Below are 103,728 nucleotides of genomic sequence, written 5' to 3'. Positions count from 1 at the left end.
CTGCTCAGATTGGCTCCACTTTCTCCTGCCTTCACACAGAAGAATTTGCACAGATGAGAGCCTGCCCATCTCCATGTCTGCCTAGTGAAATCCTACCTCTCCTCTAGGCCAGCCCAAATGTCACCACCTCCGTAGGACCCCCCGCCATGGGTATCCTGTTGGAAGCTCACATTCTCTCCTCTAGACTAAGCGACCATTTGGTCAGGAGCTTATCTGAACTCTAAAAGCTGGAGAGTTAGTGACAATCTTGTCCCCCCCCCAATAGGCCATAAACTAAACGTGAAAAGTAGACTGCTGAGCCCCAAAGTCAGGACAAACCAGAAAGGCGACGCTTGTTTTCTGAACCATTACACACTATCTCTGTGCATGGAAGTACCTCAAAAGGGTTCCTCATGGCCTTTTCTTCCTGAAGACATGGTCAGGTCTGCAGATGTAGGGTTTGAGCTGCTGTGGCAGGGCATCTCTGACCACATGGCCCATCTTTTCCAGGCTGTAGCTGACCTGATCAAAGCCCACTTTGGAAACAGCTCTGTCCTAAGAGCCACTAAGAACTGTGGAGGCAGGAGTAGGGGAGGAAAGACAAACATCAAAATTCTTGTATGATCCTGAGTAGCAACTGGCCAACTGGGGGATGAGAATGGGTGGCATGGCCTTTCACCTTTGGGGTCAGCAACATGCCTGGCTGCAGGGCAAGAAGGCCAGAACATCTGTCAGCTGGGCAACAGCTCCTATGAATGAATCGCCTTTGTCTTGTTGGTGGGGGGGATGGATGTGTTTGTTTGCTCAACAGAAAGCCATGCAAACCAGGGATCAAAAGGAAGCCCTGGTGATGGCAAGAAGCCCAGGCGCCACCAGACAGAAGATGCCACCCACAATGGAAAGGGGTGCATAGGGGCTCAGGAGAAAGGGTCCTCTGTTTTGGCAGAAGGTACCTCGCTTCTGTATGGAGCCTTCTGAGGCAGAGTATTGAAGGAGCCAGAAAGTGCTTTTGTTGGTTCCCAGGAACCTGCATGGAGCTGGCAGATGGGGGCCTGGCCCCAGGCACTTGCCTTCCTTGCTTTCTGCTAGCTGTAGGAACAAGCTCACAGTTGCACTCAGCTCAGGCCTCGTTTTTCTAATTTGAGGAAAAGCAGTGATCTATGACCCCAAGGGCGATTCTTTGCCCCCAGATCAGCGTTTTTCGCACTTTGTTCCAGCTCTGCTGACCTTTTCTCAGCAACAGCTAAAGTGGGAGAATAGTATTAGTGGTTGAGGCAAACTCTTAACTACTAATGCAAAGAGTTCCTGAGAAAGCAAGGATTCAGGGTTTTGGAAGCAAACATTACACAAGGTTGATTGGCATGGAAGGGAATGTCCTTGACCACTGTTCAATAAAGGAATCCTTTAGAATTTCATCATAGAAATGGCAGAGCTGGAAGAGTCCTTAGAAACCATCTATTCCATTTTTCCCCTCCCTAGGCAACTGCTTCCCTTCTACAGATGAGAAAGTGAAGTGGATGGTAGTTAGAGATGAGGCATTTACTGTCAGGGCGGAGCTGGGGAAAGAAGCCAGGTCTTTCTGATTCCCATGTGAATGCTCTCTCCTCAGAGATAGAATTTTTTTCTGGATTCCTTTATGCTAATTTCCAAGATACACATGCTCACGACATATCCCCAGCTAAACACCTTATCATTGCAAGCATCATGAAGTGGCCACATCATTACTGAAGGGCATAAAGGATAGTGAAATGTCAATATAACTTGTCAAACGTGCCAGTGTCAAAGTTAAAACATTAATTTACTACATTTTATTTTTTATGGCACAGGCTCAATAAAGCTTCAAGTTTTTCCACAAAGTCTAAAAAAGATAATTAGACAACCCCAAAATACAGAGTTTAGGCATTAAATCTCAGCTTAGAGCCAGTGGACAGATGACCTTATTTTTTCAGGTGGGGGCCATAACACAAGTGAGTAAGGAAGGGCTGTTTGGTTTTATACTACCGCAAATGGCAGCTGCACCCCAGCTGGTGGGTCCTCCCTGGCTCTCAGTGTGAGTTTCCTCTGTAACTGCTCTATGCTCTCTGGGGTGTGTTGGTTCTATGGCAAGGGGCAGGGAGCTGGATTTGGAAAGTCCCCTCTCTGCCTCTTAACTCATTCTTCCAGACCCAGCTCAAATGTCTTCTCTGTGAAGCTTTCCTGGGTCCTCCCCCCATTCCTCAGAGTGGCCCCAATCCCCCCCCTCCCCATTCTAACTTCCCCACAGTGGCCCTATTCACCATGTCCCTTATAGCCAAAGTACGAGGTGACTCTGCTAGGTCGTCCCAGCCCTAGAGGTGCTCTTGTTTGTAATTCCCGGTGTTTCAGCCTCACAGACTACTGTGAGAATTTTTATGCCAATCAGTTCAACTGGAATGCTCATGAGGTCTGAAATTTGTAAAAGACAAAGATTTCACTCTTGGGGCGGGTGTGGGGGTGTGTGAGGACACGGTATTGAACCAGGGAGGTTGGGGAGGGGACAGGGAGCGGAGACGTTTGCAGGAAAGCCTTGTTGAAATCGTGGAGGCTGAGGTGGACTATGACCTCTGGGTCACTGGAAGAAAACTCCTCCCCAGGAGGGGACCACGGCTACAGCAGCAGCTCTGAGTCACACAGTCAGAAAGGCATTAAAGATTGGAGGCAAGTAGCCATTACTACGAAGGATAAAATGGCACTCTCCTCCAAGTACCACCTGGTAGGCCTAGCATGCTGGGCCAAGGCTGCCGTTGTTTGGCTTGAAGCTTGCTTGCTGGGAAATAGGGGGCTTGCCATAATTTTGAGTTAGGAACAGGTGGAGATGGGAGAGGCCTGATTGGGGGTTTGGAAAGTGGGCCTAGCCCCTCTTTCCTCTTGACCCTGCTAATGGTTGATGATTCGGCCTCAGACAAACCTGCTTCCTTAAAGAGGGTCTCAGACAGAATAATTCGGATTAGGTGACAAGATGAACTCTGGAATTCCTTCCAGGTCTCGAGGGCTGGGATCCTAGGGCTCCACAAGCCCCATTCCCACCACATACCTGTTCACTGGTGTCTCTGGAGGGAGGTGTATACATAAGAGTTGTCATGTGGTCCTTTTGGAAAAGAGTTGAAAAGACTTGACTTCCCACTCATCTTCAAGGTGAACCTTCCCTGCACAAAACAGCTCACAGTTCAACTGGTGTACCGGCAGGAGGTGATAAATCCTGACCCAGGAGACCAACCCTAAAATGTCTTTCTTCCAGCATTCTGAAATACTTTATATAAAATAATTGTACTGTATTGTAGAGGTGTATAAACATGAGTTTGAGAACAGTGGTTCCTAAGAATTCACTTTACAAAAATATGGAAAAAGGTGGTGGCGGCAACGGCAGGCCGCACCAGGAACAGCATTTTTCCTTTTTCTAAGATATTAAGGGAAAAACCCAAACTCTGATCTATGATCATTGTTTCATGTTTAGCAAAACACTTTAATATAAAAAAAAAAAAGGGAAAAGGATGTAATCTCAGCATAAAGGACAGACCTTTTACACTGAATTTAGCTCTATGAAAAAAGGACCTCATTGTCCTTATTTCAGTGAGAAGTTCACCACGGAAGGACATTGGTCCACGATTGGCCCTGGGGACCCCTGGTTTAGAGGAGAGAGTGTCCTTTGATGGTGGTCACTGGATCCACCCCGCTGCTCATTTGTCCATTTTAGCCACTAGCCCACACTACAAAGAACCGATGGTGATGTCTCCATCCTGCCACCCACTGTGCCATGTTGATGTGGGAGAGGGAGACTCATGAACACAAATCAAACCTATAGCCCTTCTTTTCTATTTCCTTCCGACTTCAGAGAAACAGTACAGTTCCTCTGCTCCTCAGATTCTTTCCCTTAAGGCCTCTTCTGCCATAATGGTTGCCCAGAGGGTTGCTGCTAAAATAAAACTCCAGTGTCCACTTCCCTTCCCAGCTCCAGTGACATAGCACCCTCACCCCCGCCCCACACACACACAGCCCCCCATGCCAGTTTTTATTCTCTGCTGCTTTGGAAATGTGTGGTCTTTGCCTTACTGCACCCTATTGCACCACCACTCCTCAGCCCCAGCCCCAATCCCCTCTTTAACCCTCCTGTTATCTAGCATCTATCCTTACCCCTCTGGAATCACTTGAAAACTTGAAAAGTAACTTTTGGAAATCAAGGGGCCTTTTCTTGGTTGTCCTCAAACTCAACCTGTGATCCTTAAAATGTTCCTGTGCTCCTATAAACAAGGCTCTGCCTGCCTGGCCATGTCTCATTGTGTCCCTTCTCTCTTTTCTCACTCTTCTCTCCACTCCCCAAACCTCTCGGCTGCCAGAGCTTTGTGACTGACGGTGCAGCCTGCTTTCCCAGAGCCACAGCCAGAAGAGGACAAGAGAGCCCTGACTGGGCTGGCACTTCATTCACTCTTTCTGGGAAGTGCAAAGATGCGGAGACAGTGTCAGTTCTGTCTGGCAGCATCAGTCGTTCTGAGTTTGGTCTTGGTTTATCGGCTTTTATTCCGTCTCTCACCTAACCCTAGCTTTCTGTACCCAACACCAGTGCCTCCCTGAAAGCCTCCCAGGCGTACACTACCCTGCTGCCTGCTTCTGCGGGCAGGAAGGATAACATTACATGCTTGCTGCCCTTTACGGGGCTCCCCAAATCCTGGTGTTTCAGTTACCTGGAGACAAGGCAGCTGGCAGGAACTCTGTGAGAGAGGGGCGGGAAATTAGGAGAATGAAAGTCAAGGAAGATCCCTGGCGGAAACTGAGAGAAAAGTGACCAGACTGAAGCTTGTCTAGACTTTTGCGTAACACGTTGGCTAATGTTTCGCCTGTCCTGAATCACCCTGGCATTACCAACAAAGAATAATGCATGATCCTTCTTGAAGTAAAAGGAATTTAGTAACGCTTCACAGAAAATTCTATTGTAAATATTGTGCCCTACCTCAAAATATTTTTTTTTTTTATAAGGAACGTTGTTAATTCACTGCAAGCCCACTCAGCCACTGAAGAATTTAGGGTATTCAGCTGGAGAGCTTTGTAATGAACAAGTAGCTCAATTATTCTACTTTCATTATACAATGTATCAGACATTCTTTGGCATCAAGGAATTAGAGCATATTTTCTCTGGCAAATGGCAACAATTTGAAGATATATCCTACATAAGTGGTTCTTGAGTAAATGTAGCTCCATTTTAAAATAGGGATTTCCACATGATTTAACCTCTTCTGGTCTGGTCTCAGCTGGTTCATTCAAGGACCAGGGAGAGCATGATTTAGTGAAGACTTGCCAATTTTGTGTTTAAAATAATTTGCACAGGCAGTCAACAGTGTTTTGCACCAGGCATTGGACCACTAGAGTTTGTTTCCATAACTCAGCAGATTTGGCCCCTTCCCCTTTTCCATCCAGCGCTCCTCTGGAAGCTGACCTTTCTACCTGAGACTACCATGGCCTGTGGAGCATTCAGCCCTAGCAATCCCGGCCTCTCCTCAACCCTGGACTGCCAGCCAGAGAGCCTGGTGACTGGAGACTAGGCCTGTGAGGGCTAGAGGAAGGCAGTCGTGGGAAAAAAAGAAAAGAAAAAATTCTTCTCTTGAGGAGAAAGCTGCCCTCCACCCACACAAAGGGACCTCAGACCTTTTCCCAACGTACATGTATAAGCAAGCCCCCACTAGCCTATGCTCCTTTGGGCAGTTTAGAAAAAGGTGTCGCATCTGGATGGACCCAGGACTAGGCAAGAAAGCAGGAGCTGGATTTCATTCCCACTTGGCCCTGCCCCTTTGGCCCCTTGGCCTTTAACATTGTTCCTCCTGAATCAGAGGCTGACGAAATGGGTAAGACCAAGAAGCAGCTTAAATCCACACAAGTTGGATATGATTGGCCCCTTTTGGAAACGCTCAGAGCTTTCTACAGATTTGGGGATCCCCAAGGCTGCTTGTCAGCCTGAGCCATTACTGCTCCCACACAGAGTGGCGGGTTGGTTGAGGTGATCGCCAAGATTCTAGCGTCATGTTAGAGATAGGCTACTTGTACAGCCAGTGCGGGTGGCAGAAGGACCCCCACCAGAGAGTTTGAGTTGAAAGGGAGGCGCTGTAAAACTGTTGCTTCTAAAGTATGGTCTGTCCAGGCCAATAAATAATCTGGTTGGGGATGATTTCTCTCTTTGCACACTGCAGGGATTGTGAGATGAATGATTAAATCTGTGCAATCCTGCCTGAAGGAGGGAGGGTCCCCACCCCCACCTCTTCCAGTTCTCTCCTCTTTGACTCTTATTGAAAGAAGAGTCCACACTCGCTGCTCAGCAGCTCCTCTGCTCACCATCTGACAGAATCTGAGTGGTGGCAGAGCAGCAGTGTTCTTCTAATGGTTGAAGCCACTAGCCTCCTCTTGCTTTTTCAGCTTGTCAGTATAGTGTTCTAAGCTTATGGCTTCCTGCTCCTGTCTTTACATTGCCCTCCTTGGACTCTCCAGTTAAATGATCCACTCCTGGTTTTCCTTCTACCCCCGTGGCTTCTTTTCTGCTTCTTCATTAGTTCCTAAACCGAGGGTGTCCCTCAGGGTGGTGGCCTGCACCTTCTTTCCTGATCTCTGTGTCTATGCTGGAGATCTGACGTGTCCAGGAGTGGCTGATGCCCAGGTTTGTCTCTCCAGGTCCTGATCTATCTACAGATCTCTAAGCCCACAGCTCTTGACTGCTGACTGGACTGCCAGCCCCTCAACCTGTTCAAAGTGGTCATCTTCCCCCTCTATTTTGCTCCTCTTTCTGGCTTCTCTAGATAAACACTCTGTGCCGCCAAGGGCAAGGACTTCAGGGTCATGCTCCTAGGCTGGACTCTGGCTCTGCACTTTAATGGGTAGCCTTGGAGGTAAGGTCCCTGTTTCTCAGGTTCCTTGTAGGCTACCAATGCTCCTTCCATAGTAAGAACTTGCTAGATGTTGGTCACCTTGTCCATTTCTTCTTAGCATGAACATCTTTCCTATAAAGGGGGTTTGCCTCCCTGGGTGCTTCCTGGGAAACTGAGTGGGAACCTCAAGTAAACAGAAACTGAGGGGTTAGGAGAGAGTGGGCTCATAGGGGAAGGCACCATTCAAAAGACGTTTTTTTGCAGTTACCTAGTTGTTCAACATAATAATGTTCTTTCCCTTCCCCTACACCTCCCCGGATTCATGTCAGTTCTTCTGAACCATCTCTCACATTGGTTGCCTCCTTTCCACCTTGAGGGGAAGTTATCTAAGTCCATGTGACCAGTCTCTCTGCCTTGAGGCTCTGTCCAGTCCATCTTGCCCACCTGTGGCCTCCCTGCTTGAACACCTGCAGTGACCCCACCCCCATTCCATGCCTTCACTTTAAGGTTTCAGATCTGCCACCAACTTAGTTTCCTGCCAAACCTTGACTGGCTCAATCACAGGGCATGCTGGGATGAAAATGGCACAGAATCTTGCATTTGGTGGGAAGGATAGCCAGTGTTCTACCCAAGGGCATCCAGTCTAGAGCTTTTTGGGTCCTGGCGATGGTCAAGGTGAAGTGGGGGCTTTACCTGCACCAAGGTGCTGAACTCTTGCCCTCAGGACAGGGGTCATGGCAGATCTTGGGCAGGGAAGCAAACCTGTGCCCCCACAGAGCCAGTTAGAAATCAAGGCACTACAGGAGGACCAGCTGGAAATCAGACAGACTCAGGGAATGGAAAAAGAATTCCGGCCTCCATGTGGAGAGCAACATGACAAAGGAGAGGGAGTGAAGAAAGCAGGGCTGTGATCCTGGGCTTTAGGCAGTAAGATGAATTCTGGACTCTGAAGGCAGAACCTCAGCTGTTTATCTTTCTGTTCCCCAGCTCTAGATGGGAATCTTGCAAATTCTGCTTGTTTATTTGGTTTTACACCTCTCACTAGCTTTCTTTCCTCCCATAGATGGCACTGGGTCCTATGAAATCTTTTACATCATCTGACGAGCAGGAATTCTCACAACCAAGACAGAAGACAGATGGGTGATGTTTTGCCATAAACCTCCATCTTAGGTATTGAGCACTATACTCAGCCAGTGCGAGAAAACTTTTTTCAACTTTCTTGGAGATTTTAGGAATAATAAAATACTCTTTATCATTGTCATTTGGCTAAAATGCATTCTTTTTCTACTTTAAAGAACTGCATGCAGCTCCCTCCATTTCATAACCGTTAAATGAGTAGTCCACCATGTGCTGAGAATTTAGCTGCCCACCACTCTTCTGGTCCCCTGGCTATTCCTAGCAGCTTCTATGTAAGCATCCTGGATTTCATTCTGGATTTGTTCTTTAATGTCTAATAGCTAACATTTACTGAGTGCTTACTATGTGCCAGGCACTGTGCAAAGAGAAACACATTGTATCTTTCCCAAGTGGTTCCTGGGAATAATCTGAGCAGGAATGTGAGATAAAAGGAAACTCTTAGGAGCTGGGGAAGTACGGGCTCACACAGGATTGGACCAGCCAGGGATAACAGTCTTCAAAAGGTGCATTTGCAATGCACCCTCAGTTTCCCACCTGCTGTCTGCCTTCCATTCACTCAGCACTGGGCCTGAAGTTGGGTGGTGGGGCGGGGCCAGGCCAGAGGAATGTGGGGGCTGCTTTCACTGAACCTTGCCAGCCTCTGCTGGGTCTGGTAGCAGGAATGTTGTATAGGATATTGGGGCACTGGAAAGAGCCTTTCTCAGGCTCCTCCAGCCCCCTGAGGGTTAATGATAAATCCCTTCACTGGAAAAGGGCTTAGAAAGCAAATAGCTCTAGAGAAGGTGCTGGGGTTACCTCCCATTTACAAGAAGAGACTTGTAAAAGTTTGACTCAGGAAGGCTTTCTGGCAAGGAGTGTGGAGAGGATGGTGTGAGAATCCTGCCTGTCTGAGGGGAGTAGGGAAGAAAGGGGACACAGTGGGCAGCTGAGAGTTCAGCAGGCAAACCTGCCATCTGAGCATGGCTGGGAGCTCCAAAACACCCAACCAGCTAAAGTTGGAGGATAGTTTGCAGCCTTACGTGAGAGGAAACCCAAGAGTGATGACAAGTAGAACCAAGCTGACATCCCTGTGGATGAGAGCAGGACTCTTGTAACATGAAGCCTGTGGCTAGAGTCAGGTGCAGGGCCCCTGGGGAGAGCTGCTCCATGCCCAGAATGATGCCAGGGGAGCCATCTACTCACCTGGGGGCCCCCTTTTCCCCCAATTCATGATTTGAGAAGGAATTCTTTTAAAATGTTTTTGGAAATGTGTATAAACTGCAACAAGGCACTTGAAATGTAAGGACTTGTGTATTTAGTAAAGCACGAAGTAAATTACCTTCACTGAAGTGAATTAAAGCACCATAGAAAGTAGGATTGTTCCCACCAATTCAGTATGTCTCATTACTAGGGAACTGTACCCCTACCCCTCCTCCCACAAAGAAAGTAACTAACTCCAAACCCTAGTTCCACAGCAATATACCTATTTCAGAGAAATCCCTCCCCACTTAGTTCACCTTCCATTTCTCTTGACAGTGCAAGACGGATGCTGGAATCCAATGGTGTGTGTGTGTGTGTGTGTGTGTGTTGGGGGTGGGCTCACCACCAATACTTGCAAATCCCTTTGTTGAAGGTTGCCAAGAAAGGTTGGGAGATGTCAGAGCCCCTTCACTAACTGTGGCCATATACTAAGTGGAGGGCCAGCTGGGAGAAGAGGGCACAGGGCTTAGTAATCCCCTGCCTTGATTTAAACAAATGGTCAGTACCCCGGGGGTTGGGGGCTGGTTCGGGAAATGGAGATGGGGGTGTCCCATCAGAAGGGCAAAGCAGAGACCAGACTGAGGGCAAAGAGGCTGCTGTCAGCACTGAGAATAGTCTGAGTTTAACTGGGAGTAGACTGTTGGGTCAGGGGGTCAAATCAGGGCTTCTGTTTCCAGGAAGGAAGGGATGGAGGGTGAGGGGAGGGGAACAGGCTGGGGGATACGTGACCGCTATCCATGTAGTGGGCTGCAGAAGCGTGCACGGCGGGGTGGTAGAGCTGGCATGCTTATTAGACAGCTCACCCAGACCGAGGAAATGGGGTCAGATGAAGCCCTACTCAGTACTAAACACTTAGGCCCAGGGAACTGCAAGGAGTTATGATGGAGAACCTGACTTGAGTAACAATGTGGAACACTAGGGGTCAGCTACAAGGCACCAAGGCCTAAGTTAGAAAGCTTGGGAGGGACAGTGAGTTGGTACCACGCTTTGAACTGTGGACAGGGCTGTGGCTACTTGAACAAAAATCCTTGTGTCAAGACATGATTGGTCTGGGAATGTGGCAGGATTGAGAGCTCAGGTAGCTCAGCTGTCAGGCCCTGAGGAGCGCCAGGGAAGGTGGGGGCTGGGGACATGAGGTGAAGGGTAAGCGGCAAAGTTCACTGTCCATCTACTAAGGGCTGCAGATTCCAGCAGCCCAGGGATTAGAAGATGAGTAAGACATGGTCCTTACTCTTGAGGGGTGCATGAATTTGGGGGAGAGATAGATTGGGGAAAAAAATAGAGACTTTAGTGCCTTGAGATGACTTGTCACATGCATGGTGCTTTTAAACTATTACATGAAAACAGCCTTCTACTACTTAATATTTTACTCCAATAATACTCTTTATCTAATATATCAACTCTTTACTAATATATCAAATTCAGTCATCCATGGGCTATTTCACTGAGGCATTGAACTTTTTAACATTCCACCTTCAATTCACACCCCACCTCGAAGATGTCAGAATTTCCTATTAGTTACCAATAAAATCAGCTGGCGACCTGGACCTGCTTTGGGTTGGACATCCAGAAGGCAGTGCTTTCGTTTCCTTTAATAGTTTTAGCCCTGCATCATTGCGGATTATCAGGAGTCAGTATGATAATTACTTTGGGGGTTTTAACTAAACAGTTAGAGGAGGGGGTGCCATTTGAAAGTAAGAGGGAGACCTGCAGGGGCAGAGTTAGGGCCAAGGTGCTTGTGGCTGGGAGAGGAGGAGGGGCCTGGGGAGCCAGTGTGGGAACAGACGCCTTCCAGCAAGGTCGTGTACCAAAGCCTGAGCGGCAGCTGTTTGAGAACTGGAAGAGGCTCACTGCAGCTTCAAGGAAGCAGCATCATGAAAAGCCCTAAGTACCAGGGGGCTCCGTTTCCTGGTCACTTCAAAACAGACCTTCCCTGGTCTGCTAAAGCAATGTAAATCTACATTGCTTTAGCAGTGCCTCCTGGAAACAATCACACTTAACCCCGTGGCAGTGGTTAGCCCCTGTCTCTCTTGGATGACAAGGCTGTGTTGTTTTCCCTTTCCTTGAAAGTTATATATTCTACTCTTTTGATTGGGATTGGTCTAGGGAATTGGAAAGGACAGGATAGGCAAGGAAGACTGATAAATTTCCCAGCTCATTCCCAGAGGGTCTATTTTTCATTTGGAGTGGGTGTCATCTGGATGAGTTATGTGTAGGAGGAACGTGCAGGGGCAAACCCTAACAGTTGTTGACCCTGCCCTCTCCTGATCACTATATGGATAGAAAGCCTTTTCTGCTGGGATCATCCTTGGCAAGACTGGAGCAGCACCTTCTGTCCCCTCCAGAGGCCTCCTAGAGGTATGTTCTGAATATGCCACTGCTTACCTCTCAAGATGTCATGGGCATGAGGTCTCGACTTCTTGCTTGTATGTAAGCCAGAATATCTCCTCTGTGTGGATCTCTTCCTTTCATTGCCTCCTGGGTGGTTTTCATCAGCCTTCCACTGGATGCCTGCTGCATGCTTTGCTGTTGTTTAGTCGCTATGTTTACAAATCAACGAATCTCCTGCAGGATGAAAACAATTGGGAAACCCTGAGTGGGAAGGAGGCAATGGTGTCGGAAGCACGGTGTCGGAAGCACGGGCAACTGGAGAACATTTGTTCCTTTGAGGAGGATTCCCTTTAAGCTAACAGAGGACTGATGCCCTTACACAGTGGGCTTTGGACATGCTAGGTGGTTACAGCACACTTGGCTTCAAAATGCAGTGTTAGAGTGAAATAAGCACTGTGTACCCTGCTGGCTGAAAACTGTGGTTCAAGCAGGAATCAACCTTTAAAGGAGGGAGACAAAAACCAACAAAACAGGTTCCTGAAGACAGAGCAGTTTAGTTTAGTGCTTTTTGGCCTTTATCTTAGCCCACCTCATTTCAAGATGTGTGGCTGTCCCAGGCTTGAGCAGGTATGCATAAAGATGGGGCAGAAGAGAGAGTGCTTCCCTGCAGATGAGAGGTGGCTTGATGGGGGGATGTACAGGGAGAATGGGAAGACAGGGAAAGATTGACTCAGAGGTGGATCAGAGAAGGGAAAGAGACTAGTTTTAAGATAATTTTGCTCAGTTTATTTGTATTTTGCTAAAGCAACATTGTTGGCTTATAATTGTGTTGCAACTATTAATTATCTCCCTTTGATCTCTCTTGAGGAGGATTAGAAGATTCTAGAGCTAGTTTATAGGGAAATTTATTTAGTGTGGATATTAATGTATGCGCCTTGTGAGGACACGTAATCCTCATAAGTTCAAGAGCACCAGACCCTTAACTTCTGTTTGCTTCCACATTTCCCTACCACAGCATATTCTTCTTTTGCTTCCCATTCTTTTTCCCATTTTTTTTTTTCTCACCCAGGAAACTACTTAACAGATGGGTATAATACCAACTGCGAAAGAGGGTCAATGAGGGCCAGACAATCTATGAAGAGAACATCATGGTTCTTTCTCCAAGAAAAGCAGTGAAATTGGATTACGTGGTGGTCCTTATCAGGCTGAGCTCTTTTGTTACGTTAATTATCATACAAATTGCAGTCCGAGAGCTCCCTGCCTTGAATATCTGGCAACCAACAAGATGGGTTGAACATACATGCTTGCTCTGGAGACCAGGGGTGGTGGATGGGCTCTTTGTTGCTGTCTTCAACATGTCAGAGCAAGGTGCTGCTGAGGCCTTTCTGGAAGGGGGTTGCTGTTGCTCCCCCAGTGGCAGGCTGGTTTCCAGAGTGTTGGTATGACCAGAGCTTTGGGGACGTGGGTTGGGTGGAAGCCATATTTCCTGTGGCGGGGTGGAGAAGGAGGGGAGAGAAGGGGTGTTCTATCTAGCAGGAGAGAAGGGGCAGAGGGTTGTTACAGGTACATTATCTAGATAGTTGGATCAGGTCCATTACTGGTGACAGGGACAAGGGCGAATCTTCCCTGAGCACCCAAGAGATATGCTGTGTCTGGCCTTGCTCTTTAGGTAATCATTGGAGAGTGTGCCTGTGGACAGATGTATACCCCCAAAAAGCAGGGATACAATCTGGATGGGGGAGCAAGGTGTTTTAGAGGGATTTTTGCTGAGTAAGGCTGTGATGATGTGCCTAAAGGGGTGATGACACGTGATGTCTTAAAGCCTTCATTGCTGCCAGGAGAAGGTGGGACCAGGAGGAACTGCCGTTAGGGAAGGCAGCAATAACGTGAGCCTTGAGGCCTGCCTCTGTGTCTCAGATCTTAGCATGCCAGAAGTCCCTGTGGATTTCAACAAGAGTTTGGAGTCCAGAGAGGCAATCAGCACAAGGGCAAGCTTGGTTGCAGTACTTCTAGCCAGGATGGACAGCCGTCTCTGGGAGAGACACGTCCTCTCTGCACCTTCACCTCACACCTCCCAAAGCGGCCCTGAAGTTCAGTTTGAGGCAGGTGTGTTCTGCTGCCATCACTGTCCAAACCCTGTTCTTTAATAGCAGCCACTGCGCTGACAGCTAGAGGAGACTTTTCCGGGGCGGCGGCTCCTCTGTGGCCCTCTGGTACTCTGGCTTTTAAGAGTAGCTTTCTGCCCAGCACACAACATTGGCAAGGTGCCTTGTTTGGTACTGCTTAAGCTTTTACTAGTTGCTGTAGGCTGCCTGCATGCAGAGATGTCCCTCGAGAGAGGACCTCAAGCACTTGAGGCAGCCTCCATTCTTATCTAGTAGGGCATGCTCCTCTAGATAGGCCCTTTGCCCTCTTCTGGGGATGTTTTCCCATAGAATTTGGCATGGGAGTTGCAGGCCACTAAACTGGAATAGGAGTAGGTCCTATCCACTTTCCAGGATAGGAGTAGGTCCTCCTAACTAACTAAGAAGGGGGCTCTTCTATTTCTAGAAAGTGTCTTCGGTTTTCAGTCAGGAGAGGCAAGTCCTGGGGGAATTACTGGCAGTTGGGTAGGAGGCAATAGATGCAATAGGGTGCCCAGTTGGGAGTGGCATCAAAGAAAACTGCTTTTATCAATGAAAGGCACTGGAGGCAGCAACCACTTCTGCAGAGGATGTCTTGGGGCTCGATGTCTCTCAGTGTACCGTCTCCCTACTCTTCTGGATTCCCAGCTTCCCCCTCATTCCTGAGGTTGGGAGATGGAGCTTATATGGGCTGAGCAGTACCACAGCAGTGGTAGAACCAGGCTGTGGGGGCTCTTTGGTTCATTCATCTGTGGAAAAAGTGGTCTGCTGCACTGTAGGATCCCAAAAACACAGATCACATTCCTTGGTGCAAACAGTTTATTTCCTGTGAAAAATGTCCTTTCAGTTTGGGACACTTGTAGGAAGAGGCTTCATGGATCCAAGCCTATTTTCTTCAGTCACACAGGGTTGACAACTGAGTGGGTCCTTCACAGACCCGCTGCATTTCTCAACTCCACCTAGGCAGGTGAAAGCCTGGAGCTTGGCCAAAGATTGGTATCCTGAGTGGTGCCTGAATCACCTTCCAATGGGCAAGAGGTGCCAAAAAGACAGGCAGGGGCCTCATGTCACAGAGGTAGAAGCAAAGAAATCCAAAGCAAATGGCCACAAGAGTGGGGAGAGTCAAAGCAGAGCCAAAGGAGTTGAGATTAGGGCAGATGGATAAGAATAAAGGTGGGTTTTATTTTCAGATTGGACTCCAAAATATAAACATCTGCAGAGCCTGCTCCTTTGGAGGGAACCAGGCACGTGGGGTATAGGGCCAAGGAATAGTTCAACCTCTTCAGGCCCAGTTTTTTTTCCTCTGACTTGGAAGTTAACAAAACCATTTGATTGAGGTCTAAATGCAAAAGCCCTGTACAAAGTATGTGGAATTGGGGAAAGAAAAGTATAAGGTGGTCCCTGCCTTAAGAAACATGCAATCAACTTCATGGCCTCTTTCCCCCTAACCTCCTCTACGTTTGTCTCATTCCTTCAACTAAGGACCAATCGTGTACTCGGGAATTTTAATTTCTCTTGCCTTTTTCTGTCCCTAATTGCTCTCAGATCCCTTCCCTTTCTACTTCCATTTCTTTCTAAAAAAAAAAAAAAAATAGGCAATAAAGAAAAATTGGGGGGATTAGAAAGGGAGAAGAGACTTTAAGGGAAATCTTGGTGACATACCTGAGTTTATTCTGCAACACTCACATGCCCTATATCCATTTGACTCGTAGCTTGGGCTGGGCAAAGTCAGCATTTCCTTTCCTCTTATAATGAATTTCTGCTGAGCATTAGCCCCATTCCATTTGCACAGGTTGTAATTTTTTTTTTTTCCAACTGCCATGTATCTCTAAATAAGTTGATACTGGTGGATCTTTCATCTACTCTGTAAATGAATGATGAGATGATTGTAACCTGACAAAGATCAGCACAAGGTAATGAATGAGAGCCAGACCACTTCATCACCCCACCTGATGCTTCCATCCCACCTCCTAACCCTGGCTCCACATTCTCCCACATAACGTGTTCATCACAACACTATTTAGGAGTCAAGACAGGCATGAATTCTTTTCTAATGGCAAGCACTTTGGAGGCTTGTTTAAATATATATATACATATATATATATATATATATTTCTAGGTACTCTTTTTATCTTACCTGATTCTTAAATCCAAGTCTTTGATCCCTTATTGCTTGCTTGCTTCTCACCTAAGATGGGACCAAAGAGAACTGTGAAGGATGGAGGAGGTAGGAAAAGAGATGGAGGATGGCGAGGTGTTATGAAGTCATAGAGTTAAGGAGTGTATATAGCTTTATTTTGCTCCCCTACATCACCTATCCTACCTGTTAAGAAGCTTCACAGGCTACCATTCTTAGTCTTTCATTTAAAAATATATTCCTAAAATGTAAATGCCCCCTGGGAGGGGTAATACTTGAATGACAGCTAATTTGAGGGGAGAGTCTCTCAATGGGCAAAGTCACCACACAGTGGGAGAGAAAGAACCCCAAGGCCAAACCTTAGCTACTTAACCAATTGTTTTTATTGCTGTCTCCTTGATGGTGCTGCACAGGGGAGAAGATAAAAGGCAGATTTGTACACCAGCTCCCTCCTCCCAGCATGGTACAGACCTGCAGCCGTGGCAGCTGTTCACACACAGAAATATCTGGCTTAAGGCTAAGATCACTTCAGTTTCCCAACTGAACATTTTTCCAAGTGCAGCATCTTTTTTCTCTTAATTTTCCTCTGAAAAAGACAAAAGTAGCTCCACAATTGCCCTGTCTTCATATTTCAAACTGCACCCAAGTTTACCTGGGACAGGTATATGTGTGTACGTAAATGTACATCTCAGACCCCCCCCCCATGAGGAGTCAAAGTTTCAGAGAGCCCCGTGAGGTTGTAACTCTCTCCCAGGGAATCAGCGGTGTTACTCCCTGTCCATGGGAGCGTACGCACAGATCTTTTCTCCTCCTCATGGTCCGTTTTCTATTTGTGATTAGTAATTGGCTTCTCTTGGTACGTTATGATCTATTACAAAAGCCAAACACTAAGAGGGCGAGCTGAAATGACAAATTTTGGTTATAATTTATGTTGGCCTCTGACATATATATTTTTTTTAATGATTTGGTCTCTAAGCAACTGATCTCTTAGCAACAAGAAGCACCTTTATAAAAGATGGCACACAAAGAGTGATTGCCAGAAAAGCTACCCGGTTCTTTAAACAGCCGCGCATCATTAGCAAAACTCACCATCTTCAAGAGTCCAAAACTAGAAGTGACCAGCAGACCCAGGTAACCTTGATATTTGCACATTATCCTGAAAGAAAAAAACAACTCATGCAACTATTGAAGAGAACAAAATTCTTTGAAATATGTTCCTTTTTTGAGGTCTTGTTAGTTGGTCTTGGCTAACTTTTAATAGAATGTATTCTATTAAATAACTGTTTCTTGATCTTTAAAAACAACTTGGACTTGAATTTTGTGATCAGAAAACTGTTCACTTAAAATATTTTATTGGCATGAGGATGGAAGGGGGAAGCAATCTCTCCTTTTTCTGAGTTTATTTCTGACGGTTTTCATTTGAGGGGAAAAACTCCACGGTGTGGCAATAGAGAAGTGTGCAAGTATCACCCCGAATGGTATGCTCTGCTAGGGGGAAATATGTGAATTTTTTTCCTAGTGCATTTTTAAGCTGCTAAAATATTTAAGGAGTATCAAAATAATGTTACTTCTAAACTTCAGCTTTTTAATCCAGTTTCTATTCCAGTAGCAAGTGGTCTTTTTTTTTGCAAGTATGTATGGACCGGTTTTTCTCTTCTCTCTTTCATAGCACGAAAGCAAGCATTTTTCTATTTGTTTTCATTACCATAAGAAAAGATTCATTCCAAAGCTAAAAATAGAAATTCCAGGCATCTGTGCCTTGTTTCCTTTTTTTTTTTTTCCAGGTACCCAGGAGTAGCTTTAAATCTTTATAGAAATTTGGAGTTAGAGATGAGGAACAATTTTTTTCATCTGAACTCCATCAATTAAGACTGTGTAATTATAATCCCACTTGGGGGTTACATAAAAAGATGTGTTGTAAGAGTGAAATAAAATTTTTTCCAATTGAACCTGGAAAGATTATAGAGATACCACAGATGTAAGCAAAGAGACTTTAGAAAATTTCAGTTTCAATAAATTAGACAAGTTGGGATGATGATACTTTGGTTTTTTATAACAATTGTGTGTACCACTTATCTTTAAATTGAACCATGTGCTGACACCTTTTTGAAACCAGAAAATGGGATATTTAGTCTAAATACAGAGTTCAGTGGGTCAGGGCATTCAAAATCAGGACAGTCCCAGAAAATTTGGGACCTACAATTGCTCGGTTAAGAAAATGCTCCTTAATCAGCACAACGCGATCACGCTTGATTTTACAAGCTGCTTATGACTTGTGTTTCTGTTACTGCTACCAATTTCAGACAGAAAGAATTCCTTCTTGTGACAGCTTTGCTTGGAAGTTAGCAGCTTGGGTATTTTAAATTGAATTGCAGAAAGTTTTTTTTTTAAGCGATGTACTATGCAAGTACAGAGAAACATAGCTTTGTCCTTTAGAACTAAAGACTTACTGGACTTCTGGTCATTATTCCGAAAACTTGTTTGTGGATTTAAGGAACTTGGATAAATAACTATAAGATATAACTTGTGTGGACTGTGTTTGGATGTATTTCCATTTTACAGCGTACCACAGTCTCCTAAATATGAAGGGGAATTAAAATAAGCAAAAATATGATAACATTTATATTTATAAGTGGTAGTTTTTTCAGTGGTTCTTTAAGATTTTTCAGATCCATTCACTATGTCTTTTGAGGGTTCCATCTTCTACATTTTGTCTATGCATAAGGAAACAAAGGGGCCCACAACACTGGAGAGCTTGTCATTTTGTAATGAGCTGTCTGACCAAGACAGACAATGACAAAATCTGAGATATACAATGAGATACTTAGAACAGACTGGCTACTATAGACTAAGGCAATTTGTTCTGCTGTTTTGGGATTAGTTACTTCTGAAACACACACACAAATACACAAATGGTCTCAATATAAATCATAAACCAGGAAATCAAAATAAGCCTCTCCATTAGTGAGGGCTTCCCGGGAAAAAAGATAGTTTCATTAACAAAAAGCTTCTAATTATTTGGTGTCTAGGATTTTCAGCCAGACTTAATGGCCCTTTTCCTTCAACTTTTGGGCTGGGATTGGGCTGGTAGGGTGGGGAGGGCTGTGAGGGGAGGGTAACGGCTGGTAGACCCCCTGGCAAACTGTCTTGCTTGGTGGGAGGTCCGCACTGCAAACAAATCCATTTCCTCTGGACACCTTAATACCTGAATTGAAATGGTCAGTTAGAAATGATCAATTATGACATGATTGGCTTTTTAACAGAAAAAAATTTAAATGAGTCATACTTGAGATAATTTGGTCATTCTCTGGTGAGAAGGGAGCAAGAGAAAAACCTTCGGAGCAGCCCCTATAGGCTGGGTGCTTTACAATAAGCAGTTCTGTTTAATCCTCACAACAACTGTGCAAAGGCATCAGCAGCTCCATTTGACATGTGTGTGAACCGGGCTCAGCAATTTGCCCCAGGAGGTTACTTGAACAGTGAATGTAAAGTTGCGATTTCCACTCAGGGCCAGTCTGACTCCCCAGCCCATGCACTCTCCTTGTGCCACAATGGCACAGGCTACCATTTTAAACTGACCTTCAAATAGTCCCTCTAGTCTTAGTATAAATATAAAGCAAAAGTTTTTAGTAGGTGGGCTGGTGGTAACGCCTTAGGCATCTTTTCACAGCAGAGAATCCTTAACCCCTGGTTCTGGGGTGACTCAGATCCCCAATTTTCAATGGTTGTCACAGGCTATGAATTGGAGGGGGCACTTGGCTGGGCTGTGGCACTGGCAGCCATAGGGCATATGGCCTCCTTGCTATGATGCACATCTCAAGTCAAGTGGGGTAGGACTCTTTGAGGTACCCTTTCTGTGAGAACAGAGCCTGAGGCAGGGCTCCCTAGGGGGCAGCCCCTGATCACAACAGTTAGGGACTGCATGGGTAGAGGGGAAGCAGGTCAAGTGACATGCCACCAAGTTGCAGTGACTGGGAAGAGAACCCAGGTGGGCTTGGGTGGGGGTGGGTGAGATGATGCTACCGAAAGCAGAGCTTCCTCCGAGGGACACTGCTTCAAAGTTGCAGGACAGCAGTGCCCTGTGCAGTCTGGTTCTAAAGCCTCTGGTTCGTACGGTTGCCCCTTCTTCAAATATCCCTAACAAAGGGATGAATCTTAGTTAATTTAACAAAACTTCCCTGAAACAGTATTTGAGGAGGAGATCTATAGAGGAGGGAGGGCCAGGACAGCTGTGACTAACCCTGGAACAAAGCGCTTTACATGCCCTTGTCTCTTTTGATCCTTGTATCAATCAGCTTAGAGACCTGAAGAGTCCTGCCCAAGGCCTAACTCAAGTCTCTGACTGGAAATCCTGTGGTTCTTTCCCTGTAGTTGGGAAATAGGATAGTGTTAATATATACAAGCACATACATATTCTAAGGTGTGACATAGATCCAGAAAGGTTTGGGGTTGGAGATGATCTGCCTTGAACTTGGCATGATCATCAAATGAATACCAGTGGGGCAGCTCTTCACCTGCTACACTTGAGTTCATCCCTGGAGGAAGAACTAACATGCCAACAGATGTAACAGGCAACTTTCCACTTCTTTTTCCAGACTTTCTCTACTGGGGTATACCCACAGGTAATCCCTCCAACTAAAAAATCAGAGGGCCAGTGGGCAGCTTAGGAAATGTGAAAAAAAAATGCATGATAATAAGTTCTGCTTTTGCACAAAACATAATCATTATATTTGTGCAAAGGTATCCAAATAATTCACATGCCTCTACTTCCCTCGAGTACTTGTCTTCAATCACACTCATACTTTTTGAGTTCCTGCCTGGCGCATGGCTCTGTGACACATATGGTCAGCACATAGATGCCAAATACTGACCTCGGACAGCACAGGCCATGCCCCTGTCTCTATACAGGGCGCAGAAAGTCTCCTCTCATCTGGCATCCCTGGTAGAAGAAGAGGGCCACTTCATTCTTAAAAAGTATATCCATTGAGATTTGGGAGCTGACTTAGAGTTTGCCTCTTTTAGACTTCTCAGTTTAGAGGTGAGGAAACTGAGTTGAAGTGATTTGCCCAAGGTCTATGCAGCTAGTCATAACAAGGGATAGAACTCAGTCTTCTTGACTCCCAGTCCAGTGCTCTTTCCTCTGTATTATAATTATTAATAAGAAGAGGATGAGAGTTCAAACTATTACCCCTATTTTACAGATAGAAAAACTGAGAGCCTAATTCAGTTTAGGAATGACTGCCACTCCAAAATTATGAAAATTCTTAAGTTTATGGAAGTGATTTGAAAGCTCCTCAGGAATTCTATTTTCCACTCTTCCTGATGGAAACACATGTGCAGAGTTCATTGCTACAGTGAACACGCTGAAGCGTTCAGAGGCTGTTCAACCTGCTGATCATACAATTTCTCTCCTGTATGAAAAGTAAGGGGATCGAAACTGGTCCTTGCCATGATTAAGCCTAGTATCCAAACAGATTATGCATTTATAGATTCTCCTAAAAAGGCAAACCAGCATATATCTGCATGTCAGATATGTCACAGCCATGCCCCACACCAAAACTTGATAACAAAGGGTACTGTTTTCCTCCTGTTGGACCCACACTTGAATTTGGTACTACTCCAGAAAAGGCTCTAACAGAAATACCCTGATATGCAATTATGGGAGCTCGACAATTGTGATGGCAATTCTAAAACTTTGACAGGAATGTGTGAACTCAACATGGACTGAACTCTCTGTGCCAAGTTCTGTGCTAGGACCTTTACATGGGTTTTCATATTTAATGTTGATGATCTATGATGCTAGCATTGTGAGAACTGTTTTCCATATTAGGAAGCTAAAACTTCTTCACTTAAGGAACTCGCCACCATAAAATGGTAGTTGATTATTCAATATATGTTTACTGCACTTAAATGATGTGCCTGGCACTGGACTAGATGCTGGTAATATAAAGTTAAATAAGACATGGTCCTCGTCTTGAAGAAGCTTATAGCCTGATGATATTCATTTCCAGTTGATGTGAGAACTTCTGCTTGTCAGAGCTAGATTAATGTAAATATAGTATTTGCTAAGTAAATTCTGAAAGACTTGCTCTAGAACATTCATTTTGAAGGTTGGAAAGGGTTAGAGAAGAAATCCTAGGATAGCAAAATATAGGACTAGGGTCTACAATGAGAGGGAAAAATTGAAGACAGAGAATTGGCATTCATGACATGTGGAATAAAATGGGCAAAAAGCATGGAGGTGAGAACGATCAGCTCACATAAGAGGGCCAGCAAACCTTGGGTTTCTTCTCTTGGCCGAAGGTGTTCCATGTTGAGGAATAATGTGAACAATAAACTTGGTGATACAAGACACTGGCAGAAAACCTTAGCAATCAGACAAAGCCATGTGAATTAAGTGATCAGAAAATGAGTCAATAAAAATATGCTGATTCAGGCTCCTGGTTTTTGAATATCACTAGACTGTAGACATCTGTGACAAATAATGCCAGAGAAAGAGTTTTGTCCATGTGTTATTGATCTTAACTTGGGCATACTACTAACTAGATCAGTCTTTTGAGATCCTTGAACTAATCAGAAGTGAACTGATGGTCCTCGCCTGGGCAACAGATGCAGAGGATAAAACCCAACTGGAGATGAGTTCAGAGCAAACAATGGGCTAGGCTTTGTGATTAGATGAAAGAAGGGAAGGAGGAAAGAAAACAAAGATAATGCTGGTAGCCCTAGAAATAACAGAAATTTAGGAATTAGCTACCTAGTAGGATTGGCTTTCAGTAAGGTTTAGATATTATAAATGTGCTTATTCAAGTGGGACACATTCCTTGAAAACATTAAATATGTCCCCCAAAGTATAAATCAAGATATTTGGGGTTTAAGAATTTGTGCTGTTTTTAGAGTAGAAGGTGGGAGTGGGGGGCAACCTGGAAAACATCATGTAGATGCTAAGCCATTAGAATTTCCAAGATATTTTAATGGTTTTATGTGAAGATGAAGAGTAGGGGTACTCTGGAACACCCAAGAAGCCTGGGACCACACCTTTTGGCAATTGACAGACCTGTTAAAAAGGGTCTTGCTCCTACAAGTGTTTGGAAGGGTGTCTCTAAGAATGAGTATGGAGAGGGACAAAACAGAAGACCTCAGTCTGCAGACTGGGTGACCCTGGGTGATTAATGAGAAAAGAGGTCACAATAAGGAATTAGGACAGAAAACAGATAAAAGGTGACCAGAGACTTTAGAAGAGAGCCCAAAGCAAATAGTTGCAAGATGTTCTCTGCAGCAGCAGAGAAGTAAAAATTTCTGACTGGCAAACAGTTCATCAGACTAATGAAAGAGAAGTCATTGGTATCCTCAGAAGACAGCATGGGTGGAACAGGAAGCTGGTGAACCAGGAGGGGTGGAACATCAGAGCCCAGTCCGGCCTCCTGACGTGCAAGCCCATGTTCTGGATGCATGCATAATTAGTCAATACAAAAACCTGGCCATCAGCGTCAATCTGTTTTAATATCTAGCTGTCTGGCTGAGTCAGACTGGGGAGGAAAGAACATGAACTTTGGGAGTCAGACAGAAGGATTTTAATCCTTCCTCAGCCAGAAATCAACCGTGAGAGAGTATCGAGATTTAACCTCTATTTCTTTATCTTTAAAATAGAACTGCTTTTACTTATCTTACAAGTTGTTTTTTTTTTTCCTTTTTTAAAGACTGAGGTAAGAAAAAATGCCTATAAATTATGGTTAAAGGTACTCAGTACATACCAACTCCCCTAGGACAGTGGGTTGTGCGGCTGTGTTGCTTAGTGTCTTGCAGTTCTTAAGAGGATTCTCAGAAACTGTTTTTGAAGGTCAGGGGCAGGGGAAGTTCTGGAGAGACAAAGGCTGAAGCTTCAACTACACCATACTCTTACTAGAGCACTGCAATTCCATAAAATTTTTATTTAAAAATATGAGGAAAGCAGAGATAAAACGACAGAGACTAGTAATGAATTTAGCAAAGTTTCGGGCTACAAGGTTAATATACAAAATCCAATTGTATTATATTACATTAGTAGCAATCAATTGAAAAAAAATTAAAAACCATTCCAATACAAAAAGCCATAAAATACTTGTAATAAGTAAATTAAAAAAAGTTTAACATTGCTACATCAAAAAGTGCAAAACACTGCTGAGAGAAATTGAAGATCTAATGGTGAGATATATCAGATTTGTGCTCTAAGGCTGTATCTTTAAGGCGGCAATTCTGCCTAAATTGTTCTGTAGAGTTAATGAACTGTCAATTAAAATTCCAGCAGGCTTTTTGTTTAGAGTTTCAAAGAACAAAGCTGATTTCAAGATGTATACAGAAATGCAAATAACCAAAGTACGGTCAGTTAGGGACCTCTGAGAAGCAGGCAGGGAGACTGGATTTAGATATGCAAGAGATTTCTAGAGGAAAATGGGGAGGAGAGAAGGTGGGAAAGGGAGCAGGAACAGACAAGAACACTGTCAGATCCCAATGCAGGTCTGGCACCCATGAAAGGAGACAAGGAGGGAAGAATTGTGTGCGAAGGGCTTCAGACCAGAGTGTAATTGAGAGTTTTAGTTAGGAAAGGGGTGTCCCCAGGCAAAGATTGCCTTTTGGAAGAGTCTTGCATTGGACGGAATGGGTTATCAGAATACCCACACCCTACTCAGTCATTGGTTGGAGCTACCAAGAGAAAGATAGCCTTTCTGTGAACTTGCTGGTGAATCCATAGAGTTAGAGTCGTCAACCACACTTCCAAAAGCAGGTTCTTTTGAAGGAGATCTGAGAAGTACACTTCCATGGCAAAGTTATTTATTGAGCTGCTCTGGGTCTTAGTTGCAGCATGCAGGATCTTTTAGTTGTGGCATGAGAACTCAGTCACAGCAGGTACTAAGGACTAAGGACTCTCAGTCTAATTCCTCAACCAAGGCTTGAACCCGGACACCCTGCATTGGGAGCACAGAGTCTTAGCCACTGGACCACCAGGGAAACTTGGAGAATTTGTCTTCCAAGTTACCAACCTTATTGCTATATTTCAATACTTTCTATAAAGCTACAGTAATCAAAAGTTTGGTATTGGCAAAAAATAAACATACAGATCCCTAGAACAGAATAGAGAGTCCAGAGAGTCCTACACATATAACGCCAGTTTTAAACAAAGGGCAGTTCAATGGGGAAAGAAAACTTTTTTCAACAAATGGTGCTGGATCAACTGGATATGGTTAAGGAGGTAAGGGGTGAGAGAGGCATCAACCCTTAACTCACACCATACACAAAAATTCACTCAAAATGAATCACAGACCTAAATGTAAAACGTAAAACTGCTAGACTTTTAAAAGAAAACAAGAGAAAAAAATCTATATAATCTTGAGGTGGTGAAGTTTCCTTAGAATACATATAAAAAGCACAACACAGAAGAAAAATCAATAATTGGACTTCATCAAAAGTTAAAAAACTTTAGATCTTCAATAGACAGTAGGAAAACAAAGCAGACCACAGACTAGGAGGAAAATATTTGGAACACATATATTAGACAAAAAACGTGATTTCAAAACATTTAAAAGAAAAAAGAAAACTCTTAAAATTCAATAAGACAAACCAATTTTATAAAACAGGGGAGGGAGTTCCCTAGTGGCCTAATGGTTAGGATTCCAGGCTTTCACTGCCAGGTCCAGGTTCAGTCCCTGGTCAGGGAACTGAGACCCTGCAAGCTGTATGGTGCTGCCAAAGCAAACAAAGCAAAAAAGGGGAAATATTTGACCAGATAGTTCACAAGAGAAGATATATGGCTGGCCCAGCCCTGCTGGCCTCTACAGCTGACTTGGGCTGGGTCTCCTCTTACCTGCTCAGTGAAGCAGGTTGGTGTGGGGGCCGGAGTTTAAAAAAAAAAAAAAAAGAAGATAAATGAATGGCCAGTAAGCTGGCTAAAAATAGCTCAAGGTTATTAGTAATTCAGTTCAGTTCAGTCGGTCAGTCCTGTCCTACTCTTTGTGACCCCATGAATTGCAGCATGCCAGGCCTCCATGTCCATCACCAACTCCCGGAGTTCACTCAAACTCACATCCATCGAGTCAGTGATGCCATCCAGCCATCTCATCCTCTGTCATCCCCTTTTCCTCCTGCCCCCAATCCCGCCCAGCATCAGAGTCTTTTCCAATAAGTCAACTCTTCACATGAGGTGGCCAAAGTATTGGAGTTTCAGCTTTAGCATCATTCCTTCTAAAGAACACCCAGGGCTGATTTCCTTTAGAATGGACTGGTTGGATCTCCTTGCAGTCCAAGGGACTCTCAAGAGTCTTCTCCAACACCACAGTTCAAAAGCATCAATTCTTCGGCGCTCAGCTTTCTTCACAGTCCAACTGTCACATCCACACATGACCACTGGAAAAACCATAGCCTTGACCAGATGGACCTTTGTTGGCAAAGTAATGCCTCTGCTTTTCAATATGCTATCTAGGTTTAGGGAGAGGCTAATTAAGACCACAATCAGATACTTCTAGAATGGTTAAAATTAAAAGACTGACGCATATCAAGTGTTAGTGAGAATGTAGAACAACTGCAACTCTGATACTTCTGGTACTTTGAAAGATAATTTGGCAGTTTTAAAAAAGTTAAAAATATAGCTACTACACAACGCAGCCACATTCTATTCTTGTATGCCTGTGTTCATTGTAGCCTTATTTGAAATAGCCAAAAAGCTGGGAAACAAATTGAAGGTTCATTAACAAGTGAATGGATAAACTGGTTTAACCATAAAATAGAATGCTACTCAGCAATATTGAGAAACAAATTGTTGAACTGAACAATGACATAAATGAGTCTCAAAACCAATATGCTAAGAGGAAGAAACCAGACAAAAGAGTACAGATTATATGATTACACTGAGATAAGATTCTCAAAAATGTAAACTGATCCATAGTGATAGGAAGCAGATTTGTAGTTAAGGATGAGGCAGAGGACGGGATGGCTTACAAGATGATGAAAATGTTATCTTGATTTCGGTGATGATCTCATTCATACATAGATACGTGTCAAAACTCATAAGATTGTATGCTTTAAATATTTGAGGTTTATTATATGTCAATTATGCCTCAGTAAAGTGGTTTTAAAAGGATGAAGGAAAGAGATAAGAGCTAGTGTAAACCATGCAATCCCATCAATACAATAAAAAGATTTGAACAGTGCCCTAGAAGAAACATAGGGAAGAGTGAGTCTAGTACTTTGCTTTCCTACTTGTCTATTTAGAATCTGCCTTTCCCTTAGGCTGGAGAGAGTGGAGAAAAAAGAGATGCCTAGTAACAACCGGCTGTGGCAGTTAAAGCTTCCTGGAGCACTCCAGCTTGCTAGGCTGAGGTCTGTACAAGGAGTGCCCTTCCCTTTTGACAGGGGAGCAGGCAGACTAGCTGCCTAGGTAAACACCACAGGGGTCGGAGGCATAGAGCCTGGAGCTCAGAAGGGGGTTGTACTTGCTGTTTAATGGTCTGCAGTCACCATATTGACTCAACAATTTTATCTTTGAGTCTTTGTTTTGTGAGCAAAGTCCCACGGGACAGTGAATGCACCAGGAACTTGGACCCTTGGCTCAAACAGGGTCATGCCTCCTGCAACTTCCCAAGTTTCGGATTTCCCACTCCTCTGTCCTGCCCAGTGAACATGGCTGGGCACAGATGGGAGAAGGACAGGATTGGTGCACAGCCAAGGGGACTGAGTCATCACAGGGTGCTTGCCCTAAGAGTATCCCTGTGCCCAAGACAGCACAACAGCAAATGGCAAACTTTAAAAGGTGGAAAGCCCATGGAAGAAAGGAAAATGCCTTTCCCTCCCTGCTTTTTGACCAAGGGGCTCCGCCTTTTCACTTTGCACTGAGCTGTGCAAATTCTGTCTATGCTGTGGAGCTGCCTGCCTGAGATTGCTGTGCTCCTCCCCGACCTGCCTGCCCAGTCACTGCAGCTGTGGACTGCCACCATGATAGGAGATGGGCCAATTTTGCTCCTAAGAGCTTCCCACCACTTGCAGGGGAAAGGTGTGACTCAATGACAGTGGAGCATTGTCAAGAGAAGTCTGGAATGTAGGGCACATTCGCTCTACAGAACAGGAACTCTATCAGGATAGAAGCAAGGGAAAGTCTTGCTTTCCTGAGATCCCTCTGGATGCAGACTTCCATGCTTGTTGATTTCCTCTCCAGTGTGGAATAAGAGTGAAAGTCCCAATGTGGTATCTTGAAAAAAGTAACCATGACAACAGCCAAGTCCATAGAGAGAGTAGTAGAATGTATTGAGCTCACCTTCAATACCTAGTCCTTCCTTCCGGAATGACTGCTCCTACGCAATGATCCAGCTTCAACAAAAGAGCAGGAGGGAAGAGCAGGCCTGGAAAACCTTCGTGTGCCCAGGCCCATCAGAGATTAGCAGTATCTCGTTGATTTGTCAGTTCTGTGCCTCCAGCTGTCTTTACACAGTCCAGGTAGTCCAAATCAGCTTTAGAAAACTTATTCTGAAAGAATGAGAGCAGATAGGAGCTCTTTTTAGAAACATATCTGTTAAACACATGTGTTTAGAAGTAAAAATAAACTTGGAAAATTTCATTAAGTGAGTTGGGATATGATCAAACTTGTGGCCTAATCTTTGACTCCGTGGTTGGAGAATGAACTGGTAGGAGTGTTTTTCCTTTGGTCCCAGGGGAAGGGCTTCCCACCAGCCCTTTTCCAAGGCAGAATGAAGCAGCCTAGTCTTCAAGGGCTCTGGCTGGGAAGAGAGGAGGTCTGGGTTCTAAACTCTACCACTAATTTGGGACCTTGGGTGTGCGGTTTAGCCTCTTAGGCTGAGCCAGTGTTTGCCCTGCTCTGTCTGTGGATGTAAATCACTGTGACCTGTGAGAGCGTATCACATATTTGTCTTTGCTTTTCTTGGAGTATGGCATTTTTTGCAAGGTGAAAGATAAGTCTTTCCTCTGCCGAGTATGGGAAGACTTGGGGAGAGAACAGAGGGTTATTGCAGCTTTCCACTGAGGAAACCAGCTATTTTTCTCAGTGTTGGGGGAAGGTAGATTCGCTTTGTCTCTGACATTATATTATAACTAGACTTATTAAGACTGGTCATGTATGCCAGCCTGTAGCCTAGCACTTAGCTCACTGGGCATCAGAGATCTGAGGCTCTAGAGCCAAAAAGTTCAGGCAGGCATTGGGTCAGAGAATAACAGATAATTATCAAAGGAAGTGGGGGAATGCCAGCCCCATTGAAAGAGACAACAGCCTGTTGGCCACAGGGACTGTGGGTCCAGTGTGGGCCGATCTGAGTTTTCCTCAAGAGAGGCCTGAAATCTGGGCTTTTAAAACTTCAGGTGTCCAAACCTTTAAATAACCGCAGTGAAAACAAATGTAAAGCATAATGTAAGCCAAAGTGAGACAGGTTAGTGGGCTGGGAGGGTTAATAACAGAAACTCTGGTTAGTGGGGGAAATGCAAGAGCAGGCCAGTTGCGTCCCACTCCTGCAGACAGCCTAGGCGGAAGCAGGGCCTCGGGCGTGCTCGTGCAGGCAGCTCACCTCCTGTCTGTCAGCTCTCCTCTTCCGTCTCTCCCCCTTCCTCCAGCCTGAGGCTGCTTCACCTCTATGTGGGAGGAGGAGGTTTAGGCACTCCTATCACCCAACCTTTTCCCAAAGCCACCACTGTGGCCAGTCCTCCCTACCCCTATAGGGCCTGGATTTTGAGACTCAAAAGCCAGGAAAGTATTTTTTCCTTCTGCATTCTGCTTTTCTGAGGCAATGGAAAATGCTCAGCTGATTTAATGAGGAGAGGGTATAAAGGTAAACCTGGTAACACTAACTAACCTGACCCCAGCCCAGGGGTTATACTGGATGGAGGAACATCACACACAACAGGAGGCTCAAATGTGGGCTGTGTGCTTGGGAAGTTAGGGCTAGTCTGGTATAGCTGGTGGCTGCTGCTGCTAAGTCGCTTCAGTCGTGCCCGACTCTCTGCGACCCCATAGACGTCAGCCCACCAGGCTCCCCCATCCCCGGGATTCTCCAGGCAAGAACACTGGAGTGGGTTGCCATTTCCTTCTCCAATGCATGAAAGTGAAAAGTGAAAGTGAAGTCGCTCAGTCGTGCCCGACTCTTCGCGACCCCATGGACTGCAGCCTACCAGGCTCCTCCGTCCATGGGATTTTCCAGGCAAGAGTACTGGAGTGGGGTGCCATTGCCTTCTCCGACAGCTAGTGGAGTGTAGGGCAAATAGCAGGGGAGAAGACTGGAAAGACAGATGATATAGGACTTAACATAAAAAGAAATCAATTGGCTTCGATGTCTGATTACTTATATGTTATTTTTGTAAGACTAGTGGTCCAATCCTACATCTGTTTTGTGTAATTTTTTCATCCATGCACTTTAAAGTGACATAAAGGGCTTCAGAAAGCATAATCTGGAAACCATGCTCATCATAATTTGCCATCTACAAAGTATCCAAAGCTGACACAGCTGAACTCATTTGAGGGTAGTAAGTAGCCCCAGACTTCACTGAGAGGCGCACCACGGCTGTCCCTAAGCTTTCTTGCGATTTCAGAAACTGCTACCACTTTCTGCATGCCCTCTCCCCGCTGCCCCCACCCAGTTCCCATTGCCTACTTTGCCAGACTACACCAAACTCTTCTTCTTCCCCCAGTGACCCTTTGAAATCCATCTCTGACCCCTGAGGACACTGTTTTCCTTTCTACCCTCTCAAGCAGAGGGTTTGTTTTAAATGGTACAATCTCCAGTTTCAGTGTCCAGAACCTGGGTGCTGCCTCTGGATCATCACTCTCTTTTTCTTTCTAAAATACTGTACCAGCCTTGAGGTTCACACTGTCCACCCCCTTACCCTGACTTCCCTCCTCACTGAAGCCTTTGGCCTCTTTCTCCGGGTCTTCTTCTCCACTTTACCCTAAGGCACTACATGTCCTTGCTGCTGCTGCTGCTAAGTCTCTTCAGTCGTGTCCGACTCTGTGCGACCCCATAGACGGAAGCCCACCAGGCTCCCCCGTCCCTGGGATTCTCCAGGCAAGAACACTGGAGTGGGTTGCCCTTTCCTTCTCCAATGCATGAAAGTGAAAAGTGAAAGTGAAGTTGCTCAGTTGTGTCCGACTCTTCGCGACCCCATGGACTGCAGCCCACCAGGCTCCTCCATCCATGGGATTTTCCAGGCAAGAGTACTGGAGTGGGGTGCCATCGCCTTCGCCGACTACACGTCCTTAGTGCTGATCAAAGCAACACCCTGGCCGCAGAGTTTGTTGATGACTGCACCTTCAGTGACCTTCTTCCTCCACCTCAGCACACTTTGAGAGGCATAAGTGAAACCTTGTCATCATCAGAAACTGCACCCGCTCTGACATCCCATCCTCATCATCTCATCACCTTCCAGCTCATTTACTCAAGTCCCCTCACTAAAATATTCTCCAGCCTCACCGAGATCTCTAAGCCAGTGCCATCACCACTTTCTCTATGTCTTTGAACTTCCTCCTATCTTGAGCTTCTTCTGAATCTGGCCTAGAAGCCATAGTTCTTCTTATAATAGCCTCAAAACATTACTGAGTCCATGGCGCCCCTTTTGCTTACCCTTGCCTGGTAAAGCCCCACAGATATATATATATATATATATATATATATATATATATATATACACCTGTGCCTGAGTAGATCAGTATTACTGGAGAATATGGCACAAGTGGGTATATAGGCGTGATGTTAACTTCATGTTTGCCAACCTTGTTTGTATCCTCAACACTGCTCAGCCGTTTTACCATGCTTTGCTAGAAGCTCCTGCTACTTTCACAAATTTCATTTCCTCTTTAGGCTTCCAATCCCTTTATTGTCAAGACATGAAGAGAATGATGACCTCCATACTCCAGGGAGAATGACTCTTTCCCTCCTCTTTATCCCTACAGCACTTCATTCAAATGGTCAATATAATTGCCAGTCGTATATAACACAAGTGATTATGTAGTTAACTATGTCAAGGCATTGTGCCATCTCTGATGAAATAGCCACTTCAAACTAAAACAGCTGAAAAATAGTCATAAGGTGAAAGAAGTATATTTATTGTCTTTATTTTCTTGACCTAACAATTAATTAAAAGCATCTTTTCATTTTTTTAAACAAAGTTCTGGTAGGGCATGTTAACAATGCTTATTGCTCATTTATAAATAAGATTTATATATACTCCTTCCTTTGGTTTTGGAATTAACAATTTCTTAGTTCCAGAATAGCTTGAGGCACCACCTTGGAGGAGCCTCTAAATGACTCTTGTATCCTGAAAACCCATGGTAACCTCATTCCTACTCTGCTGGTTCCAATACCTTTCTGTAAGCTATTTATATGTGCATGCTGTAGCCTTTTAAAAGGGGCCAAACAGCTTTAGCCACACTGGATCAAATAATAACATGGTTTAATTCATACATGATGTGGATTGGATTATACAGATATATAATCCAATGTATACAGATGTACACAGATAATTCAGAATGTATCTGAATACAGGTCCTACGCTGTCACCAAGAGCATTTTACCATCTAATTCCAGTGGAATCCTAATAATACCACAAGACCAGGACTGTCTATCTGGGAGACAATTCCCAGTTCCCATCTCCTTCCTCTGTCCAGAGTAATCCATTTGCTGTTCCACCTTTGTAATTTGCATACTCCTTTCATGCGGAGTTTATCACATAAAACCTTGCTATTTTTATATGTATTTGTGTCTTTCTCTTTAGCTGTATCAGGAGCTTCTTAAAGGCAGAGATAATATTCTCTTTGTGTCCCTCCTACCTGCTCCCACACCTTCCACCCACCCGAACTGGAATCCTAACACCATGCTTTGCACTTAGTTGAAGTTCAGGGTTCCAGAAAAGTTAATGGATGAATGAATCATAAACATAATGTGGGTCATTTCCCCCATGCAATGCATCACCTGTCTTTGCCCACTCTGAAAGCCCTCAGCCTCCTCTCTGCCCACTCCCCCAGCTTCCCATAGTTTCTCCCCATCTGTCTGGCATTCATCTCTACCTCTAAAGTGCTTTCCAATCTGCTGAAATGCTGGTACCTGCACCATAACTCCCTCTTTTAACTCCTTTTCAAAGCCATTCAGAAAGACTTAATTCTAAGGCTTAGCACTCTTCCATTTGAGAACTGTCCTACCACTCTGGGCTTCTCCAGCCCTGATAATACTGCCCACTCCCCATCCTCAACCTATGAAGCCTCCCTTAGCAAAGGAGCTGGTTGTCTTGGAACCAAAAGAAGCTATGTGCAGTGCCCAAGTCACCCACTAAAATCCCCCTGGAAACTGAAGAGCTGAATGTGTTTCTCCCTAGGTTCTTTCCTTATGCCATCTTTTCTTAAACATCGCCAAAATGCTGCAACTATCTCCAATTATTCCTAAGCTTAAGTGTTTGCCAGAAACTGATGCATATGTAAAGCATGCACTCTTACTGTTCATGCAAAAAAAAAAAAAATTTTTTTTTGCTTTAGTGATTACTTAACAAATGTTCCTGGCTATAGTGACCCTAAATTCTAACTCTGCCTACCATTACTCCATAGATGTTTTCACTAACCACTATCTCCTCTAACGATCACATCGCCCTCTCATTGGGTGGGGGGTAGGGGGTGCTGCATCATTAGTCCCATTTTACAGATGCACAATCTGGGGCTGGAAGAGAGATTTTGTGATTTTCCTAAATTGCCATGGTTTGTAAATGGCAGGGTGGTACTGAGACTTTCCTACTTTCTCAAGCTTTTGTCAAATTTGTCGTGAGCAGCATTTGCTGCAGCCAACTTTGGTTCCTTGGACATGCAGTCTTTCGTTTAAATGCTGGCTTCTTTGTTTGTTTTTTTGATTTTATATCTTCTAATTGGATAAACCAGATTTACATTTTAAAGGGAAAATCACCCTTATAGTCCTCTTAGTTTTTATAAATCTTTGTAACAATTTTAACAGGCCCCTATGTTAGAATTACAAACAGCCAAAAGATATACATGGAGCACCTCCTTGTTAGCCCTACTGCCAGGTACAGGGAGGCTGGTGCAGGGTGGGAAATGGCATGGGATAGGGTGGGGAAGAAGCGCAGGGAGCTGGAGGGCCTGGAATGCGGTCCACGTTCCCCTGAAGGAGTACCTTTTCCAAAGTTTATCCTTCCTAAGGTGGTTTTTTCCTAAATCACAGAAATGTGCTGCATAGGCTAATAGAGGTCTTGCTAGAAGGGGAAGGGGGCAAGAGGCAGGATAGTTTACAATCTAATCTCAGAGTCAAGCCACATGCCCCAAGTCACACGCACACAGAGGCCCCCGGACCTGGGTTGCATTGGGATAAAAGACATGCTAGAAATGTCACCAAAAATGTACACCAAAAGCTGGCTGCAGCCATAAAGGAAAATAAAGGGGAGGTGACTGTAGGGTGAGAAAATCTGGAAAGCTTTGTAGAGAAGAGACAGTGATTTGGAAAGTGCACAATCCTAGCTGAAGGAGGGCAACGCTGTCCCGTCCCCTGGCCTACCTAGTGCTTGCTTAAGGAGACTCCAGGCCTGTGGAAGTAAGTAGGATATGAAATGCTACTGTCCGCTACAAAGGAGAGGAGAGAGAAGAAAGCAGGGGCCACAGAGTGGGCAAGGGCATGCTTCTGAGCCACACTTCCTGGATCTGCGTCCTGTTTTGCCACTCAGCAGCTACGTGAACTTGGGCAAGCTACTGGTAGATTCTGGACTTCAGTACTGGTAGTGCCTACCTCCTAGAGCTGGTATACAGATTAAGTGAGAATATTACCCACAAAGTGCATAGAACAGTGTCTGGCACACAGTAAGTGCTCAATAAGTGTTAGTTATTATGATCACACATGCATACATGTGTATACATTTACCGATACGTACACATGCTGCTGCTGCTAAGTCACTTCAGTGTGATCCACAAGTAGTACTGGGATCCATAGATTGAGATTGATTCTAAAAGACACCAGGAAAGGTCAGAGAAAGAGGACTTGACCATCATGTGCTGCTGCTGTTTTTACATGAGCTAACACTTTGAGATGACAACTCAGAGGAAAGGACAGTAACGAAGATAGTGATGTTGGGACTGATCTTATGTCCTAGGCTCAGGCACTGGAGCAGAGGGTTCAAACATTCAAGCCCTGCTTGGATTCCCCACACCACAACCTGGAGGCAAAGCTGCCATTGGCTTTGTTGCTCTGTCAGAGGCAACAGTCATCTGAGTTGTGCCCTCCCCAGGGGTTTTTGTGGTCCAGGCCCTGGAGGTCATGGAGACCAGCCTCATTGCTAAGGGGAATTTCCAGGGCTGCTCTCATCACTCTGACAGAGTCACTGCCTGCTCTGCCTTGCTCCAGACTGAAGGGCACACAGAGGCCTGCCCCAAAGTGCAGGAAGTTGGGGCCATCACCTACCCTCTACACTTGGTGAAATCTGTACTCTTGGGCAAGTCACTTAATCTCTTCAAACTACATCTCTAAAATGGACGTAATAATAATAAATCATTACGGGACCAGTTGTGCGGTTTAGATACAACACGGTAAAGTTTTTTAGCATTCTATAAAAGGTAGCCATTATTGTCGTGAATAGCTTCAACCCCTGTTGTTTCGATGCTTCAGGTAGCACGTCTGAAAGCACACCTGAAATTCATAATTATGGTGACCAGAAAATGTACTGACCAAACAGGGGAGTTTTTGAGTAAAGGGAGTGCTATTAGTGATGTCGCTGGGACAATAGGCATAAAGTGGGACTGTTTTGGGTAAACCAACCAGTTCACGATTTTCTACCCATTAGGAAATGTGTTCTCCTCCTTGACATTTCTGTCTTTTGAAAGACATTTATTTTATTGTTTATATTGCTTAGCTCTCATTGATGGGGGAATGAATATGTGCTAGCCCTTCTACCCAGCACTCTAAGGAAATGAACTCTAACACCCTTCTGATCACTATAGGAGGTAGGTGTGACCTCTACTGCACAGCTATGGAACCTGAGGCTCAGGGAGGTTACATAACTTGCCCAACCAAGGTTACAGGTCCACTAAACGGTATCTTGGGGAGGTAAGACATCGGCCAAAGCCTATGACTTCTACTGGATCAGAATGTTTAGAGGTGATTTGAGGATGATCTGGGGGGGCCTTGACTCCCACATCTCACCTGCTGGACCTAAAGGGTGGGTTGAGGTGCATATCTTCCTCCCATGTGTGCACCAATTCCCAAATCATCAGCTCTGAAGAACCATTGCCTGCCATCTGATTTTCATAGAAATGGGAGCTTCATAAATACAGCTATTAAACCTGCTCCTGGTTTGTTTGTATATGGAATTTTGTGTAGTTTTCATAAGACCTGAACAGTAATAGCTAAGCTGGCAGTAGGTTATATCTCTATTTTTTCCATTTTGATATTCCCTGCATGGGGTGGGGGTGGGCAGCAATATCTCTAGACCTGATGCTCCTCATAGATGAGTTATACAGAACCCCTTGTTTTGGGAGTACCCACTTTGAACTCTGCCCTGGTGATACAGATGCACTGCCTTATCTAATAAGTAGCTATTGTGGAAAACATTAACCTTTGAAAGCTTAGTTCCATGGGAGCAAAGCTATGGCTCCCATAAAACTGGGGGATGATACTCAGAACTCAGCTGAACTTTGGGGACAACTTTATCATTTCTGGGGCCCTAATTTTCAGGAGGATAGCTCCCATGGTGTAAGCTAATGACTGCTTCCTATAGCGGCAGCATGAGTATGAAAAGTGCTCTTTGGCAAACACATTTTCACCCATTGTCACAGAGCCTGTTGTGTCCAGGGTGCTCATCCAGAAGTAATATCCTGTCATAGCAAGTGCAAGTTTTCCTCCATACCCTTTGGACCTGGTTTCTCAGGACCACTGATAAGAGCTTGCATGTAGAACTTGGCATCACTAGCAGGCAAGTCACAACTTTTGTCTCAACTGAACTTCGGCCCCAGGGACAGCCTTCATCCAGGGGTTTAAGGGCTTCCAAACTTTCAACAGTGGCATTGATGCCAGTCCTGAGGAGTGGGAAGATCAAAATTCCTCCCTCCCTACCCACTTGCAAGCAAGCAGACTGAAAAATCTATTCTCAAATATTCTGTTGAGTAAAGATTCCTTTGTGTTATTTTAACTGGGTTTTTATGGAGACAGGGATTCATTTTTGTGGCCCATGTCATGAGTGACTTTAATGAGAAATGGCGGAAGTCAGTTCAGGGGAGCCCACATGCACCTGGGTCTAGGCCCCCACCTTCACTCCCCTGACAGATCAAGAAACCATGCAAGAAATTACAGCCTTACTCTTCCAGAGACCTTCAGCACAAATAACGCCTGCTCCTGATTACCAGAATTATGCCTGCATAATTTGGAAAGAGGGAGATTCCCTGCTTTTGGCACAAGTACTGTCTTCTTAACCATCAGGGGTGTCGTGCACACAGTTCTATCTCCCTGAAATAGGTCACCGCTTGGTGGTTTTTTTCTTTTGGTAAATACCTGCTATCTTTAAGACTCAGCTTAAGCGGGGCACCTGACCTCATCTGGAGGACTTGGAAGATCTGGAAGTTACATAGGGCCCAACATGCTCCCTGAGACAAACTTCATCTCATTTTTATACTTATTAGTTCAGGGCCTGCCTTCATTCTTGGGTCGCGAGCTCTAGCTCAACCTGGACCTGTCAGCCATGTTCCTCACATGGCCATCACCTGGCAGAAGCAGAGAAGGCTCTCACCGAAGGAGTGGAATATTTGGGAGAATGTGTCTGGTGCAGTGGTGGTAGCATATCAGAACCTTGTAGGGACCCCTGGAATGCTTAGCTGATGCTGGAGATGCTTTCTGTCTCCCTTTCAGGGATCACTGGATGGTTAGTTTCTGCTTTGCTCCTAAAGTCCTAGAGAGTTAGAAGGAGGCTCCAGAAAAATCATGCCTTCCATTTGATTATATCACTTTATGGTTATATAGATATTTCACCTATGCTATCTCAAGGCAAGGAAGGTTCTCTTATTTCCATCTTACTGGCAAGGACACTGAAGTCTCAGAGTGGTATAGTAACTTGTCCCCAGTCACACACAGTATGGGGCGGAACTGGAAAGTGAATTATTTCCTGCTGTGACACAGCTGCATTAATGATACAGCGTCATTAAAAACTATAACAATGCTGATTATGTCTTACTTCCAAGTTCCAGCTGGTCACAGATCATTTGGAGCCTTTTTCAAACTGTCTCTATCACTTACCAAGGATTCAATCATTGCCTTTTTGCAAGTTTACCCTGCCTTGAGGAAATTTTTATTATTGGAATTCTTATGCCTGACCAAAATCTCCCATGTTCTGTGTTTCATCCATTCTTTGATAAGCCATTTTTACGTGTTTGCATTTCTGCTCTTTCCTTCAGCCAGGACACTAACCTCCATGTCTAGCCTATGTTTATTTTTCTGGGTCTCCAAGTGTATCTTTTTTTGCCTTTCATCCCCTGATACTTCCTATGTTACCCTTTCTAACTCTGGACCCTTCCTTAGGTGAGGTCTAGAGTACCTACGACATCAACGATGCTGCTTCAGTGTCACAGGGTCTGGCCTCAGAGCCACATGACTGCTAAGTTAACTACTACATCCGTCAATTCATGCCCAAACAGGTGATTCTCCTGAGAGCCTAACTGCTCAGTCTAATACCACAAACATCACTGGAGCACCTTCGTTGGAACTGCTTTCAGAAATCAGTGGCACCTTATTTTTAATATCCTCAGTAAGCTTCTGGTTCAAGATGATGGATGAAGCACATGCTACAGCCTTTCCTTGTCACCCCCAGTCTCTGAAAGTGATAGAAAATATAGTTTTTACCTTCATAACTGAATTATAAGACAAGAAGTGTAGCCCTCCTTGGGCCAGAAATTCTGGTACTGTAAAAAATGTTGGGATCAACCCAACGAAGGAAACAAATCAAAATACATATGGGAGAGAAGAGTATCCCTCCATAAGCAGGACAAAACCCAGTAGGGCTCCACACTGAAGGCCATGGATAAAGGAAGCTGGAGAGAACCAGGGGCAACCAGCAGATTGAAGAGCTGGCCTCTTCTCTCCTCCTACCAAGTGGCAGCTGAAGTGGGGCTCTGCCCAAAGAAGCTATGGATAGGGAGGAGTGGGGCTGGCGACACAGAATATACCCAAGCCCTGCAGCCTCGGCGCTAAGGTATTCTGACTAGTAGCATGCCTTCCTCACTCTTCCTGAAAAGAGAGTACAATCTGCAGCAGAATATCTGGCTTCTTCTAGTCCTTCCCCAAAAGGTGGGGGAACAGAAGCAGCCCAGCTGACAAAGAAATTCAGCCACAAAAACGAGGATATAGTTAAGACTCATCAAATATTTGATGACTGCCAATACTGTGGAAGGGAGTTTATTTCACGAACTATAAACAGAAGAGTTTATAATCGACGAAACAGGGCTCTAGAATATGTTGCATCAACGGCCTCAAAGACACCAGCAGAGATTGCATCCATCAAAGGATGAACAGATAATGGACATTAGTACTTTGGCTTTTGAGATATAAATCTGAATGAATGGACTGAAAAGCCAAATACATAACAGTTGAAGTGATGGCTGGGAAATTCAGTCAAGGAAGTACTTTAGAATGTGGCACAAAGAGATAAAAGAGATGAGAAATATAAAAGAGCAGGTAAGAAACAAGAAGGATGAATCTGTCAGACCCAGTATTTGTCTAACTGGCGATCTAGGAAATATTCAAAGAAATATGAGCTAAAGATATTCCAGAATTGAAGAGGACCTCCTAAATACTCAGCACTATAAATAAGTCACAGATATCTCAGTGGGGCCAGTTTTTTATCCACTGTAGACAGACTTGATTTGGGAAGCAGCAGAAAGCCATTTTAAGCCCAATGTAGTGGAAGAGAGCATCAAACTCTGTTCTTATTGACAATGAGATATAAGCTAAATTAGATGGAAATTTAAGACATTTTTGCAAGACTCATAAATTAGTTCTGAAGATGCTTGCTGCCTCGACTGTTAGCACCCACACATACAGTTTAGCTAGTAGGATTTCCTGTTTTCTTAAAACTTCCTCTAGTTTCCTTGTATAGGAGTATACATATGCTAGCTTCCTAGCATAAGAGTATGTACACAAATTAGAAGCCAAGGAGTCAAGTAAGAGAGCAATGCCTCTCCTGCATCCTCCCTCAGCATCCTCACCCCTACTTCTGGTTCCACCAGTGGAAATTATTAATGCTTCCCAATGTGACTCCAGCTCCTTTGGTCTCATCATCCCAACTACACTGCTCGGTCCTACCTCCAAGCATTGCCAAAGCCCTCTTTTCTGCTCACCATCAAAATCCTAGCCACGTTCCAAGGCTCGGCACAAGTCCCACCTTTCACATAAAGGCTTCTTGGGCCGCCTTCTGTGCTAGTATCTCTTCATGCTTGTGACGACATCATGCTTATTCGTATTTCCTCCTCCTAGCCTGCAGGCTCCCTCAGAGTGGAAAGAGTGCCACACGTGAACTGTTCCACCAAACTGCTTCAGGTGCCTGTTAACATGAGAATACCCTCAGGAGAGACAATAAGCTGGAGGATTAGCCCCTGGAGACTAATTGTTTTGGTGAGATGATTTCCTCTGACTGGTCAGGGAGAAGGAAGCGAGTGGATAGGAAACAGAGAGAGAGCACAGCCAAGGAAATGTGGTGGGGAGTGGCTCTAGAGTTGTATTCATGCCACATCAGCGTCCCACGACCACCAATTACTCCATGGCACCAGGGTCACCGCTGCTGACACAGGGACCACCCAGGAAGCGTAGAGATCATCTCATTCTCAGGCCCCTCAGAGTATCCAGGAAGGTGCGGTTATCTGCCTGCAAGGGCACATTTCTTCAGTGATCACCCCCAAAGGCACAACTCCAGTCTAGAGACTCTGCTCTTACAAACTGTTCCCATACTATCCCTTATTACCCATACTCTCGTGGGAGACTGAAGATTAACGGCAGTAACAGCGTTTATTGAACTCTATGTGTTTCATAGAGATACTCTGGTAAGGCTTCAACATGCTTTATCTATTTGCCTCCTCACAGTTACCGTATCAAGGAACGCTATTATTTTCCCAGTTTTTCTGATAAGGAAACTGAAGCAGAGCTGTAGCAGTAAACGTACTCACACAGTGATAGGGAGTCCATCTGAACCCTGGAAATCAGATGGCGCTGGCAGGGGTGCGGGAGGAACTTTGAGTTCCCCCCATCAATTGTTTTCTCATTCTCTGAACCTGCAATGCCTTTCCCTCAACTTGATGTCTTGAAAACAATACTCCTCCTTCAAGTCCTGCTCATTAGGCCATACCCAGACTTCCCAGGATAATCTCTCCTCTACCGTATCATTGATCATGCTTCCGGTTGAACAATTGTAATTTGAGCTTATATTAACAGGAATAGGGCTTCCCTTGTAGCTCAGTCAGTAAAGAATCTGCCTGCAGTGCAGGAGACCTGGGTTCGATCCCTGTGTTGGGAAGATCCCCTGAAGAAGGAAATGGCAACCCACTCCAGTATCCTTGCCTGGAAAATCTCATGGACAGAGGAGTCTGGTGGGCTGCAGCCCATGGGGTCGCAAAGAGTCGGGCACGACTGAGCGACTAACACTAACACTTAACGGTAATATGGATGACTCTGTCTTGTCCAAATTAACTTCTTGAGGGCAAGGGCCTCATATGGTTCATTGCATTATTCCCAGGGACTAGAACACTGGCTGGGTCATTGTAGATATTAAATTTTTGGAGTGAGTACAGTAGTCTGCATGGGCACTTGCTCTCGATGAGACAGGCTCCCCCATGGCAGAAACCCAGAGATCCCACCAGTCTGGATGCCCACTGAGGCTTAGGGCAGCTGTGGACAGTGTCAGTATGAAGTGGGTCCCAGACGTGTCCCTCATTCTTCCTGTAAATATTTCTCACTGGCTCCACTGGCTGCATAATTTACCACTGTATCAAGCCTTCCTCATCTGAAAGATGTTGGGGCCCGGTGAAAAGTCAAATGACATCAAAGTTAAAGGAGATTTCACTCACTTAACAACCTGGAAATCACACTCTACTGGTCAACAAAGGTGGTTCTGATCTGGAAAGAGCCTCTGGGACATTGGAAACCTGAAGTAGTAGGTGGATAAAGGATCTTAGGAGTTGTAAATCCTGCAGGGAGTCCAGAACCCAGCATTGTATTCAAAGTATATTGATTACTGAGTGTTTCTCCACAGCTTTCATTAGATTCTTAGAATGATGCATCTGGGGCTCTAAAGAGAATGAGAAGAGCCAGAGGAGATGGCCAAACCTGGCCACTTGCACCTCACATTCCCTGACATCCCAGGTCAGTGCCAGGTACATGAGCCTATAGGTGACACTGGCTGGCCTGAGGGTAATCGTGCAAAAGAGCCAAGAAAGGTGAAGAGGGAGGACGCAATGGGGAAATCTGTGAAGCGAAGCTGAGAGAAAGGGTAAGAACCCTGGGCATCAGATCCACAGCTCAAAGAGGTCATGTGGCCCAATCCCCTTGTTTTATAGATAAGGGAAGGAGGTCCAGAGAGGTTAGGTAACCCCACTGTTTGAGGTCAGTCAGTGGCTCCCTCACCAGAGATTGGCCCTGCTCTAGGCCATTTCTGTGGCCTCACAGTTTGTTCATTAAACAACAGATAAGCTCACAAGTAAAGGCCGGTATTGCTGCATTTATCTGACTATTTGGGTGGTGGCTTCGGGCCAATTCATTGCTGGAATTTGGCATTTGGAATCAGAGATAGGATAAGGAAAACATCCCTCTGGGCACATGTGAATGCATCATGACCCCAGTAAGAAGCTAAGCGTGTCAACTGTTCATTCATTCCCTTCACCAACATTTACTGAGCATATATTAGGTACAGGCACCCACGGTGTCCCCATCGGAGGCCCCAGAGAGGAGTGAATAGTGAGGATTTGCCTCGGAGGAACTTGCGCTGTGGTGATGATGAACGACATCCCACTGCAGAGGCAGCTTTGTTACTGCCCTTCAAAGGACTTATCACAACCAGGTAGGTGGGCCAACGCAAGGCCTCTGGGGACCTCGATGTGGTAAATCTTGGACACCAAGGCTCAAACGTGGCTATGAATCTTGCCACAAGAAAGAGGTCCAGTGGCCTCTGGCTGGTGGCCCCGGGGCTGCCCACCCCTGTTTAGGAACCTTTCAGGTTGCTTTTGGAGTTACGGAGTCACACAGCTCTGTGTGCCAGGGAGACTCTGAAGCTTGAGGAGCAACAGCCGAAACTGCTGGTGCCCAGTCCCAGAGGTTTCACTTTGACCCTGGGCTCAGTGAATCCTGAGGCAGAGAGGATCCACATCCTTGACCGGGGCCCCAGGGAGGCTTGGGGAGCGAACAAGGTCACAGGGCTAGTTAACCACAGAGCCTAGACTGGAACTTGGGCCCATGACCCCGAATCCCACTACTGTGATGCTGTCGCTTCTGCATTTCCTCACCTCAGGTAAAAAGTCAAAATTGGGCTGAAAAATCCCACTACTAATAACCCTTTGAGGCCAGATAACATGTTGTGAAGCCGCTCAGTCACATCTGGCTCTTTGAGACCCTATGGACTGTAGCCTACAAGGTTCCTCCATCCGTGGGATTCTCCAGGCAAGAATCCCAGAGTGGGTTGCCATTTCCTTCTCAAGATAACATGTTAGATCTTTTAAAATTGAGTTGAAAAGTGAAGTGGTGGGAAACCTCTTGAACTGCTGCTATGGGAATGATGCCCAGCCTGGCCTGTTCTGCCTCTCCATGAGACAGGCTCAGCCTGCTGGTAAGAAAAAAGTATGGTTTGGATGTCAAGTGGCTCCTTACAAAAGGCTCTGAGGATGCCATGGGTCTCCAGTCTCTTGACATCAAATCCCACCACCACCCTCCAACCGAACTTGTCTCATGGCCTGAAAAGGCCATCATCTAGAAGGCTCTTCAGGGGGTCAATGTTGATGCTTTAAGACAAACTCACCTGGGGCAGGATATCAGATGCAGCCTACTGGGAAGACAATGGATTGGGTGTCGGAAGGACAAGGGGGCAGCCTCAGACGGGTGAAGGTGAAAGCTGAGGTAAAAGGGCAGTCAGTAAGCAGCTGTGGAGAAAGGAGCGGTTTCACAAGCATGCATTGGAGTCATGGGACCTCAAAGATGAGTAGGAAAGCCCCAGGCCTGCCCGACACCCAAGAGCTTTGGGTCTGTGTGCTCATGTGAAACATGGATTTTGGTATTTACTAGAGAGGAAAACTTGCCTTTCAGGCACCATCAACTGTCTTTCCTATGTGTAAGGAAAGCTTGTGGCTGAGGTCTCCCTATGGTGCCCTAAAGGGGAGTCCAGGCCAACCGCACAATTTTTATTCCACCAGATCTCTCTTGTTGGTTTCTATTATCTCTCCTCCAGAATAAGAAATCCCAGGGGCTCACTTGAATGCCTGCTAGGAAAAATGACTTACTCATCAGTGTCATGACCCCAATGCCAGGACATGGAAATCAGATCACAGAATGTGCATACGGAAAACTTTTCCCACTTTTAAGTGACCATTGACAAGTGATCTTGCTTCTCTGGATCTCATGTGGTTGGTTCAGTTTTCAAAGGAGAGAACTGTGCTATTGTAAGATCTTGGAGTTTGCTCCCCCCACCACAACCCCGCCTGCCATCCCAGATCTGATACTCTGTGTTTCCTCGATGTAGAAGTTCATGGGCAGTTTTGCCTCCCATCTTACAGACTTGTGGTCCTCACATGGTGTCCTGGTTTACAGCACCTTCCTCAGAAAATTTTCCACATACCTCCTGTGTCTGAATGTAGTGCCTTGTTCAGACAGGGCCCTAAATGTTTAAGGAAAGCCTCCACAACTCTAATGACTTGGCAGTCAAAAGCAAGAGTCTCTCATGACCCACATCAAAGGGAAAGGAGGAGGGACGTTTCTACTAGGTGAGAAAAGGCTCAAGGAATGAGAGGAAGACACAGACCGCTCCTGGGAGGCTCACAGGGCAGAACCAGTTGAACTCGGGTGACATGGGGGAGACATGAGGTAGGTTATGTGTGGTTCAGTGAGGCGTCAGAGTCTGGGTAGAGAAAGCCAAGATATAAGGCTAACTAAGGATAATTCTGGAAGCCTTGTAGTTATGTGGAAGCAAAAAAAGTTTTTAATGGGTTTGATGTAATGAAAACTGAGTTGGAAAACAATCTGGCAGCAGCGTGCAGGATGAACTGAAAGGGGTGGTCTGAAGAGCAGGACGTCAGGTGACAACGGAGAATAAAAATCTGCATAGAGATGGAAATGGTTCAAACACAGGGGACAGATTTGTAGTGAGCACATGCATAGCCCTGGACACTGTTCCCCTTGTGGGACATAGTTGTAAAGGATGTAGATCCAGACCCCCAGCCTTGGGGGACTTCATCTTCCAGGAGCCAAACAGGAGGGAGACAACCCTTAAGAATGAAGACTTCATTTTATTCAGCAAAGGATTTGAGGAAACATACACATCCAATTCAGAAGGATAAATATAAATGATTTTAACTGTTGTCCTTAACATCCCTTTAGATGAAACAATGATTTGTGTGTGACTGACCTTATAAACGGAGAAGGCAATGGCACCCCACTACAGTACTCTTGCCTAGAAAATCCCATGGATGGAGGAGCCTGACAGGCTGTAGTCCATGGGGTCACTAAGAGTCGGACACGACTGAGCGACTTCCCTTTCACTTTTCAGTTTCATGCATTGGAGAAGGAAATGGCAGCCCACTCCAGTGTTCTTGCCTGGAGAATCCCAGGGACAGGGGAGCCTGGTGGGCTTCCGTCAATGGGGTCGCACAGAGTCGGACACGACTGAAGTGACTTAGCAGCAGCAGCAGACCTTATAAAGTCACTCGTAGTTGAAGGCCTGGCGCCACAGCATGACTAGGCAAAGGCAGCTGCAGAAGGGATTTGCACACCAGGTCCAAGTGTGCAACGCCTCAAAGGCTGTGGTGCTTGACACTCAGCAAAGGCTGCAAATGGGCTGGGGTCTGGATTGGACCCATGGAGAGATGTTATGTTTGGCATCACATTTGAAAATCTGAGAGGAGTCCTGGGCTCTATAACATCTACCCATCTCCACAACTGTGTCATCCGTGTAGCTCTTAAAGTCATCAGATCTTGGGAATGCCAAGAGTGGAATGAAGGGTCCACCAGAAAACTTCAATTTGGGGAGATTTTTCCCAACAGAAGCTTTTGAAAACCACTGGATATTAGATTTTAAGGTAATTTTTTGCAAAAGTCTACAAGGAAGACATTAATTTGCATTCAACTGACCACTGAGAATACGTTTTGATCATTAATGGAGCAGAGGGTAGGGTTAAGGTCCATTTCAAAAATTAAGATATGGGTCCAAAGGTAAAGGGAAATCTTGTGTTAGAGACAAGACATTTTTATGGAATATCTTTAGAACCTTGTGATAATGTGTTTAGACTGGGATATGGCGCAAATATTCCTAGGGGGTAGGAAAGTAAGGGTAAGGGGTAAGTAAAGAAAGATTTTGAGAAATGACTGGGGAAATGATATATGAGAAAGTTGGGGTGAGAGGAGAAGTTTAGGAGGAAGTTAGTGGATATGGTTTTAGCCATAAATGTGGAGTGATGGTGAGACATCTAAGTGCTGATGTTCACTAGGCACTTGATGCTTCAGATATGGGGGTAAAGAAAGAGGACAGGGCCAAGAAGGGAACTGAGGGTGGGTACCCACACAGCAGAAAGAGCTAAAGTCAGGAAAATAAATGAGTTCTCAAAAGGAGTATGAAGCCAAGGGCTAAGCTCTTAGGCTGGGAAATGCTCAGGGAGCTAGGAACAGGTACAGAGGAATTTATTACAGAGGAGCAGTGGGAGAAAAGGAAAAGCCTATCAAAACAGCCATGGGCAAACAGATACAAGGAGAAGAGATAGCCAAATGGGTCCAAAGCCATTGGAGTGAAATCAGATGAACAAAGATGGAAGGGGAAAAGGTATAGTTTAGGAGGTAGGAAGAGCATTAAAATCTCTGGGGACTGATGGGAGTGTAGGTAAAGCAGAAGCCGGAAGTTATGAGGAAATGGGTTTAAGGGAAATGGTAACATGGGTTATTTGGAAGAAAAAGAAGTTAACCTGCAAAGAAGATAGGAGGCCAGAGATGTAAAAGGAAAACAAGGAGAGGCAGCCAGGAAAGAACCAGGCATGTAGCGAGAGGACACGGAAAGCGTGTTTGGGTTAAGAGTATGGGCTTTCAGCTCTCACAGATTGGTGCTCACCTCCCACTTTACCACCTGCTTTGACATGCTGAGGCTCAGTTTCCTCATCTGTAAAATGGAGGTATAATGAACTCATTCTAGAAAGTTGTTGTGGTGACTGAGCCCTAATACATGTAGAGCACTTGGTGAAACATTCCAGGTGAGAGTGAAACCGATGCTACAGATATCTGGTCTTGTCCACACTTCAAGGGACTCTTGACACCCACATCCAGGTTGTTTCTCTTGTAAAACAGCAATAACAGCTGTTATAACTTTTTCTAAAAATAGAAAAAATTAGTTTTTGGAGATTCATGCCTTTTGAACATTCTCCAGCTTCCATCTTCCTCTCTCTCAATTATCATAGCATCCTAGGCACGCCTCCTTGCTCATCAAAAATGCTGGCTCTTAGCTATGAGCAGCCTCTCCTGGTTTCTTGTTAGCTTTGGGCCAGTCCTCCCCACCTTCTTTTTATAAGCTTTATCCTCTATATTCTGTCATCAAATTTTGGTGTCCCTTAAGACACCCTTCTCAGCCTATACAGTTTCCATAGCCCATAAGTCAGCTTAGACCTCTTTCCTGAATTATAGATTGTATATTACCTCTTGGATATTCCAAACCTCAAAACTGGTCCAGGCTCAGAAAATGGCACACCACCCCTCTAGATACAAAGTGTGGAGACTTAGAAGGCATACTTAACATTTTCCTTTTTCCTCAAATCATTGTGTTTATATCATGACCACCATGCCAACTTAACCACCAAATATCTCACAAACCTGTCCACTCGTCTCTGTTTCCCAAGACCATGATACTGCCTTCTGTTGCCTGAAAAACTGTGTTCTTCCCACTGAAGTCAGAGATTTGTATTTTTAAAATGCAGGTATGACTTTGTTGATTCCTTGCTTAAAGCCCTTCGGTGGCTCCTCATTTCTCTTAAGACAAATTCTAACTTTTTAAATATTCCTACAAAATTTTGCACAGGTGTATGTTATCACTTCAGCTCAACCCCAGTGCACCCTACACTCCTCCTGCTCTCTGGGCCCCAGGTCCCCAGCCTTCTTCCTGTGCCTTGCTGATCCTTCTTTCTGCTTTACATCATGCTCACCCTTGCTCTGCTCCCATTTGTCCAAGGTCACCAGCCTCATTCCAGAGCCCCTCCTTGAGATAGGACCCTCTGCAGCCATAGGTCTTCCTGTGTGTGATCCATAGGTCAACTGGATGTTCTCACTCACTTGGGGGAACCATTCAATAAACATCTGTAACTTCTCCAAGACTCTGTCAGTCCCTGGGGGCTGAGGTCACATCTGTCTTCCTCCTTGCAAGAGCCCCAGTAGTCAGGCTTCTATCTATGGAGACCGAGATCAGAAGGTGTGGCAGGGAAAACCAAGGTGACTGGGTTGTGGGGGCATGAAAGAGAGATGGGCCAGGTGTACTAGAGAGAATGAGGAGGGCAGGCTTGGCACCCAGCACTCAGATCCTAGGTGGCTGTGTCTTCTCCCTGCTGGACAGGTCACTGCCATGCTGCAAGGTAGGATTTGATAGGGTCTGGCCAAGTTGGACAGCACTTTTGCAAGGTAAGAGCCTGCCTTCATACCTTGCAGAGGGTCAGGGCTGTATCAGGGGATTTGGGAGGCCCTTCCAGCACTGTGGGGCCCAGACCTGACCCCAAGACACTGGTACACCCAGCCTCTGCTGTGCCCCCAGCCGACTTTGCCCTTGCTCACACCGGGGACTCTGTACCGGTATTTCTTTATCTCGAGGTTGTAGGGCATTAAGGTGGTAGGATACCTGTGGTCCACGCAGCATGGGAGCATGGGCCTAGTTCAACAGGAGGCCAAAGTCTCTGCTGGGTACAATGTGGGATGCTTCAGTGAAAGAGACCACTCTGCAAACAAATGCCTGGAGAGCCAGGTATGTGAGATGGCTTTTGAAGGTATGTAGCCACATGTGTGTATATGTATGTTTGTGGGTGAGGGGAAACTCTTCCTGGCACAGGGATGTATAAGTAATCTCTCTGAAGTTCTAGGACCTTACTCCATTCCTGTACCATAGCTCAAAGGCCTATGTTCAGCCTGTGTGGTCCACTGGAATATTCTACTGGACAGGAAAACCAATATGCAAGGCAGGGAGAATCTTTAAGGACCTTTCCATTCAGAGGTCAGAAAAGCTAACTTTTTAAAAGGGAGTTGTTCTGAATAGGCTGGGAATGAATATACATAACTGAAAGGTCCTTGAATGTAGAGACCAAATGAATCCCGTAACAGGGAGCTTATGCCATGATTCAGAGCATGGGCTCTGGAAACAGACTTCACAGGTTCCAATCCCACCTCTACAATAACTAGCTGGGTGCCCAAGGGCAAAATACTTATCCACACTTCAGTTTTCTCATTTATAAAATGGGTACCATCATACTTAGCCTACTTATTGTGAGGATGAATGACTTACTATTTGTAAAGTGCTGGGAACATTGTGTTGACACACAGCAAATGCTTTGTAAGCATTAAAAAAATTCTTATCCATTGGGTCTTTAGTGCCCTTTGAGGCATCTTTATGACATATTTTTGAGGAAGATGAGGAATCAGGCTTCTTTGCCCCCGCAAACATTTAGACATACAGGCAGTGCTAACATTGTGCAGTAGTGCAGGACAGTGAAATGACCATGCAAGCTGAACCCATGCAAGATAATCCTAAAAATTGTTCAGTTCAGTTCAGTTGCTCAGTCGTGTCCAACTCTTTGCGACCCCATGAACTGCAGCACACCAGGCCTCCCCGTCCATCACCAACTCCCGGAGATCACTCAGACTCACGTCCATCGAGTCAGTGATGCCATCCAGCCATCTCATCCTCTGTCGTCCCCTTCTCCTCCTGCCCCCAATCCCTCCCAGCATCAGAGTCTTTTCCAAAGAGTCAACTTTTCGCATGAGGTGGCCAAAGTACTGGAGTTTCAGCTTTAGCATCATTCCTTCCAAAGAAATCCCAGGGCTGATCTCCTTCAGAATGGACTGGTTGGATCTCCTTGCAGTCCAAGGGACTCTCAAGAGTCTTCTCCAACACCACAGTTCAAAAGCATCAATTCTTCGGCACTCAGCCTTCTTCACAGTCCAACTCTCACATCCATACATGACCGCTGGAAAAACCATAGCCTTGACTAGATGGACCTTTGTTGGCAAAGTAATGTCTCTGCTTTTCAATATGCTATCTAGGTTGGACATAACTTTCCTTCCAAGGAGTAAATGTCTTTTAATTTCATGGCTGCAATCACCATCTGCAGTGATTTTGGAGCCCAAAAAAATAGTCTGACACTGTTTCCACTGTTTCCCCATCTATTTCCCATGAAGTGATGGGACCAGATGCCATGATCTTTGTTTTCTGAATGTTGAGCTTTAAGCCAACTTTTTCACTCTCCTCTTTCACTTTCATCAAGAGGCTTTTTAGTTCCTCTTCACTTTCTGCCATAAGGGTGGTGTCATCTGCATATCTGAGGTTATTGATATTTCTCCTGGCAATCTTGATTCCAGCTTGTGTTTCTTCCAGTCCAGCGTTTCTCATGATGTACTCTGCATATAAGTTAAATAAGCAGGGTGACAATATACAGCCTTGACGTACTCCTTTTCCTATTTGGAACCAGTCTGTTGTTCCATGTCCAGTCCTAATTGTTGCTTCCTGACCAGCATATACGTTTCTTAAGAGGCAGGTCAGGTGGTCTGGTATTCCCATCTCTTTGAGAATTTCCCACAGTTTATTGTGATCCACACAGTCAAAGGCTTTGGCATAGTCAGTAAAGCAGAAATAGATGTTTTTCTGGAACTCTCTTGCTTTTTCCACGATCCAGCGGATGTTGGCAATTTGATCTCTGGTTTCTCTGCCTTTTCTAAAACCAGCTTGAACATCTGGAAGTTCACGGTTCACATATTGCTGAAGCCTGGCTTGGAGAATTTTGAGCATTACTTTACTAGCATGTGAGATGAGTGCAATTGTGCGGTAGTTTGAGCATTCTTTGGCATTGCCTTTCTTTGGGATTGGAATGAAAACTGACCTTTTCCAGTCCTGTGGCCACTGCTGAGTTTTCCAAATTTGCTGGCATATTGAGGGCAGCACTTTCACAGCATCATCTTTCAGTATTTGAAATAGCTCAACTGGAATTCCATCACCTCCACTAGCTTTGTTCGTAGTGATGCTTTTTAATGCCCACTTGACTTCACATTCCAGGATGTCTGGCTCTAGGTCAGTGATCATACCATCGTGATTATCTGGGTCATGAAGATCTTTTTTGTACAGTTCTTCTGTATATTCTTGCCACCTCTTCTTGATATCTTCTGCTTCTTTTAGGTCCATATCATTTCTGTCTTTTATCAAGCCCATCTTTGCATGAAATGTTCCCTTGGTATCTCTAATTTTCTTGAAGAGATCCCTGGTCTTTCCCATTCTGTTGTTTTCCTCTATTTCTTTGCATTGATCTCTGAGGAAGGCTTTCTTATCTCTCCTTGTATTCTTTGGAACTCTGCATTCAGATGCTTATATCTTTCCTTTTCTCCTTTGCTTTTCGCTTCTCTTCTTTTCACAGCTATTTGTAAGGCCTCCCCAGACAGCCATTTTGCTTTTTTGCATTTCTTTTCCATGGGGATGGTCTTGATCCTTGTCTCCTGTACAATGTCACGAACCTCATTCCATAGTTCATCAGGCACTCTAAAAATTGTACTGTGATCTATAAAAATTTTCTTGAAACATGAAAAACTCTCTTACTATAGTTGTTAAGTGTATATGGAAGTGTAAAAAAAAAAACAATATTTTAATACATTGTAACATAAACATTCAAAACATTGCAATTCTTAAAGTGTTTTTTTCTTTGTAAAAAATATTTAGCAAGAGTATGTCAGCAGTCCCTGCTGTCTTCTTTTTGTAGAACTGGAACATTTTTTTCTATGCCTTGCTGAAAAAAAGCTGTCATATTCCTCCTTTACAAATTTGCATCAGCTTCCAATATCTTATACTTTGTGCTCCCAATATTGTAATATCTCTCTGAGAGTTTCTTAAATGAGAAATTTTTGCTCTCAGCACTTCCTCTGGGACATCATTCTCCTTCACTTTCTTCACTTATGCTTTTAACACTGGTTTCAGGTTTCATCAATGTAGACAGAAACCCTGAGGGTCTTGACTGTCAGGAAGTCACAAGGAGCTTACTCAGAATGAGCTTTACTTACTCAGTAAAATTTCAGTCTGGAAACTGAATACCTAAAAACTCAGTCTGTTCAAAGGAACTGCTCACTAACAAAGGAACCAAATGATAATAGACACAAGGCTGACTTTTCAGTCTCAATTTACATATATTTTTTTAAAAGGAAAAAAACTGCCCAACATATGTGCAAGAAGTTCTAGTGCCTTGCACTTAGCTGTTAATGATTACTTAAATGGTAGAATAATAGGATGAATCAATAGCGTGAATCAGGCAACTGAATGAATTCAACTATGTTATGAAATTTCTGTTCTTGCCAGAACTGTGTCCTTGATTGCATATCTAAGATCTCATATAGATAAGGGGAGAAAAGTAATTATATATACTTCAGGAATCTGATGAAAATTATGGCTTCTTTTCCCCATAAGAGAGCAGATATGACATTTTATTCAGTATTTCAAGGAGTTTGCATAACCCCTGATATCCACTTAAAAACTTCATTAAGAATCTAGAACTTTATCGCTAGGTAAAACTCAGCCAGTTGGATCATAAAGAAGGCTGAGCGCCAAAGAACTGACGTTTTTGAACTGTGGTGCTGGAGAAGACTCTTGAGAGTCTCTTGGACAGCAAGAAGATCAAACCAATCAATCCTAAAGGAAATCAATCCTGAATACTCATTAGAAAGACTGATGCTGAAGCTGAAGCTCCAATACTTTGGCCACCTGTTGCGAAGAGCTGACTCATTGGAAAAGACCCTGATGCTGGGAAACATTGAAGGCAGGAGGAGCAGGGGACAACAGAGGATGAGATGGTTGGATGGCATCACTGACTCGATGGACATGAGTCTGAGCAAACTCTGGGAGATAATGAAGGACAGGGAAGCCTGGCATGCTGCAGTTCATGAGGTCACAGAGTCAGACATAACTTAACAACTGAACAACAACAAAAACCCAGCCAAAGTCTGTTTCAAGAACACTGCAAGTCTTGGAAACTCAGAACACTTTTCAAGGGAAGATAATCCCTGGAGTAGTCACCTGGGACAAGAAACTGAATGGAATGGTTGCTCATTCTTCATTACATAAGACTATTCAATATAAGTCTCTTCAACAAACTACAATCCCTGAAACTCTCTTCTGAGAGTATAGGTATTAGAAATCCTTATTGAAAAGAAAGACAACACTACATTGTTGAAAAACACTGCAGAGAGGAGTGGCCAAGATGGCAGAGTAGGAAGACCTGGTGCTCACCTCCTTCTGTGGGCAGTCCAAAATTTTGATTATTTACAGAGCAACTATCCATGAAAGTGATTTGAAGTCTAGTAGAAAAGATCTATAGCTCAAGATTTAAAGAAGGAACTATAATATGGGTAGGAGGAGCATATATATAGTACAGTCAAGACCCATACCACCAGGTAGGTGAATCCACCAAAAGGAGGATAATTACAATTGCAGATATGGCCTCCAATAAATGAGGGGTCCAGCCTCACACAGGACTCCTCAGTCTGGGAGTTCTACACTGGGAAGATGAGCCTCCAGAACATTTGGCTCTGGAGGCTAGTAGGGCTTGCTTTTGGGCTTCCCAGGTGGTACTAGTGGTAAAGAATCTGCCTGACAATGCAGGACACTTGAGAGATGTGGGTTTGATCCCTGGTTAGGAAGATCCCCTGGAGGAGAGCATGGCAACCCACTCCAGTATTCTTGCCTGGAGAATCCTGTGGACAGAGGAGCCTGGTGGGCTACAGTCCATAGAGTCACAAAGAGTTGGAAATGACTGAAGCAGCTGCAGAAGCAGGGCTTGCTTTCAGGAGCCCCAGAGGGGTGTGGGAAATAGAGACTCCACTCTTAAAAAGTGTACACAAAACCTCACATGCTCTAGGGTCAAGGGCAGAAGCAGTCATTCCAAAGCTAGCAGGCCCACTGGTGGATCTTAGAGATGCTCCTGCAGAATCAGGAGGCAACTGAACCTCAATTTGAGGATGACACTAGCAGCAGCCACTTGGGGGTGTGGATCCCACCACAAGGATATTGTTGCTGGTAAGCACCATTTGGGAATCCTCCGTCTAGCTTATTAGTGTCAGGACCTGGCTCATCCCCACCAGCCCATTGATACCAGTCCTGGAAACTCCCAGGTCAGGTGACTAGGCTATATGGGGACACATCCCAGCCTACCAGCAGGCCTGTTTCTATACAAACCCCTGAGCCTCTAGACACCCTGGAACATGCCCCCCTCCTCCACCAGTGGACCAACATTAGCCCTGGACCCAGTTTCACTCATCAGGGAGGAACCAGCCCTGGGATCTCCTGGGCCCCAGCCCTGCCCACCTACAGGCCAGCATCAACTCTGGGACCCCTGAAGCCCTACAGCCAAAGACCCCAAAGACCAGATCTTCCCACCACTGAGCTGGAAGTAACCTCAAGACCTGACTTCACCCTCCAATGGGTGGACAGCAGCCCTAGGACCCCCTGGGCCATGGTTCTACCCACAGGCCGATGGACACAGCTCTGGGACCACCAAGGACCTGCAGCTGGCTGTGTCACAATCCAGTGAACCCACCAATGTGCCAGCACCAGAAGTGGGAACCCCTAGGCCTACAGCCAGAGAACCCACGACCTGACTCTGCCCATCAGTGGACTGGCAGTAGTGCCAGGACCTGCCCTTATTGGTGGTTGGGCACCGGCCCAGGGCCCACCCACCAGCAGGCAAAACAACCAACCCAGGATCACAGTAGCCCCAGAGCCAGCTATGTCAAGACCCAACCTATCCACCAGGAGATTGGCACCACCCAGGAATTCCCTGGGCTCTGGCCCTGGCTAACAGCAGGTCTACAGTAGCTCCAGGACACCTTGGGTGGACACCCTGGGAGGACATCCTGGGAGGACAACTCTCAGCCAGCCAAGTCAGGATTTGACTATGAAATATGTCAGAAAGAAACGTTGGGGAGAGGGAGAAAATTCAGAGTTGTTAAAATTCATTCACACTTAAAAAATCAACTCAAAATGACTATATATATATACACACACACACACACACACACACACATATATATATACACACACATACATATATGCTTATATATATATTACTATATATAAACATTTTGGTAACCAGAAATCAAAAATCTATAGTAGATATACACAGAAAAAAAGAGGACTCCACACATAACACTAAAAATAGCCATCAAATTACAAAAGAAGAGAAAAGGGATAAAAAGCTTCACCAAACAAAAGAGAATTAACAAAATAGCAATATATAACAATGAATTTTTTTTTAATCTGTTTTTTGGGGGCTGTGCTACATGATATGCGGGATTTGATCCCATGTAGTTCCCTGATCAGGGACTGAACCTGTGGCCCTTGCATTGGAAACATGGAGTCACAACTGGATCACCAGGGAGTAAATAATTACTTTAAATGTAAGTGGAGTAACTGCGCCATACAAAGACATAGAATGGATGAATAGATATGAAAACAAGACCCATATATATGCTGCCTATAAGAAACTCATTTCAGATCTAAAGACATACAAAGTGAGGGAATAGAAAAGTATATTCCATGCAAATAGGAAAGAATAAAGACAGGATGCCAGTGCTTATATCAGACAGAATAGACTTTAAATACTGTTACAAGAGACAAAAAAAAAAAACTACATAATGATCAAGGGCTCAATCCAGCAAGAAGTTTAACAATTATAGTCATATATGCATTTGACATGAACATTATCAGTTCAGTTCACTCAGTCATGTCTGACTCTTTGCAACCCCATGAATCCCAGCACGCCAGGCCTCCCTGTCCATCACCAACTCCCAGAGTTCACTCAAACATCCATCGCGTTGGTGATGCCATCCAGCCATCTCATTCTCTGTCGTCCCCTTCTCCTCCTGCCCCCAATCCTTCCCAGCATTAGAGCCTTTTCCAATGAGTCAACTCTTCACATGAGGTGGCCAAAGTACTGGAGTTTCAGCTTTAGCATCATTCCTTCCAAAGAAATCCCAGGGCTGATCTCCTTCAGAATGGACTGGTTGGATCTCCTTGCAGTCCAAGGGACTCTCAAGAGTCTTCTCCAACACCACAGTTCAAAAGCATCAATTCTTCGGCACTCAGCTTTCTTCACAGCCCAACTCTCACATCCATACATGACCACAGGAAAAACCATAGCCTTGACTAGATGGACCTTTGTTGGCAAAGTAACGTCTTTGCTTTTCAATAAGCTATCTAGGTTGCTCATAACTTTCCTTCCAAGGAGTAAGCGTCTTTTAATTTCATGGCTGCAGTCACCATCTGCAGTGATTTTGGAGCCCAAAAAAATAGTCTGACACTGTTTCCACTGTTTCCCCACCTATTTCCCATGAAGTGATGGGACCCGATGCCATGATCTTCATTTTCTGAACGTTGAGCTTTAAGCCAACTTTTTCACTCTCCTCTTTCACTTTCATCAAGAGCCTTTTGAGTTCCTCTTCACTTTCTGCCATAGGGTGGTGTCATCTGCATATCTGAGGTTATTGATATTTCTCCCAGATATCTTGATTCCAGCTTGTGCTTCTTCCAGCCCAGCGTTTCTCATGATGTACTCTGCATATAAGTTAAATAAGCAGGGTGACAATATACAGCCTTGATGTACTCCTTTTCCTATTTGGCACCAGTCTGTTGTTTCATGTCCAGTCCTAACTGTTGCTTCCTGACCTGCATATAGGTTTCTCAAGAGGCAGGTCAGGTGGTCTGGTATTCCTATCTCTTGAAGGATTTTGCACAGTTTATTGTGATCCACACAGTCAAAGGCTTTGGCATAGTCAATAAAGCAGAAATAGATGTTTTCCTGGAACTCTCTTGCTTTTTCCACGATCCAGCGGATGTTGGCAATTTGATCTCTGGTTCCTCTGCCTTTTCTAAAACCAGCTTGAACATCTGGAAGTTCATGGTTCATGTATTGCTGAAGCCTGGCTTGGAGAATTTTGAGCATTACTTTACTAGCATGTGAGATGAGTGCAATTGTGTGGTAGTTTGAGCATTCTTTGGCTTTGCCTTTCTTTGGGATTGGAATGAAAACTGACCTTTTCCAGTCCTGTGGCCACTGCTGAGTTTTCCAAATTTGCTGGCATATTGAGGGCAGCACTTTCACAGCATCATCTTTCAGTATTTGAAATAGCTCAACTGGAATTCCATCACCTCCACTAGCTTTGTTCGTAGTGATGCTTTCTAAGGCCCACTTGATTTCACATTCCAAGATGTCTGGCTCTAGGTGAGTGATCATACCATCATGATTATCTTGGTCGTGAAGATCTTTTTTGTACAGTTCTTCTGTGTATTCTTGCCACCTCTTCTTGATATCTTCTGCTTCTTTTAGGTCCATATCATTTCTGTCCTTTATCGAGCCCATCTTGGCATGAAATGTTCCCTTGGTATCTCTAATTTTCTTGAAGAGATCCCTGGTCTTTCCCATTCTGTTGTTTTCCTCTATTTCTTTGCATTGATCTCTGAGGAAGGCTTTCTTATCTCTCCTTGTATTCTTTGGAACTCTGCATTCAGATGCTTATATCTTTCCTTTTCTCCTTTGCTTTTCGCTTCTCTTCTTTTCACAGCTATTTGTAAGGCCTTCCCAGACAGCCATTTTGCTTTTTTGCATTTCTTTTCCATGGGGATGGTCTTGATCCCTGTCTCCTGTACAATGTCACGAACCTCCGTCCATAGTTCATCAGGCACTCTATCAGATCTAGACCCTTAAATCTATTTCTCACCTAAATACATAAAGGGAAATATTAACAGACATAAAGAGAGAAATTGACAGTAATACAAAAATCGTAGCGGACTTTAACAGCCGTCTTACATCAAAGGACAGACCATCTAGACAGAAAATGGATAAGGAAATATTGGCTTTAAATGACATATTACACCAGAGTAAATGAATAGATATAAACAACGGTATATCAAAAAGTGATGCATGTGCATGTGAAGCATTCTCCAGGGTAGATCACATCCTATGCTACAAAACAAATCTCAGTAAATTTAAGAAGACTGAAATAAAATCATGCATCTTTTCCAGCTACAAAGTTATGAGCCTAGAACCCAACTACAAAAACACATAGAAGCTAAACAATATACTAAACAGCCAATGGATCACTACAGAAATCAAAGAGGAAATTTAAATATCTGGAGACAAAATGAAAGCAAATCATAAAAGTAAGAGCAGAAATGAAAGAGAGACTTAAAAAGAAAAGATCAGTGAAACTAAGCACTGGCTCTTTGAAAAGATAAGATTGGAAAACATTTGGCCGTACATCAAGGGAAAAAAAGAGGACCCAAATCAATAAAATCATAAAAAGGTACAACTGACACCACAGAAATACATAGGATCATAAAAGATTACTACCAGTTATATGCCCATAAGGTAGACAATCTAGAGGAAAATGACAAATTCTTAGAAGTCTACAACCTCTCAAGACTGAATCAATAAGAAATAGAAAATATAAACAGACCAATAATTGAATCAGTAATACAAAAACAAAAACCTCCCAACAAAAGTCCAGGACCAGATGGCTTCATAGGTGAATCCTACCAAACAGAAGATAATCTAACAGTCTTTTCAAACTATTCCAAAACTTTTCAGAGGAAGAAATACTTCCAAACTAATTCTACAAGGCCAGCATCACCCTGATACCAAAACCAGATAAAGATAACACACAAAAAGAATATTACAGACCAATATCACTGATGAACATAGATGCAAAAATCTTCAACAAAATATTGGAAAGCCAAACTTGACAATACATTAAAAGGATCATACATCATAAGTGGGATTTATACCAGGGATGCAAAGATGGTTTCATATCTGCAAATCAGTCCATGTGATTCACCACATTACCAAACTGAAGAATAAAAATCATAAGATCATCTCAATAGAGGCAGAAAATCTTTTGACAAAATACAATATCCATCTATGATTAAAAAAAAAATACTCTCAACAAAGTGAGAATAGAGGGAACATAACACACTAAAGCCATATATAACAAGCCCACAATTAACATCATACTCAATGTTGAAAAGCTGAAATATTCTTTAAGCTCAGGAGCAAGGATGCCCACTCTTACCACTTTTATTCAACATAGTTTTGGAAGTCCTAGCCACAGCCAACAGAGAAGGAAAAGATACAAACGGAATCTACATTAGAATGGAAGAAGTAAGACTGTCACTGTTTGCTAATGACTTGATAATACACATAGAAAATCCTAAAGACACACCCAAAAAATTTACTAGAACTCATCAGTGAATACAATGAAGTTGCAGGAGACAAAATTAACATGCAGAAATCTTTCTATACATTAATATTTATTAATATTAATATTTAATAATATTGCATTTTTATACAATAAAAGGCACACTACTAGAGAAAATTTAAAAAATAATCCCATTCACAATAACATCAAAAAGAATAAAGTACCTTGGAATAAATCTAACCAAGAAGGTAAAAGACCTATACTTAGAAAACTATAAAGACACTGATGAAAGAAATTGAAGATGACACAAACAGATGGAATGATATACTGTTCTTGTGGATTGGAAGAACTAATATTGTTAAATGATCGTACTACCCAAGGCAATCTACAGATTCAATAAAATACCTATCAAAAGATAACATTCTTCAAAGAACTAAACAAGTAATTCTAAAATTTGTATGGAAACAAAAAAGACCCCCATTAGCCAAGACTATCATAAGAAAGAAGAACAGGAGGCATCACACTCCATGATTTGAAACAAAGCTATAATCATCCAAATAGTATACTTCTGGCACAAAATCAGACACATGGATCAAAAGAACAGAGTGGAAAATGCAGAAATGACTCACATTTCTGATATGGGCATGTAATCTACAACAATGAGGAAAAGACAACCTCTTCAATAAATGGTACTGAGAAAACTGGACAGCTACACACAAAAGAATCAAACTAAACCACTCAGACCATATACGAAAGAAAATTAAAACTAGATTAAAAATGTCAGTGTAAGACCTGAAACTTTTAGAAGAAAATACAGATTTTGACACCAGTTTTAGCAATATATTAGGGGATATATCTCCTCAGGCAAGGAAAACAAAAATAAAATAAATGGGAATACAGTGAAAAAAAAAATCTTTTGTACAGCTAAGGAAACTATCAACAAAACAAAATGATCACCTACTAAATGGGAGAGGATGATATGTCCAACAAAGTGTTAATGTCCAAAACATATAATGAACTCTTTTCAATATAAAAAAAAACCCCAATTTAAAAATGGGCAGAAGACTTGAATAGACATTTTTCCAAAGATACACAGATGGCCAACAGTCACATAAAAACATGTTCAACATCACTAATTATCCAGGGAAATGCAAATCAAAATCACAATGAGATATCACTTTATACCAGTCAGAATGGCTATTATCAAAGAGAGAACAAATAAGTTTTGGTGGGGATGTGGGGAAAAGGAACACTTACGCACTATTGGTGGGAATGTTGATTGCTGTAACCACTCTGGAAAAAAGTACAAAGCTTCCTCAAAAAATTAAAAATAGAACTATCTATGATCCGGCAATTCCACTTCTGGGTATTTACGGGAAAAAATGAAAACACTAATTCAAAAAGATACATGAACCCCTATTTTTTTGCTGAATTATTCACAATAACCAAGATATGGAAGCAATCTAAGAGCTTGTTAACAGATGAATGGATAAAGATGATGTGGGGTGTGTGTATAAATGAAATATTACTTAGACATAAAGAGGAGTGAAATATTATGATTTGTATCAACATAGATGGACCTAAAGGGTATTATGCTAAATGAACTAAGTCTGACAGAGAAAGGCAAATACTATATGATTTCACTTATATGTGGAACTTAAAAACCAAAACAAATGAACAACCATAAGTAAACAAAGTCATAAACACAGAGAACAAATAGGTGGTTGCCAGAGGGGAGGGTTTTGGGGGAGGGAAATAGTTGAAGGAGATTAAGAGGTACAAACTTTTAGTCACAAAATAAACTAGTCATGGGTATGAACTTTACAGTGTTGGAACACAGTAATAATTACATAATATCTTTCTGTGGTGACAGATAACCACTAGACTTATCATGGTGATTCTTTTGAAATGTATAGAAATACCAAATCACTATGCCATGTGTACCAAGAGCCAAAATGGTGGTGTACTTCAATTAAACCTCAAAAACAAACTCATAGAAAAGGAAATCAAATATGTGGTTGCCAAAGGCAAAGGGTGGAAGCTGGGGGTGGCGGCGGGAATTAAATGAAGGTGGTCAAAAGGTACAAACTTCCAGTAATAAGATAAATAAGTGCTTCCCTTGCGGCTCAGCTGGTAAAAAATCCTCCTGCAATGTGGAAGACCTGGGTTCAATCCCTGGGTTGGGAAGATCCCCTGGAGAAGGGAAAGGCTACCCACTCCAGTATTCTGACCCGGAGAATTCCATGGACTGTATAGTCCATGGGGTTGCAATGAGTCGAACACGACTAAGCGACTTTCACTTTCCAGTAATAAGTACTAGGTACTAGGTAAATAAGTACTAGGAAAGATAAAGTACAATATGATAAAGATAACCAACACTGTGCATCTTATATATGAATTATTGAGAGACTAAATCCAAAGTGTTCTCATCACAAGGAAAACTATTATTTTTCTATTTCTTCAGTGTTGTATCTGTATAAGATGATAGATCAGCACTAAACTCATAATCATTCCAGGATGCATGTAAGTCCAATCATTATATTGTACACCTTAAAATTATATACTGCTGTATGTCAATTACAACTCACTAAAGCAGAAAAAAAAAAAATGCTCTCCAAGAGGAAAAAGGAAAAGAAAACCACATCAGAACCAGAAAATCAAACTGAAAATTATCCTGTGCAGGAGATAAGCTGCTGTGGAGAGCTTGGTGGCTGGGTGGCATCTGAACTTACTGCTGGTGGTATCAACCAAGCCATCTCTTTTCTTCCTGCTTCCCCACTTCTCTTTTTCCTCCTCTCTTTTTATTCTTTCTCTCCTTTTCTTCTTTCCTACCACCTCTGTCATAGTCCAATGTGTACTGCTTCAACCAGCACGTGCTGCAAGAGGTTTTCAAGCTTTATTAAAGCCAATAGGAAAAGATTGTCCTGAGTGAGTCATGTTGAATTCAATAAATAATTTATGGGAGGCTCTGAGAATGCCTCAGTGATGCCTGTGAAATACCTTCTGACTGGAGAAGCCTACCCTTTGGGGGAAGTAATCCCAAACAAGAAAGGTAGTTGGGGATTGCACTTTAAAAAAATGTATTTGACTTCAGGGGGAAAAATATTGCCTAAACAGAAACTGCTGATGAAGTCACAGAATGACTCCACCTCTGGAATGAGCTGCATTTTCATGTATTTTGGTAAGAAGTTTGGCTCTTAATTGAGAACTCAGTCACTCTACCCACTCAAGGGCAAGGTGATAAGGTTCTATCAGACCAAGCGTCTAAACGAACCTGAGACTCTACCAAGGTCAGAAATGCTGCACTTCAAGCCAAAAGATCTCTCTTGGGCTTGCTTGTTTTGACTCGTAACTATAAATTTGTCTTGTCTAAGTGTCCAATCATATTATAAAACAAAGTGCCAATCTCTACGGTACAGCATCCTCTGAAGCAACAGGAGTCCTGAATGTACATTTTGGGGATTTTCTAATTTTTCCACTCTTCTGATCTCCACAGGACTTTAAATTACTTCCCCTGAGATCAAGTAAAACAAAATGCTTTTGGAAGTGCTGAACCCAAGGCATTACAATGTCACCAGCATGGTGTCCGAAGTTGTGCCTATTGCTAGCATTGCAGTCCTGCTGCTCACTGGATTTCTTCTCTTGGTTTGGAATTATGAGGACACATCCTCAATACCAGGTAAGGCAGTCGTCTATTTCTGTATCTAAAGAGATTGTTTCCTTGGGCTTTTGATCCACGAGGGTAAAGGAGATTCTACAAAACGACAAAGAGTAAACCTGGGGAGTTGGCTGAAGTCCACAGCATGTAAGCAAAGGAGGACTCAGGTGAAAAAATGTTTAGCCAATTATCTGCACATGTTTAATGACAACATTAAAACAATACCTCAGATAATCTCTTCCAGGCTACACTTTAATTTGGTAAAATAGACTTGGCACAAGTATCCTTTAAAATAAGTTTTAGATGGGGACAGCAAAGTAAAATTCCAGGAACTTATTTTTCTTTTGATTCAAATTCGTTCCAATTTTGCTCTAAAGGTGAAAATGTCTCTGGAATGCCTTCTGTCCCCCTTTCTGTCTCATTCCCACTTTGCCTCAGCCATGTCCTCTGCCCTCTCCCTTCTCAAACTTATTCCTTCTCTTTATCCCATTCTTTATTTTCTTTTATTCTTGGATAAGGTGGTGATGTTGATGCCAACATAAGAGCTGGATGGATCCTGGATAGTGGAAGAAAAATGGGGGACCACTATCATTGCCTTGAAAACCTAAAAACATCTTCAAAAAGCTCTGTGGACCAATCAAAAGTAGAGCATAATATAGTTATCCAGATAATTCCAGTAGAAACACCATCACTCAACACTGTCATACTAAGAATTCTCAGAAATATCAGATTGCTTTTTAATTTTCAGGGAAAATTCCTCACAGCAAGCATCTGTCTCCAGTCCCATAAGATACTTGATAAGGCTTTATTTCAAGAGCATACTCATTACACACTTTCAAGTGTGGGCCTCTTTGCACAGTGATGGAGAGTGGGAGTGTAGGGCTGCTGCAAAATGCCCCGGGTCTGGTTTCTTTATCATTTTTGAGAGAACGGCCTGTCTCTCTGCTTGATTCAGCCTGGTATTTTAGGTTACTTTAAATGCCCAAATGTAATGGAATGCTTAGTTGGTTTTCTTCTCTACCCCCTGCTAGGGGTCTGAAGGAAGACTGTTCCACGGTCTTTAGCTCATTGAACCCCTTCTCCATCACTGCCCCTTTCTCACTGGATTCTCTTCCCCCAGTGGGCACCCAAGTCAGGGTCCATGAATGGTAGAGGTGAGGGAGGGGCTATTTTTAACAAGTTGCCCCAGAGGTGTGCATTGCAGGTGATGGTAGAACTGCCTTGGACCTTTGGGGAGGTGGGGGGAGGCAAGCACAGAATGAGCATCCCTGAAGCTCTGGACCAGGAGCCCAAAAAGGGCAGCTCCTCTGTCTACCACCTCTGGGCTGGGGACACCAGGCTGTCACACGCTGACAGTCTATGACACTATCACGCAATCCTGTCATTCTCAGCCCTGCCTGAGGTGGGTCCTTACGTGGACTTTTCATTTTCCCAGGTGGTTTTCCTGAGCAGTCAGGGTTGAGAGCCACAGAATGGAGCCCAACCCCTTCATTTGAAAGAAAGGGAAATTGAGCACCAGAGAGAGCCTCTGCCTGGTCCAGGCGGTATGAGTAACGGTGGAGCCAATCTCTTCTGTTCATAGGTGAGGGGTTAAAGCCCCAGAAGAGAAAAGGCTTGCAGCATCTCAGCTGGAAGGCAAGTGGGAATAGGGGGAGCAGGGAAACCACCAGGAAGTCCTAAATCCCAGATGGATGTTCATTTTGCCACTAGGGAGCTTCTATTGAATAGTTCCATGCTTTCCCTGGGGAAAGTGAGGTCTGGTTAGAACTCTCTAGTTCTAGAACCCTCTAGGCCAGATCCCTCCAATCATCAGCTCTCTGGGCTCTGAGTTTTATGCATATGGAGAATCTCGGGGTCAGTGGAGCCAAAGAATTGAGAAGGTACAGTGAGCCAAATCCCTCAACAATTTTCAAAGCAGTTTCACACCCACTTTCTCTTGTGAACCTCTGGGCACTCTGGTGAGGTAAGTGTGTTGATCCCTACTTTGCAGATGAAAAAGCTGAGACATAAAGAGGCCAGATGTCCACAGCTAGTAGACAACGAAGCTGGAACTCAAATTGAAGCTTCCTCTACCCACATTTACTGAGAGACCCCGTGTTATCAGGTCATGGGGAAGGGGGTCCAGGAGTGTGAAAGGTAACCCACATAGGCAGAGGACATAGTGCCAGGGAGGGCCACGAGGGTTGGAGAGGAATCACTCCTACTTGGCGATGTGCAAGCTTCATTTGGAGAAACTGCGCTAGTTTGCTGATCTCTGACAAGACTACTGTTACCTGGCACCTGGCAGCTCTCCCTTCCCCAAGGTTACAGGGTGATGTCTAACCTTGCACGTGGGCCCTCTCACCAGACCCTCTCTCTGCCCTGTGCACCACATTCTTTATGGGAACACTTGGAAAAAAGGCATGGTGACACAGTTTCCTTTTGCCCGTTAAAAATCTGTTCTACATAAAATGCACAAATCAACACGTGATCACAGATCAGAACAAAAAGGAGGATCTAGCAGGATCCCAGAAACTCCTCTTGTGCCTTTCCAGTTATACCCTCTGTCACCCCCAGAAGTAAATAGCCTTCTATTCTATAATGATCACTCCCTTGCTTTCTGATAGATTTTTCACCTAATTTCATATTCTAAACAATATCCTTCAGTATTACCTGCTCTTAGATGTTTTAGCAATAGGAATCCTATATTACTTATTCTTCTGTCTTGCTTTTTTCCTTACATTTTTGCCTGTAGGTTTCATTCAGGTTGTGGCATGCAGCTGCAGTTCATATAGTATGCAGTTACATGAACATCTCACTGTTTAGTCACCTATTCTACTGCTAATGGACATTTGGGGTGTCTTCATTTTGGGGCTATTGTGAACAAGGCTGCTATGAACATTCAAGTGCACAGGTTTATTTTGTCTAATGAGGTTTAGCTTAAGATTCTCTTCTTAAACCAGTCCATTCAGACTGAAATGATTGAGACCAAAAGGAATTGGTGTGGTGTGGACTACTTTTTACTTGTAGAGCTGTGAAGAGCCTCATGTTAATTAACTTGTGTTGTTGTTTTAATTATTTTGCGTGTGTGACTCACCCATATAGATCAGAAGATGTAAAAGGACATTTGGATTTATAGGAACAAGAACAGCAGTATCTTAAGCAATTTCTCTTTTGAGTGGTGCTGAAATACTGATTATGATCTGATGACTTTCCTAGGTCCCAGCTACTTTCTGGGAATTGGGCCCCTCATTTCCCACTGCAGGTTCCTCTGGATGGGGATCGGCAGTGCCTGCAATTACTACAACAAGATGTATGGAGAATTCATGAGAGTCTGGGTATGTGGAGAGGAAACCCTTATTATTAGCAAGTAAGTCTCAATAATTGGAGAAATACTTTAAAAATCAAGGTTGGGATATTTCCTATTAAAAAGCAAACTCATTTTGATATTTTGCCATCTTTGTTTCCAATGTCTTTACTACTTAAATAAAGATGAGTGATTACCAGGTTAAAAATCTAACACTTGAGACAAACAGAATAATTGGGTTTTGCTTGAAACCTGGGGTATATATAATGAATTCTGGAAAGACTGGAAATTATTCAAAATATCTCTGAGCAAGGAATGTGGAAACTTAGAATACAGAGGATTTGGTTTTGACAAAACACTTGAAGGAGAGGTGTTATCTTTTATACTTCCCTAAGATTTTGGTCTTAACTGTAGAAGCAAGCATGAAAACAAATGAACAAACAATAGTAATAAAAAAGAAATACCTGAGGGGAGTGGAATTCTGATTGCATCAATTTGCTGATGTGTTTCTAATGCCAACAGGAGGGTAGACAGCAGACGAAGAAGGCATTCTTCTCTTTACAGAATGCTGCTATCCTAAGGTGACTGTCAGTGTGCCGGTAAAAGCAATGGTATTCTCCTGCTCCATTACATTTTCCAGATAACTAGTAGACTGAGTTCACTCCAGTGTTAACAAAATATGGATCAACTAAAGAACTAGCTTTGTGAAATATTACTTTTCTTACTGACTGATTATAGAGAATGAAGCTTTTAAAATAAAGCACATATCATAGATGTTCAGCTACTTTGCTAGAATTTTAGCAAAGCTAGCTGCCAGAATGTCTCATTAATGAGATTTTATATTTATAATCCCTGACAAAGATTTACTCAGAAACTAAGACTGACCAGCGTATTTTACTTATTTATTAGAATTGTTTCTTCAGATACATAGACTATTGCCCAGAAATAAGTGAAGCATTTCTGGAAACTACACTGCTTTTTTCATGCCATATTATACATCATTTCTGAAAATACCGTGGTAAACACAAAGCCTGAATACTTTGAACCAAATACTTGAAAGAAGGGAGGAGGGGAGAAAAAGATGTTATCCTTTCAAATATTTCTACCTATCCAAGAATGTTATTTTGAACCAAACTAATTCCTCAATCGTTGCCTGGGTGTTTTCCCATTTCATTCAGTTTGCTGTTGTAAGAGTCTTAACAGTAACTAAGACAGACTATGTTTATATAACTAAACATGTTTATACAGCTTCAGCGAAAATGTCATTTTGGGTGGAAATGTCATTTCACTGGGTTAAAGTCAAACACCCCAGTACAGTGGTTCTCAGACTGTGGTCCCCTGACCAGCAGTAGCCACATCTGGCTTTCCACCCTTGGTCCCTCCCTGACACTCTATAAATAAGAAAATCTGGGGTCGGGGCCCAGGGATCTTTGTCCATAAGGCCTCCAGGTCATTCTGAGGCACACTCCAGTTTGAGACTCACTGCTCTAATGGTGAGAATATAGGTGCTCTTAGGTTTTACTCCTCTTGGTGTATTGAGCTCTGCTCAGCCAAATTTAAATGAATTTGACATGTTCTCATTTTCAGAATCATTACTTCACTCATTTTTGCAGCCAATTTTGAGTCTCAAAATTGTCCTGGAACAGATGACGATTCAGCTTGGGGGACTGGGACACTGCCTCCTGCTCTTTGATCTCCCAGGGCAGCAAGTTGCCTTCCAGCCCTCCTCAAGTCAGCATCTGCCTGTCCCTCAGATACAGGTGAAGGGACCCACAGGATAGTTATCCAAAAGGATGACACCTGCAGCCCAGGATCTAGAGCAGTGCTTCTTGCCCTGGCTTTACATCAAAGTCGCCCAGGGGGCTGTTCAACATCCCAGTGCCCAGGTTACATCCCAACTTTTATAGTCTCTTGATGGGGGAACCCAGGCATTGATGGTGTTTAGAGCCCTCTAGGTAATTCCAATATGCTGCAGACTGGAGGGAGGAGAGGAGGTAAGAAGCTCCCAGGACACAGGGCTTTTCCCTTCAGTATGGGGAAATGCTGAAGCAGGTTGGAGTGGATTTGTCTAATTTTCTCCCCCTAAGGTCTAGGTCAGGTGGTGGAGGTGCAAGACTAGACCTGGAGGGAAGAATGAAGCACCCGAGAAAGGATCAGATGACCAGGACAGAAACAGCTCGTAAACAGTAGATACTCAGACCCCCAGATAAATGCCCAGGAGCCTCACAGGCAATTCCTGAAATAGGATCCCTGTCACAGCACGTGCCATCTGACCAGTTTGCCCCTTACAGGAATGTGACCTTACTGACCTCGAAACTGTCAGATGCTTCCTTCACACTGAGGACACAAACAGCCTTCTGCCTGCGCCCAGCTCCATCCCTGCTCTCCCCGTTCTTCCCCGGTCAGGTCCTCACAGGCTCTTCTCTGGTTGGAGTCTCTGTGTTCTCTATAATTGCCTCTGAGCCGCTCGATTTTGTTGTTAAGGGCTGAGCTCCCCACAGGAATAGGACGTGTTTGTCCCCATCTCCTTCCCTCGCTGCTCTTCAGATCCTTCCAGAACTTCCTGTACCTCTTGAAGAGACCCCACTGGACCCCAGAAAGCTTTTTCTTTGAATAATATGCCAGGTCTTTTCTCTTCTGAAAGTTTGATATCTGTCATCATTACAACTGTGCTGAGATTATGGCCCAACTTTTCAATTCAGCTTAGTTCTGAAGTGGTGGGGGCTGCAGAACTTTGGGTGGGGGAGATGTCAGGCACCAGGGCTGCTGGGCTTCTGCCTGAGCAGCTGGGGGTGGTTGGGGGAGGGCATCTGATCATCTGTAGGTAGAGTGTGCAAAGTTCCCCAGGCAGGGGTGCTGTAAATAATGAGGGGCCACAGACACTTCGTGCCCTAAGTATATATTGGTGTTTGCAAGAATATAAAAAAGAAGAACGTGGGTAGCATCAATAAGGGAGTAGCACTTAATATGCTAACTGGGGTCAAATTGGCCCATCTGCTACCAGTTTAAATACTATTGTTATGTGTTTATATATCTGTTTTAATAGTGCATAAATTTATCCCCATGTTGTGGGATTTTTACTGTAAAACTCAGATAGTTCCAGGCAAACCAGGATGGTAGCCCACATTATTATCAGGTAAATATGTGCTGTATAAAAGATGAGGTGAGTGGAACATCTTTCAGATGGGGAAAAATCAGGTTTCCATTTCAGATATGTTGACTTGACTTGCCTAGTACCACTGAATGGGATATTAAGAAGGAAGTTCTGACCATCCAGACCTTCAACTGTAGTCATAAACTAGCAAAGGAGCTGAGGAAGAGAGCCAAACAGAAAAGGGAAAACCAGGAGAGTGTGGTGGTCTGAAAGCAAGGTGAGGAGTGCACGTCAGGGAGGATGGAACTGTCAAGTATCCAGATAGTGCCACAGGACTAGACAGAGATGTGAGCATTGCTTTTAGCACCAGGGAGGTTAAGGGTGACCTTGACAAGGGGAGTTTCAGTGGCGTTCTGGGGGCAAAATGTGACCACCGTGGAGAATGGGGAGAGAAGAATTGGAGGTGCCAGGTACAAACTCTTCAAGGAGTTTGTCCTAAAGGAGGCAGAGGAATAGAATAAGAGTTGAAAGGGGTATTTGGTCCAAGTCTTTTTGTTTGCCAAGATACAAGATACTATAACATGTGTGCTTTGATGGTAATGATGAGTCACAGAGGAAAACCATCGATGCAGCCGAAAGGAGGAGTGTGCCAGGTGAGATGACAAAGAGGTTCAGGTGACATGTGGAATTGGCCTTGAATAGGGACATGGAAGTTCATCCCCAGTAACAGAAGTGAAGTTGAACGTATGGGCACTGATCCTGATGGTTGGACTTGCAGAGGTTTTAGTTGCTTCTGTTTTCTCATTAAAATAGGAAATCAAGCCTCTGTGTGTGTGTTAGTGTTGTCCAACTCTTTGCGACCCTATAGACTGTAGCCTGCCAGGCTCCTTTGTCCATGGGATTCTCCAGGCAAGAATACTGGAATGTGCAGCCATTCCCTTCTCCAGGGGATCTTCCTGACCCAATCAAGTCTGTAGTTGAGATTAAAGGTGAGGAAGTAGAACAGTGAAGAGAGGAGGCAGGATATAACAGTCATAGAGGAGACAAGAGCATGATTGGACTCAGGAAATGTACTAGAATGGGCAACTGCACCATGGGTCCATTTGAATTTAACTGAGACTTCCCTCTGTGTGTGTGTGTGTGTGTGTGTGTGTGTGTGTTTGTGCACGTATGGTTTTTCCCTGGCCCCATTCAGCTGCCAGGTGCAAGCAGAGTAATCTAAGAGTTGGCTTTAGCAGGGTTGAGATTTTACCAGTGAACTAGGACAAAGTAAGTAGAGGTTCAAGGAGGTGAGGATGCATGACAGGCAGAGACTTTAATGATAAACAAGAAATATTTTTCCAACTTCCTAGTAAGAAAAGTTCAAATGAACAAGAACGTTAGAAGAACAATCTCCGAACAATCTCCCTACTTTTTGTCGCCTGACCTTGACCTTCTGAAGAGACCATGTCAGTTGTCTTACAGGATGCCCCACATTTCATATTTCATTCATTGTCTCATTATGGTGTCATTGAACATACTCTTCTATTCCTGGTATTGCTTATAAACTGAACACTAGGTTTATAAGCTCAGTTCAATTCAGATTAACTGTTTTGTAAGAATATTTTCCTGTTTAGTCCTAGATACTTCATATCGCATCATAATCGGGAGCCCAGGGAAGGTGGTCCCATATTATGAATACTAAATCTGATCAGCTTAGGATGGTTGCAGTCAGGTCTCTGTTATATTCATTTTCTCTTGCAGTGACCTCAGTATTAGAGCTGCATAAGATTATTAGAGGGCAAAGGACAGGGAAAACGTGATAGGACTGATGGAGTGTGAGTGACAGGCACAGAACAGGTGTACAGGAAGCAAGTGTTTTTGAATGTTTGGTACCAGTTGTTCCATTGATTATCTCCCCATATTTCTAGTATTCATCAGTCTTGAACCTCACCATTGGTCTGTGAGTTCTTTAAACTCAGAAGGGAGGTCTTTTTTTTTTTTTAACCACCTAAACTTCTTTTTTACCACCTAAACTGACTTCCTGGCTACTTTTCATTCTGAAGAGACAAAACATTTGCCTTCTTTGGAGATAGCTTTTGACTTCAGTCATGTTTTGAGAAGAATAACAACTCCAGGGACCAGGCATCTTAAACTACCCAGTATCCTTTCTGAGCTTGGGGACTCTGGTCTCTTCTCAGTGGTGAGAGGCCCTCACTCTCTCAGTCAATCAATGTAACATACCCCTTACCTAGTGTTACAGCCGGTACAATTACGGGAAGGAGGTCTCCTCTGTCCTCCTAAATGTCGGGAGAGCTCTGGGCTAAGGTCCTTAGCGCCTCACCAACCTTCCCTTCTTCGCTCTTCTGATTTACTCTGGTTAGATAAGACCAGCCTACTTTTGATGAGTGATCCTTGTTTTAAACTGCTTGTCTTTAGTCACACTTTCCTTGCTGTGTGTATTCCCTCTGTCTTGCCTGTGTGTGTGTGTGCTAAGTTGCTCAGTCATGTCTGCCTCTTTGCGACCCTATGGACTGTAGCCCGCCATGTTCCTTGGTCCATGGGATTCTCCAGGCAAGGATACTGGAGTGGGTTGCCATGCCCTCCCTGAGGGGATCTTCCCAACCCAGGGATCGCTTGTATCTCCTGCATTGACAGGTGGGTTATTTACCACTAACACTACCTGGGAAGCGTTCTTTGCCAAGTTAGAGCCTCTGTCTCAGCATAAGTAAGATATTGGTGCCCCTTAAAGAACACATTGCCTTTAAATGATAGCTCTTTATTAACCAGCATTTAGTTGGATTGATTTGGGATTTCTTATTTTTTTTTTTAAACTGATGAGGTAGTTCCTCAAAACATATGGAAAGACCAATATCTTTTATGAAATATGCCAAAGCTCTAGGAGTCAGAGTAGAAAAATACTGTTCTGCCTGTTTCCTAATTAAAATGTGTATACTAGTTTGTGAATAATGAGGAGATAAATTGCTTGCTTTCTGCTTTAATTATAGAATGAGGTGGGGGAAGGTGAGAAAGCTAGAGGCCTAAAATCTTTTAATTAATAAGAGTTTCAGTCCTTTCTATAGCATGATATTTCCACACAGGACAAGGTTTGGCTAGTTGGTCAAACTAATTCCCTGAAACACAAATAGAAGCATCTGGATATTTGGTTTTTTGCTTTTATAGTTGCTAGGAAGAGAAAACCTTACCCAAAACTTAGGATAATTTAGTTACTATTATCTGGGATTAAATCAAGAATATATGTGACTTAGAGAGTATTTTGGTTTGAAAATATGATTTTGTTCCTAAAATATATATCAAGTAAATTCATTCATATGATAATTATTTTTCATTTCATAGCACTGCCATTATTTCAGGGGCTTTCTTTTAAAGTTTAAATGGGAACTTGAAATCCATCACAGATGTGTGGGTTTGGCTCGTACTTAGCCCACCACCTAATCTACTCAGTTGGAGCTGAGCTCCTTTGGCCCAGGGTCTTCTATGGCAATGTGTTCTCACAGCCATTCACTGAACAACCTCATTAGAGCTAAGTCATCCTTTCAGGAGCCAATTGCAACTTGGAGAGAGAGAAACTAATGAGAAGATGACCACCCTAGCCCACTGGAAGAAAAAATGCATAGGGTATAGTAGCCACTCCCAGTCTTTGAGTGTTGTCTGTTCAGAAAACAGCCATAGTAGGAGAATTTGCAGTTGAGAAGCAGAATTTTAGTATAGAAAGAAGGACGAGCCAAAGTAGTAGTGAATACATGAAAATCTGTACAATATTAAGCACACCAAAATAAGGGAGAAAATAACATCTAAAGTAAAGCTAACATCAGAAATATGCATCTAGAATTTGCACAATTGAGCACTGTGTGATTCCTTACAACTTCTATCCCCTGCACACCAGAAAAAGTCCAGATTCTCCCTCTCTTGCAATGTCAAAAAGATGTTTATAAATATATCCTAGGGATTTCCCTGGCAGTCCAGTGGTTAAAACTTCACCTTCCGATGCCTGTGGTGTGGGTTCCATCCTTGATGGGGGAGCGAAGATCCCACACACCTTGCAGCCAAAAGAATCACGACCTAATGACCTAAAACAGATACAATATTGTAACAAATTCAATAAGGACTTTAAAAATGGTCCACATCAAAAAAATTTTTTTGTTTAAAAATATATTTACTTTCCTGTTATAATGTGCATATTTTTCCTTTATTCCTCTGCTCAAATGTTTGATCCCTTTCTGATGTCATGATCTGTGTCTCTTCTGAACTCCACTTTGGCCTTGGACACATGGAATAGTGGGAAAGCTCTGGAAGGTCTATTTTAACTTCCCTAGCAGACTTGGGGGAGCCTGGTGGGCTGCCGTCTATGGGGTCACACAGAGTGGGACACGACTGAAGTGACTTAGCAGCAGCAGCAGCATACTTGAACAGGTTGGCTCTTGAGCCCCGAATTTAAAGGTTATATCATTTTAGCTCTGCCTATGGCAGCTCCTCACCAGAGCACACAAAGTGGGCATCTTTTATACACATTCTGGCTCCTGTCTTGTAAATACTGCTGAAGCACAGACTAATACCAGTTCACCCTGCACTGACTTTCTTCATGTCTCCAGCAGCTGCACTGCAAAAACCCTCTCCTTCTCTGCTCACCACTCTGTCCCTCTTTTTAATTCCCAAACTCTGCCTCTTTTTTCTGATTATCTCTGTGAAAAAATGGCTGTCAATTTGAAGATACTCAAGTGGAAATTCTTTGAAGTTTCAGAAACATATAAGGAGGAAAGTCACTCTGCTATGCTTCTATGTTACTAAGATGGATTTACACTTGGCCACGTGGTCCACATATAAATACTGAGACATAAACCCTGTAATCTGAAGAGCCTGTTGTCCTGCCCTACAGAGGGGTCTGGGTAACAAGCTTGGAACAGCTGTGCTAGCACAGGGAGGTGGAAGGTGGTACATGAGACCTAAGGTTGGTCCAGTGGTTTGTGTAAGCTTTGTATAGGGTGAGATTCATGCTGAGTTTTTTTTTTTCCTCTGATGGGCAAGGCTGAGTGAGGTGGTAATCCTGTCTGCTGATGACTGGGTTTGTATTTTTGCTTTGTTTGTCGTTTAGATGAGGCGTCCTGCACAAGGTGCTACTGGTGGTTGAGTGATGCCAGGTCTCGTATTCAAGTGGTTTCCTTTGTGTGAGTTCTCACTATTTGATACTCCCTAGGGTTAGTTCTCTTTAGTCTAGGGTCTTGGAGTCAGTGCTCCCACTCCAAAGGCTTAGGGCTTGGTCTCTGCTCAGGAACGAAGACTCCACAAGTGGCTTGTTGTGGCATTAAAGTGAGATTAAAATAAATACCCCAAAACAAGAAACCAAAGAGGAACCCCAGACAAATGGCAGTTACAAAATCAGGCAAATAATAATTATGATAATGGAATATACACATACACATATACACCCATAAGCAAAATCAAAACAGTCCAACAAAAATAAAGTACAGTAGATTGATCTTGTGAACAAAGGAAATACTTATATCTACCAGTTAAGAACAAAACTAACTAAAGCACAAGTTGGAAAACAAAACTAAAGCACAGTGCCAAGTGGGGAATAAAACAATGGAAACAAAACTAACACATACATTGAGAAGAAAGGAAAGAAAGAAAAGAAAGAATATGTATGCAAAGTTAAATAGAGGTAGATAAAGAAGATTTATATACATGAAGATTAACTGCAAGGGGAAAAAATAGTAGGAAAAGCAAATAAAGGGATAAATGTAGAAAAAATAATAATAGGTTTAAAAAATTAAAATTAATAAAAGAGAGGAAAAAAAAGGAAGAAGGGGAAAAAAAAAAAAAAAGGCAAACTCCACAGAACTGCAAAAACCCAATGGAGAGGCAGAGGTTTATAACAACAATAAAAAATGTGACTGAGAAAAAAAAAAGCTCAAAAGCTTAATTAGATTTCATAGTGTCAATAAAATCAACAACCACAACAGAGGGGGGTGGAAAGGGAAAAAAATAAAAATTAAAAAAAATCCAAAGAATCTACAGAACAAGTCAAAACCTAAGAATAATAAATGTTTTTCTTGAGTCACCGCTGTCAGAGTCCTTTCCCTCGCTGGGAGTCACAGTCCACGTCACCTCCCTAGGATGCCCTCTAACACTGTGCTGATCTCTGGACCTGCTGTGGGGCAGCTCAGATTCTAATCTGGTCCTGTTCCTGTGTGTTCTTTCCTCCAATGTCCACAGCTATCAGAATTAGTGCATTTTCTTTTGTGGGAGCTCTCAATGTCCTTTTATATATTCCATAGACACAGAGTCTGCCTAGTTGATCATGTGGATTTAATCTGCAGCTTGTACAGCTGGTGCGAAGGTTTTGGATCGTCTTCCTTAGTCACACTGCCCCTGGGTTCAATTGTGGTTTTATATCCACCTCTGCATGTGAGTCATCCATTGGGGTTTGCTCCTGAGGCTTCCCTGGAGGACTTGGGTCTGTCCCTGTGAGGGCCAGGTCCACAGGTGGTGCAGCTGCTTGGGTCGCAGGGGTTCTGGCAGCACCAGGTACTCAGGGGAGTTGGCAGCTAGGGCAGCAGGAAATATAGAGCTCTAGAAGGGTATGGCAACCAGTATTGGCCAATATGCTCCAGTATTCTTGCCTGGAGAATCCCCTGAAAGAGAAGTCTGGCAGGCCATAGTCCACAGGGTCGCAAAGAGCTGGACATGACCAAAGCAACCCTGCATGGTTAGACGCAAGACTTTTTTTTGCCTGTGGCAGCTTTGCCCCAGTAAGGGTTGAGTGTGAAGGTGGCGCAGCTGCTTGGCTTGCAGGGACCCTGGCAGCGCCAAATGTGCAGGGACACAGACTGCCTCCACTGCAGGAGTTCTGGCCCTATCAGAGTCTTTTTTTGAGCCTCTTGTAACTGGCAATTGGAAGGCCTCTTTGGCCAGTCTTTCTCCATAGCTCTGCCCATTCAGGCATTTAGAGGGCTCCCTTGCCTGGGGTCCTCCTCTGTTGTTCCACACGTCAGGCACATAGACATGGCTGGGCTCCTACTCTGTAGATCAGCATGTCAAGCACTTAAAGGGCACCCTGGGTGGGGTCCTACTCTGTAGTTCAGTACATCAGGTGTTTGATGGGCCAGCCTCTCTATTGTTCAGCTGAGGATGTGAGTTTTGCATGGTTCTAGAAGCCAATGGCATCCCACTCCACTACTCTTGCCTGGAAAATCCCATGGATGGAAGAGCCTGGAAGGCTGCAGTCCATGGGGTCGCTGAGGATCGGACACGACTGAGCGACTTCACTTTCACTTTTCACTTTCATGCATTGGAGAAGGAAATGGCAACCCACTCCACTGTTCTTGCCTGGAGAATCCCAGGGACGAGGGAGCCTGGTGGGCTGCCGTCTACGGGGTCGCACAGAGTCGGACACGACTGAAGTGACTTAGCAGCATACATTATTTTATGCTGGTCAGGTACTCTTGTCTGCTCTCAGCTGGTGTTCTGTATGCATTTCTGTGTCTGAAGGTGTATTCCTGATGTATCCGTGAAGAGAGATGTACTCCATGTGCACCTACTCCTCTGCCATCTTGTCCTCCTAAAATTTTTTATTGAAGTATAGTTGATTTACAATGTTTTGTTAGTATCAGGTATACAGCACCACTTTAATTGAAGAGACTGTCTTTTCTCCACTGTATATTCTTGCCTCCTTTGTCATAAGCTAATTGACCATAGGTGTATGGGTTTATTTCTGGGCTTTCTCTCCTGTTCCATTGATCCATATGACTTTTATCCCAGTATCACACTATTTTGACTACTGTAGCTTTGTAGTACGGAGAAGGTGATGGCACCCCACTCCAGTGCTCTTGCCTGGAAAATCCCATGGACGGAGGAGCCTGGTAGGCTATAGTCCATGGGGTCGCTAAGAGTCGGACACCACTGAGTGACTTCCCTTTCACTTTTCACTTTCATGCATTGGAGAAGGACATGGCAACCCACTCCAGTGTTCTTGCCTGGAGAATCCCAGGGACAGGGGAGCCTGGTGGGCTGCCGTCTATGGGGTCACACAAAGTCAGACATGACTGAAGTGGCTTAGCAGCAGCAGCTTTGTAGTATACTCTGAAGTCAGGAAGCCTGCTTCCTCCAGCTCCATTTTTATTTCTCTAGATTGCTTTAATTACTCAAGGTATTTTGTGTTTCCAAATTAAAAAATTTTTAGTTCTAGTTCTGTGAAAAATGTCATTGGTAATTTGATAGAGATTACATTGAATCTGTAGATTGCCTTGGGTAGTATAATCATTTTAACAATATTCAATCTTCCAATCCAAGTACATGGGTATATCTTTCCATCTGTGTGGTCTTCAATTTAGTTCATCAGTGTCTTTAGTTTTCAGAGTACAGGTCTTTTGCCTCCTTAAGTAAGTTTATTCCTAGGTATCATATTTTCATTGATGTAATTGTAAATGGTAGTGTTTCCTTAATTTCTCTTTCTGATCTTTCATTGTTTGTGTATTTTTGCAATATCCACAAGTCAATTGGTGTGATATACCACATTAACACATTGAAGAGTAAAAACCATGTGATCATCTCAACAGATGCAGAAAAAGGTTTTGATAAAAATTAACAGCCATTTGTAATAAAAACTCACCAGAAAGTGGGCATAGAGGGAATCTATGTCAACATAATAAAAGCCATGTATAAAAAACCCACAGCAAACATCATACTCAATGGTGGAAAGCTGAAAGCTTTTTCTCTAAGATCAAGAAAAAGACAAGGATGCCCACACTTGCCATTTTCATTTGCTATAGTTTTGGAAGTCCTAGCCACAGCAATAAGAGAAGAAAAAGAAATAAAAGAAATTCAAATTGGAAAAGAAGTAAAACTGTCACTTTTGGAGATCACATGATATTACACAGAAAACCCTATCCTTTCAATTATTAAATAATTTAAATGATTGATTTATACTTCCAATGCCATAGCCTAACTTATAAGCAGCCTTCATAAAAGAGCTTCTCACCAAAGTGAGCCTCTCTGCAGAAGAATTCTGTACCGCTGTCCTAAGATAATATTCTCCTCACGTGTGGAGGCCCCCTGATGCGTTCAGCTAGAATTTTTAAAAATTCTATAATACTCAATGTCTTGTCATGCCCTAATTCTATTGGGATTGGAGGTAGGAAGCAAGCCCTGGAGGAGATCTGTGGGGAGGGGGCTGCCTCCTTCCTTCCTACTTGTTCTGAAGGCTGAGACTAGGCTGTAAGAACTGGTCCAGGAGTGAGGGTAGAGGGCAGAGTAGTGGAAGAAGAACTGGGAAGTTGAAGGAAGCCTGGGCTATTGGCAAAGTCCCAGGGATGCCACATCAAGGGCTATCCAATGGCTCAACGTATCCTACATCTTGGGAGAACTCTGTGACCCTCTAGACCCTGGTGATTCATGATGGATGCAGAGCCCCAAAAGAATTGCTGTCACCGCCACAGAGAGCCTTCCAGGTCCACCCAAGTCAGTCAAGTGCAAGGCAGAGGTACCCAGGTGTATCCTTCAGTCCCAGAATGATACCCCTGGGAGGACCAGGCCTGATTAGAGACTCTGGGGAATAGGTGGTACAAGGCAACTGCTGCTTCCAGACTAAAGTGATGAGACTTCAAATATTCCAGCATCTGCCAATTCTGAGATTCACCTCCCGGGGAGGGGAGAGAAGGGCACCATCTGGAGTGAGGCTGCTTCAGGGCTGGAGGCTCTTGGAAACGTGGTGATGTGGAGGGTGCAGTTTCTTACAGCCTTGCAGCTTTGACCACATTAATGGGTAATATTTTAGAGACTTGGTATTAGAGAAGAAGGGCAAATAACAAATAACTCTGTGTGTGTTGTGTGTGTTGTTTGTTCATCTTTAGTGATGCCCAAACAGAGAGCTAGTAGGTAGAAATGTTTTAACTGGAGGAGGAAGTTCTTGTGCTAACACAAATACTTATTTAATCTAACACTAGAAATTATGCATTTTTGTCTAGATCAAATGCATTTGCTACAAGAGCCAACAGGTAGTCAAACTCATCATTTTGAGTTCTTGACCCTTAAAAATCAACACCAAGTTTTGCTTTTGCTGCAGGTCCTCAAGTATGTTCCATGTAATGAAGCACAGTCACTACATATCCCGATTTGGCAGTAAACTTGGGTTGCAATTCATCGGCATGCACGAGAAAGGCATCATATTTAACAATAATCCAGCACTCTGGAAAGTTGTTCGACCTTTCTTTACAAAAGGTATTCAGGTGTCGGGTACATTCTGCTGCTTTGTCTATGAACATGTCTGTTTTGAAATCATTTTTAACTTCTTCTGCTTCATAGTTTTAAAATGGTTACAGCTAACATTCATTACACATGTATTACATAGTAGGCACTATTTTAAACACTTAATTCTTAATTCCACAGCAACCCCATGTGGTAAATAATAATACCACCTACATTTTGCAAATGAGAAAACTGAGGCATAAAGAGGTTAACTATTTGGTCCAGTTTCCATCATTAGTAAATGTTAGCACAGAAGACAACCCCAGAGCCTACATATTTAACCACTTTGATCTGGTTCTTCCTGTTTCTATATCCATCTCATGGATTTAAAAAAGAATTGGCTCTCTATACACTTAATGTCACTTCAATTAAGAATTTAGTGTGTCAGCCATATTTCGGGCTTCCCTCATAGCTCAGTCAGTAAAGAATCTGCCTGCAATGCAGGAGACCTGGGTTCGATCCCTGGGTTGGGAAGATCCTCTGGAGAAGGAAATGGCAACCCACTCCAGTATTCTTGCCTGGAAAATCCCATGGACAGAGGAGAGGAGCCTGGTGGGCTACAGTCCATGGGCCGCAAAAGTCGGACACGACTTAGTGACTAAACCACCACCAGCTATATTTAGCATAGCCAACATGTTTGCTGAACCATTGGTTGACATCCCGTATGTTTTAACAGAAAATAATTTGCAAATAACTTAGAGAATTTTAAAACTGTGAGTGGCTATATATGTCATTTCTTCCAGGCTCTGAGTTTTTTACTTAAGTAAATACATTTCTAGAGAGCTTATGACTTTTCCCCAAGGTAACATAGCCAGATTATGGAATAGCAAAAGCTAGATTCCAAACATCTTTATCTAGTGTTTTCCCTCTTTACCATCTGCCACTGGAATTGAAGTCTTTCTTATAGTTTTATGGGTCAAAAGTCTGATGTGGGTCTCACAGGGCAATAATCAAGATACTGCTGCTGCTGCTGCTAAGTCGCTTCAGTTGTGTCCGACTCTGTGCGACCCCATAGATGGCAGCCCACCAGGCTCCTCTGTCCCTAGGATTCTCCAGGCAAGAATACTGGAGTGGGTTGCCATTTCCTTCTGCAATGCATGAAAGTGAAAAGTGAAAATGAAGTCGCTCAGTCATGTCCAACTCTTAATGACCCCATGGACTGTAGCCTACCAGGCTCCTCCGTCCATAGGATTCTCCAGGCAAGAATACTGGAGTGGGTTGCCATTTCCTTCTCCAATCAACATACTGGGAAAACTATTCCTTTCTGGAGGATCTATGGAGAAAATGTTTCTTTGCCCTTTCCAGCTTCTAGAAGCTGACCACATTCTTTGGCCCATGGCCCTATCAGTGATATTACATTCTGTTTATACATTTGAAATATGGCTTAAAACTCTTGAACTTAGAGGAAAATCAGACATCAGCCTGGAACTGATATTCAAGGCCAATCCTTTCATGCAAAGGATTGATTCATGAAGGAATTAGTTGTCCCACTTGTGGATGTGACAGTCACCCATAAAACAGCATCCCCAACTTCCATATCTCCAACTCCTTCCTTAAGTTAGAAATTATGCTGCCAACCCAAGCTTCCTTTTTATACATGGGTGGAAATGCTTAGAGTCTAGAACCACTTACAGGTCTCTTTCTTATTTGTAAAGTGTGTCTTCAGGGGCTCTGCAGCACAGCTGAGTTGCTTTGTTTGAGCACTCTGAATTTAACAGAAAATCTGAATAACAAAAGATATAAAAAAGCAATTACTCCTAAAGAAAACTCAAAGTAACTTAAAACAAGGAGAAAAATAATTTTAAGAGTTAAACTCTCAAGTTAGACCATCTACCATCATGACCTACTAGTTGCTAAGACAGTCAGAAACAGAGCAAAGGGAGAGAATAGAGCTAGTTAACTCTACCAGGTTTCATTCATTCCTCTATTTGACAAATACATTTGGAGAGCCACCAGGTACTATGGACTTGAAGTACAAAGCTAATAGGTTATCATTGCCCTGAAAGAGTACACAGTTCTATGAGAAAGACTGCTCAAACAAGGATTTGTTTTGTTGTTATGACATTGATTGAGTACAATAAATGATTGTAGTTTGAAGAGAAACTAAGATTAAGAGAAGGTTATATTTGGTAAGGGCTTCCCAATTGACTCAGTGGTAAAGAACCCACCTGCCAAGCAGGAGACGCAGGTTCGACCCCTCAGTCAGAAAGATCCCCTGGAGAAGGAAATGGCAACCCACTCCGGTATTCTTGCCTGGGACAGAGGAGCCTGGTTGGCAATAGTCCATGGTGTTGCAAAGAGTCAGACATACCTAGCGACTAAACAACAACAAAAACATTTGGTAATTTAGAAAATTAGCTGTGACCCCATGGACGGTAGCCTACCAGGCTCCACGGTCCATGGGATTTTCCAGGCAAGAATACTGGAGTGGGCTGCCATTTCCTTCTCCAGGGGATCTTCCCAACCCAGGGATCAAACCCAGGTCTCCTGCATTGCTGACAGACACTTTACCATCTGAACCACTAGGGGAGCCCAACCTATATTAAACAGTAAGCACCTTAGATCAAAACAGTAAGATCCAATTTAAATAGTTCTATAGCAATATTCTGCCATCCAATGAAACATAAAATATCCTATTACCAAATCCAAATCTTCTTTAGAAGGGTATATAATAAACATGGAAAATCACAGATTTGTGATTTATAACAAGTATTACATAGTTCATTTGCAATCTCACAAATGATTTGTTATCATATGAAGAAAAGTATAATTTTGAATAGCCTGTTTTTAAAATATTTATTTTTTCATTTTTAACCATAAATGTGATGACCTGCTGTAGAAAATTAAAAGAATACAGAGAAAGCATAAAGAAGAATATGAAAATTTCCACCCAGTTATTGAATAAAAATCTGTGGTCAGTTAAGCTCTGAACATAAAAAGCCAAAATTGCCTGATCGCTTGTGTGCCCTGGAGTTGGAGGTAGCTCACTCTGATGTTGTCCCCTTCAGCTTTGTCCGGCCCTGGCCTGGTGCGCATGGTGACCATCTGTGCTGATTCCATCACCAAGCATCTGGACAGGCTGGAGGAGGTCTGCAATGACTTGGGCTATGTGGACGTGTTGACCCTCATGCGGCGCATCATGCTGGACACCTCTAACGTGCTCTTCCTGGGGATCCCCTTGGATGGTACTGAAATTTTCATTCTCATGACTTGACATTCAGCCCTTTACTAAACAGGGCATGAGAAGGATAATGAACTCATGGAAAGATACACTTTTTTGTACACTGCTCTTATTTAAATCTTTCTAAGTATTTCTAAAGTGTTTTCCTAGTATGTCTGCATTCTTTATTTATAAGCTCTTAAATATTCATAGCAAGAGCCATCTTCTATTTCTTTTGTATCTCTTCTCATTGCTCTAGGAAATAAGATAATTCTACCCACGGCTGAAACTTAATAGATGTGATCATTTCATTTGGTCATAAATACATCCTACCACCAAACCTATGTATTCAACCATTACCAACCTTCTTTTGCACATGATATATATGCATACATACACATACACATACAAACCCATAGCCACATTCAATCTATTTAACTTTCTATGTATATATACAAACACACACACATAAATATACACTTACACCTCTCCCTCAAAGCCACTAAGTATGAAAACTTTGAGCTGATGCTGCTTAAAGTGATGATGATAACTACCATAAATTTAGTATCTACAATGTGCCAAGTAGTATAAAAAATTGCTTCACATAAAGCTTGTGATGTAGCATTTATAACAATCCTGGCAAGATTTCTCACTCAAGAAGATGCTTTCCTCATTTTATTATAGAAACAAATATTAAACACATCCATTTAACTCTACCACCAACAAAAAAAACAAACATTAATCATGTGGATTCATTCCATTCTGCTGTTGTCAGCTTAAAGAAATTTCTCCCGATTTGATTTCTAACTGTTCACTGATTCATACATTCATTCAACTAACATTTATTGATTGCCTATTTTATGGCAGGTTTAGGTTCTGGGGTTACAGCAATGAACTAGATAAAGTCCTTGCCTTCAAAGAGTGTACATCCCAGTGGCCATATGAAGAGTAAACAAGTTACTGTCTAGTAATATTTTAGGCAATAATAAGTGCCTTGAAAAAAAAAAAGTAGGGCAAAGGGCTAGAAAGCAAAGGGGGGCAGTTGGAAAGAAGCCAAAACTATAGTGGAGAGCAAGGGTGATCAGGAAGGTCTCTTGATCCTCTGATGCGGATTGGACATCTGAACAAAGCCCCAGATGAAGTTTAGCCCTGAACCCCCTGCAGATCTGAGGGAAGAACATCACAGGAATAAGAACAAGGCATGATTTTCACTCTTGCCCACACCAACTGAGCTATCACACCTGCTCCCTGATTGACCACATTTGGACAAGCAAACAAATGATAAGCCCTCCCTTCCTTTTCTCCACTCTCCTCGCCTCCTGTCCCCACTCTTTAATTATTTCTTTCAAGAGGACATTATAGTCTGATTGACATCAGGATGGGTGTCTCATTCACTCTGAGGACCTTAGTCACAGCCTCTTGTCTGAACTCCTTTCAGAGAGGCACTGTAAAAGTCCTATTTGCCTGTCCCACACACTCCTAAGGACTGACAGTTACCTATTTTAGAAGCCCCTTCTCCTTGATTCCCAAACAGCCTTGAATCATAGGAGGGGTAAGGAAAAGTGCATTGTACAACTCTCTGTTAACTTATGGATGCAGATTTTGCTGCTAAGAGCCTGCATAATCCATACAGAGTTATGTGTATTTCCACCTGCTCACTGTGTCCTTGTTAAACTCTCAATGGGCCTGGGGGACACAGTGCACCAAAGAGGAAAGGACATGGCCCTGAGGTCAGATAGGACTGGGCTGCAGCCTAGGGGCTGCCAGCCACACTGGCTGTATGGTGTTGGGCAAACTTCTTCATTTCTATGAACTGCAGCTTCTGCATCTGCACAATGAGGACACTCGCACTCCCTTCACAAGACTCTAAGGATGAAATGAAGTTTCTTTGTAAAGCACCTTACCCTGCGCCTGGTGTTTAGCAGTTGAAAATACATGTCTCTTCCCTTCCCTTGTGTATAATTTGAGAAAAGCAGTGTTTTTTCTTATCTCTAGTATTCAATGTAATTCAAGAAAATCAATTAAGAACTGACTGTTCATGAGACTTAGGATAAGGCATTGAAGACTACAACATAAATTCTACACTCTGAACTGAAATATAAGCAGAAGAATGGCAAGGCTTTTTGCCTTTGGTACCAAATTGAGGCCATAATAGCATTAATTACTTTTTATTTCCCATGGTCAGGAAAACAGAAGGTGTTGGAGGCTCAGCCAAAGAGAAGCATGTGAGATTCTAAGCTGGATCTCTACCATAAACATGAAAACTGCCAAATCTCTGGTTAACTTGGCCATTTAGGTGCTAAAGTAGAATGAATTAGTGTTGATTTCTTTGGTGACATTCATGTGGCTGTAGCACCCACTGAAGACAGAACTTTGTCCTGCTTAGAGTCCAAGATGCTAGGAGAGTCTACAGGGGATCTTCTTTCATTAGCATACCCTTCTTGGACTCATATTTTTGCTCATCTGCTTTGATGTTTTTGCAGAAAGTGCCATCGTGGTTAAAATCCAGGGGTATTTTGATGCATGGCAAGCTCTCCTTCTCAAACCAGACATCTTCTTTAAGATTTCTTGGCTGTGCAGAAAGTATGAAAAGTCTGTGTAAGTAACACATTTTGGAATAATTTTTGATGAGACTGATTTGTGTGTGTCTCAGATATTTCTGGCCTCTTTGGCAAGCTTTCTCGTCCCCAGAACCACAGGGAGCTGTTGATTAAGATGCTGGTGAAGCACTTCTTACAGTGCTTTGGGCACATGTGGCCAGACCACAGCGGAAAGGCAGCCTTAGGCCCAGGGATGCTTTTCATCTAGGAAGCTAAGAACCCCAAATCTAGAACTAGGACACTGCAGTGTGTTTTGAGTTGAAGACAAAAGGGTTGGCTGAACCTATCATTATTTTTTGTCAAAATTTTCTTTTTATATCTAGAAAAATGGAAACATGAAATCATTTATTGTATTATATTGAAACAAGTTAATTTAATGCAACTTGTAAGAATTGACAGTAGTCACAAAAGAATTTTTTCATGATGAACTTTTATAAGGTGTGTTTTTTTTGTTTGTTTAATTATACATCTTATGTCTTGGGGGATCCTAAAATTGTCATTAAATGGCTTTGCCTTGGTCTCAGACTAGTCTAGCAGAAGACTGGACAAATGCCCAATGGCCTGCTGGATAATCATTGGGTTTTCAGGTGCAAGTGTTGTTGTTGTTTAGTCACTAAGTCATGTCAAACTCTTTTGCAACCCCATGGATTATAGCCCACCAGGATCCTCTGTCCATGGGATTTCCCAGGCAAAAATACTGGAGTGAGTTTCCATTTTCTACTCCAGGGGATCTTCTTGACCCAGGAATCAAACCTGTGTCTTTTGCTTGGCAGGCAGATTCTTTACCATTGAGCCACCAGGGAAGCTCCAGTGTGTAAGTTGCCAGCCACTAAACATGCCACCTCTAACCACTAATGGAAAACCCAGGGGATTTAGAGGTAGACAGACCTGATTTGTATCCTATCTCTACCACTTAGTAACCAAATGGTCTTGGGAAGTTCTTAAAAATAAAATATAACCTACTTTCCAGGGTGGGATATGAGTTAATGAGATCCTCTATGTAGGGCAGTCAGCACAGCGCATGACACATAGGCGACAATAAACATGTTAGCTACCTTCATACCTCTGTTCATATCTTACTCAGATGTCCAGACTGTCTTAAATTCTTCAACTCTTAAAGTTCCCAAACTTGGTTGAAGAGCTAACTTCATCCATTTGCACATGTTGAAATTCAGTAATATTAGTCTCCAAGGAGGAACTCAGCTTCATGTTGCTCTTACATGTTCGCAACTGGTCGATGAGTATCAGGTGGATGATTTGGACACGTGGTCCTTTAAACACTTCTCTTTGTCTCAACCAGAGCTTAGTGTGACTTGAATCAATAAGGTCAATTATTCATCTCTTCACTCTGGTCAGATTTTGTGGTGGTTTAAAGAGTCATACTGGTCTGCAGCTACATTTGGTCATTATTTCATCTTCACTATTGTCAGCAGGCCCACAGAAACTTATCACATGAGACTGTTCCTCTTTGTTTTCTTTAAAATTGGCTCAGCAACATTCTCTCAATATATAAAATTTGCTAATGGATAGCAAACTAGGTAACATCTCCTATGACCGAGAGCAGTAAAGATCTAGAGAAATTTTTTAGTCTTCTTCCCCATATGCCCTTGCAATATGCCAATATTTGTTTTTTGTTAAGATATCAATAACATATAAAATTATGTTTCAGTTATCCAACATAATGATTCAATATTTGTATACTCAGCAAAATTATCATCATAATAAGTCTAGTATCTTTCACCATACAACAGTTACAAAATTTTTCTTGTGATGAGAACTTTAAAGATCCCTCTTGGCAACTCACAAATATACAACACAGTAATATGAACACATACTGTTCATGACATCTCAGTGACTTACTATAACCCGAAGTTTGTATCTTTTGATAATCACCACCACCAGTTTGCCTCCACCCTCAACTTCATGCCTTGGTAGACAACCATCTGCTCTATGTGGCTATGAACTCCCACTTCTATTATTTCTAAATTAATTAATTTATTTATTTTACTTTACAATATCGTATTGGTTTTGCCATCCCACTTTTAAAAAGCTTTCACATGAGGCGAGGCTCTCCTGGTGGCCCAGGGGTAAAGAATCTGCCTGCCAATGCAGGAGCACAGGTTCGATTCTGGTCCAGAATGATTCCACATGAGCCAGAGCAACTAAGCCTGTGGGCCACAACCATGGAGCCTGTGCGCTAGAGCCTGGGAGCCAAACTCCTGAGTCCAAGTGCTGCAACTACGGAAGCCTGCATGCCCCAGAGGCTGTGCTCTGCCTCAAGAGAAGCCATCACAATGAGAAGCCCACACCGCAACTAGAAAGTAGCCCCCACTCACTGCAAACTGAGAAAAGCCCAGGCAGCAGTGAAGACCTAGCACAGCCAAAATGAATAAATAGAATTAAAATAAAAAGATTCCACATACAAGTGAGAAAGCCAGTATGTATTTTCTCTATCATGCCAATACTTAAGAAAATACATTGGATTTAGCCTTTTGGTAACAATTCTCAACATTTAACTATAGGTTATAGCCTTGATTTTGCTACCAGTAGCTAGATATGTGGCTAACTCTGGTTCCTTAATATGAATTGTAATGTATACATAATTTAAGGATATTTGCAAATAATTAAGCATAAATTTGGTTATTCGTGAGTACTAATAGCTTCATCTATAGCATTTCATTTTATTTAAACGGCAAATAAATCCATTTTTTGGTGTCTTAACTGAGTACAACAGGTAGATTATATTTTCACTTTTATTTCCAGCAAGGACTTGAAAGATGCCATGGAAATTCTCATAGAAGAAAAAAGACACAGGATTTCAATAGCAGAGAAGCTGGAAGACAGCATAGATTTCGCCACTGAGTTGATTTTTGCTGAGGTACAGATTTACACTGACCATAATTCCCACACAACATATGTGTATGACTGTATGCAAGCGTACTCAGTTATTCAGTCATGTCCTACTCTTTGTAACCCTATGGACTGTAGCCCACCAGGTTCCTCTGTCCATTTTCCGGGCAAGGATACTGGAGTGGCTTGCCATTTGCTCCTCCAGAGGATCTTCCTGACCCAGGGACTGAATCCAGGTCTCCTGCATTACAGACAGGTTCCTTACCGCTGAGCCACCTGGAAAGCATGTATGATTGTATATAGGTGTCTAAAAATTCCCCCTTGTCAATTGCTGCATGTTTCTGCTTTTAAATGTTTGCTTTAGTGTTTATATAATACCCAAACTAAATAGCTCAGTATTAGATAATCTGATTGGACTGACCCTTAAGATTTAAACATCTCTGTGTCTGTACAATACAAAACATGAAAACCAGGGAGTGCAAAGACATGAAATACATAGATAAATGTCTAAACTGTTTGGCTTTGAGCTGAAGATTATTAATAAAAATGTCCATTGTCAATTCCAGAGACTTGTAATTCCTACGATTTCATTTTGTTGAGGTGAATGATCCTTGAGTGCCACCTCCCTTCCTGTTCTGAACCTCACTCACTTTCCCAATATTTCTCTCCCTTCCCATTCTTCAGAAACGTGGTGAACTTACAAGAGAGAATGTAAACCAGTGCATATTGGAAATGCTGATCGCAGCGCCAGACACCATGTCTGTTTCTGTGTTCTTCATGCTGTTTCTCATTGCAAAGCATCCCCAGGTTGAAGAGGCAATAATGAGGGAAATCCAGACTGTTGTTGGTAAGAATTTATCAAACAAACACTAGAGCTCAGAAAATAATTTCTTGATATTAGCTTCTATGTCCTAAAATTTTTATGTCAAAAACTTTGTTAAAATCTGCTCAGAGAACAATAAGGCAAGTCATTGGGTCGTATTTTCATTATGCCAGACAGGTTAAAATGATAGTTCTTCCTGTGTTTTCCTAATTTTAAAATAGCACATACTCATTGAAAAAATCCAAATAATGCAGAGATGTATAAAGCAGAAAATAATGTCACCTGAACCCAACCACTCTTCTCTTCAGCCTCATCCCAATTCCCAGAGGGAATCACTGTTATTATTTTGTGTATTCTTCAAGGTCTTTTTAAAGGGTGACATAAGCACATACATGTGGTTTTATATGTCTGTGTTTAAAACACATGAGATCATCCACAAGGATTTGCTACCTTGTCAGTACCAAAGGCTTTTGAAGGTCCACTTAGGGAAATGGCTATCATTTAAGGCAGCGTTTCCAGGTTTCCAGCAATCCTTTCTTCCAGCTGGGAGCAGAGGCAGGAAGAGAGGGTGATAGCAAAGGCAGGTAACAATCAGTTTCCCTCCCCCACGGTCCTGGACTGCTGGCCCTTCCTCCCCTACCTCTCCTCCTCCGCAGGGGAGCCCCCAGGTCCCTGCTCAGGTCTTACCAACTCCATCTCCTCCTGCTCTGCCTCTGCTTCACATCATTCTCGCATTGCTTCTGATATCCCCACCTTCCCCTAAAAATACTGCCACATTCAAGTCAGAATTGCTTTCTGGGAGAAAATGAAATGCTTTATTTGGAACATGCTTCACATAAGTAATCTCTTTAGGAGTACATTTCAGACACATGTGAAGAGATATCTGTAATGATAGATTTTTCTTTGTTGACTTTAAAGAGTCTCTACGAAACAACCTATTTCTTTGACGAAAGGCAATACATTTAAAAAAATTTTTATCTTATTTACCTTTAAAACAATTGAGAGCTGCTTGAAATAGTTGACAATAAGGTGAAATTTCATACAAGTATTAAATATGTGAAAGAAGGTTTCTGCAGACGTGCTGTTGTGGGAGTAAAGCTGCCTGGGAAGGTAGATAGCGAGGAACCACAATAACCTCCAGGCTTTGGTTCTGGAATGTTTTCTCGAGCACCCATTTCAGGTTATGGGTTCTGTGCCAGGTACGGGGTCACCATGGTGAAGGAGCCAGAGCCATCTCTGCAGTCCTGGGGCTCTCAGTATCATGAGGAAAAGAGAACTCAACAAGCAGGCTCACCGGAGTGAGAAGGAGAGTCATAGAATGACAGACTGCAGGCAACAAGGAGGAAATTGCTCTTGACATCATAAGCCTTTAATACAATTTCCTTGAGAGGTGAAAAGGGCTTGTGCTCCATGATGTCTCCCTGACAAAACAGTCCTCTTGAAACACAAAACCGGGACAAACACTCGTGCATGTGCACGTGCTCCCTCTAGACCCCCACACACCTGGTCATTCCTAGGAAATGACTTGGATTACGTTCCCCATCATCTGCCCTCTACCTCTCCACCCCAGCTAAACACAAAGAGCAGTACATGAAGGGCTGGGTCAGTAGAGTTCTCTGACCAAGTAGACCTCTCCTGGATAGCATAGTTATACAGGAGACAGACCTGCCTTGGGACTCTGGGTTGAATTTCATTCTACAGAACTGATACTCCATTTGAGAATGCTTTAGAGTTATCTGAGCCTGTCTGACCAGTGTTGGGCCATACTGAGACTGTAGAGGTGTCCACCAATCCCCAGCTCACCTAGGGCTTATCTCAGGACCCCCTTTTGTGTGGTGGGGAGAGGGAGTTCTTGGCACCTTAACACACCAGGTTGTCCTGGATGAGATGGGGAGGAGGGATGATCAAAGACATTTTCTGACAGATGACTGCACAGGATACCAGAAGAGAACATTTCCTTGAACATGATTAAACTCACCATCTCACTTTGACTAAAGAAGAAATTAACATCTTCTAGAATTTAGAGTAGGGAACCAAACTCAAGAACCACAGTAGTGGCAGATAAATGTTTGAAGCAAACTGTGTAGGTCTACATCATGCTGCAGAGAGTTTTTCTATAGGGCTCCTCAGACACTCAGCCTCAGCCAGCTGCGGCCATGTGGGGATGTGGATCCAATGTTTTTCGCTTTTGTTATTTTCTAGAAATTTAGACTTAACTATGAAGCCCCTAGATGTTAAGATAATAAAATTCAAATCAAAATTTTCATAAGACATTCTACAGAACAAGCACAGGATATTTTACTCCAGTTACTGGTTTACATTAGAATTATAGATATACATTTTTTCAACTAAGGGCAAACTGTTCGGTGGAAAATGTATGATTTTAAACACTGACCATATATTGAAACTAACATGAGCTGTGTCTTTTTAATCTTATTCTACAGGTGAAAGAGACATAAGGATTGATGATATGCAAAAGCTAAAAGTGGTGGAAAACTTTATTAATGAGAGCATGCGGTACCAGCCGGTTGTGGACCTGGTCATGCGCAAAGCCTTAGAGGATGACGTCATCGATGGCTACCCGGTGAAAAAGGGGACTAACATTATCCTGAATCTTGGAAGAATGCATAGACTCGAGTTTTTCCCAAAGCCTAATGAGTTTACTCTTGAAAACTTTGCCAAGAATGTAAGAGTCCTTCCTTAAAACTGAGCGTGCCACCCTTGAAAGCATCAACTGTTAAATCCCCTCTGTATTTGTGTTTGTACATTTCATTCTATTCACTCATCCCCTCCAGCCTCACCAGGAGAGAACACATTTCCCCTGACTAGAACATACCCATCAGTTCTGTCCTCGAGCCAAGGAGGCTGGCTTTCCAGCTTTTGGAAATGTCTTCATGGAGGGCACATGAGAGATCAAAGTGTGAACAATTCAGGCCCTTAATTTGCCTAAAATGAGATGAAGTTTGATTAACCAACCCACTTTTCCATTTAAACTTATCACATTGTCATCATGTAGATTCAGCTGAAGCATCATCAATGATGATTAGATGGAAATCAAATGAGAAGAAATGATTTGTTTTTTGCAGTCTGCCTTTGGTTCTCCAAATGGCCCCACAAGTACTAGTCTCTATTCTAAACAGAACGTGGTAATTAGAAGCACTCCCATCTTGTTCTTAATTAAGGTGTACTGGAGATTCTGCCTCTGTTACATCAAATTCTAGGCAATTAAAAAAAAAATCTGAATTATCCATATAGTTCCCTCTGTGCCCCTTTTCCCATTGCCATATGGGGAAGAAATATGATCTAAGTTAAACCAGTTCTCTAATTCATTTTGCTTGTATGTAAGCAACCCATGCCATGTTGCCAATTGGTCTAAAATAACTAAGCATCTATTAGATGCCAGAATCCAAATGCGGAGAAGACAGAGAGGTGTATCCCTTTAAATATTTGTATAACAAAAAATATTTAGATTCTTGGCATTAATAGGACAGGAGTGCACACTTTTGCCTAAATCTGTCCTTGGCATCAGGTTATATGGCCTGGGACAACAACAGGCTTTGCCTCAGTGACTGGCAGAACAGCAGTAAAGATGTGGCCTTCCCCCAGAGCTAGCTGAGTACTTTACATGAAAATGTAACTGGGGATTATTGAGGTTGTGTCTGTATCACAAAGGGTGAATCAAACTGGAAGGAGAAAGAGTCTTATCTGAGTCATAGTCATTCCTGTCTGTGAAGAAGCAGTATGGCCATATCACTAAAACCGAGCATTCTGACTGACTGTGGTTTCAGGGCAAATCAAACGGAGATGCATGACTCTAGCCTTTACTACCCTGGCTAATTGTCTGATCTCTTTCCCAGGTTCCTTACAGGTACTTTCAGCCATTTGGCTTTGGGCCCCGGGCCTGTGCGGGAAAGTACATCGCCATGGTGATGATGAAGGTCATCCTGGTCACCCTTCTGAGACGCTTCCACGTGCAGACTTTGCAAGATCGGTGCGTTGAGAAGATGCAGAAGAAAAATGACTTATCCTTGCATCCAGATGAGACCAGCGACCGGCTAGAAATGATTTTCACCCCAAGAAATTCAGACAAGTGCCTCGAGTGCTAAAGAAGTTTGGTCAGTCCCTGCCCCAGAGCACTGCTCAACAGAACTCCACATGGGAATCACCCATCTTCGCCAGGTAGTCCTCCTCACATGAACAACCATGGCCTGTGCCATTTTATAGGCTTACCTCCTGTGGGTTGTCAGCTAGGCAGGAGACACGGTTCATCTGACCAGATCCAAACCAGACACCAGACTGCAAGAGAAAATAGAGGCCAAGAGTTTGTACAGGAAACTGCAGCCCTAAAGACACAATTCCACAAAACATGCTTTGCATGAAAGTGAAAAGTGAAATTGAAGTCACTCAGTTGTGTCTGACTCTTAGCAACCTCATGGACTGCAGCCTACTAGGCTCCTCCGTCCATGGGATTTTCCAGGCAAGAGTACTAGAGTGGGTTGCCATTGCCTTCTCAGTTGGAAAAGACAAGCCACCAGCAAAACTCACCCCAGCTCCTTACTGTCCTACACTGAATTGGGAGCTTTTTAACATCTGGGGCAGAAGCACTCAATTTGATTACAAAGGCCAGGCCAACATCTATGTACCTCGGATCTCCTAGTGTGAATAAAACGGTTTTCATTTGCTTTTTGGTGGGGTGGGGATTACATACCCTTGGAGAATGCTTACAAATTCAGCATTTGACTTTTCCTACAAACTATATTCAATTAACTCTTGTTTCTCTACATGTGACTTGTCTGCAGAAAAAGTTAAATTGAAGACTATCCTTTCCCAATTTCTCAATTTATTCCTCTCTTACCTCTGATACAACAGGTGTAGATTCAGGTATACGAAAAAAAGTAACTTTTTAATAGCCTGAATAAGATATAATTACTACCATTCATCTGCCATACTAAAAAATTCACACAATACATTTTAAATTAAATGAAATTCCTCTTTTCATGTCTGCATAGTTGCTTAGCTCCAGGAGTGCAGTAACCAAGAGATAAATTTAGATAATGGCACCTATTAACTCTTACTGAAGCTTCTGTGATTTTAAGGGAGGGTAAGACTCTGAGTGTATATCTAAATCTACAACCCAGTGGGTTCAAACTCTAAGGAGTGCTCCTTGTACCATTATCCTTTTCTCTCACCTTTTCTTCCCTCTTCTTTCTTTCCATGACCCTAAGCCAAGAGCAACAAGCATATCAGTAGAGAACACAGCCAGGGTAGAACCCCTACAATCACATTTTATCCTAGCTCCAATTTAACAGTTACCTATGAGATTTAACAGTTAACCTGATTTACTGAATCATCACTATATGTAACCGTAGAAAAATGCTCATCTTGGAATTAGTGCCAAATCAAACAGATGAGTGAATTTTCCAAGTATTAATAGTATTTTCCTTGTGTATTATTGATATGGCCTTAAAAGTGTATCTGCTGAATGCCACATAAAAACTAAAACACTAAATTCATTTACAAACATGTAAATGTTTGCCATTGAGTCAACCTGAATATTCTTCTCATCCTGCTGTTTGGCAGTAGGGCAACAGCTGAGTATAAAGTGAGAATGTAAGCTCCTGAGAGTGGAAGCTCTTTTCTTTCTTTTGGAATCCATGCCTGTCCCTTATTCTCACTCCCCATATTTGTTTTCAAGATCAATACTGAATTGACACTCTGGCCCAGAGATATTCTAATTGACCCAGAAATCAAGTAAAGGAGAAGCAGGAATCCTAAAAATTAAAGGATGGGCATTAATAAAGCAGCAAGTATTTGAAATTGAAATTATCTAGATCATCTATATGACATAAACATATGCAGAAATATATCTGTGTATCTGGATGTATCTGTGTAGTCAGGTCTAGAAAATGAAAGTCGCTCAGTCATGTCCAACTCTTTGTGACCCCATGGACTATACAGTCCATGGAATTCTCCAGACCAGAATACTGGAGTGGGTAGTCTTTCCCTTCTCCAGGGGATCTTCCCAGGGATCCCAGGGATCCCAGGGATCGAACCCAGATCTCCCACACTGCAGGCTAATTCTTTACCAGCTGAGCCACAAGGGAAGCAGTCAGGTCTAGATGAGTATCCAAGCACTTCAAAAGCTTGAAAGAAAAGGATTTTAGATTGAACGGATCCTCATTAATTCACTTGGTGATTATTAATGGTTTACTTTGGCGGGAGCTACATAGTGGAGCAAAACAGACTTTGGATCCCTGTACTTCATCCATCTAATTCTCCTGAACATCTACTGTATTTAATATGCATATATGCAGCCAAGGTCATACTCTGCCTATACAAAGTGAAATGGAAGGTGAATATAGTTGTATATAGATAATGCAGATACAAAAATATGCTCGGGGAAAACTGGGGTGGGGTGGGGGCAAGGAGAGAGGGAAAATATTGGTTAGTGTTATCTAAGCAAACTCTCCCAGAAACAAGTTATCTGGGTAATTGTTCAGCTTGTCACTCTTTTCCCTGTATTGACAAACCTCATAAGTATGTACAGACTTGGCTTAAGGAATATGGAATGTCATTGACTTTACATTGGGTTGATGAATGTATATTTGAAAATCCTGTTTTCGCTTCAGAATTTGGCCTTATTGTTAAGTACTTAATTGTGACTCTGAATGTGCTGTGTATTCTCTCTTCACCAACTCTCAAAGAACTGGAATGTATAAAATTATTAGTGAAATGCATACACATGAGGGCTCTTATCATTTTCAACCTGTGAGGAAAACTGTAGTCTCCCATCTTTGGAAGTTCCAGACACCTGCCTCTATCTTCATCGACCTCTTACTCTTCCCTCCCCCAAATGGAAAATCATCTCATTTAGAAAGACTCCACATAATGGGAAATGCCAGTTGGAAGCTGTCACTTTTTATTTCTAAGCAGCACCCCTCACCATTCATGGTGCTAATATTTCACAGAAGTGTGGGGCACTGGCCCACTGGAAAGAGTGCTAGCTGGGCCCTCCTCAATCTCCTGTAGTAGTTGGTCTCTGGAACTGAATTTCTCATCTGTATTTGCAAAAAGACTGGCTAAAGTTTGTCAAAGTATGGAGTTGAATGGAATTTGTGGTACTTTCAGTTGAACTCAGCTCAAAAACAAAGTCAAGCGCTAAGGGCAAAGACAAACTCTCCGTGGCTCAACTCAAGATATTACTCATTCTCTTACTGAAGTTTTTAGCAGGTTTTGACCTATGTCTAGGGAGTCACTGCCATACCATTTCCACCAGGTCAACAAGACAAAAGGAATGCATATAGATAAGGCAATCTGGTCATCAAACCCAGCCCATCAGGTATACATGTCTCTTTTATGTTCCATCAAGAAAGCATTACAGGAAACCCAAACAGGAGCTCTGTATCAACCTAGAGGGGTGGGATGGGGAGGGAAATGGGAGGGAGGTTCAAAAGGGAGGGGATATATGTATACCTATGTTGATTTTGACACTGATTCATGTTGATGTTTGACAGAAAACAACAAAATTCTGTAAAGCAATTATTCTTAAATAAAATAAAAAGAAACAAACATTACAGACTACAAAACAAATTAAAATTCTTATGAGAGTTTTTATGTTAAAGTTAATTAAAGTTCTTATGAATGATTACTGTAAGAATAATCTTAAATGCACTGTACTTACAGCCTAAAGCAAATTTTTCACAGACTTTAGCATTTTAACGTATTGATAAAACATTTCTTGTAATAAAAATTGTAAGTTGCAAGACCTGAAAGCTGAGCCTGCACTCCAGGTGTTTTTAATGTTTCTTTCACCTACAAATCTACAAATAAGGAGGCAGTAAAGTCTTGACTCTGGGCCCAGCCTTTTTACAAATGTATACTTGGGTCAAATGTTTATTTACTTTCTCATATCTCAGTTTTCTCATCAATCCAATAGGAATAATAAATTCCTCAGAAGGTTGATGTGGCAATTACAAGGGATAATTTAGGTGCCGCTCTCAGCACAGTGTCTGGTATAGGGCAACTTCTCAGTAAGCCTTGCACCTGATAATGGCGATGCTCAGTAATTAGGCTGATGATGACACTCTGCAACCTCTTTTCATGTGCTGGAGGGGCAGAAGATGTGCCAGATGCTTCTGCATTCATGATCTCACATTAAATTTCCTGACAACTCTCACATTAGTATGATTGCCTGGGAAGGCCCACACTGTATAGATGATAAGACAAAGGAGACTTGCCCATAAGGACTCAGCCAGTAAAGGAGTTCGATTCTTGCCCATTTCTCATTCCAAACCCTCAGCCCCTCCATCATGCTGCCTCTCTGCAGCAGGACTCACTGCTGGAAGGCTGAGGAGTCTAGTCCCAGGTTCTGGGCTCTCACCCATGTGATGCTGGGTAAACCCTTTTCAAGTCTCACTTCACCTCATGTTCATCTCATTACCCAAAGAAAATAAGTCAGGAAATATCTTGGTTTCTTCATCCATAAAATTTGGATGATTCTACCTGCCTTACCCACTTCCCATGAGTGCTTGGAGGCTCATGCTCAAGATAGGTGTTTCATGGGAAAGTGCTGTAAAACTTCACTTAGTATAAGGTGATGGTATTAACATGTGGATTGCACCAGCTGCCTCAACTGGAAATTATCAGATTCCATTAAGCTATTACCTAACCATTAGGAACATTCTTAGTTTTGCATAATTTCAATTCATGTGGTACTGCAAGAAAAAAAAGAGTGGAGTAAAAAAGTAATAATTTACTATTTTTTTTTAATTTTATTTTATTTTTAAATTTTACATAATTGTATTAGTTTTGCCAAATATCAAAATGAGTCCGCCACAGGTATACATGTGTTCCCCATCCTGAACCCTCCTCCCTCCTCCCTCCCCATACCATCCCTCTGGGTCGTCCCAGTGCACCAGCCCCAAGCATCCAGTATCATGCATCGAACCTGGACTGGCAACTCGTTTCATACATGATATTTTACATGTTTCAATGCCATTCTCCCAATTCTTCCTACCCTCTCCCTCTCCCACAGAGTCCATAAGACTGTTCTATACATCAGTGTCTCTTTTGCTGTCTCATACACAGGGTTATTGTTACCATCTTTCTAAATTCCATATATATGCGTTAGTATACTGTATTGGTGTTTTTCTTTCTGGCTTACTTCACTCTGTATAATAGGCTCCAGTTTCATCCACCTCATTAGAACTCATTCAAATGTATTCTTTTTAATGGCTGAGTAATACTCCATTGTGTATATGTACCACAGCTTGCTTATCCATTCATCTGCTGATGGACATCTAGGTTGCTTCCATGTCCTGGCTATTAATTTACTATTCAGTTCAGTTCAGTTCAGTTCAGTCGCTCAGTCGTGTCCTACTCTTTGTGACCCCATGAATCGCAGCACACCAGGCTTCCCTGTCCATCACCAACTCCCAGAGTTCACTCAGACTCACGTCCATCGAGTCAGTGATGCCATCCAGCCATCTCATCCTCTGTCGTCCCCTTCTCCTCCTGCCCCCAATCCCTCCCAGCATCAGAGTCTTTTCCAATGAGTCAACTCTTCGCATGAGGTGGCCAAAGTACTGGAGTTTCAGCTTTAGCATCATCCCTTCCAAAGAAATCCCAGGGCTGATCTCCTTCAGAATGGACTGGTTGGATCTCCTTGCAATCCAAGGGATTCTCAAGAGTCTTCTCCAACACCACAGTTCAAAAGCATCAATTCTTCGGCGCTCAGCCTTCTTCACAGTCCAACTCTCACATACATGCATGACCACAGGAAAAACCATAGCCTTGACTAGACAGACCTTTGTTAGCAAAGTAATGTCTCTGCTTTTGAATATGCTATCTAGGTTAGTCATAACTTTCCTTCCAAGGAGTAAGCATCTTTTAATTTCATGGCTGCAGTCACCATCTGCAGTGATTTTGGAGCCCCAAAAAATAAAGTCTGACACTGTTTCCACTGTTTCCCCATCTATTTCCCATGAAGTGATGGGACCCGATGCCATGATCTTCATTTTCTGAATGTTGAGCTTTAAAGCCAACTTTTCCACTCTCCTCTTTCACTTTCATCAAGAGCCTTTTGAGTTCCTCTTCACTTTCTGCCATAGGGTGGTGTTATCTGCATATCTGAGGTTATTGATATTTCTCCTGGCAATCTTGATTCCAGCTTGTGTTTCTTCCAGTCCAGCGTTTCTCATGATGTATTCTGCATATAAGTTAAATAAGCAGGGTGACAATATACAGCCTTGATGTACTCCTTTTCCTATTTGGCACCAGTCTGTTGTTCCATGTCCAGTTCTAACTGTTGCTTCCTGACCTGCATACAGATTTCTCAAGAGGCAGATCAGGTGGTCTGGTATTCCCATCTCTTTCAGAATTTTCCACAGTTTATTGTGATCCACACAGTCAAAGGCTTTGGCATAGTCAATAAAGCAGAAATAGATGTTTTTCTGGAACTCTCTTGCTTTTTTGATGATCCAGTGGATGTTGGCAATTTGATCTCCGGTTCCTCTGCCTTTTCTAAAACCAACTTGAGGGCAAACCAGACCTCATGATGGCCATAAAATCCTCTCCATTTTGGCCAAATTGAGAAATGCTAAGAAACCCATGTGAGTCAACTGGGTCTTAGAAAGCATCACTACAAACAAAGCTAGTGGAGGTGATGGAATTTCAGTGGAGCTATTTCAACTCCTGAAAGATGATGCTGTGAAAGTGCTGCACTCAATATGCCAGCAAATGTGGAAAACTCAGCAGTGGCCACAGGACTGGAAAAGGTCAGCTTTCATTCGAATCCCAAAGAAAGGCAATGCCAAAGAATGCTCAAACCACTGCACAATTGCACTCATAACACACTCTAGTAAAGTAATGCTCAAAATTCTCCAAGCCAGGCTTCAGCAATACATGAACCATGAACTTCCACATTTCAAGCTGGTTTTAGAAAAGGCAGAGGAACCAGAGATCAAATTGCCAACATCCACTGGATCATCGAAAAAGCAAGAGAGTTCCAGAAAAACATCTATTTCTGCTTTATTGACTATGCCAAAGCCTTTGACTGTGTGGATCACAATAAACTGTGGAAAATTCTGAGAGATGGGAATACCAGACCACCTGACCTGCCTCTTGAGAAACCTATATGCAGGTCAGGAAGCAACAGTTAGAACTGGACATGGAACAACAGACTGGTGCCAAATAGGAAAAGGAGTAAGTCAAGGTGTATATTGTCACCCTGCTTATTTAACTTATATGCAGAGTACATCATGAGAAACGCTGGGATGGAGGAAGCACAAGCTGGAATCAAGATTGCCAGGAGAAATATCAATAACCTCAGATATGCAGATGACACCACCCTATGGCAGAAAGTGAAGAGGAACTAAAAAGCCTCTTGATGAAAGTGAAAGTGGAGAGTGAAAAAGTTGGCTTAAAGCTCAACATTCAGAAAACGAAGATCATGGCATCAGGTCCCATCACTTCATGGGAAATAGATGGGGAAACAGTGGAAACAGTGTCAGACTTTATTTTTGGGGGCTCCAAAATCACTGAAGATGGTGATTGCAGCCATGAAATTAAAAGACGCTTACTCCTTGGAAGGAAAATTATGACCAACCTAGATAGCATATTTAAAAGCAGAGATATTACTTTGCCAACAAAGGTCCATCTAGTAAAGGCTATGGTTTTTCCAGCGGTCATGTATGGATGTGAGAGTTGGGCTGTGAAGAAAGCTGAGCACCAAAGAATTGATGCTTTTGAACTGTGGTGTTGGAGAAGACTCTTGAGAGTCCCTTGGACTGCAAGGAGATCCAACCAGTCCATTCTAAAGGAGACCAGTCCTGAGTGTTCATCAGAAGGACTGATGCTGAGGATGAAACTCCAATACTTTGGCCACCTCATTAGAAAAGACTCTGATGCTGGGAGGGATTGGGGGCAGGAGGAGAAGGAGACAACAGAGGATGAGATGGCTAGATGGCATCACCAACTTGATGCACATGAGTTTGGGTGGACTCTGGGATTTGGTGATGAACAGGGAGGCCTGGCGTGCTGTGATTCATGTGATTCATGATTCAACCAACAAAGAGTTGGACATGACTGAGTGACTGAACTGAACTGAAGAAACCCATTATGATGGAGACAGATATAAGACAACTCTTCTTTTGGCAAAGATGTCAGATATGAATGAAATAGTTCCTTATCTGGTTATTTCCAAATATCCAGATATTTAATCCAGCCAGACATAGGCATGGGGGTTTCCTCTTCTAGCCTAGTTCAGCTTGGATAGATTAGGAGCTGAGAACACTTCATTCTTCAGCCTTTCTTATTTCAATTTATTGTGAAGTGTGTTCATTCTTTCACACAAAGAAAGCAATCATAACTGTAGGCACTTTCTTATTGTATTCAGCCCTTTACAAAATTATTTCATTTAATTCTTCCAACAATACTACAAAGCAGATATCTCCCCCATTTTACAGATTAATTCTGCCCTTTCAGCCATTAAATTCTTGCTACTAGCTTTGTTAGCTGTTCACTGTGCTTAGGCACTCAGTTGTGTCTGACTTTTTGTGATGCCATAGACAGGACGCCGCCAGGCTCCTCTGTCCATGTGGATTATCCAGGCAAGAATATTGGAATGGATTGCCTTGCCCTTCCACAGGGGATCTTCCCAAACCAGGGATCGAACCCAGGTCTCCTGAATTGCAGGCAGATTCTTCACTGTCTGAGCCACCAGGGAAGCCCAAGAATACTGGAGTGAGTAGCCTATCTCTTCTCCAGGGGAACTTCCCGACCCAGGGATTGAAATGGGGTCTTCTGCACTGCAGGCAGATTCTTTACCAGTTGAGATGCTTGCTTCGTAGAGTTTCTCAAACCTCCCCATACAAACTTCAGCATACATGCTCCGTGTCTCAGGTTCTCTTATCAACACCTGCCCCCTCCAGTTTTTATTGATCTGCTGAACTTATCTACCTCAGTTATAAAACATACATAAATCCAAAATCTTTTCCTCCCTTCAAACATAGCTATTTTCCCAAAGAATTGCTTAAGAAAATTATAAGCATCAGCAAGCAGGACTTGTGGAAGGAAAGGAGGTTCTGCCTTCCAGATACCCCCAAAACAACAGCATTTTCTTTACCTAAAGATGAGGCTGTTCCTACCTGTACAGTGGTGTCTAGGTTACAAGGGTTCCCTAGTCAGAATGTCTAGAGGAGCAAGGCACTTATGATCTGTAAGTAGAGCTTGTGGGAAAAAAGGAGCATGTCTCACCTGTAGGCACCAAACACAGGTTCAACGTTCCGAAATACAGTGTCAACCAAACCAAGTCATCCATGAGCTGGACTGGCTCACTAGTACCTCCCTTCCCATGGGAAATTAACACTTTCCCTGACCATCAACACTTTCCCTCAGGCAAGTTTACCACCTTCCACAAACATAGCTGAATGCATTTACTACTCGTTGTTCAATCAGTTAAGTCGTATCCGACTCTTTGCAACCCCATGGACTGCAGCACACCAGGCTTCCCTGATCTTCACTATTCCTGGAGTTTGCTCAAACTCGTGTCCATTGAGTCAGTAATGCCACCCAACCATCTCATCTTCTGTTGTCTCCTTCTCTTGCTGCCCTCAATCTTTCCCAGCATCATGGTCTTTTCCAATGATTTGGCTTTTTGCATCAGGTGGCCAAAGTATTGGAGCTTCAGCATCAGTATCAGTCCTTCCAATGAATATTCAGGATTGATTTCCTTTAGGATTGACTCGTTTAATCTCCTTACAGTCCAAGGGACTCTCAAGAGTCTTCTCCAACACCACAGTTCAAAACCACCAATACTTCAGTGCTCAGCCTTCTTTATGGTCCAACTCTCACATCCATACATGACTACTGAAAAAATCATAGCTTTGACCATTGTTGCAAAGTTATGCCTCTGCTTTTTAAATGCTGTCTAGGTTTGTCATAGCTTTTCTTCCAAGGAGCAAGCATTTTTTAATTTCATGGCTGTGGTCACCATCCACAGTGATTTTGGAGCCCAGGAAAATAAAGTCTCTCAACGGTTTCCATTTTCCCCCCATCTATTTGCCATGATGGGACCAGATGCCATGATCTTAGTTTTCTGAATGTTGAGTTTTAAGCCAGCTTTTTCACTCTCGTCTTTCACCTTCCTGAAGAGGCTCTTTAGTTCCTCTTCACTTTCTGCCACTAGGGTGGTATTATCTGTGTATCTGAGGTTGTTGATATTTGTCCTGGCAACCTTGATTCCAGTTTGTGATTCATCCTGGAATCAGGATGTGATTCAGCCTGGCATTTCTCATTATGTACTCTGCATATAAGTTAAATAAGCAGGGTGACAAAATACAGCCTTGACATTGGTCTGTTATTTCTATATCTTTAAGAATTTTTCACAGTTTGCTATGATCCACACAGTCAAAGACTTTAGTGAAATCAGTAAAACAAGTTGATGTTTGGTTCCTCTGACTTTCCTAAATCCACCTTGTACATCTGGAAGTTCTCAGTTCATGTACTGTGCAAGCCTAGCTTGAAGGATTTTGAGCGTAATCTTGTTACCATGTGAAATGAGTGCAATTGTATGGTAGTT

General features: G+C 43.2%; 1 protein-coding gene across 2 annotated transcripts; it reads left to right on the top strand.

The window, feature by feature from the left end:
* Positions 1-42,689: 42,689 nt before the first annotated feature.
* LOC102392019 (cytochrome P450 19A1-like) lies at positions 42,690-96,922 on the top strand. 2 transcript variants are annotated; one of them, XM_025295052.2, is made up of 10 exons: positions 42,690-42,839; positions 62,931-63,113; positions 66,291-66,441; positions 79,536-79,690; positions 82,726-82,902; positions 85,361-85,475; positions 88,241-88,355; positions 89,012-89,174; positions 91,595-91,836; positions 93,008-96,922. In XM_025295052.2, the coding sequence occupies exons 2-10, from the start codon at positions 62,969-62,971 to the stop codon at positions 93,254-93,256; spliced, it is 1,512 nt and encodes a 503-aa protein (XP_025150837.1). In that variant the 5' UTR covers positions 42,690-42,839; positions 62,931-62,968; the 3' UTR covers positions 93,257-96,922.
* Positions 96,923-103,728: the final 6,806 nt, after the last annotated feature.

The sequence above is a fragment of the Bubalus bubalis genome, chromosome 11 (assembly GCF_019923935.1).
Source record: "Bubalus bubalis isolate 160015118507 breed Murrah chromosome 11, NDDB_SH_1, whole genome shotgun sequence".
Lineage (NCBI taxonomy): Eukaryota > Metazoa > Chordata > Mammalia > Artiodactyla > Bovidae > Bubalus > Bubalus bubalis.
Note: the sequence above shows the minus strand (reverse complement) of the source record. Positions and strands in the feature narration are given on the sequence as shown.

What these genes read in the sequence shown, in the direction of transcription:
- LOC102392019 (XM_025295052.2), top strand. Translation starts at nt 62,969, where the DNA reads ATGCTTTTGGAAGTGCTGAACCCAAGGCATTACAATGTCACCAGCATG. An exon ending in GGAAATCCAGACTGTTGTTG is followed by an intron (nt 89,175 to 91,594) that starts GTAAGAATTTAT and finishes CTTATTCTACAG; the next exon opens with GTGAAAGAGACATAAGGATT. An exon ending in TTGAAAACTTTGCCAAGAAT is followed by an intron (nt 91,837 to 93,007) that starts GTAAGAGTCCTT and finishes TCTCTTTCCCAG; the next exon opens with GTTCCTTACAGGTACTTTCA.